This window comes from Lepidochelys kempii, chromosome 4 (assembly GCF_965140285.1).
Source record: "Lepidochelys kempii isolate rLepKem1 chromosome 4, rLepKem1.hap1, whole genome shotgun sequence".
NCBI classification, from domain to species: domain Eukaryota; kingdom Metazoa; phylum Chordata; order Testudines; family Cheloniidae; genus Lepidochelys; species Lepidochelys kempii.
This window is the reverse complement of record NC_136383.1, coordinates 119,769,341-119,913,519: the sequence shown is the minus strand read 5'-3', so window position 1 is coordinate 119,913,519 and position 144,179 is coordinate 119,769,341. Positions and strand designations below refer to the sequence as shown.

The 144,179-nt window shown below is 42.4% G+C and overlaps 1 protein-coding gene across 4 annotated transcripts; it reads right to left on the bottom strand.

Moving 5' to 3' along the window:
* Positions 1–66,942: 66,942 nt before the first annotated feature.
* On the bottom strand, positions 66,943–132,709 carry CPZ (carboxypeptidase Z). Of its 4 annotated transcripts, none has more exons than XM_073342632.2 (12): positions 132,461–132,707; positions 108,395–108,418; positions 106,958–107,332; positions 106,036–106,251; positions 103,832–104,028; positions 102,990–103,151; positions 89,321–89,479; positions 81,743–81,878; positions 80,319–80,458; positions 76,730–76,829; positions 74,617–74,693; positions 66,943–71,094 (listed from the first exon to the last, which is right to left on the bottom strand). In XM_073342632.2, the coding sequence occupies exons 1-12, from the start codon at positions 132,684–132,686 to the stop codon at positions 71,086–71,088; spliced, it is 1,821 nt and encodes a 606-aa protein (XP_073198733.1). In that variant the 5' UTR covers positions 132,687–132,707; the 3' UTR covers positions 66,943–71,085. The 4 variants fall into 4 exon arrangements, with proteins under 4 accessions (XP_073198733.1, XP_073198732.1, XP_073198731.1 ...); XM_073342631.2 differs by lacking the exon at positions 66,943–71,094 and adding an exon at positions 71,107–71,318 and having other exon boundaries at positions 132,461–132,709; XM_073342630.2 differs by lacking the exon at positions 66,943–71,094 and having other exon boundaries at positions 74,123–74,693; positions 132,461–132,699.
* Between the last annotated feature and the right edge of the window lie 11,470 nt (positions 132,710–144,179).

Sequence of the window (144,179 nt, the reverse complement as noted above, 5' to 3'; positions counted from 1 at the left end):
ATTCAGTGAATTCTTCTTCCTCTGTCCCCCACATTATGCCACTGTAAACACAGCTAACACAGCCTGAAACTGATCGATCTTTCTTGCAATGAAGACCTTTCAGTGAAAAGGATCTTATTCTGTGTCTGAGCAGAGTCAGACAGGGCTTATGATGATGTCATCTACTTATATTGTTGCAATAGTGGAAGAAAAGAGCTTTTTCTTTGTCTCCACAGCACCAACGAGACGGGATTTTTTAAAAAAATCTTCTTTGCAGTAATTCCTTGAGTCAAGGCTCAGTTTCTACTAGCTATGGTCTCAACTTGTATGTTCAGCTGTCACAGGTTAATGGTAAAACACAGTGACATATGAGTCTGACAGATAGAAAAAGGATGCTCTGCAGACAATATTTGAGGACAATAAGGTTCTCAACAGGGTAGCCAGATGCAATGTAGTCTTTCTCAGACAACTCTGAAACCAGTGAGTCCATCATTCTTCACAGTTGGGCCAACCAGTTCAGCTCTCCATCTTGATGGTGGACAGTGGGAACAATAGGGTTGCTATGAAAAGATTCTTGAATTAACGGGTACAGTTTGTCTTTGTTTGAGCAAAGAGGTAACCTGAATTTGGTTGTAGAACGCTGGGGTTTGAGTCAGGTATCATCAAAGATCTCTAAGTAAGTCATTCAGACTATAGAGTTTTATGAGAGGAGAGATGCAGATCCTGAATGAGGCCATGGTAACCAAATGTGAGATTCGATTATTTATTGTACTCATGCTTCTGCTAGTGCTCAGAGAGGCTATATGCGGTATGGTCCCAGAAGAAGGTAAGGTAGCCCTGCTCTGAAGCACTAGGGCTATGTCTAGGCTACTAGCCAGAGGTGTGATTCCCTGGCTCGTATACACATACTCACACCAGCTCTCATCAAGCTGGCATCAGTATAAATAGCAGTATAGCTGTGGGAGCACAGGGCCCAGCTGAGCCGGGCCAAGCACCTCCCCACTGGTTTCAGACCGGTGTGGGCTCATCCCCGCTCACCTATGCCTCTGCTGCTGCTTCCAGTGCTGTTTATATTGACGCTAGCTCAGTTGAGGGCTAGCGCAAGAGTGTGTAAACAAGCAAAGGAATCAGCCCCTTAGCTCGCAGCATAAGCAGCGCCCTAAGCGGACAAACAAACAGAAGAAGGGTAGGAAAGAGCCGTCTAGCTTCCCTGTAAAGGTTTCAGAGCAGCAGCCGTGTTAGGCTGTATCCGCAAAAAGAAGAGGAGGACTTGGGGCACCTTAGAGACTAACCCATTTATTTGAGCCTGAGCTTTCGTGAGCTACGGCTCACGGCATCGGATGCAGCTCACGAAAGCTCAGGCTCAAATAAATGGGTTAGTCTCTAAGGTGCCCCAAGTCCTCCTCTTCTTTTTGCATCCCTGTAAAGTTGTTGCTGTGCGGGTCAACCACTTCTTAATGAAACACTTACTTTTCAATAATATTATTAGATCTCTGTCTTATATTTTGCAAACCCAGACACCCAAATTAGGCTTCAGAACCCATATTTAGTCACCAACGCAAAATGGCCTGATTTTCAAAGGTGCTAGGCATATCACCATTATTGCCATTATTAAAAATGATAAGAGAAGACTGCTCAGGTGCAATGGCTATAAAGAAATCTGCGAGGAGAGAGAGTCACAGTTAATGGTCCAATCCTCTGTTGGCTAAATCCTCTCCCACACAGCCAGTCTGTGTAGATGGACTTAGAAGGGACTTGCTTAATAGGAGGGCAGAATCTTTCCCTCCACCCCACTCCCATCTCTTCACTCTCTGTAACTCTTACTGCTGCCTTTGGACTCTGGAAGCCTTCACACCAGCTGTTTCCTCCCCCAGTCTTTCCCCACGCACACATGTGCAAGGGGATGTATGGTTGCTGTGGTGAATATACACAGATGATGATCTGCTGGCCATACCTCATCCTTCCCCTACCCATCCTTGCCAAAAGAGCCATATGCAGAGCCTGAAGTCAGCCCACTTGACCACAGCTGAGCACCAAGCAGGGGTTGCAGTCCACCTCTTTGTGAAGACAATGCATCCTGCAACTTCCTGTGGAGAAGAACTGCACTGATCCTCCTGCCTTTTGGAGCATATACACTCCTGATTCATCAGCTCTGTTTTCTTAAGGGTCCCCCCCCTACACACGCACTTTTTTCCCATTGTGAAAAATCTGTAAACCCAAAACCTATTTTTTCCACTTTTCATTTTGTCTAAAAATCAAAAATGCTGCCAAAGTTTCCAGTGAAGTGAAAATTTTTCATTCATTTGAATTTTTCCATGAGAAATATACAGCATTTTGAGGCGGATGTAGCTTCCAGCCTATTAAAAGTAGAAAGAGCAGACTGGACTGGAGTCCTCACCAACTAAGAGTTACTGCAAGTGATGGCCACTATCAGCCAGTTCAGAATACTGTGCCATCCCAGGAACAATATAACAGACTTGGTTACATTCTCCAACTGGACCAAGTTGAAATTCATCTGCACCATCTGTGTTGGGTTAGAAGGCATACATTTAATAAGCTGACAAGGGAAGAGGACTCAGAGTGAAATCACAAGGGTAATGGGATCCATTGCACCAAAAATTCCTCTTCTAACACACTAAACCCTCACTTCCCCCAGGCACCTCCGTATTTTCTCCCATGCTGCCTTCTAAATGAGGAATGAGTTCAGTGATCACATATGTCATGCATGCTCCCCACTTTTCTTCCTTCACATCCTCCATTTCTTCTCTCTCTCTGACTTAGGTTCCTGTGTCAACTAATGATACAACATTGAAAAATAAGAAGTACAAAAATTGACCAAAAAAGTGGAACTAATACAATGTGAACACTGCAGACATCCGTAATCTCACGCAATTATTCTGTGGAACCCCAAACTGCCCATCCCCATTCCCACCTTGTCTGCTTTCGTCTAGTCTTACATTAAATTATCTCTGCTTTACGCAGAGGAGTGGACATTCTAGCTGTTGTTTTTATTCTCTTTTCTTTTCTGTCTCAGCTTTTCAGTGATGTTAAGGCGTTGTTTTCCCTTCTTCTAATGCCAGAGTTCCATTCTGTGTCTGAGCTGAGCAAAACTGACACCAGTGTTGTCCTCCTACTGAGAGATAGCAGATGTTCAGGGCCTTGCAAGTCAGTTTTTCCAGTGGAGGAGAAATCAAAGACTTGATATATTCTAAGTGTACCTTGCTTTATTTACACACACACACCAGTCCTGGAACAGAAGTGGCCAAACAGCACATAGGGCAACCCCTTCTTTCAGGAATCTTAACTCAACAGAGAACAACTGTCTCAAGAATTGAGTCTAATCAGAGCCCCAGGCAGACAGCAAGCTCTCCTGCTACTCACATGACTCCCTCTCTCTCCAAGGTCCACTGTCTCTACCCAGAACGTTGTGTAACCCAAGGTAACAATATGGAATGTCTTCTCAAGATGGAACATTTGCTTACATGCAAAGAAAAAGAACTTGAAAGAGAAGATTTAACATTGCCACTGGGTAACACTTGCTACAACATTTTTTGTTTTGTTTTTCCTGTAATCAATATTAAAAAACTTTTCTTGACTTTCACAGCTTCAGACTATAGCATTCTTCCCTACCACTGAAGTCAATGGGACTACTCATATGCTTTCAGTTAAGCATGTGCTTAAATGCTTTACCACATTAAGGTGCATATGAGATGCCATTCTACCAGTTGTTTTTCATTTTAAAAGGAAAAAAAGAGCCCCATGCGATATTTCTAATGACGTATAACTTTGTGAGGCTTGCTGATGGCCAGTGTAGTATTATATGCTCTTGTTTCAAGGTGCATTGCTTTCATTCAGAAAAAAATGATAAACATTTTTAGTTCTAATTCTAAACTTGTACCTTTGGGTTGGTTGCTTTTCAAGGGGTGCATTAAATATTCACATTTTGTAATACCATGACTTGCTATGGCCAATTGTTCTCTCTGCTTTTATTATGGATTTTTCTCTGAAATGACTCAGAGTCCCAGTAACAGAACAGCAGAGGCATGACATGCAAGTTACTACAACCTGGGGCCCTCAGGATGTGTCTACACTACACTAAAACACCTGCAGTTGGCCTGTGTCTGCTGGCTCTGATTCAAGGGGCTTGCACTGCAGGGCTATAAAATTGCAGTGTAGACATCCAGGCTCTGGCTGGAGCGTAGGCTCTGGGACCCCACAATTGGGGATGGTCCCAAAGTCAGGCTTCAGCCCAAGCCCAGATGTTTACACTGCAATTTTATAGCCCCACAGCATGAGCCCCACAAGCCTGAGTCAGCTGACACGTGCTAGCTGTGCATGCTTCATTGCAGTGTAGACATACTCTCAGTGGCCAGGTTTCAGAGTAACAGCCGTGTTAGTCTGTATTCGCAAAAAGAAAAGGAGTACTTGTGGCACCTTAGAGACTAACCAATTTATTTGAGCATAAGCTTTCGTGAGCCTGCAGGAAGGGCGGCCAGCACATCCCTCAGCCTGCGCTGCTTCCCACAGCCCCCATTGGCCTGGAGTGGTGAACCGTGGCCAGTGGGAGCCACGATCGGCTGAACCTGCAGACGTGACAAGTAAACAATCCAGCCCAGCCCACCAGGGGCTTTCCCTGAACAAGCGGCAGCCCTAGTTTGAGAACCACTGCCCCAAGGCAGATTTTTAAAACTCAGCCAAAATATGGGTAGATGAAGAGTGACCATTTTATAACTTACTTTTTTAGAACTCCTATGGCAAAGTGTTAATACCCATTTCTCTCTCTGTGTTGCACCCCTCATTTCTCATCCCAGGAATGATCCACATAAGTCCAGATGCTGGAGTGTTTGCTGTCCTATGGAAGGAGATGGGGACTTTACCTCCTTAATCTATGATTTTCAACTTGATCCATATTCTTGGAACCCCTATAAAAGGTGGAGGATACAGAGCACAGGAGGAAACACTTGAAGTTAATACAGCCCGTACTGCTGATCCCCCTGGGTGGGGGACTAGGTGAATCTAGACAAGTGAAGTTAGTTTCCCCATCTTTCCATGGCCAGCTAGCCCCATTCATGCCCCCTCCAACTCTGTGGCACTAGAACCCGATGGAGCCCTAGCGGAAGGACTTCAGTGGAGCTAGAAGGAGAAAAGTGGGTCATCCCAAAAAGGCAGAATTCCTGGTCCCATACACATAAGCTCTTCTCTGCAGGAAGTGGGAGCATGAGATGCAGATTTCTTGTTCTGCAGTGATGCACATCATCTGTGTGTGTGTGTGTGTGTGTGTGTGTGTGTGTAAATTACTTTTCAAAAGGGGTCTATGAACCCTAATTAAGTATTGAGCAGTGAAGTGTTTTATAGGGGCACTGAAATTTGAGTTCCAGTAGTTCCATGTTTTCCCTCAAACTACATAAGTACACTATTCAAGAAGCCCATGTCTGAGTATGATTTTCTCCAGACTAGTACATCTTAACTTTGAAAAGTCATGGAAGACGGGAGACATTCCAGAAGACTGGAAAAGGACAAATATAGTGCCCATCTATAAAAAGAGAAATAAGGACAAACCTGGGAATTACAGACCAGTCAGCTTAATTTATGTACCCTTATGTAACTTATGTAAAGATAATGGAGCAAATAATTAAGTAATCAATTTGCAAACACCTAGAAGATAATAAGGTGTTAAACAGTCAGCATGGATTTTTCAAGAACAAATTGTGTCAGACCAACCTGATAGCTTTCTTTGACTGGGTAACAAGCCTTGTAGATAGGGAGGAAGTGGTAGATGTGGTATATTTTGACTTTAGTAAGGCTTTTGATACTGTCTCGCATGACCTTCTCATAAGCAAACTAGGGAAATACAACCTAGATGGAGCTACTATAAGGTGGGTGCATAACTAGCTGGAAAATTGTTCCCAGAGAGTAGTTATCAGTGGTTCACAGTCATGCTGGAAGGGCACAAAGAGTGGGGTCCTGCAGGGATCCGTTCTGGGTCCGGTTCCGTTCAATATCTTCATCAATGATTTAGATAATGGCATAGAGAGTACACTTATAAAGTTTTCAGATGATACCAAACTGGGAGGGGTTGCAAATGCTTTGGAAGATAGGATTAAAATTCAAATTGATCTGGACAAACTGGAGAAATGGTCTGAAGTAAATAGGATGAAATTAAATACAGACAAATGCAAAGTACTCCACTTAGGAAGGAACAATCATTTTCACACATGCAAAATGGAAAATGACTGCATAGGAAGGAGTACTGCGGAAAGAGATCTGGGGGTCATAGTGGATCACAAACGAAATATGAGTCAGTGTAATACTGTTGCAAAAAAAGCAAACATCATTTTGGGATGTATTAGCAAGAGTATTGTAAGCAAGACACAAGAAGTAATTCTTCCACTCTACTGCGTGCTGATTAGGCCTCAACTGGAGTATTGTGTCCAGTACTGGGTGCCACATTTCAGGAAAGATGTGGACAAATTGGAGAATGTCCAGAGTAGAGCAACAAAAATTATTAAAAGTCTAGAAAATATGACCTATGAAGGAAGATTGAAAAGACTGGGTTTGTTTAGTTTGGAGAAGAGAAGACAGAGGGGACATGATAACAGTTTTCAAGTACATAAAAGGTTGTTACAAGGAGGAGGGAGAAAAATTGTTCTTCTTAACCTGTGAGGATAGGACAAGAAGCAATGGGCTCAAATCGCAGCAAGGGCGGTTTAGGTTGGACATTAGGAAAAACTTCCTCACTGTCAGAGTGGTTAAGCACTGGAATAAATTGCCTAGGGAGGTTGTGAAATCTCCATCATTGGGGATTTTTAAGAGCAGGTTGGACAAACACCTGTCAGGGATGGTCTAGATAATACTTCGTCCTGCCTTGAGTGCAGGGGACTGGACTACATAACTCTTGAGGTCCCTTCCAGTTCTGTGATCTCATTTTTAAGTGAATTATTTTTTTCCTTATAAAGTAACATTAGAATTGATGAAATTACCTACCATAAGAGAAGACCGATAGTTCTGGCATTGATCATGATTTGTAAACTGCACATCAACAGGCCCAAACTTGAATGAGTACGGAGGATCGTGCAATGTTGCTAAACCACAGATATAGAACTGCTGATTAAACAATCCTGGTGGGTAAAGATGATTGATATTACCATACCTGACAATAAGTTATTTACCAACTAGCAAGAGAAAGTTAAATGTACTTAATGTGCACTTTTGTGTATGTGTGTTACTGGTTTAATCTCTGAAGCAATCAAAGAGAGTCTTCCTTGTTTTTTTCAACCTCGTACTGTATGGCAAATTACAGGACATTGGATGATGATTAAAGCTTTGATTCAGCAAAGTGGTTAAATATCTGTCTAACTTTAATCATGCAAATATCCTATGGGACTACTTCCATACTTAAAGTTAGGCACATGCTTTTAAGTATCTTCATGATCAGAGCCTAAACTAGGCACTACCATTATCTGTTTTGTTTTTTTCTGGGGGTGAAAGGAAGGAAGGAGTCTGTGTGTGTGTGTGTGTGTGTGTTTCTAATATATAACCCCTAGTAGCACTATACTTTATTTACATGTGTGTTACAAGGGTTTGGCTTTCATAGATCTATAAAAAGACTGAAAAAAAATTCCTTGTGGAGGTTTCTAACATTAAAGTGTAATCCTTTTAGACAAATGATATCTAAGTTATTATAAAGTACTAATGCTGTCCATGAACCAGCAAGATTCTTCATTCACTTCCTGCTCAAATGACCATACAATTTGACTACACCAATACCTCAATTTTTAATTCACACTTCAGTACCTTAAATGATGTGCAAGGTTTTACTTTAAAAAAAAATCATATGATCTTATTTTTAAGTTGTTGTATATATCTGTTCAGGGACATGTTTATTCAATTGTAAAATGTTTCATTCCCCAATAACAGACTCAATCCTGCATCCACTGAAATCAATGGCAAAAGTCCTACTGGGTTCAGTGGAGCACGCCTATTAAGAGCTGATTAAGAAATGTGAAGAATGTGAATTTGAAGAGGTCTTTTGGCAATAAAAATACCTCCCTTTAGCTTTATCTGTACCAAAGGTGTGATCCATTTTGGCTGTTCAGCACCGTAATGCCTAAGGACATAAGAATGGCCATGCTGGGTTAGACCAAAGGTCCATCTAGCCCAGAATCCTGTCACCAGTGCCAGGTGCCCCAGAGGGAATGAACAGAACAGGGCAATTATTGAGTGTTCCATCCCCTGTCATCTCGCCCCATCTTCTGGCAGTCAAAGGCTTAAGGACAAACACCAGCCACATTCTGGTTCCCACTAGCCTTGGTTATTACTTGTACAGTGATCCCAACACACTCCCAGTCCCTAGTTTTCCCTCCAGAAATGTGTGTTCTGAACTGTCCAGCCCGCTCCTGGACAGTTTGGATATTTTAGGTCTGTTGTCCCTGTAAAGGAACAATATACAACAACTTGTCACCTTAAATGGAGTTACCCACACAGTTCAGTTTACTCACAACACTGGATTAATTTTGATTAAAGAATAAAAAATAGTTTATTTAACAGAAGGAGATAGGACTTTAAGTATGTAAAAGTATTAAGGCATTAAAGTCAGAATGGTTGCAAGAAAAATAAAGATAAAACAGTTCCTAGTACTAAAACTTTACAAACTAGGGTAGGTTCAACGTAAAATTGTTCCCACAGGCTTCCAACAGCATTATTATCCAGTCTTCAGGTCTGGATCCCTCCCAAATTCAAAGAGCTGGATTCCTTTGTCAAGAGAGATGGATAGGGAGAAAGAGCTTGGGGTGTTTTTGCCCCTCACCTTTATAGTTGAGTCACCCTTTTGAAATGAAGTTTCCTGGCAGTGACCTCTAGATCATGTTCTTTCCAGCTGAGAGCAAGGAGACATGGGCCTGGTGGAGGCGGGAGGTTTTTTGCTGTTTCTTTCCTTGCTAAAGAGTGGCCACTAGATGGGCCATCACCTATCAGCTTTGATGACCCCTGGCTTAGGTGTCAACTTGTCCTTTGTCTTTGAGAAACAGGTTTACCTGTTTATGGACTTATCTGGTAAACACATTTCAGTCATGATTGCAGCTTATGTTCATAATTTTACGTATAATGTTGTTACATGCATTTTACCATGAGATTATTGACCAGGAAGTTATTAGTTTTCAAATGATAACTTAAAAGGCATATTTTGTACAAAGATTATCACAATAGTGTGTATGGTGTGAATTCAGGGGTGCATTCCATCACAATCCCCTGGCAACAAGTTCCACAGCTTGACTGTGTGTTGTGTTAGAAGTACTTCTTTGTTTGTTTTAAACCTGCTACCTATTAATTTCATCGGGTGACCCCTGTTTCTTGTGTTATGTGAAGGGGTAAACAACACGTCCTTATCCACTTTCTCCACCCCAGTCATTATTTTGTAGACCTCTCTCATATGCCCCCTTCATCCTCTCTTTTCCAAGCTGAACAGTCCCTGTCTTTTTAATCTTCCCTCCTATTAAATTTGTTCCATGTCCCTAATCATTTTTGTTGCCCTTCTCTGTACCTTTTCCAATTCTCATGTATCTTTTTTGAGATGGGGCAACCAGAACTGCACATAGTATTTAAGATGTGGGCGTATCATGCATGGATATAGTGGCATTATGATATTTACTGTTTTATTATCTATCCCTTTCCTAATAGTTCCTAACATTGTTAGCTTTTTTGACTGCTGCTGCACATGGAGCAGATATTTTTAGAAAATGATCCACAATGACACCAAGATCTCTTTCTTGAGTGGTAGCAAATAATTTAGATCCCATCATTTTGTATGTGTTAGTCAATATTACGTTTTTCAATGTGCATTACTTTGCATTTATCAACATTTAATTTCATTGGCCATTTTGTTACCCAATCACCCAGTTTTGTAACTTTGCAGTCTGCTTTGGTCTTAACTATCTTGAGTAATTTTGTATCATCTGCAAACTTTGCAACCTCACTGTTTACCCCTTTTTCCATATCCTTTATGAATATGTTGAACAGCACTGGTTCCAGTCGAGATTCATGGTGGACACAGCTATTTACCTCTCTCCATTCTGAAAACTGACCATCCTACACTTTGTTTCCTGTCTTTTAACCAGTTACTGATCCATGAGAGGACCTGATAGATTCATAGATATTAAGGTCAGAAGGGACCGTTATGACCGTCTAGTCTGACCTCCTGCACAACGAAGGCCACAGAATCTCACCCACCCACTCCTGTGAAAAACCTCTCACCTATGTCTGAGCTATTGAACTCCTCAAATCGTGGTTTAAAGACTTCAAGGAGCAGAGAATCCTTCAGCAAGTGACCAGTGCCCCATGCTGCAGAGGAAGGTGAAAAACCTCCAGGGCCTCTTCCAATCGGCCCTGGAGGAAAATTCCTTCCCGACCCCAAATATGGCGATCAGCTAAACCCTGAGTATATGGGCAAGATTCACCGGCCAGATACCCAGGAAAGAATTCACTGTAGTAACTCAGATCCCACCCCATCTAATATTCCATCACAGGCCATTGGGCCTTGTCATAAATATAAAGGGAAGGGTAAACCCCTTTGAAATCCCTCCTGGCCAGGGGAAAGCTCCTCTCACCTGTAAAGGGTTAAGAAGCTAAAGGTAACCTCGCTGGCACCTGACCAAAATGACCAATGAGGAGACAAGATACTTTCAAAAGCTGGGAGGAGGGAGAGAAACAAAGGGTCTGTGTCTGTCTGTATGCTGGGTCTTGGCCGGGGATAGACCAGGAATGGAGTCTTAGAACTTTTAGTAAGTAATCTAGCTAGGTATGTGTTAGATTATGATTTCTTTAAATGGCTGAGAAAAGAATTGTGCTGAAGAGAATAACTATTTCTGTCTGTGTATCTTTTTTGTAACTTAAGGTTTTGCCTAGAGGGGTTCTCTATGTTTTGGAATCTAATTACCCTGTAAGATATCTACCATCCTGATTTTACAGGGGGGATTTCTTTATTTCTATTTACTTCTATTTTTTATTAAAAGTCTTCTTGTAAAAAACTGAATGCTTTTTCATTGTTCTCAGATCCAAGGGTTTGGGTCTGTGGTCACCTATGCAAATTGGTGAGGCTTTTTATCCAACATTTCCCAGGAAAGGGGGGGTGCAAGTGTTGGGAGGATTGTTCATTGTTCTTAAGATCCAAGGGTCTGGGTCTGTAGTCACCTAGGCAAATTGGTGAGGCTTTTTACCAAACCTTGTCCAGGAAGTGGGGTGCAGGGTTTTGGGAAGTATTTTGGGGGGAAAGACGCGTCCAAACAGCTCTTCCCCAGTAACCAGTATTAGTTTGGTGGTGGTAGCGGCCAATCCAAGGACAACGGGGGGAATATTTTGTACCTTGGGGAAGTTTTGACCTAAGCTGGTAAAGATAAGCTTAGGAGGTTTTTTCATGCAGGTCCCCACATCTGTACCCTAGAGTTCAGAGTGGGGGAGGAACCTTGACAGGCCTATTTACCATGAATATTTAAAGATCAATTTATTGCCAAAATCATGTTACCCCATCATACCTTCTCTTTTATTCCATGACAGCGTAGTTTTCTTAAGAGCCTTTGGTGAGGGACCTTGTCAAAGGCTTTCTGAAAGTCCGAGTATACTAAATCCACAGTATCATTCTTGTCCATGTGTTTGTTGAACCCCTCAAAGAATTCTAATAGTTTGGTGAGGAAAAATTTCCCTTTACAAAAGCAGTGTTGACTCTTCCCCAACATATCACATTCATCTATGTGTCTGATCATTCTGTTCTTTATTTTCGTTTCAACCAATTTGCTTGATACTTTAATTAGACTTACTAGCCAGTAATTGCCAGTATCACCTTTGGAGCCTTTAAAAAATAAAAACTGTGTTACATTAGCTATCCTCCAGTCATTTGGTACAGAGGCTCATTTAACTGATAGGTTACATACCATAGTTAGTAGTCTGACAATTTTATATTTGAGTTCCTTCAGAATTTTTGGGTGAATACCATCTGGTCCTGGTGACTCATTGTTTAATATATCAATTTGTTCCAAAACCTCCTCTATTGACATCTCAATCTGGGACAGTTCCTCAGATTTGCAAAAAGAAAAGGAGTACTTGTGGCACCTTAGAGACTAACCAATTTATTTGAGCATGAGCTTTCATGAGCTACAGCTCACTTCATCAGATGCATGCCGTGGAAACTGCAGCAGACTTTATATATACACAGAGAATATGAAAAAATACCTCCACCCACCCCATTGTCCAGCTGGTAATAGCTTATCTAAAGTGATCATCAGGTGGGCCATTTCCAGCACAAATCCAGGTTTTCTCACCCTCCACCCCCCACACAAATTCACTCTCCTGCTGGTAATAGCCCATCCAAAGTGACAACTCTTTACACAATGTGCATGATAATAAAGTTGGGCCATTTCCTGCACAAATCCAGGTACTCTCACCCCCTCACCCCCCTCCCAAAAACCACACACACAAACTCACTATCCTGCTGGTAATAGCTCATCCAAAGTGACCATTCTCCCTACAATGTGCATAATTAAGGTGGGCCATTTCCTCAGATTTGTCACCTGAAAAGAATGGCTCTGGTATGGGAAGCTCCCTCACATCTTCTACAGTGAAGACTGATACAAAGAATTCATACAACTTCTCTGCCACAACCTTATCTTCACTCCATTAGCACCTCAATTGTCCAGTGGCCCCACTGATTGTTTGGCAGGCTTCCTGCTTCTCAGGCACTTAATATTTGTTTGCTCTTAGTTTTTTGTGTTTTTGCTAGTTGCTTTTCAAATTCTTTTTTGTCCTGCCTAATTACATTTTTACACTGGAGTTGCCAGAGTTTATGTTTCTTTCTATTTTTCTCAGTAGGATTTGACTTCCAATTTTTAAAGGATGCTTTTTTGCCTCTAACGGACTCTTTTACTCTGTTTAACCGGGTGTCCTTTTTCGGTCCCCATACTATTTTTTGTTATTTGGGGTATACATTTAATTTGTACCTCTGTTAAAGTGCTTTTTAAAAGTTTTCATGTCATTTGCAGGCATTTGACTCTTGTGACTGTTCCTTTTAATTTCCATTTAACAAGCCTCCTCATTTTTGTGTAGTTCACCTTTTTTAAATTGAAGTCTACTGTAGTAGACTTCTTTGGTGTTGTACCCACACAAGGATGATTACATTATGGTCATTCTTACCGAGCGGTTCAGCTATATTTGCCTTTTGGACAAGTCCTGTGCTCCACTTAGGACTAAATCAAGAATTGCTTCTCCTCTTGTGGGTTCCAGGACTATCTGCTCCAAAAAGTCATCACTAGTGGTGTCTATAAATTTTATTGCTGCATTCTGTCCTGAGGTGACATGTACCAGTCAATATGGGGATAGTTAAAATTACCCATTGTTATTGAGTTTTCTATTTTTGTAGCCTCTCTAATCTCCCTGAGCATTTCACTATCACCACCACCATCCTGGTCAGGTAGTTTTTAGTGTATTCCTACTGATATACTATTATTATTCAATCGTGGAATTCTATCCATAGAGATTCTGTGGTACAGTTTGATTCATTTAAGATTTTTATTATATTTGACTCTGCTTTCCTTCACATATATCACCACTCCCCCACCAACATAACCTACTCTGTCATTCATATATATTTTATACCCTGGTGTTACTGTTTCCCATTGATTATCATCATGTCACCAAGTCTCTGTGATGCTGTTAAATAAATGTCCTAATTTCAAACCAGGCACTCAAGTTCACCCATCTTCACAGTTAGACTTCTAGCTTTTGTATACAAGCATTTATAAAATTTGTCAATATGTAGTTGTCAGCCTTCATGTGATGTAATTGAATGGGGTGCTTTTTCATTCAACTGTTTCTCTTCAGCTCCTACCTGTAATTTATCAGCATCAATCCTTTCCTCTTTCCTTTTGCTCTTTCCTTTTACCTGAAAGTACTTTGTATTAGAATATGTTACAAAGATGCCTGTCAAGCACTCCAAGAAATATAGGTTTGATGCATGTAGTGGGAGTAACCGAAACTCTATTTCATCAAGTTGAGTACCCTGTCTTCTGTAGGCAATTGTCTGGTAATTGTATTAGGTAACCTAAAAAAAGGAAGAAATTTGTAAGATTAAGAAGTCCTCCACCTTTGATAAAACAGTCAAATACTGCAACCTGACAGGTAGCTAAAGAGCTTAGATGTTCCTCTGATATTGTTCTAAGCCATAAGCCCTCAAGCTTTGTTCTACATACTTAGTTAAACTGTTTTTATCTTACATAAATCCTGGTAAGCTACTTTAAGACCCATCAGACTACCTCAATTGCCATTTAAGTGTTTTTTTCTGCACTAACTGCTTCTTGTTAAATAGTTTGACATTTATGTGTCTAGACTTGGGATGTTTTGATATTGATTTTGTACAGAATGATAATGGAGCACAGTGGCAACATTAGTTTTGCTGTCATATACAGTAGTGATCTATCTCCTTGAACTTTTTTATACTGGGAGCAAAATCTGGAAGCATATAGGTCTAACTTTAGCAAAGTTCTTCAATGCTAGGCTTTCACTTTGATTGTACCAGACATTTTATATTTCTTTTGGGTCTCCCTTTCTGGTGAAGCTTCAAGAAAACTGAAGCTTCCTGCTCAATCCCTAAATGGTAAGGTCTATTGAGATATCAGTTCTTTCTCTCATGCTGGCTCATAGAATCATATGGTTAGAAAGGACCAAAAAGATCTTCTAATCTAACCCCTTGCCAAGATGCAGGATTTGTTGTGTCTAACCCATCCAAGACAAATGCCTGTCCAGCCTTCTTTTGGAAACCTCCAGTGAAGGAGCTTCCACAACCTCCTGAGGCAGTCTGTTCCATTGTCCTACTGTTCTTACATTTAGGAAGTTTTTCCTGAGATTTAATTTAAATTTGATTTGCTGTAGTTTGAACCCATTGTGTCTTGTCCTGCCCTCTGTGACAAGAGACAACAACTTTTCTCCATTTTTATGGCAGCATTTCAAGTATTTGAAGACCACTATCATGTCCCCTCTCAGTCTTCTCTTTTCCAAACTAAACATACCTATTCCTTCAGCCTTTGCTCATACGGCTTGCATTCCATCCCTTGATCATCTTTGCCACTCACCTCTGCATCCTTTCCAGTTTCTCTATATCTTTTCTATACGTCGGTGACCACCATTGGACACAGTTCTCCAGCTGAGGCCCAGCCAGCAGTGCTGAGCAAAGCAGTACTATCACTCCAGGGACTTGCATAACATGCTTCGGTTAATGCAACCTAAAATTGCATTTACTTTTTTTCCAACAGCATCGCATAGCCGACGCATGTTGAGGTTGTGATCCACCACAACTCCCAGATCCTTCTCAGCACTGTTGCTGCCCAAGCCAGTTATCTTCCAGTTATTGGGATTTGTGCATTTGGTTTTTCTTCCCTAAGTGTAGCACCTTACACTTGTCTTTGTTGAATTTCATTTTGTTGTCTATAGCCCAGTTCTCCAATTTATCAATATCCCTCTGAATTTTAGCTCTATCCTCCGAAGTGTTGGCAACCCCCCTAGCTTTGTGTAACCTGCAAATTTGATCAGTAAGGACCTGGATGATCATTAATAAAGATGTTAAAGAGCACCAGACCCAGAACAGATTCCTCCAATCTGACATCATTCCATTAATAGTTACACTTTGTTGGCAGCTGTTTAACCAATTATGTATCCACTTAATGGTAGCTACACCAAGCCCACATTTCTCCAGCTTACTTATCAGAATGTCATGTGGGACTGTGTCAAAAGCCTGGCTGAAGTCCACTTATATTATGTCCACCACATATCACCTATCCACCAAACCAGTTATCCTATCAAAGAAGGAAATCAGGCTGGTTTGGCATGGTTTGTTCTTGGTAAATCCAGGCTGGCTGCTAGTGATCACCCCTTCATCTCCAGTTATTCACAAATTGAATGTTTTATACATTGCTCTAGTAGTTTCTTAGGTATAGAAGTCAGGCTGACCAGTCTATAGTTCTCCGACTTCTCCTTTCCCCCATTTTTAAAGATGGGCATTATGTTAGCCTGTCTCCAGTCTTCCAGGACCTCTTTGTTATCCATGAGTTTGTAAATATTATTGCCAGTAGCTCCAAGATTTCTTCAGCTAATTCCTTCAGTATCCTCAGATGAATAGCATCAGGCCCCACTGATCTGAATTAATTCAAATTGACCAGAAGGTCTGACGTGTTCCTTGCCTATCCCGATCTGCATTCCTTCCCCTTTATTGTCTATAGTAACTTCGCTAGTCATCCACTCATATGTTATTTTTTGTGAGAATATTGAAGCAAAAAAGGCATTGAGCAACTCTGCTTTCCCATCATCTTCCATTACCAGCTCAACTTCTCCATTAAGCAGTGGACCACATCATCCTTTATTTTAATTTTTTGTCTAACATATTTGAAGGACCCTTCTTGTTGTCTCTAACATTCCTTGGCAGGTGCATCTCTTTCTTTGTCTTGGCGTTCCTGATTTTGTCCATTCATGCTCATGTTATTCCCATGTATACTTCCTTGGTGACATGCCCCTCCTTCCATTTCCTGTACGTATTCCTTTCGGTTTTTAGATGGCTAAAACGCTCCTTGTGCAACCACATTGGCCTCCTGTCCTGTGGCTCTTTTTATCTTTCCTCTGCACTGGAATAGCTTGATGTTGAGCCTCTAGTATTACATCTTATAAGAATTGCTAGGCTGCTTTATTCCTTTTCTTTCTAATTGGTCTCTCCATGGGACTTTGCCTACTATTTCTCTGAGTTGATTGAAACATGGGCTTGATCTGGGCAGCTAATCTCTGTAGGGGGTTCAAGTATCCTTAATAAACCAATCTGCTTCAAGATTGTCACAGTTATCTATTCAATTAGATGAGTTTTTGTTGGTGTGTTGTTTTGTTTGCCTACCTGAGTCAGTACAATGGACTGGAAATTAAAGGTAAGGGGTCAAATTCATCCCAGCACGGTTTCAATGGAGTTATACAAGTGATGAATTTAGCTCAGGTTCTTTAGGTAGGAGCTAAATAGGAGACATCATCAGATTTATTCCTAGAAAATAAGTTTGAAATTTTCCAACTGTGAGGCAGGTAGGCCTGTATGTGAAAATCGAACCTATAACGATGATTAAGAGTAAAAGATTTTATTCTGACAGTGCTCAAGCTTAGCTTTTGACACCCATTTTGTAAAGTTGAACTGCTGCTAATCACAGAGTACCAAAAATATACAAATACTCACCTCTTTAGCCAACGTGCAGCCTTGATGTGACTGGGAACAGTGAAGACACTCTTTGGGACCTGGAGGAGAAATCTCAATTGGGAGCAGAGAGGCAGAGATCCACAAGCTCTCTTGCATTTCTCTCTGTCTCTCTCTCTCCACCCCTTCTTTTCAGTATGTGAGGGCTGCATCTTCTCTCTTCTCCTCATCTTCCTCCCTTGTGAGCAGGGCACGGGAAGGAATGGTGTTTGCCAGGGGGTGTCACATGCTTCATCTGGGACTAGGACTCCAGGAGCTTGGACTGCCCACTGCTCCTGGCATTGGGCAATGGGACTGATGCTGGGTGATTGGCTCCCATTTGATGGTGCTGGAACGTGAGGGGGGTGGATGGAGCTTGCTTCCTAAGCTAAGTAGGCCCTGTGGGTTTCCTGTCTCAGCCCCATCCTTTCTCCACTTGTTGAATCTCTGGTGATGCCAGGGGGGTTGGACTGGTCATCAGTTTTGGGGTCTGGAAGGGATTTTTCCATGGTAACATTAACAAATTGCTGTGTGGAGCTTTTCACCTTCCACCCGATATCCAGGAGTGGATATCCCACAAAAAGAAGACTCCAGTTCAGGAGCTGAGACCTTTGCTCATAAGTTTTGACGAGGCATCCAAGCACCCTCCCACCCCAGCTGCCACAGAGACCACGTCAGGGGAAGTAGCCGGATTGTAGTACCAGGAAGAACATGAGCACCAGAGACTGATGACAGAACTGTGGATCAGGGAGACTGAAGTAGCTCAAGCTTCAATCAAGACCAATGAGGAGGTGGTGGAACAAGCCCACCCAAGATGCATGGCCAATGAACAATTTGAGGAGAGAGCCCACCAAAGATGCACGGAACTAGCAGCATCCAAAGTCAAAAAGGACACTGAGGGCAGGGCATTCAAGAGGCAAATGGGAGCTCAAACATTGCAGCTCAGCATACTGGAGCAGGAAAGGCAGCCTCCTCAGCCTGAGAGTACACCTCCCCACAACACAAGGGAGTGGGACAAAGGCTGCCCAGTTTCTAAAGAAACTGACTGTATAGAAGATTATCTGACCACCTTTGAAAGACTATGTGGGATGCATGATATTGCAAAGGATAAGCAGGTGTCTATCTTCCTAACTATTTAGCTGGGAAAGCCTGACAAGTTTAATGATATGGAGGAGGGTGATGCTAAGGGGTATAAGAAATGTAAAGAAAAATGTATTGAAAAGGTTTAAGATTAGCCTGAGACCTATTGACTGAAGTACAGAAATCTCAAAATTGAAGTACAGACTATATCAACCATATCAAAAATGTGTGTAGAATGTGTATTTTTATGAGAAAATGGATATTGGGTGCGGGGGGCTGAAGATGACTGTGAAAACCTGCCTTGGTTTGCTGGCCCGGGAGCAATTATTATGGGTAGTTACAGATGAAGTAAAGGCAGCCATTTGTGACAAAAAAGCCCTCCACAGTTTTGAGGCTGCAGGAATTGGCGATGAATATGTTCAATTAAGGGTCCATAAGGGGAGCAAATCCCAGAAGAAGGAAAATCTCCCATGTCGCCCAGGTTAAGAGGGGTTTCGAACTAAACATAGTCCGAATTTTGATTTAAAAAACCCCGTGGCTTTAAAAAAAACCCTGCCCTACAGATAAGCAGGTAGTCTGTCTTCAATGTGGAGCTCCCAGCCATATAAAGCCAAATTGTCCAACCACATCAAACAGCCCTAAATTAAATAATCACTATCTAAAACAGTGGTTTTCAACGTTTAATCCCCTGACTCCTGGGGGATGGCAGATGATATCTAAGGGGTCCGCAAAAGTTTGTCATTACCACAGAAGAGTGGTTTTCAACCTGTGATCTGGTGACCCCAGCGGGTCCGTAGACTATGTCTAAGATTTCCAAAGGGGTCTGCACCTCCATCTGGAAAAAAGGTTGAAAACTACTGATCTAAATCATGATCTATTAATATATTTCACGATTATAAGGCATGTATTTAACTCCGGAGAATTTGCTGTTTCCATCTAAATTTAAATGTAACAAGCAGTGTTATCCTGATTTGTATCAGAATGTTTGATGTAACCCTATGTTGGGAGATGGGAAAGAGAGAGATTGGTTATCATTTAACCACCTATAATTTGGACAGGCTGCCTTAATTGGCTGTAGTCCAAATCAGGGTTTCTCAGCAGTATGTAGTGACCCCCAGAGTGGGTCAAAAAGGCAGTAAGGGACTTTGATACATTGAACATTGTATTACAATCTAAAGCAAAGAAAATCTCACTCCCCTACTTCCTACAGACCCTGACCTTTCAAGGTCAAGTATTCTCTGTCAACCTCTTGAAACACACACACAAATAAATGATATGGACTAAGCTTTGTTATCACTGATACAGGTTTCTAATTTGACTTTTAGAGGAAATGATTGTAATGCCCACTTGGTCACAAACTTTCTTGACTTCAGATAGGATGTCTCTAGCCTGAATAGGTTGAGAAACTGGCCTAAATGTTAATTTCAAACTGAGAGTGACTTGACTCTTCCTGTAACAACTATTTGGCTGAAATAGATTCACAGATTCCAAGGCCAGAAGGGACCATTGTGATCCTTTAGTCTGACCTCCTGTGTATAACACAATAACACAGGACACAGAACTTCCCTAACATAGTTGCCTTTAAACTACATCATGTCTTGTTAAAAAACATCCAATCTTGATTTAAAAAATTGCTAGTGATGGAAAATCCACCAGCTTTGGTAAACTGTTCCAATGGTTAATTATCCTCGCTGTTAAAAATGTACACCTTATTTCCAGTCTGAATTTCTCTTGCTTCAACTTCCATTATTGGATCTTTTTATACCTTTGTCTGCAACATGGAAGAGCCCATTATCAAATATTTGTTCCCATTAGAATCCTAGAAATGAAGGGCTGGCAGGGACCTCAAGAAGTCATCTAGTCCAGCCCCCTGCACTGAGACAGGGCCAAATATACCTAGACAATCCATGACAGGTGTTGTCTATCCAATGATAGAGATGCCACGACCTTCCTTGGAAGCCTGTTCCAGAGCTTAACTATCCTTATAAAGTTTTTCCTAATATCCAACCTAAATCTCCCTTGCTGCAGATTAAGCCCATTACTTCTTGTCTGACCTTCAGTGGACATAGAGAACAATTGATTGCTGTCTCCTTTATAATAGTCCTGAACATATCTAAAGACTGATATCAGGCCTTCTTTTCTCAAGACTAAACTTGTCCAGGTTTCTAATCTATCCTCATAGGTCAGGTTTGGTTGCTCTCCTCTGGGCTGTCTCCAATTTGTCCACCTCTTTCTTAAAGTGTGGTGCCCAGAACTGGACACAGTGCTCAAGCTGAGGCCCCAGTAGTGCTGAGGAGAGCAGAACAATTACCTCCTACGTCTTACCCACGCATTCCTGTTAATAAACCCCAGAATTATATTAGCTTTTTGAGCAACTGCATCACATTGTTGACTCATATTCAATTTGTGATCCACTATAACCCCGGAATCCTTTTCAGCAGTACTACTGCCTAGCCAGTTATTCCCCATTTTGTAGTTGTGCATTTGATTTTTCCTTCCAAAGTGTAGTACTTCGCACTTGGCTTTATTGAATTTCACCGAGTTGGTTTCAGGCCAATTCTCCAATTTGTCAAGATCTTTTGAATTTGAATCCTGTCCTCCCAACAAGCAACCCCTTCCAGCCTGGTGTTATTTGCAAATTTCATAAATTTACTCTCCACTCTATTATCCAAGTCAATAATGAAAATGTTGAATAGTACTGCATCCACGACAAACCGCTGTGGGACCCCACTTGATATGTGTCCCCACAGTTTGACAGCAAAGTATTGATAACTACTCTTTGAGTACTCTGTCAAAGAGAGAAATTAGGTTGGTTTGACATGATTTGTTCTTGAGAAATTCAAAGGTAGATTCTCATAGACTGTGATCAAGTCATCCCTTGACATTCTCTTTGTTAAGCTAAATAGATCAAGCTCCTTGAGTCTATCATGAGTCTGCATGTTATGTAATCCTTTAATCGTTCTCCTAGCTCCTCTCTGAACCATCTACAATTTATCAACATCCTTCTTGAACTGTGGACACCAGAAGTGGACACACTATTCCTGCAGCAGTTACAGCAGTGTCAAATACAGGGATAACATAGCCTTTCTGCTCCTTTTGAAGGTTCCCCTGTCAATGCATCCAAGAATTGCATTAGCCATTTTGGACACAGCATCACACTGGGAGCTCATTTTCAGTTGATTATCCCATATGACTCCCCAATTTTTTTTTCCAGAATCACTGCTTCCCAGGGGAGTGTTCCCCATCTTGTAAGTATGGCCTACAGTCTTTGTTCCTAGACTAATACATTTACATTTAGTCATATTAAAACACATATTGTTTGCTTGCACCCATCTTACCAAGCAATCTGGATTGCTCTGTATCAGTGACCTGTCCTCTTCCTTATTTACCACTCCCCCGATTAAGTAATATATAAATTGTCATTGAGATTGATAATGCCCCATTATTTAAGACCGACAACTAAACAACCTTTGCTACCTTTCCAGATATTTACATAAGGATTATATTGAATTGTTGGTTTCAGAGTAACAGCCGTTACTCTGCTCAAATAAATTGGTTAGTCTCTAAGGTGCCACAAGTACTCCTTTTTATTGAATTGTTGGTATCCTTGGTATTATTATAAATTTGATACTATTATATAATGATAATATAATACTGATTGACTTGATATTAAATCTTTTATCTTAAGTGGTTTTATTTCAATTTTATTTTATACTTTTATTTAGTTGTTCGTATGGTTAACAAAATAGCAAAAATTGGAAATCTGCATAGGCCTACCCCAGGTATTTCTATCCCAGAAATCAGGGGCTGGAACTGCAAAGACCCCAGGGTACATAAGCAACAACTTAACAAGCCTAATAACCTAGAGGAGGTCCATAGACTTTAGCCCTAACAAAGGGAGTTAGGCACCCAAATCCCATTAAAAGTCCTAATTCTCTTGGGGTCCTTGGGGAAAAGTCCAACCTAAATGAATATCTCTAGTCTGTAAAACCACTAAAATATTTAGGAACTTTTAAAGCTATTTGGTAAACACTTGAACAGGATAGTAGAGGCCCCAGTGCAGAGTGAATAACTCACAGCAAGTCAGTATGCCCAGCTGCTCACTGATCATACTGGCAATATCAGCGCTAATGGTCTTTCTGCAGCAACATAAAGGTCACCCCCACTCTTGTACTGAGCAGGTGCCCACATAAAGGGGGGTCTGGATAGTTACAAAACAGCCAAGGGATACTGCTGTGATGAACACCACAGAATAAAAGAAGGGCATATGCAAGGGTGCCAAAGGAACTATACCCTGTGCAGGGCTGCTCCCTGGAGCAGCAGCAGCAGAAGATGCAGGGTTTTGCAGACTCTGAAGTGATGCAGAGAGATAAAAGGGCAGCTGGAAGGATCTGAAAGGATGTGCTCTGGGCACCAGCCCACCCCAGAGTGTAGCTGCAAAGAGGAAAAGCAGGGCTTAGAATAGGGGTGGGCAAACTACGGCCCGCAGGCCAGATCCGGCCCCTTGGGGCTTTTGATCTGGCCCGCGGGATTGCCACCGCCGTGGGCTCCACGCTGCTCCAGGAAGCGGCCACACCATGTCCCTGCAGCCCGTGGGGGTGGGGGGTCAGAGAGCTCCACACACTGCTCTTGCCTGTGGGTACCTCCCCCAAAGCTCCCATTGGCCAGGAACGGGGTACCGCAGCCAATGGGAGCTTCAGGGGAGGTACCCACAGGCAAGGGAAACACGCGGAGCCCTCTGCACCCCCCACCCCCAGTGGCCACAGGAACATGGATGGTGCCGGCCACTTCCCAGAGCGGCGCACCATGGGGCCGGGGCCTGAGTAGGCAGGCAGGGAGCCTGCCCTGGCCCTGGTGCGTGCCGCTGCCACCCCAGAGCCGATCTAGGTAAGCAGCACCGGGCCAGATCCTGAACCCCTCCTGCACCCTGCCCCACAATTCCCTGCCCTAAGCCCCCTGCCTGCACCTCACACCCCCTCCTGTACCCCAACCCTCTCCCCTGAGCCCCCTGCCTCATCCCTCCTGCACCCCAACTTCCCATCCTGAGCCCCCTGCTGCACCCCACATCCCTCCTGCACCCCAACTCCCTGCCCTGAGCCCCCTCATACACCCGCATCCCTCCTCTGCCCCAACCCCTTGCCCTGAGCCCCTTCCTGCACACACACCCCCTCCCACACCCAGCAATCCGCCCCCCGCACTCCAACCCCCTGCAAGCAATTTCCCCACCCAGATGTGGCCCTCAGGCCAAAAAGTTTGCCCACCCCTGGTTTAGAAGCTTAAAGTGTTGTATTCCAGGATAGGCTGTAGCCTTTAATACAGCTGCAGCTGGAAGCAAGCTGGGAGAAAGATGTGTACATGAGAACATAGGAGCAGCCATACTGGGTCAGACCAAAGGTCCATCTAGCCCAGTATCCTGTCTTCTGACAGTGGCCAGTGCCAGGTGCCCCAGAGGGAATGAACAGAACCGGTAATCATCAACTGATCCATCCCCTTCATGTTTCAGAGTAGCAGCCGTGTTAGTCTGTATCCGTAAAAAGAAAAGGAGTACTTGTGGCACCTTAGAGACTAACACATTTATTAGAGCATTCATGAATTCACAGCTTCTGGCAAACAGAGACTAGGGACACCATCCTTGCCCATCCTGACTAATAGCCATTGATGACCTATCCTCCATTAACTTATCTATTTCTTTTCTGAACTATGTTATAATCTTGGCCTTCACAACATCCTCTGGCAAAGAGTTCCACAGGCTGCCTGTGCATTGTATGAAAAAATACTTTTGTTTGCTTTAACCTGCTGCCTATTAATTTCATTTGGTGACCCCTAGTTCTTGTGTTATGAGAGCATAAATAACACTTCCTTACTTACTTTCTCCACACCAGTCAGGATTTTATAGACTTCAATCATATCCCTCCTTAGTAGTCTTTTTTCCCAAGCTGAAAAGTCCCATTAATCTCTCCTCATATGGCAGATGCTCCATACCCCAATTATTTTTGTTGCCCTTTTTGGAACCTTTTTCAATTCCAATATATCTTATTTGAGATGGGACGACCACATCTGCACACATGTGGGCATACCATGGATTTATATAGAGGCTATATGATATTTTCCATTTTATTATCTATCCCTTTTTTAATGATTCCCAACATTCTGTTTGCTTTTTTGACTGCCGCTGAACATTGAGTGGATGTTTTCAGAGAACAATCCACAATGAGTCCAAGATCTCTTTTTTGAGTGGTAACAGCTAATTTAGACCCCATCATTTTATATGTATAGTTGGGATTATGTTTTCCAATGTGCTTTGCTTTGCATTTATCAACACTGAATTTCATCTGCCATTTTGTTGCCCAGTCACCCAGTTTTGAGAGATCCTTTTGTAGCTCTTCACAGTCTGCCTGGGACTTAACTATCTTGAGGAGTTTTGTATCATCTGCAAATGTTGCCACCTCACTGTTTACCCCTTTTTCCAGATCGTTTATGAATATGTTGAATAGCACTGGTCCCAGTACTGACCTCTGGGAGGCACCACTATTTACCTCTCTCTATCCTGAAAACTGACCATGAATTACTATCCTTTGTTTCCTATATTTTAACCAGTTACCAATCCATGAGAGGACCTTCCTTCCTTATCCCATCACAGCTTACTTTGCTTATCTTTGGTGAGGGACAAAAATCTAAGTACACTATATCCACTGGATCCCCCTTGTCCACATGCTTGTTGACCCCCTCAAAGAATTCTTGTAGATTGGTGAGGCATGATTTCCCTTTACAAAAACCATGTTGACTCTTCCCCAACAAATTATGTTCATCTATGTGTCTGACAATTTTGTTCTTTACTATAGTTTCAACCAGTTTGCCTGGTACTGAACTCAAGCTCACTGGCCAATAATTGCCAGGATCACCTCTGGAGCCCTTTTTAAAAATTGACGTCATATTAGCTATCCTCCAGTCATTTGGGACAGAAGCGGATTTAAGTTGTAGGTTACAAACTTCAGTTAGTAGTTCTGCAATTTCACATTTGACTTCCTTCAGAACTCATGAATACCGTCTGGTCCTGTTGACTTATAACTGTTTAGTTTATCAATTTGTTCCAAAACCTCCTCTAATGACACCTCAATCTGGGACAGTTCCTCAGATTTGTCACCTAAAAAGAATGGCTCAGGTTTGGGAATCACCCTCACATCCTCAGCCATGAAGACCAATGCAAAGAATTCATTTAGTTTCTTTGCAATGGCCTTATCATCCTTGAGTACTCCTTTAGCATCACGATCATCCTGTGGCCCCACTGGTTGTTTAACAGGCTTCTTTCTTCTGATGTACTTAATAAAATTTGTGCTATTGCTTTTTGAGTCATAGAACCATAAAATATTAGGGTTGGAAGAGACCTCAGGAGGTTATCTAGTCCAATCCCCTGCTCAAAGCAGGACCAACACCCACTAAATTCATCCCAGCCAAGGGCTTTGTCAAGCCAGGCCATAAAACCTCTAAGGATAGAGCTTCCACCACCTCCCTAGGTAACCCATTCCAATACTTCACCACCCTCCTAGTGAAATAGTGTTTCCTAATATCCAACCTAGACCTCCCACACTGTGACTTGAGACCACTGCTTCTTGTTCGGTCATCTGCCACTACTGAGATCAGCCGAGCTCCATCCTCTTTGGAAGCCCCCTTCAGGTAGTTGAAGGCTGTTATCAAATCTCCTCTCACTCTTCTCTTCTGCAGACTAAATAATTCCAGTTCCCTCAACCTCTCTGAGTCTTTGGCTAGCTGTTCTTCAAATTCTTTTTTGGTCTTCCTAATTATATTTTTACACTTCATTTGCCAGAGTTTATGCTCCTTTATATTTTACTCACTAGGATTTAGCTTCCACTTTTTAAAAGATGCCTTTTTGCCTCTCACCATTTCTTTTACTTTGTTGTTTAGCCACAGTGGCACTTTTTTGGTTTCCTTACTATGTTTTTTTAATTTGAGGTATACATTTAAGTTGAGCCTCTATTATGGTGTTTTAAAAAAATTTCCACGCAGGGATTTCACTTTTGGCGCTGTGCCTTTTAACTTCTGTTTAACTAACTTCCTCGTTTTTGTGTACTCCCCCTTTTTGAAATTAAATGCTACAGTGTTGGGCCACTGTGGTGTTTTCCCCACCACAGGGATGTTAAATTTAATTATAGTATGGTCACTATTACCAAGCGATCTAGCTATATTCACCTCTTGGACCAGATCCTGTGCTCCACTTAGGACTAAATCAAGAATTGCCTTTCCTCTTGTAAGGTTCCAGGATTATCTGCTCCAAGAAACAGTCATTTAAGGTGTCAAGAAACTTTATCTCTGAATCCCATCCTGTATCCAGCACATGTACCCAGTCAATATGGGGATAGTTGAAATCCCTCATTATTATTGAGTTTTTTATTTTAATAGTCTCTCTAATCTCCCTGAGCATTTCACAGTCACTATCACCATCCTGGTTAGGTGGTTGGTCATATAACCCTACTGTTATATTCTTATTATTAGATCATGGAATTACTATCCATAGAGATTCTATGGTACAGTTTGGTTCACTTAAGATTTTTACTTCATTTTATTCTATGCTTTCTTCCACGTATAGTGCCACTCCTACAGCATGATCCTGTTCTGTTCTTCTGATATATTTTGTACCCTTGTATAACAGAACATTGATTATCCTCATTCCACCAAGTTTCTGTGATGCCTATTATACAAATATCCTCATTTAATACAAGGCACTCTAGTTCATCCATCTTATTATTTAGACTTCTAGCATTTGTATACAATCACTTTTAAAACTTGTCACTTTTTAGCTGTCTGCCATTACATGAGGTATTTGAATGGCACTTTTTTTTTTCATTTGACTGTTTCTCGTCAGATCCTACCTGTATTTTATCATCTTCCATCCTCTCCTCCTTACTAGGACATAAAGAATCTCCATCAGTAGATCCTCCCCTAAGGGATGACTGTCTGAATCATATGCTCCTCCACACCTGTTGGCTTTCCCCCAGCCCTTAGTTTAAAAAACTGCTCTATAACCTTTATAATCTGGTTCCATTTTGGTTTAGGTAGAGCACATCCTTCCTATATAGCTCCACCTTTCTCAAAATTTTCCCCAGTTCCTAATAAATCTAAACCCCTCCTCCCTACAACATCATCTCATCCATGCATTGAGACCCTGCAGTTCTGCCTGTCTAAGTGGCCCTGCACATGGACTTGAGGGTGAGGTCTGGTTTCTAGTACAGGGAGATCGATGCTGCTGCAATCGATGCAGCAGGGATCAATTTTGCGGGTCCAGTGAAGACCCACTAAATCGATGGCAAAGCATTCTCTGGTCAACCCTGGTACTCTAGCTGTCCAAGAAGAGTAAGGGAAGTTGACCAGAGAGTGTCTCCCATCAACTCAGTGCAGTGAAGACACCGGGATAAGTCGGCCTAAGCTATGTTGACTCCAGCTATGTTATTCAGAACCCAACACAGTGGTAACTTAACTGTTTCTCTCCAGGCAGTGTCAGGAATAAATCAATGGGGAACAGCTACTCCGTCCGATTGGTATAAAAAAGAAATCTTTTACCTGTCACTACTTTTCTATTAGGTATCAAGCACACACACATATATTTGCTGTCGCAGTAGCTTCAGAGCATCCCAAACATTTATATTTACCCAAAATCTGAGATGGTTTCAAGTAAACAAGCTTCTTGGGCCCTTCTTCCATCCAGCCGTTAGGGATTTTAAGTGGCAGCTCCTTGCTCATAGAAAAGCTTCCTCAGACTGGTCCAAAGTGTATCCTTTTGGCTAATCTTTTATAACTAACTTAAACAAAGCACATAACCCCTAGTGACTCCTAGTGGGTTACCAATTCTCTTAATTTCAAACTACTCATTATCTCCTAGTATCTCTAGTCATAACACCAATAAAATTTGTGTGTCAGGGGAACTTAAAACCAAAGTCGACAGTCCAAACGTTCTTTCCATTCTCATTGTACATCAACTTTCTGTCCCATCTTCTCATTCTGATTAGCAGAACTGCAAACATGCAGCTATTTGGCCTTGCTTCTCAGAGTCTAAGATTATTTCTAGCTATGTGCTACTTGCTTTTCCATTAGCAATAGCTGGATACACAAAATGGCTGACTGCAGTAAAGTCAAATTCTGGGGGTACAGTCGAGGGACAGAATTAGACTGCTTGTTATCCAGGGTTTTCAGAACCCAAAGGAGTAGTAATGTAAGTTTCTCTTCAGGCGGTGTCAGGAATCCCAAGAGAAGGAGGCGGGTGGTGGTGGTCGGGAACTCTCTCCTCAGGGGGACTGAGTCATCTATCTGCCGCCCTGACCGGGAAAACCGAGAAGTCTGCTGCTTGCCAGGATTCACGATGTGACGGAGAGACTGCCAAGACTCATCAAGCCCTCGGATCACTACCCCTTCCTGCTTCTCCACGTGGGCACCAATGATACTGCCAAGAATGACCTTGAGCAGAACACTGCAGACTACGTGGCTCTGGGAAGAAGGATAAAGGAGTTTGAGGCGCAAGTGGTCTTCTCGTCCATCCTCCCCGTGGAAGGAAAAGGCCGGGGTAGAGACTGTTGAATCGTGGAAGTTAACGAAGTGGCTATGCAGGTGGTGTCGGAGAGAAGGCTTTGGATTCTTTAACCATGGGATGGTGTTCCAAGAAGGAGGAGTGCTAGGCAGAGACGGGCTCCACCTAACGAAGAGAGGGAAGAGCATCTTCGCAAGCAGGGTGGCTAACCTAGTGAGGAGGGCTTTAAACTAAGTTCACCGGGAGAAGGAGACCAAAGCCCTGAGGTAAGTGGGGAAGTGGGATACCGGGAGGAAGCACGAGCAGGAACGTGTGAGAGGGGAGGGCTCCTGCCTCATACTGAGAAAGAGGGGCGATCAGCGGGTTATCTCAAGTGCCTATACACAAATGCAAGAAGCCTGGGAAACAAGCAGGGAGAACTGGAAGTCCTGGCAGAGTCAAGGAATTTTGATGTGATTGGAATAACAGAGACTTGGTGGAATAACTCACATGACTGGAGTACTGTCATGGATGGATATAAGCTGTTCAGGAAGGACAGGCAGGGCAGAAAAGGTGGGGGAGTTGCACTGTGTGTAAGAGATCAGTATGACTGCTCAGAGCTCAAGTATGAAACTGCAGAAAAACCTGAGAGTCTCTGGGTTAAGTTTAGAAGTGTGAGCAACAAGGGTGATGTCGTGGTGGGAGTCTACTATAGACCACCGGACCAGGGGGATGAGGTGGACAAGGCTTTCTTCCGGCAACTCGCAGAACTTACTAGATCGCACACCCTGGTTCTCATGGGAGACTTCAATCACCCTGATATCTGCTGGGAGAGCAATACAGCGGTGCACAGACAATCCAGGAAGTTTTTGGAAAATGTAGGGGACAATTTCCTGGAGCAAGTGCTGGAGGAACCAACTAGGGGCAGAGCTCTTCTTGACCTGCTGCTCACAAACCGGGAAGAATTAGTAGGGGAAGCTAAAGTGGATGGGAACCTGGGAGGCAGTGACCATGAGACGGTCGAGTTCAGGATCCTGACACAAGGAAGAAAGGGAAGCAGCAGAATACAAACCCTGGACTTCAGAAAAGCAGACTTTGACTCCCTCAGGGAACTGATGGGCAAGATCCCCTGGAAGAATAACATGAGGGGGAAAGGAGTCCAGGAGAGCTGGCTGTATTTTAAAGAATCCTTATTGAGGTTACAGGGACAAACCATCCCGATGTGTAGAAAGAATAGTAAATATGGCAGGCAACCAGCTTGGCTTAACAGTGAAATCCTTGCTGATCTTAAATACAAAAAAGAAGCTTACAAGAAGTGGAAGATTGGACAAATGACCAGCGATGAGTATAAAAATATTGCTCGGGCATGCAGGAGTGAAATCAGAAAGGGCAAATCACACCTGGAGTTGCAGCTAGCAAGAGATGTTAAGAGTAACAAGAAGGGTTTCTTCATGTATGTTGGCAACAAGAAGAAAGCCAAGGAAAGTGTGGGCCCCTTACTGAATGAGGGAGGCAACCTAGTGACAGAGGATGTGGAAAAAGCTAATGTACTCAATGCTTTTTTTGCCTCTGACTTCACGAACAAGGTCAGCTCCCAGACTACTGCACTGGGCAGCACAGCATGGGGAGGAGGTGACCAGCCCTCTGCGGAAAAAGAAGTGGTTCGGGACTATTTAGAAAAGCTGGATGTGCACAAGTCCATGGGGCCGGATGCGCTACATCCGAGAGTGCTAAAGGAGTTGGCGGATGTGATTGCAGAGCCCTTGGCCATTATCTTTAAAAACTCATGGCGATCGGGGGAAGTCCCGGACAACTGGAAAAAGGCTAATGTAGTGCCCATCTTTAAAAAAGGGAAGGAGGAGGATCCGGGGAACTACAGGCCAGTCAGCCTCACCTCAGTCCCTGGAAAAATCATGGAGCAGGTCCTCAAGGAATCAATTCTGAAGCACTTAGAGGAGAGGAAAGTGATCAGGAACAGTCAGCATGGATTCACCAAGGGCACGTCATGCCTGACTAATCTAATTGCCTTCTATGATAATTGGTTCTGTGGATGAAGGGAAGCAGTGGACGTGTTGTTCCTTGACTTTAGCAAAGCTTTTGACATGGTCTCCCACAGTATTCTTGCCAGCAAGTTAAAGAAGTATGGGCTGGATGAATGGACTATAAGGTGGGTAGAAAGTTGGCTAGATTGTCGGGCTCAACAGGTAGTGATCAATGGCTCCATGTCTAGTTGGCAGCCGGTATCTAGCGGAGTGCCCCAAGGGTCAGTCCTGGGGCCGGTTTTGTTCAATATCTTCATTAATGATCTGGAGGATGGTGTGGATTGCACCCTCAGCAAGTTTGCGGATGACACTAAACTGGGAGGAGTGGTAGATATGCTGGAGGGGAGGGATAGGATACAGAAGGACCTAGACAAATTGGAGGATTGGGCCAAAAGAAATCTGATGAGGTTCAACAAGGACAAGTGCAGAGTCCTGCACTTAGGACGGAAGAATCCAATGCACCGCTACAGACTAGGGACCGAATGGCTCGGCAGGAGTTCTGCAGAAAAGGACCTAGGGGTTACAGTGGACGAGAAGCTGGATATGAGTCAACAGTGTGCCCTTGTTGCCAAGAAGGCCAATGGCATTTTGGGATATATAAGTAGGGGCATTGCCAGCAGATCGAGGGACGTGATTGTTCCCCTCTATTCGACACTGGTGAGGCCTCATCTGGAGTACTGTGTCCAGTTTTGGGCCCCACACTACAAGAAGGATGTGGAAAAATTGGAAAGAGTCCAGCGGAGGGCAACAAAAATGATTCGGGGACTGGAACACATGAGTTATGAGGAGAGGCTGAGGGAACTGGGGAAGTTTAGTCTACGGAAGAGAAGAATGAGGGGGGATTTGATAGCTGCTTTCAACTACCTGAAAGGGGGTTTCAAAGAGGATGGCTCTTGACTGTTCTCAGTGGTAGCTGATGACAGAACAAGGAGTAATGGTCTCAAGTTGCAGTGGGGGAGATTTAGGTTGGATATTAGGAAAACCTTTTTCACTAGGAGGGTGGTGAAACACTGGAATGCGTTACCTAGGGAGGTGGTGGAATCTCCTTCCTTAGAAGTTTTTAAGGTCAGGCTTGACAAAGCCCTGGCTGGGATGATTTAATTGGGGATCGGTCCTGCTTTGAGCAGGGGGTTGGACTAGATGACCTCCTGAGGTCCCTTCCAACCCTGATATTCTATGATTCTATGAATCAATCAATGGGGACACAGCTCCTCTGTCTGATGAATGTTTGGCACAAACAAGAGTGCTTTTTCCTTAAACTACTTTTTTATTAGGTCTTAAATGCACACATGCTGTAGCAATAGGATTAGAACATCCCAAAACATTGATATTTACCCAAAGTCTGAGATGGTTTTGAGGAATCAGCACCCAGTCTTCAGGGGGCCCTCCTTTTGTCCAGTTGCCGGGGAGTTTTATGTGCCAGATCCTTGCCCAAAGAAAAGATTCCTCAGAGTTCTCCAAAGCATACTTTCTAACTAAACTTTTTATAGATTTACTTCAAGCAAAGCACACAACCCATAATAGCCCTTAATAGGCTAACAATTTCCTTAGCAAGAGCCAATAACAATTCATTATTCTCAGCTGCAAAGCAACATCAGCAAAAGAAACAAACAAATAAAAAAAACAAAAAACACACCACCTACATACAGAGATAATCAAAATGAAGGTCAGCTTTCCACATTCCCCACACCCTTTTTTCATGAATCTGTCCTTCCACTTTATCTATCTTGGTCAGTAAAACTGCAGCTTGCAGCTGTTTGTCTGACTAAGCAAGGCCAGATTTTTCTCTCAGCTCTGTGGTGTCCTCCCCCTCCAGCTTGGGGGGAAGGAGGGGACTAAGTGCATAAAATGGCTGAGGATTATATCAAATCCAGTTCTCTTACAACATGCTCACTCCAGTATTAGTCAATGTTAGTAAGGGCCTTTGTCTGTAAAACACCTAGCCCACTTTGGGTACTTGGGTATAGATTTTCAAGAGCACAAATGGGAATTGGGAGTTTGGCGCCTAACTGACCTTTATACCTTTGAAAATCTCCCTCTGTATAAATCAGCCTGGCAAAATTGTTATGAAAAATTTCCAGCCCTGACACAAAATCTATATGCCTACCCTTCACTGTGTTGACAAATAATAAAGTACAGAGGGAGAGGGCAATGGAATTAAAACAAGATATTTGACATACACCTGTCAAAACAACAACTACACTCTGCAGGTGAGGAGAATTTTTACAAGGCTGACATACATGATAAATGTTAATGGGCTTGTGTGACGGGGTATGAATGGGTTAAAAGGCAATACTGGGTCCAGTTAGCCCCCCACTCCAGACCAGCTGAGAATGCTCCAGCTGGAAGAGTGGGTTAAGAGAGCCCAGGCAAAGGGTGGTGGACAACCTGCCGGAGAGAGGAGTCCTTCTCCAGGAAGCCAGGCAGAAGAGTGAGTCTGAAAGAGGACCACAGAAAGGGTAACACCCACAGGCAGAGCCTTAGAATCATAGAATATCAGGGTTGGAAGGGACTTCAGGAGAGCCTTCTCTAACCACCATCCCCTTTGAGAACTTGCAGGGCCCTGCTGCTTTGAACTTTTTGTTGTAAGGCGATTGACTGTTTGCAGGGCCAGCTCTAGGTTTTTTGCTGCCCCAAGCTCAGGTGGGGCTGGGGCTCGCAGGCAGCGCTGGAAGCGGAGGGAGTGATGTCACCTTCTCCCAGCGCCTGCAGGGGCTTTCCCCCCTCTCCCGCCCGACCCGCAGAGAAGCCCCGAGATAAGGGGTGGCACGAGGCAGCGCAGCAGCCAGTGCGCAGAGGGGGCGGCTCAGCCCCGGCAGGACTCGCCCTTTCCTCCCCAGGTAGCGGCTGGGCCCTGGCAGCTCAGCATCCCAGGGCTGGGGCTTCCCCTTCCCGCTACGGCTGGAGATGCAGGGCCCTCGCCCCGTCTAAGTGGCGCAGCTCCGAGAGCGCAACTGCCCCCGAAAGAAAAGGATGGGGGGAAGGCCGCCCCTGGAAATGTGCCACCCCAAGCACGTGCTTGCTTTGCTGGTGCCGAGAGCCAATCTTGACTGTTTGAACTATAAGGGGCATGCCCCAAACTGGAGGGATCTATAGGTAAGAAGTAGCTGAGGGAAGCAGCTTAGACTCACTGCAGGGAGGACTCTGCCACTGTCACTTCCCAGGTGTGGGTGGAAACCCAAAAATCCCTGACTTACTGTCAGGAACAAGTACCCCTAATACCTTGACAAAGAGGCAGAGGGCTGGAAGTTGGGTGTAATGACCCCTAGGCTTTCTGGCCCTCCAAGCTTCCTATTACAGCTTAGCTAAAATAAAAAATAGGCCACTCTGCTAACTTTCCAGCCTAGCTGGATTGCTAGTCATGGCTGACAAGTTTAACAGGCTGTTCAGGCTACCCAGCAGCAGAGTTATGGGACTCAGTAAAATTATTGCTGGACAGATATTGAGTCAACAACATGAGAGCAGACCATATTATACTGCACAGATGTAGGTATATCATTCTAAGCAGTTTTGTGCTGTCTTTCAATGATAACATATGTGATGCTTCCAAAACCCATTGCCAAGCTTATCTGAGAATAAATGGTCCAGATGTTTTCAATAGAAAACACATCATCCTAAAATAAATTGATATTTCATATTCTTTGTATTCTTCTTTCCTGCACATGCAGTAAGTATTAACAGTGAAATGATTGTGTGTTACTGTAGTTTAACAAAATGATCAGGAAGACGAGCTGTGTTAGTAGCATTCAGACATTTAATAGCATTTATCCCTTTAACTTCATTATAGTACAAGGCCCTAGGGCCCAAGAAAGTTATTTTTAATGTGACTTCAGACAGAGAGAAGTAACTTCTTATATGGACAATACAGTCTTCTTTCAAATACATTACCGTGGCTTCAGGGAATAAGAACAGGGGCTTGCCGCCTCCTCCTCCTCCCTGTCCCCACCACTACCAGCAGTCACTCGATGTGGTTTTATTAGTCCCTCGGGCCAGCAATAAAAGTTCTCAACCCTCAGGCCTTCCCAGCTGCTACCATCCTCCAGATGTCAGCACCCCTTCCTTGACCCCTTAATCCAAATCCATTTAGCCTCATCTCTTCCCAGGTCCTCTCTAGAACACAGCAGGAGCTGCTCCTGGATGATAGGTTTCTCTCTATCACACACACTATCATGTGATTTAGCATACCCAACTGATCCCCTTTCTTCTAGGGATTGTCTAAATAAAGACTTCAGCTTCCCGCAGAAGAAGAGTAACCAAGACCCAGATCTTGAAAGGTATGTAGGCACCTAATTCCCAGCAGAATTAGGTGCCTTAATACCTTTGAGGACCTGGGCCAAACTGCCTCCATCCAGTGCCTCAGGGGAGGAGAGAATTCCAGAACTGCCCCACTCTTCCCTTGCACCCATCAGAACCCACTGGGATCTACTCCATGCCACTGGATCCTTGCAGCTTCATTAGCAACACATGGGGCAATGGAGCCATTGTGCCCAGAACTTCAGCTGGTCAACCACTGGCCAGATTTCTCCAACTGCATGGTTAGTATTCTTCATCCCAGTGCCTAGACAGCAACACATCTTGATGATAAAGTTGCTGTTTTGGACAGAGTCTAAGTGAATAATTTAGAAAATGTATGGACTTGGTCATTTATTGTCTTGGATGCTTTTGCTTCTGGCACCCTGTTTATTCATTTCCATTTACTGATTAGTGCTATCTCTCTGCTCTGTCACACTTGTCTGTTTTGTTCCATTCACTCATTGCTGCTAGTACTCATCCTCCACCCCCAGAAACCAGTCCTCCCTTTCTTGTCTTCCACCTCACCCATCCTCCACTACCTTGTAGTTTTCCTTTCTCTCAAACCTCATTCCCATCCATTGCTTCCCTACCTGTATACTCTCTCGCTCACCTTGGAACTCAAATTGCAACACTATGCAACACAAATGCAACACTCTCTTTCCTAAGTCAACAGTATCTCCTCATGCTCAAAGGAGCCTCCCTCTATCTTCTCCATCTTTGTATATGGAGCCAATCACTTTCAGTGGACTAATTTCCTCCCATTCTTGTCAATCAGAGGTGATAGACTAGAAACGTTCCTCTCTCCTTTCTGCTGCTTCCAATCCATTTCCCTCCCTCCTTCCCTTCAAAATCTAGTCCCTTTCTCACTTATTTCTGGATGACACATCTACGGCGCTCCAGATGTGTCACTGCCCTCCTTCAACTTTGACTTCTGGCTGCCTCTCTTCCCTCAATCTTCTGCCCTCATTCTGGGACATTCAGCTTCCACACTGATTAACAGCCTGACCCTACTACCTCACATCTCCTACTTCACGATTGCCTTTGGTGGATCATCTTCTTTCCTCTACCTCCACCCCACACACTTTAAATGTCCCTCAGGGTGTACTCTTTCTCCTTCTATGCTTGTCTGTTGGGTGAGTTCCATCAAGCTGTCCTGCAGTGACTCAAAAGCATGAGTACCCTCCTCAGGCCAGACTGTTAAGAAGCAAGGCACCAGGTTGTGAATCTATACTTAGTTTTCAACAAACAGTTATTAAGTGTAAACTCTTCAGGCACTATAACAACCAACCCATGGAGTCATAGATAGTCCCCCTGGGTACTCTGATTTATCTCACCACCAGTAAACTTGCCTTTCAGATAGATGAACCTTACACCAAAAATCACAATATTCAGGTTACTCCCAGTCCCAAAGGACCAGTCACTTATCCCAGGTCAATTGTATCTTAGATCTTACACCAAAGACAACTCTTGTAGCCATTCCTATAATTAGCTGTGTAAAGATTTATTAGCTAGGAAAAGGAAATAAGAGGGTATTTACACGGTTAAAGCAGGTAAACACATATTCACAATAGAGTTCCAATCTTAAGTTTTAAAAAGTAATAGAAGCTATTATAATAAACAAGCTCTATCTACCCTTTAGGGCTAATCTATGCTAAGCACTGGAGATCTCTTGCCTAGAAAACCTTGCCCTTCAGAGTCCAAAGCACAAAGATGCCGTTTCTTCTTGTTAGGTGTTTTTATCCCATTCCCCATTTGTTCTTCTCTTCTGATAGGAGAAATTCACTTGCAAGACTCATCTCCAAGGGGGAAGGAAGAGTAATCAGCAAAGTCTTTTGCCCCCGTTAAGGTTTGACAGTAGTTCATCTGGCATTGATGGGCCTTCCCTATTGGGCAGGATGTAACACCTTCTGCTGGAAGCCAGCATTTTACACTAGTTAAATCCTGTTTGGTGATTTGCACAGTTACAGAGGATTACAATGCACACACTGAAATATTACCTTATAATATGGGATAGAGATATTTTAAGTGAGATTAATGCATGCATCAATTTACAAACATTTCCTAAAGTCTAAACACTTAGTTCATCCATTTATCAGGGGAATTTTTGTTATAATGAAAGGTTTCAGAGTAACAGCCGTGTTAGTCTGTATTCGCAAAAAGAAAAGGAGTACTTGTGGCACCTTAGAGACTAACCAATTTATTTGAGCATGAGCTTTCGTGAGCTACAGCTCACTTCATCAGAGCTGTAGCTCACGAAAGCTCATGCTCAAATAAATTGGTTAGTCTCTAAGGTGCCACAAGTACTCCCTTTCTTTTTGTTATAATGAAGTCACTTGTGCATCAGTATTGAAATAAGGACTGAAAATATTATGTCTTATTCATCAGGCTAATATGTATTTGCAGCTCTGAATAGTCTGTAGGGGATTTGCATCTGAATATACGAAAGCAGAATTTGACCTGTAAGGTGTTCACGTGTAAGGGCTGATCAGTAAACAAATAACTCCCTCAATTGGATGTATGCTGCAGTATTCTAGGAATTGTGTAGTAATAATGGGAGGACTTTAAAAGTGAGTATTTGGTAATTTTGCATTTTTTCTAAGAGTTGCTAGTGGGATTGGGTATAGGGTTGTGGAGACATTTATAGGGATTATAGTTCAACTATTCCTGACCCAGTCATTTTAGAAAAAAACCTAAACAGAAAGTTAATGGATAGACTCTAGAAGGGTGGAGTGAAGGGAACTTGAGCAAACTGATAGTGAAATAAAATTATTTTAGCAGCAGTGTGTTGAATACGTTGGTTTAAGTTTAGAAGTGTGTGCAACAAGCGTGATGTAGTGGTGGGAGTCTGCTATAGACCACCGGACCAGGGGGATGAGGTAGATGAGGCTTTCTTCCGGCAGCTCACGGAAGCTACTAGATCGCATGCCCTGATTCTCATGGGTGACTTTAATTTACCTGATATCTGCTGGGAGAGCAATACAGCGGTGCATAGACAATCCAGGAAGTTTTTGGAAAGCGTAGGGGACAATTTCCTGCTGCAAGTGCTAGAGGAGCCAACTAAGGGGGGCACTTTTCTTGACCTGCTGCTCACAAACCAGGTAGAATTAGTGGGGAAAGCAAAAGTGGATGGGAATCTGGGAGGCAGTGACCATGAGTTGGTTGAGTTCAGGATCCTGACGCAGGGAAGAAAGGTAAGCAGCAGGATACGGAACCTGGACTTCAGGAAAGCAGACTTCGACTCCCTCAGGGAACGGATGGCCAGGATCCCCTGGGGGACTAACTTGAAGGGGAAAGGAGTCCAGGAGATCTGGCTGTATTTCAAGGAATCCCTGTTGAGGTTACAGGGACAAACCATCCCGATGAGTCGAAAGAATAGTAAATATGGCAGGCGACCAGCTTGGCTTAATGGTGAAATCCTAGCAGATCTTAAACATAAAAAAGAAGCTTACAAGAAGTGGAAGGTTGGACATATGACCAGGGAAGAGTATAAAAATATTGCTCGGGCATGTAGGAATGATATCAGGAGGGCCAAATCGCACCTGGAGCTGCAGCTAGCAAGAGATGTCAAGAGTAACAAGAAGGGTTTCTTCAGGTATGTTGGCAACAAGAAGAAAGCCAAGGAAAGTGTGGGCCCCTTACTGAATGAGGGAGGCAACCTAGTGACAGAGGATGTGGAAAAAGCTAATGTACTCAATGCTTTTTTTGCCTCTGTTTTCACTAACAAGGTCAGCTCCCAGACTGCTGCGCTGGGCATCACAAAATGGGGAAGAGATGGCCAGCCCTCTGTGGAGATAGAGGTGGTTAGGGACTATTTAGAAAAGCTGGACATGCACAAGTCCATGGGGCCGGACGAGTTGCATCCGAGAGTGCTGAAGGAATTGGCGGCTGTGATTGCAGAGCCATTGGCCATTATCTTTGAAAACTCGTGGCGAACGGGGGAAGTCCCGGATGACTGGAAAAAGGCTAATGTAGTGCCCATCTTTAAAAAAGGGAAGAAGGAGAATCCGGGGAACTACAGGCCAGTCAGCCTCACCTCAGTCCCTGGAAAAATCATGGAGCAGGTCCTCAAAGAATCAATCCTGAAGCACTTGCATGAGAGGAAAGTGATCAGGAACAGCCAGCATGGATTCACCAAGGGAAGGTCATGCCTGACCAATCTAATCGCCTTTTATGATGAGATTACTGGTTCTGTGGATGAAGGGAAAGCAGTTGATGTATTGTTTCTTGACTTTAGCAAAGCTTTTGACATGGTCTCCCACAGTATTCTTGTCAGCAAGTTAAGGAAGTATGGGCTGGATGAATGCACTATAAGGTGGGTAGAAAGCTGGCTAGATTGTCGGGCTCAATGGGTAGTGATCAATGGCTGCATGTCTAGTTGGCAGCCGGTATCAAGTGGAGTGCCCCAAGGGTCGGTCCTGGGGCCGGTTTTGTTCAATATCTTCATAAATGATCTGGAGGATGGTGTGGATTGCACTCTCAGTAAATTTGCGGATGATACTAAACTGGGAGGAGTGGTAGATATGCTGGAGGGGAGGGATAGGATACAGAAGGACCTAGACAAATTGGAGGACTGGGCCAAAAGAAATCTGATGAGGTTCAATAAGGATAAGTGCAGGGTCCTGCACTTAGGATGGAAGAATCCAATGCACTGCTACAGACTAGGGACCGAATGGCTAGGCAGCAGTTCTGCGGAAAAGGACCTAGGGGTGACAGTGAACGAGAAGCTGGATATGAGTCAGCAGTGTGCCCTTGTTGCCAAGAAGGCCAATGGCATTTTGGGATGTATAAGTAGGGGCATAGCGAGCAGATCGAGGGACGTGATCGTTCCCCTCTATTCGACATTGGTGAGGCCTCATCTGGAGTACTGTGTCCAGTTTTGGGCCCCACACTACAAGAAGGATGTGGATAAATTGGAGAGAGTCCAGCGAAGGGCAACAAAAATGATTAGGGGTCTAGAACACATGACTTATGAGGAGAGGCTGAGGGAGCTGGGATTGTTTAGCCTGCAGAAGAGAAGAATGAGGGGGGATTTGATAGCTGCTTTCAACTACCTGAAAGGGGGTTCCAAAGAGGATGGCTCTAGACTGTTCTCAATGGTAGCAGATGACAGAACGAGGAGTAATGGTCTCAAGTTGCAGTGGGGGAGGTTTAGATTGGATATTAGGAAAAACTTTTTCACTAAGAGGGTGGTGAAACACTGGAATGCGTTACCTAGGGAGGTGGTAGAATCTCCTTCCTTAGAGGTTTTTAAGGTCAGGCTTGACAAAGCCCTGGCTGGGATGATTTAACTGGGAATTGGTCCTGCTTCGAGCAGGGGGTTGGAGTAGATGACCTTCTGGGGTCCCTTCCAACCCTGATATTCTATGATTCTATGAGTGGGAAGAGATGAGACTGGAAAAGAGGTCAGTAGTCTCTGTGCAAGTGTCTATGTAACAACAATTCAGCAACGGGGGGACAGGGAGGAATGGGGGGAGTCGGAAGATGTTGTAGAAGGTGAAGCAATGTGATTTGGTGAAGACCCAGATGTGAGGGGGGAATGACAAGGAGAAATTAGAAAGTGACACCCAAGGTTGTGAGCTTGAGTGACCAGGAAGGTGCTGGAGTTGTCTGTGGAGATAGAGAATGATGGGGTGGAGGGAGAGCAGATGCTTTAGAAGGGAAGATGTGTTTCATTTGAAAAAGAAAGGGGAAACCCATGAGAAGATATAGATGTTTCAAGTCATGCTATGAGCCTGGAGAGAGTGGGAAATGTGCATCTCAAGATGTACATTTGAGAGGCAATAGCCTAAAAGTACTAGTTGAAACGATGGAGTCTGTTGAGCTTGTGATGCTGGCAAACCACATGCCAGCCTGTGCCAAGGTCCCCATGCCTCACTTCCAATAAACACATAGTTGGAATCTGTCTGCTTCACTTGTGCATTAGTATAGGTGAAATAGACATTAGAGGTATAAAAATGACTCCTACTCAGGCACCTTTATTGACTGCAACTTAGCCGTATTTCATGGAGTGAGAGGCAGTCTCTCAAATAGGCAAGTCCCCAGCCAGTTCTACATTGCAAGTAACATTCTGATGAGAGATTATTGTTCCACATGGGTCTATCATATTTACCTTTCTTCTTGATCTCCTTTCCCTCTGGCTATTGCAAGGAGTGGTCTCTTCCTTGCTTTAGCTCTTGTCACAATTTGAATACATTACTTTAATTGCTATACATTGAAATTGTCTCTTCTATTCATTCTTAGTTAGGACTCTACGCAAATTGAAAATTAGTTAATTTTTTAAGCAAAACAATAACTTCCAAGGGCTGTTCATACAATAATTAATGCATGACCATCTTTATCTCATTAACATACTGACTTTCATGTTAATAACATAACTATTATTACAGTAAGCAGATCTACCTTAAAAGAAATCTAACAGGAGACTAATTTTGTCTGTGAAGAATACAAACTGTTCTTATAAAAGTTTGTGGACTTAGTTTGTGTATTTAGTTTTAATGTAAAAAAGTTTGTGTATTTAGTTTTAATATAATGTAGTTTTAATGTACAGTAATGTAGTTGTGTATTTAGTTTTAATGTAAAACAATCACAGAAGCAGAAAAAGGACATCAATAGCAAGAGATTAAGAAGGTGTCTTTCAGTTGACAGCATGGGCAATAGTCCACTACAGAGGAAGTACCAGGGCAGCCAACGTGGCAGGAGATAACGTGACAACAGAGCAAAGTGAGAATCTAGAGGGCTCTTTCCTTTCCCTATGAAACATGTGTGGCAACAGGTCGTGATCCAGATAGGCAGCAAGCACTGAGTGGGAGCCTACACTGCTTGTTTTTGGAGCAGCATTAAAGAATGCTGCTAAACGTATTGTCCTCAAGCCTCCTTTAAACCCTCCTGCCCTGCATACGCAGAATGTCTTCAGAATCCTCCACTCTGCCACTACCACCCTGCTCTTGCCCTCGCTCTTTGGTAAGAGAAGCCAGAGTGTAATTTATGGTATGTAACAAAACAAAGTTGTTGATGACAAAAGACACATTGGGGTAAAAAGCAAAAGTGTGGTACTAGAGAGATGGCTGAGTCCATTCCATTTAGAACCCTAAGGAAAAGTACTACAAAGGACATCAGAAAATACCCCATCACTGTGATCTAGGGGATATTGCTGAGGAAAACAAGAGGATGAAACATGACTGGTGACTGGGAAATAGCAGATGTTCCCCCTCAAGGGCATAAGTGGAACTGTACTTGCACAGAACAACAGCATCCTACCAAGCGGAAGAGCATTAATCAGGCAGTCTAGAAGAATACAAACATACAAGTATTATCATTTCCCTTCACATTGAGACATGGAGAAGTAAGATCCAAGAACAGCCCCACCCATTAAGAGGGCACAGAGCAACCAAACAGCTATGAACATAAGAAAATTGAAATATTTTGACTAACATCATAAGGACACAGGATGCCCAATAGTATACATTTGAGTTGAGAACTCCAAAGTCAGCGTAACAGGCTATTGCATGGGATTGATAGTAGTGAAAATTCTACCAAAACCATCGGCTAATGGCTATATAATTGAATGTTCCTGGCAGAGTCATATAAAAAGGCCAGATACTGCAACTCAGGCATGTGACATGAGTTACTTCTTGCATAGAATAGTCCCATTGGAACTACTTATGTATGTAAGGTTATTCAGTTGTGTGTTTGCAGTACTAGTCCCCCAAAATTATGAGTAAGGTCAAGTGCAAAGATATGAATATATTCAAATAAATCCATTCTTTGCCGGGCAAAGCAAAAGACTCCCATACCAAAGCAAGGTACTATACCTTATGTGTTATTCTGCCTAAGTTAATTTTCATCATATGTTACTGCAGTTTCCATCATAACCAAACAAAAGCCAACAAACAGCCCATCTTCCTGAATGACCACAAGCTGCACTATGACCCAAAGCTTGTGTATTTAGGTGTGACACCATAATATTCAAGGAACACCTTACAAAGTCCTTGCTGAAAATAAAGACAAAAAACAACCTGATCAGCAAACTAGCTGATTCAACCTGGGAGAGCCAATGTGCTGACCCTAAGAAGCTCTGGGCTTGCCTTGCATTATTCCATAGTAGAGTATTCCTCCCCAGTGTGACTTAGTTCCTCTCACAAAGAACTAGTGGAAACTCAGTTGAATGAAGCTATGTATAAAATAATTGGTAGCATGAGTCCAACCTACCTGGCCTGGCTGCCAGTACTGTCCCACATAGCCCCTTCTAACATCAGGCAACAAGTCATCTTGCAGAATCTGCTTCCTAAGGTGCAAGACATATAACGTCTACCCCTCCCTAAAGAGTGTCTAATCCACCAATCTACCATTTTAGCTCAATGCTTCTATTTGGACAATTCCTTTAAAGAACTTCAATGTCCTCTTCAGATGGTGTACTAAGTGGCAAGAACAAACTTCAAACATAGCCAATGCCTACCTTGCAACACATCCAACAGTCCAACAACCTTCCACACCATCTGTGGGCAAAGCTCAGTCACTTCAAATATACAATGATCAGATGTGCTGCAAATGACTATAGGTTGGGCCTTTGTAAATCTCCCCTTTGCTTCTGTGGCCAGCTAGAAGATGTATATCACATACTTACAGGATACATCCATCTGCAAGGGGTGCCTTGTTCTTCATGGGCTTGCACAATGCTGTTCAGTTTGCCACTGAACTCCCTGGGGGAGAATTGAATGTCCCCTGTTCTGTTTTACCCACATTCTGCCATATATTTCATGTTATAGCTGTCTCAGATGATGACCCAGCACATGTTGTTCAGCTATTGGATGGTTAAGACATTGAGACTAACATGCTTGACTTGAATGTTTATGTAAATGCAATCACAATAATAAAAGTTTTCACTAGTTAGCTAATTAAAATGATGTTGTTTTATATGGATTTTCCATAGCTATGAACAGTTTGAAAACAGCAAATTACCAAATCCAGGTTTTATTTGCACCCATGCAACCATTCTGATATAAATCAGGCACAGTGGCTATCACTGAGAGTAGAATTTGGCTTCATCACCATAGCCTCTCTCCCCCATTCTCAAGCAGAGATGGGCCCAAACCTGAGGCTGTTCTAAGTTAAATTGAGACCCAAGACAGACCCCAGCTGGCTGCAGAATTGGGGAGCTGTAGAGGTGGTTTAAAATTGCCTTCATCCTCCACAGCTGTAAAGAGCATTTCTCAGCTGAGGATCGAGAGAGTGAGCTCAGTTCAGTCTCTTTATATGCATCATTAGAATTGGTACTAAGTTCCAATCAGTTATACCTGTGCAAACCCATTGAAGGCAATGGAGTTGCACCAATATCACTGAGGTTATCTGAAGTCAGGGTTGCACAGGTGTAACTGTGGGCTGAATTTAGCCTACAGAACCTTTATTTATGGTGGTAATACAATAGAACCTCAGAGTTACGAACACCAGAGTTACAAACTGACCAGTCAACCAAACACCTCATTTGGAACCAGAAGTACGTAATCAGGCAGCAGCAGAGACCAAAAAATTATAATAATTGCAAATACAGTACAGTACTGTGACAGTGTTAAATGTAAACTACTTAAAAAAAAGGAAAAGCAGCATTTTTCTTCTGCATAGTAAAGTTTCAAAGCTGTACTAAGTCAATGTTCAGTTGTAAACTTTTGAAAGAACCACCATAATGTTTTGTTCAGAGTTATGAACATTTCAGTTACGAACAATCTCCATGCCCCAGGAGTTCTGAACTGTGAGGATCTACTGTATGCAAAACCGAATTTATCCATTTTACACTTGAATTGTTGGTTTAGTTTGCAGGACTGGTGGTAAATTTTGCTTCCAAACTGAGCAAATTTAATATGGAGTCATTGGACACGGAGTGGAAAAGTGAGGTTTAAAAACAGAATTATTTTCAGAAAAGTGTCTGTGTACAAATGGCATCTACTAATTCAGTGGATCTGCAAAGTACATAGTTATATCTGCTTACTTTAGTGGTAAAAAGTTTGTTTTGACTTCTTTTGACTCCTTTCAGTATTGCAGGCCCAACATAGCTTTGGGAGAGCAGATTATTCTGGCTCACTTATCATACACAATGTGACTAAATTCCAATTGTGGGGTCAAATTCTGTCTTCCCTCAAACTCTTTGATCTGTGATGACAATGGAGTTTGCAAGATGCACTGCTATTATTGAGGCCTGCAGAAACTTCACTAGCCAGTGATGCTGAATAAGGCTGAAGTAGACCAGCCTGACTCTCAGAGCCCACTGATCAGTTTACAGGACTAGTAAATAGAAAAAATATATCTGAGCAAATTTGATATGGAGTCATGATTAGACACAATAAGCAGGAAACCACATTCTACCATTTTATGGTGACTTTTCAGAGTACACCTGTGCTTTCAATTTAACTGAATATCACATACAAATCCAGCTGAAATCAGAGAGGTTACACTGGTGCATGAGAGAGCAGAAATTGGCCCTATGTCTTTTAAGAAGTGATTGAGGCTGCTATGGTACTTTGTTAACCTTCATGAGCAAAAACACCACGAAGAGAGAAATAAACCTGGAGCTGTTTACATTTCATTACTGGGTCCATCCACCCTATTTTCAAGCGCAATTGACAAGTTCAAAAAATACAGACCAAAAGAAAAAGCTCTAGTTCTGTAAAGTATAAAATAGGCAAATTTTACAAAAACAATATCCTAAGGGAGAGAGAACATTTCACTGGCATTCTGTCAGCTGTCAATCATACACTTATTATCCTTGTCTAGCCTCTATGATTTGCCCTCTGTGTGATTTATTAAAGAAACTTAACTCTCTTTACTTCCTTTTTTGGCTTGTGAAACAGGGAAATCTCATTACAAGCTCCATACAGCTGACTAGTTATATTTTACTGAAAGGTGCAACAACAGCAGCACATAATACAATAGCACAGAGGGAAACAACCCACAAAGTAAAATGACCAGCAACCCCATCTCAAACACAAATGTATTGTAAGCATTCATAAATATCTTGTGCTGCTTCTGTACTTAATTCCCTAGCAGCCCAATAACCCTCTTCCGTTCTGGAGAACACCTAATAGAAAGCAAGAAAGATACTTTAGAATGGCAACCTGTGATATCTCTGCTAATAGTGGGACTTAGGACCTTTGGAAAACTTTACCCAAGTTATTTTTGCCATTGTGGGAGGCAATTTTTTGCAACACATCAGCATCATTACATTTCAGCTTCATGACCAAACTCCAGCTCCAGCCATCTTCTTAGCTACTCTAAAAATGATGGAAGAGCTTTGGTTGTCACTGTGTCAGGATGACTGCCCATCTATCCCCTCCATGGTCCACTCCAAGAGTGCCCTCTCAGGTATCCAGTCATCACCTGTCTCTGGGCAGGGATCTTAGTCCCATTTCCTTCTGATCAAGGGTTTAAAGGCTGCATAGCCCCCTGCCTTACTACGATATTGCCAGAAAGCTATTCTGCCTAATGGCCAGCACCTGTGTGTTGCTTTCTCTCTGAGGACTATGAACTATGCATTGCCAACAGTTACAAGTTACCACACAGCTCTTTTTAGCAAGCACATTTACTCTTAAGATAAAAGCATTGCAGTGAAAACATAAAAACAATAAAAGTTCCTATACACACACTAAAACTTTACCAACGATTCCTCATCAGTCTTATGGGGCCCTAGTAGGCCAAAGTCTTTCCAACCCTTCCGCTAGGGTTGGGGCCCCCTTGTACAGGAAGCCCTATGTGTTTGCTGGATCAGAAAGAAGGCCCTGAGTCAGTTTAAACCCAGACATTTTATATCAATTCTATATTCATTGTCTGTTGGTCTCAGAAAACTAGGTTTGAACCAGTATATTGAAGCCTTCCCAAGGGCTAGTACCTCTCTGGAGATGTTTACAACCTAAATAATTCAGCTCCTACTGTTTTTGGTTCCTGAAGGAGCTGTGATAACTCTCCCCACTGAAGTACATACAATCCCTGGCCCACAGTGATATACAAACTTAATACAATATAGTCCCCAAAGATATTGCACGTGGTTGCAATATCTGTCACAAATGGCTCCTCCACATTCACTCTTCTTGCATTTAACCACTTCTAAGCCTCAAAGGAACAAGTCATTCAAACAAAGAACAAGACTTGTCCATCCTCTTCACCAAGGGCTGAAATTTCCCCTCCATACATGTGTTATACAATGTCACAGGGTCTACTCACCACAGTGGCATCTCCTGCTGGCCATCCTCAGGATTAGCTCTGCTAGTTGTGGTGCCTCTCCCATCATCCTCTTGACCTGTGAGCCTGCCTCACTCCAGGAACCTCAGCATCCTCTTCATATCTCATCCCTCCAGCCAGGCCACCATCTGTGTTTCCCCTTCTGGGGTTACCCAAATTATTTTTATGCCAACTGTTACAGGCTGTTTTCTCCTGTGCTGCCCTGATGGTGTCTCTTCCCCAGTGGCCAGTAGGGGAATCCAGGCCTGCCCTCTATTCTGGGTTCCAGTCCGGGGACTCTCAGCTCGGCAATTCTGGGTCTACCCTCTCAGCTCTCACTGCTTCTTCCCTGGACTGCTTCCTGCTCTTCCTCATCTCTTCCCTTCTCTGGAAGTACCTGTTCCAAACCAACTCCCTCCTCTCTCTTTTCTCTTCCCAGGGAGTAACTTCCCTTTTCCCCAGCAGCACTGTCTGTTCCTGGCCCTGCCTATTCCTGCCCAGCTGAGACTCCTTTAATCTACTTTCTACTCCCTGGCTACTCCTCCAGGTGCAATCTGGGCAGTTAATTGACCTACCTGGCCACCTTAACCCCCTCTAATCCTGTGTGGGGTGAACACCTCATCACACACACAAAAAAAACTAAATTAAAAGATTATTATTAAGGATAAAAGCCAAGAAGCAAACGTTAGGAAATGCCAGATTTACGTTGCCTGTGCAACCTTAATTGGGCCCCCTTGTGCATATGCATTATGACAATCTTTGCATGATCACATACTATATTTTTCCACAGGACCCCAGGATGGATGATGCTCAATTAATGAGCAGATATTCAAAATGTAACAATTTTATCAATGATCTGGAAAAAATATAAAATCTCTATGGATAAAATTTACAGATAACACAAAGATTGGGGGAATAGTAAATAAAAAGAGGACAGATAACGGATAGAGAGAAATCTGGATCACTTGATAACCTGGGCACAAGCAAACAATATGTGTTTTAATATGACCAAAAATAAAGTCATACATCTAGGAACCAAGAATGTAGGCCACACTTACAAGACGGGGAACTCTATCCTTGAAAGCAGCTACTCTGAAGAGGATTCAGGGAACATAATGAATAATCAGCTGAAGATGAGCTCCAAATGAGACCAAAATATGATCCCTGGATGCATAAACGGGAATCTCAAGTAGGAGTAGTTAAGTTATATTCTCTCTTTATTTTGCACTGGTGCGACCACTTCTGGAATACTGTGTTCACTTCTGGTGTCCACAATTCAAGAAGGCTATTGATACATTGGAGAGAGTTCAGAAAAGAGCCACAAGAATGATTAAAGGATTGGAAAATGTGCAGTTTACCAAAGATAAGGTTAATGGGTTACTTGACCACAGTCTATAAATATCTGTATTTGAAGCTAGGGGAAAAATAAGGCACATGTGTTTAACAGTGAGGGTAATTAACTGTTGGAACAATTTACCAAGGCATGTGGTGGATTCTCCATCATTGGCAATTTTAAAATCAAGATTCAGTGTTTTTCTGAACGATATATTCTATTTTATTATTCTAGTTAAAACAGGAATTAATTCAGGGAAATCCTGTGCCCTGCGTTGTACAGGAAGTTAGATCTATATGATCACAATGGTCCTTTCTGACCTTAGAAGTTTTCTACTCATTGTGCAATGCGTGGCCCCATGCCTTATTTACTGCACGCTTTTCAAACCCTGCTTGAAATCAGAAATATTAAGTTGTGTTAAGTGACAGAATTATATGCTGTTGCATATCACAAGTTTTCCTTACTCCTGTTATGCAGGAAACTTCCATCCATTACTCCCCAAACTCTCTTCAGAAACTCATATGCTCATTCTTGACATATTCTATATTGCTTTCCCATTGCTTTACTGGTTGTCATTATGGCACCATGTTTTGAGACAAATTGTTTCCCACTGAATACTATCCTTTTAGTGGAGATCGATTCATATAATTTAATAGGGGTCTAAGCTTTTCTTGAACAGATTCTGAGGCCTGAATGGCTTTATTAATGGCTTTTAGGATGTTAGAACAGTGTTTGGAAATAAGTTCATTTTAAAAGATATTAAGAATATGCATGAATAAGTTCATAATTCCATTTGCTCAGGTTTTTTCCATGTGGGCAGTGGTCTTGGACAATGCCAGCTACATTATATCTAGAAGCAAAATCTTGTTAAACCTGGAACTGTTTACCTGAGCTACATGGGTGATGGGTTGGAAATGAATAGTATGGTTTTGATAACCTTTTCAATGACTAGCCTAGCATTGCTGAATGTTTTCTATCCGTGGAGAGGGACACAGCATCATCTGAAGACAGCTTCGTGTCAAAGGTTTTGTGTATATTTAGAACATGCAAAATCAATGGATACGCACAATGAAAATCCTTCTGCAAAATAATTTGCACGCCAAAGTCATTTGTCAAGGTTTAAAATATAATTATTAAAGTTTTAATCATTTTTAATATGTCAAAAGTGATTAAACGCTGGATTGCTTTTTGGCAATTTTTTTTAAAATAGCCCAATTTTTGTGTTGGGGGCAGATCACCTCTAGAGACCTAAAATCCCATGTTTGAATACTGTTAAAAATGAATTCAATAGGCTATTCCTCATTTGTCTGCACTGCAAAATCATCACACAGACCAGAACAACATGAAATCTGTGTTTAAGAGAAGTACACAAGTGAAAGTTCAGAGGTGTTACTACAGGTTACAATTGACAAGCCAGGTACATTGTCAGAATTACAGATGAGAGGTTGCAGAACATCTGCTCACACTTTGTATAGCTCAAGCCTGTGCTATTAGTCTTTCTTTTTAATGAGCCCTGAATTTACCCAGTAAAAAAGTGCAAAGAGTAGCAATTATACCTCAAGGGAACTGAAAACAGAATTGCTTTACTGGATTCCACAATGAATTCGGAAATATTATTCCCCACTTAACAATGAAACATCTCAAGTTCCTTCTTTTTAATGATCACTTCATCTCCACATTGCCCCCTACTACTGAGCCCTTCTGAGTATTCCAGTCTGTCAATGTCTGTGATTTCTTTGATGTTTTTTAGCTCTCCCCGTCCTCCCTTGGGAGTGGGCTAACGACCCTCTCCTGTAAAAAAAGCAAAGCCATAACAGAAACCTATGCTATTGCTCAGCTTTGCAGCAAGATACTGCCAAAAGTGGAAGGCCGTGGTGAAGATTCTAGGTTCCACAGGGAATAGAGATGCATAAGTCAAGTAAGGCTATGTCTACACTACAGCTTATGTCGGCATAACTTATGTCACTCGGGGTGTGAATAAACCACTCCCTGAGTGACGCAAGTTACACCAACATAAGCACTCATGTGCACAGCACTATGGCGGGAGAGCTTCTGCCATTTGCGAAGGTGGTTTTCTTATGCTGGTGGGAGAGGTCTCTGCTGTCTGCTCTGCATAGAGCGTCTTCACTAGATGTGCTGAAGCAGCACAGCTAAATCGGTACAGCTGTGTCACTGCAGCACTGTATGTGTAGACATGCCCTCAGTAAGTCAGCCTCACTGCTCTCTTCTATGCTTGCTGTAGTAGAATCCCTTCATTCCTCTCTCCTCTACCCTGCACTTTTTTGACTCTTTTTTCCTCGGCAAATTCCATTCCTTCAGCCCTCATCTGCTGGGACTATTGGCTGTTTCCACATCTGTCTCTTCCACCTCTTCCCTTGAGCCACTGAGCACCTATGGAGAAAATCCCACAACCTTTGTCCTCTACAAGTTTAGACTTTCCTCTCCTGTTCTGCTATATTCACTTCCTTCAAATGAAGCTGTATCCAGATCTTGTCACGGCTTCCTCCATAAGAAGATTTCTAAGATCTACCTTTTGATTTCTGTCCAGGCAGCTAAAACGCCCATCCAACCCCTCAGCATGTCCTGCCTTGATTACCGTAATCTTATTCTCTCAAGACTAGACCTGGGCAAAATTATTTGGCCAAAACTTTTTTTCCACCAAAAAGCAGGAACATTCAGGTCGATCAAAATATTTTGTGAATTCACAGCAGATGTGCCAAATTATTTAAGCAGAAAACAAACAAAACAACCTTTTCATTTAAACTTTTTGCTTCAATTTTATTTTTTTTAAAAAAAGGTTAAAAAATTCCTTGAAAATTAAACAAAGCATTTTGTTTGACCAAAACCAAAACATTCAGTCTAACCTGAAATATGTATTATATTTTATTTACTTTTGCATTTCAGGTTGACTTGAAACTTCCTCCACCCCCTCCAGCCCCCATTGTTTTGGTTCAGGCACTGGTCTGTAAAACTGGTTATTCATACAGTTGTACACAAAACCTACGTAACCCTCTCCAGTCTATACAAAACATAGCTGTTATATCACCTCCCTTGCTTATTGCTCTGACATCATCCATCTCTGTGAATCCCTTTCTTAGCAGCAAATTTAAACTTCTTATCCTCATCTTCAAGGCCTTCTATAACTGTGCCTCTATCTAATTAGCCACTTGTCTCTAATCATGTTAACCCCTCCAAATCCTCCAATCCGCCAAGGTTACCATCCTACCACATCCATTTGTCAGCTGCTCATGCCATCACCTCTGTACCTTCCACTTGGCTTCTTACACATGAAGGGCTTGTCTTCACTGCAGGATAAATCAGTGGCACTGCAATCGGTGCAATGACGTCGATTTAGCGGCTCTGGTGAAGATGTGATAAGTCAATAGGAGAGCACTCTCCCGTCGACTTCAATACTCCACCTCTGTGAGTGATGGTAGCTATGTCGGTGGGAGAGCGTCTCTTGTATGTCACTTATCTATATGACTGTAAGTCCTCGGTGCAGGGACTGACTCCTACCATATATCTGTATAGCATTCATCACTCTCTGGCCTCACTGGGACCTCCAGGAGCTGCTGCAACATACATGTTAAATGATAACAATAGTTATAATAATAATAGCCAAATTACATTGCCCAGTTTACAGCATCATCATTTCCCCTGTGGAACAAATCAATGAAGCAATATCCCAAGGCCTGCCTCATCTTTATTCAAAGTGAAATTAATTCTGAAAGCTGCAAAAGTGGATTAAAATGAACGCAACCTTAAATTACATCTCTTCATAAGCACACGCTGCTCAGAACCAATATTAAGGCTGTAAGCACTTGCAGTATAATGGAATATCTCCTGCCAGATGTATGTGTTCTTTACCTCATCTAGCTTTCCACTTTTTTTCTTTTTACAAGCCATCCATATGGCAGGACCATTAAACATGTCATAAAAAGACTGCTCAAGTGGCAGTCTTGTTACCCTAATGAAATTACATGTTTTTTAAATCCTTGCCATTCCTACCACCATATGGTATGAAAACACAGGCCTACTGGGATGCCATTTCATGTAAAGTTTAAGTGTCCCACTAGTGAATACATTTAACTGTAATAGCTCTTTTGTTAACTTTTGTTACTTATGCAACCAAACCAAAGCTAGAATGCAAGTGTGAGGAATCTGGTAAGCAGGAAACTATTATTCCCATCAACAACCTCATTGCGGACCTATCACCCTCCAGAGTGGACATGTAGGCACATCCCTAGCCAATAGGGAGAGGGGGCAGAAACTCTATGTTGACACAGGAAATAATCTTTATCTGTAGGAAAGGCAGTGGCCAGGTGGCAAACTGGGAGCAAAGCAGGGAAGCTAACTGCAGGTGGAGCTGCTGAGGGATCCAGTGAATTGGGCTGCAGCAGAGTATGTGTGGAGTAGACCAGTGCCTCTGAAACTTTCTGGACTACTCTACCCCTTTCAGGAGGCTGATTTGTCTTGCGTATCCCAAGTTTCACCTCACTTAAATTACTTGCTTACAAAATCCAGACATAAAAATGCAAGTGTCACAGTACCCTTTTACTGAAACATGGCTGACTTTCTCATTTTTACCATATAATTATACAATTAGTAATTTGGAATATAAATATTGGACTTACATTTCCGTGTACAGTATATAGAGCAGTATAAACAAGTCATTCTCTGTATGAAAGTTCAGTTTGTACTGACTTTGCTAGTGCTTTTTACATAACTTGTTGTAAAACAAAGCAAATAGCTAGATGAGTTGGTGTACCTCTGGTTGAGAACCACTGGAGTAGACGGTAACTGGCATACATTGCAACCAGATTCAGGTCTGTGCAGTACTTGTGGGAAACAGATCTAATGTATGGGTATAGGCTCCAGTATGCAATTCTCCACATGTGCTTTCCCCAAACAAATGTTTCAATCATGTTCCTATTACAATAATATTAAGAAAACATTACCTAGGTAATCAGTAGTCACCTTTGAAAATCATAACCCAAACGCACTGGGGGTTTTATGGTCAGGGGAATTGCCAATGAACTTCATGTTCTCCAGGTCTGCACTGGGTCAACAGCTACTAGGAAAAAAACCACTTATTCTTTAGTGCCTCAATGAAACCAGTATTAATGACATCAGTGGGTAATTTATGTGTTTATTTGACAGAACGCACCTCTGTATTCACAGCCTACACACTATTTTAATAATCTTTGTACAAAATATGCCTTGTAAGGCCTCATTTGAAAACTAAGAACTCACTGGTCAATAATATCTTGATGAAATGCGTGTAACAATATTACAAGTAAAGTTATGAACATAAGCCGAAATCATGACTGAAGTGTGTTTACCAGACAAGTTTGGGAAGCGGGTAAACCTGTTTCTCAGAGACAAAGGACAAGTTGATGTCTGGCCAATGCCCTCAAAGTGAATAGGCCATCCCCTATGAAGTGGCCGTTCTTTGGCAAGGAAAGGGAATAGGAACAAACAGATCTGAATAAACAACTTAGCAAACTTCCCCCCACACCAGACTCCCTATCACCTTGCTCTCATTTGGAAAGAACTTTATCTAGGGGTCCCTCTCAGGGAGATTCATTTCAAAAAGTGACTGAACTATAAAAGTGAGGAGCAAAAACCACTCAAGTTATATCTTTCCCTGTCCATCTCCCTCTTTGCACCTAAGATAAAAGATACAGCTGTTGGACTTTGGGGGCGGGGTCCTGACCAGAAAAGTTTAGAGGGATGGGGTAAGTACTTTACTTTGAATTAAGTATAGTTTGTTAAGTTAGGTACTAGGAAGCATTTTATCTTTATTTTTCTTGTAACTATTTCTAACTTTTATGCCTCATTACTTGTACTCACTTAAAATCTCTCTTTGTAATTAAATGTGTTTTATTCTTCAATTGAAACTAATACAGTACATTAAGTTAAACTGACTGGTAACTCCATTTAAGGTGGCAAGTTATTGTGTATCATTCCCTTAAAGGGACAACAGACCTAATATCTCTGGACTGTCCAGGAGAGGGCTGGACAGAACAGAATTTTTTGAAGGGAAATCTGGGACTGGGAGTGTCTTGGGGTCACTCAGACACTCAGGGGCACCTGCATGCTGATGGCTGCTTGTGAGCAATCCATGTTGGGAGCTCAGTATGTCACAGCCCAGTATGTCATATATACACAATTTCTTTCTGTTTTTTTTCCAATGCCTGCAAGCTCCTTCTTGAAACTTCACGTTAAGTTGAATACTACTGACCACATGGCTCTTGATTCAGTCCATAAAAATGCATTGCAGTGAGCTCAATCTTTTTGCTGTTAGGCGTAAGGTTTGTTTTTATTAAGAGAGAGAGAGAGAGAGAGAGAAAAGTTGCTTTTCATGTCTGGTTAACATTTTTTGAAAAATATGAAAGGTTATATGTGAAATGTTTAACCCAGCTGCTGTACTTCCTAGCTCTTTCTCTAGTGATGGGGGAAAATCTTGATTTAAGTGATTTCAAGTCAAAATTGAAAAGATTTTTTATATCAATATTCAATGATGTTTCAAAGACATAATTCAGTGGAGTTGTTGTAGCTCTGTTGGTCCCAGGATATTAGAGATATACGGTGGATGAGGTATTATCTTTTTTGGGTCAGTTTCTATTGGTGAGAAAGACAAGCTTTTAAGCTACACAGACCCGAGCAAGAGCTCTCAACAACAGAAGTTAGTCCAATAAAAGACATTAACTCACCCACCTTGTCTCCATAATTAAGTGGAGAAAGTTTTAGTATCAATAGAATTGAAGTAGAAGGAACAAATTTAGCTGGTCATTAGTCCTCCGTAAATTAGGCCTTACACTATGTGATCAACGCACATTTAAATGAACAGTTAATTCATTTTATTGATTCAAGTCCCAGTTGAGTAAACAAGAGTAGTCCTATTGACTACAATAGCCCTACTCATGTATTTAAATTTATGCACTGGCTTAATCACAGAATCATAGAAATGTAGGTCTGGAAGGGACCTCAAGATGTCATCTAGTCCATCCTGCCGCATTTAGGCAGGATTAAGAATACCTAGATCATCCCTTATCAGTGTTGTCTAACCGGATCTTAAAAACCTCCAAGGATGGGGATTCCACAACCTCCCTAGGTAATCTGTTCCAGTGCTTAACTATCCTTGGAGTTAGAAACATTTCCCTACTATCCAACTTGAAGTCTTTGCTGAAAAATAACGTGATTCAGAGCCACAATGCATGAGACAATGAAAATGGCTGAAGTTGGTGCGAAACTTTTGGAGACTATTTTATTACATATAGTCTGATTCTGCAACGCTTATTAAAGCTCAGCACCTACCCAAGAACAAGCCAACTCAAGATCCAATGGCTGGAAGCTAAAGCTAGATTCTGACTAGAAATGAGACACACATTTCTTTTCACTGGGAGGGTAGTTAACCACTGGAACAACTAACCTGGGGATATGGTAGCTTCTACATCACTTGAAGACTTTAAATCAAGATTGTATGTCTTTATAAAAGACATGTTGTAGCTCATCCAAAAGCTATGTGCTTGATGCCGGAAACCACTTGGTGAAATTATATGGCCTGTGCTATATAGGAGGTCTCACTAGATAATAATGGTCTCTTCTGGCCTTGGAATCTATAAATACTGAACAGAGGCTATTATATTAATTGAACTATGATGTCGCTGCACACAATATTTATGAACCAACCAAAGTCACTTAAAAGGAGATTTTCAGTAGGACCTGTAGCTGGGAGGGGAGGGGACTTCCTTGTTTTGTCTATGCTTTGTAGAACTCCCCAATGCATCGCAAAATCTTGTCCCAAAGTTGTTGCAATCATATGAGTAATTTTATTTATGTGAGTGTACCTATCGAAGTCAATAGACCACTTGATTTAGGTGAGCAAGGTTACTTCCATGCACAAGTGTTTGCAGGGTCAGGCCTGAAAAACAAAGGCAAGACAAGGCATGGGATAACTGTTCAGGAAAATGAGGGTATAGGGAATATTAGTAAGGGGAGCAGCATTGCAAATATTCCTGGAAGAACAGGGTTTGAAGGAGGGATTTTTAGGAGAGCTGCTCTTGATTAGAGGTAAGAATAGGGAGCTAGTTACAAGCATACCAGAAGCAGGGAGGGGATTAATTTAAGGTACAAACCTGAGAATGAGAGAGGGACATGAAAGGTTCAGTGAGTGGAGAGGATTAGGAAGAAAGTGGAGGCATGGGGAGAAGCGAAAGCAGAGGTGTAATTGAGGGCAATTTTAGGGAAAGGGCACATACTCTGTGATGGCACAAAAGAGGGAATCCAACTTATTAGATTCTTGACTAGAGCAGGACAAATAATTGAATTTTTTGTTTGGTTGTTAAACTGAAAAATTAGGGGGGGAAATACAGGTTGACCCAAAATTAATTTTTTTTGGTGTTTCTCACCGAAACAAAAAACTGGACAAAACTGAAAAATAAGGAGGTCATTAGAAGCCACCAACAGCCTTCAGGATATTCCTTTAAAAACTTAAATAAAAAGCATCTGTCCTCTCATTCAAGCTCTAGAGGTAGGTCTGCACAAAAATCCCAGAACCAAAGAAACCCTATATTATGAGATGTTTGAAATCTTTGGCATTTGAAACATATCTGATTTTACATATGATCGCTGTGTTTATAGTGGTCAGAACCAAAACCATGGATCTAACCAAATCTAAAATTTGATATGTTTAAAACCCAAATCCTGCTATTAATTTTGTGGCATGAAACCATCTTTCACAAGGTTCCCAGCTTCTTTTTGCTTTACAAGTCACTGCAAATGAAGGGGCTGATCCTGCTCCCATGGAAACCAAGGATAAACTTCCCACTGAATTCAATGGGAATGGGATCAGTCTCTAAGACTGCTTTTGTCTTTACCTGTTTATAAACTGAAAGACAAGATTGTCATGAAGTCCAAGCTGCAATCACTACACTCTTCATTTATTTACATTTATTTTAGATTTTTCTAGCCCACTTTTCATACCCAGAAAATATGTGATAGTGAAGAATCCACATAATATCCTATTCAACAATAATAGTTAAAACTGTATGTGTCACTTCTCAAGTCACAGAAATATCTTACTGGTATATGACTAAACCATAGTCAATTGCCAGGCAGGATGTCAGAAGAAGGGAAAAGATAAGAAGATAAAGGAAAAAGGAGAAAGCTAACAAGGAAGGAAGGAAGCGGGAAGCAGGGTGGAGATGAAAGTTTCATTTTAAAGAAAAAGAGAAGACAATATTTTGAAGGAAATTAATGTGCTACAATTGTTCCTGAAAAATAGTGTCAAAATCTGTGCAGTGTCACATGCTGTGAGCCCAGTATACTGTGACTGCATCTTCACAATGTCATAGACATTCTTGCTCATTCTTGCCTTTGTTCTTTGATGGAAAAATGATTTACAGTAACCATGAGTGGATATAGACAAACTTACATCATATGGTACTGGGAAACATATGTTTAGTGCTGTGGTGCACTGGTTGCTAACTTCCACCCAAAAGGTGGATTAAGTGGTAAGGAGCAATGAAGTTTCAGTTATGGATAAAATGATTCCTTATGTATCTTTCAGTTTTGAGTCAAATTTATGTAAGTCTATAAAGGTCTCTGGGAATATTCTGAATGAAGATTATAAATGTAAGTTATAATAGGGATGTGTGACAAATTAATAATGAACTCAAAATCTAAGTTCAAGGTATTTTTTCATTTCATTGTAAACTCAAAGTGGACTTTGCTTTTTCTAGAAAATTTTGGTAAGGTACATGAATATTTCATGTAAAAATTAGCCGACTTTCCAGTGAAAATATGATGGTGTGTAGCCAAAAAAATGACTATTTCTGAGCAAACATTGGCCATTTTTAGAATGATTTTTTTCTCTTAAACTAAAGAACTCTTGAACATTTCTAGTTTTGAAAAAAAAAATGGGGGGGGGGAGCTCTTTAGGAAGATAGGAATGGCCAGATGGATCAGACCCCAGGTCCACCTGTCTCTGACCGTGGCTAGCACTAGATGTTTCAGTGAAAGGTGTAAGAACCCACGCTAGGTAGATGTGGGCTAATCTGCCCCCCACATAGGTTTTATCCTGATCTCTGATAGTTCGAGATGGTGTAAGCCCTGAAACACAAGGTGGAATATCCCCTTCCACAATTTTTGTTGACATTAATTATAATTTTGGATGGTCTTCAAAATTATGGATGAAATTATGTAAAATTGTATCCTTTTGATATTATTATATAGGTACAGGGCCACCCTCACTTAGATTTAGGTGAAACAAAAGGAAAACATTATGTATATGTATATTTTTGTAATATTTAGAAAGAGACCAAGGCTTATTATGCTGACCAGTGTTGTCTCATTGTTTCCTTGTATTCCCCCATCTGTCTGTCTGCATCCATTTGTTATCTCTTGTCTTATCATTACATTGTAAGCTCTGTGGGGCAGAGACTGTCTTTTTGATCTGTGTTTGTGCAGCACCTAGCACAATGGGGTCCTGGTCCGTGGCTATGGAAATAATTTACAATAAAATGTTGTTAAAAAGTGTGACCTTTTCATGCAAAATTCTGTGAAACTGTTTTTTTTAAACGTCTTCTAACTCTAGTTATTACTTTCAAAGAATGCACAAAAAAACCCGCAGATCAAGGAGAAGAAATATGGCACTCACAAAATAGTTATCTTTGCATATTATTCTCTCCACATTTAGCTTAAGTAACTTTTTAATTTGATCAAAATCCTAACCCTTAGTTAACAGAACTGCCTAGTTATATATATAATGTGTAACAAATTGCAGTTGCACATTTTGCAGCATGTACTCAGTATAAGACACAGTGATTAGAATCGTGAAAAGGAAAACAGTGTTACAGGGCCAACAGTTAAGCAATTAAAATAACACCTATGTTATGCAAATGGAAATATTTTACATATGAATGCTCTGATTGGGATAACAAGCTTCCTGAGTAAAGTTCTGTGGTACCCTATTGTATCTTAGATACAAAAAGCTGCTTGACGCAGCAGATAAATGGTACATTGCTGCCACTGAAATAGCAAACTGAACACAATCAATGAAATCAAATGAAGCATTAACCACTATGGCCTACCTGCAAGTGGCCTGATACTAATGTGATATGGCAGCTGAGAGCAGCTTCATACAACTTTCTCAGCCTCCCTAAGTAATTGGTAACCTCTGACCTCATCTCACATGAGTAGCTAGGGGAGAACTACTCCCAGTTCAGCAGACAGGTCAAGCTGAAGCCTGATTGTCTGAACTTTCAAACATGTGACCCTCTTCCTCAAAACTTTCTTTCTCACACCTAAAGATCATGTCACTGGCCCCTGGTACTGCCCTTTGATCACTGCTTGGAGTCCTTTGTTTACCTTATATATTAGCCCAGTCAAATGTGCCTGAACTGTACAATATCAGTTTTTCCCTGGTCCTTTAAGTTTGTGTAAAGAGAAACGAGCCTGATCTTAGCACACTTCTATCTTGTTTAGCACTGGTCTTGGATATATGCAAAACTGACAGCGTTACTAATATAATCCTGATTTTGGCATGTGCAACTTTAACACTTGGAGGATCTGAATGTAGTTTAACTGAAGTGATTCACTGAACTTTGGGTACCAGTGAAGAAAGGATTGCTCAGATTTGGGAAGCAGATTAGGTACAGTGATTTGCTTAGCATATTCAACCTCCAGATGGAATATGGCAGAATGTATCAATCATGTACTAGTTCTGTGAAAGCAGAATTGTAGTCTAACTGGCCAGTATTAGTACACATCATAAAAGCATGTTCCCACTGAAGTTTTGCAACTGACTTCAATGAAAGCAGGAGCAGGCCTTGGAATTCTAAAGGTGAGCACAAAGGGCACATCTACACTGCGTCTGGGAGCATGCCTCCCAGCAAAGGTAGACAGAAGTGCACTAGCTCTGCTCCAGTTAGCACTAAAAATAGCCGTGTGGCCACAGCAGCACTGACAGCTGCTCAGGTTAGCTGCCCAAATACATACCCAGGGCTCAGATGGGTTAATACTCTGGTGGCTGGCCGGAGCTGCCGTCCATGCAGCTGCAGCCAGTGTGCTAACTCAAGTAGACCTAGCTAATATTTGTCTCCCTTGAATGGGAAGCAGGTTCCCAGTAGCAGTGTAGACTTATCCCAAGGTTTTGAAAGAAGCCAAGGAAAATTAGGTGCTCAACTACTATCCAGTTCCAAAGGCTCTGGGTGTCTTTAGCCTCCTTTGCAAATCCCATCCAAAATATCTAGAAGTGATGCAAGAAAGTTTGGCATCTCCTCCTCCTTTACAACATCCCACCCTACTTGTGGATAAGTGCTACATTGGAATACTTTGTGTAGATATGATTTAGTCTCTGCTCATGTATCTGCATTTAAAATAAGCTTTAGCTCTGTGGTTTTCTAATGCACAAACCTTCTCGTCACACAGAATCCTCTTCTGTGGCTCATGTTAAATAACTAATTTTCTTTAATAATTGAGCAGACATTTTGAAAGTAATTATTTATATTTGCTTCAACCCATTAGGAGAAATATTTGTCTGCTCTGCCATAATTTATTTTTTCTTTTTTGTTTTTTCCTTTTTATAAATAGCTCTCAAAGCAGGCCAGTAATAAATAAACGAGGCTGTTTGCTATGTTGTTGTTAATCATTTCTGTTGTTACACAATGGTGAATTTCACATAGGCAATCAGTTGGTGGGATTTATCCTCCTATGTCACACACTGCTCCAGTTTAGCACAAATACTATCATCCTGATTTTACCAGTAAATATGAAACTCCAGGACTCCAAAAATGTAGTACTCACTTAAACTAGTCAAATCCTTTCATAGTTTAGAAAGCCAGCAGCCTTGCAGTGACCGTCAATTTTATTGTACGAATCAATTTGTCTCCACTGACGGAAAATAATTGCAAAGCAAACAAATTATCCATGGTACATTGAACTCCATTCACTCCAGGGACTCTGAGCTTCCAGCTTTAGAAGATTTTTCTCTGCATCTCTCAAAAAATGACCCCTCTCTTAAAAAAAAAATCAAGACTCTTACTTCTGGTAGAGATCTTCAAGATTTTTATCCCTGCGTAATTTTACAATATTTGGCCAGGCACAATGATACCACCCAAAACAACTAATCTGGATACATTAAGTCCCAAATCTGCGACTTTGTGTGGTAGAAGTTTAGTAAAAGCAAAGAAAACTGTAGCTGGAAATGAAGAATACACATGGAGGGTGAATGTTTGAAAGGCCAAACTCAACCTTATGTATAAATACAATCCACAGGCTACATATAATAGTACCTAACCTTGACTGATATAGGAGCACAAATATGGGTTTAGGTACCTAAATTTCTGGGCCTGGGTCTGAACATTTTGGCCTTATAACCTGTCTTTGATTGCTGAGAAGCACCACTGCAGGGTTCTCAGGGCACTCCAGTTTCCAGCATGAAGTCTTTAGCTCCACCACTCAGATTTCAATTGGTGGAGGTGAACTCATTCTTGGCTGCATGACCAGGTCACTTCCTGATATCAGCTGTGGGAGTCTATTTACATCTAACCAACACCAAATGGAGGGGTAGAGGGAAACATATGGCATGTAGGGTGCTCTCTGACATTAGTTAATTAGAAGAGAACGTTAAAGGGGCAGAGCCTTAAAATGTATTTCAGAAAAGAAAAAATGCAAACACTGTCTCATTTCCATTATTCGCAGTATTTCAGGCCCAGTTCTGCCATCCCTTTATAACAGCAGCAGTCTCTATTATCTACTGTGACACTTCTCCCATGTGTAAGGACTACTCAATTCAGAGTTATAGCAAAGCCTTCCCTTTGGTACTTAAAACTGAATTTTTGGGTGCAGCTTACTTTGACCATCAGCACTTTTTTTTAAAAAGTGACTCTGTAAGCATCTTTAACCAGCTGTGTATTTAAAGTGACAAAGTACCAGTATTTTTTACTGTTTCCCCTTTTATTGGAGGAAATGTGATCTAGCGGTTAGAGCATGAGCTTGGGAGCCAGGACTTCTAGACAGACTTCCATGGGAATGGGAGCCAGGGCCTGGATTCTATTACAGACTCTGTCACTGACTTTTGGTGTGACCTTAGGCAATTCACTCTAGAAAATGGATACAATAATACCGGTATAATAATAATAATTAATACTTACCTACTTTGCTCTGTGTTGTCTTATTTAGGGCCAATTAATTAGGGACACATTTTGTTCTTGCATTCATCAATGTGAATTCAGTATAATTCCATTGAAATCAGTAGAGCTACTCTGGATTTAGACTTATGTAATTTACAAGAGAAACAAAGTAGGTGATAAGAAAAGGAGTACTTGTGGAACCTTAGAGACTAACAAATTTATTTGAGCATAAGCTTTCGTGAGCTACATCCGATGAAGTGAGCTGTAGCTCATAAAAGCTTATGCTCAAATAAATTTGTTAGTCTCTAAGGTGCCACAAGTACTCCTTTTCTTTTTGTGGATACAGAATAACACGGCTGCTACTCTAAAAGTAGATAATGTAATATCTTTTACTGGACCAACTTATAAAAGATATTACCTCACCTACCTTGTTTCTCTTATATCCTGGGACCAACATAGCTACAATAACACTGCAAATAAATTACAAGAGAACTTGGCTCTTAATGTTTATAAAGTTCTTTCAGCTACTGAATTGGAAAATCCTCTAGAAATACAAAATATTAATAAACATCCTATTTCCAATCATTCCCTAAATGACATGCAATATTGCTATAAACCTTTATAATATACACTTACATTATACAATATATTATATTATATACTATATACTTACTCCTTATTTACGTGATAACATTTAAGGTAATGGGAATTTATTAGAAATTGGTAACTGGCATACAAGAGCGGGTGGACAAATAGGTAGCCTGAAGTCATTCATTTTCTCTAGTCCATAATTCCAGGAGAGGCCATTCACTGGTTGTAAATTTATGGTTTGTAAATTGATAATACTAAATATAGATATATAGGTTTAAGGATATTTTAAAATGTACTGGAATTAATTCTGATCTGTTCTGGGCACTTCAAAGAATTAATGGTCATATATTAAATTATTAGGCATTTTTTATCCATCTTCCACCATTCAAATCAGCTGATAAACACAGAAACATGAATTGTGTGGTGGTCATCACAAGTACCCTGATTCATTATCTAAAGGAACCAAAAGGTGTCTGCTTCTAAAGTCAGATATGTATAAAGTGAATAAACCACAAACTGGCAGACGGTACATTAGGGACTGATTCTCCTCTATGTAATCATTTACTGCTTTAAACCTATGCTTTGCCAATGTCACTGGCTTAACTAAATCAGTTTAAAGTGGCACCTTCATTTAAACAGCTAAGACTCTGCATGGTGATTGTCCTGCTTATCAGGCTATCCTAAAAATATTCTGGGCCTGATTATCGACGGATTTACAGCAGTTTAACATCAGCATAGCTCTATTAACTGTAGTGTATTGTAGTTACTCCCAATTTACACCTACAAGAGTGAATGGATAATGAAGACCATTGTGCTCATTTCAAATTCATATTTATTTTATGGAGTTTTAAAAAAATCATTTCAGGGAAAACACTTTACTAAGGTAATTTTGACTCATTTATGAGCATAAAATGAACAAGAGGCCAAACAATTACAAAGTTAGTGATAGAAAACACCAATTAATGGCTCTTTAACTATTGTGAATAGACTATAGACAACTCCAGGAATGAAATTTAAACAGACTTTTCCATTGTTTAGAGTCATTGGTTTCCCTCACATCGGTTTTTTCCCCTGGCACTCATCATAATTAATTGGGTGTGCCATTTATCATGGAGTAATTAAGTGGCTTCTACTGTATTTGTCATTGCGAGCAAAGGAAAAGAGCTCATTTCAGCTTAAATGTTTATCATGGGCAAGCAATTTAAAACAAATAGCTTCACAATTTCCAGAAAAAAGACATGTTAACTCCCAGCAACAAGCCCTACCCATAGAAGAGGGGTGACAGCTCATTCCGATGGTCTGCATCTGAGTTATTTGCATTGCAAACTCATTTTTACAGTGTCACAACTTTCTGCAGCAGCAGGATTCACTCTGATGGTGCTGCTGTGGGAATTTTTCCCTGAATGCTCTGGTGTCTCGTTGTGGCAAAGTTACAGGAGGAGATAATAATCACTACAAGAGAAATCTGTACAGGTGGCCCAGACCCAGGCCTTGCAGCCATATCGCTTAAAGTCGTGGCAGGCTAGTGGTAACTGCTGTTACTTCTGATACTCCTTTTGTAGTCATGACAAGGCAGTGTTGTTTCTAAGGGCTTGTCTACACTAGAAAGTTTTACCCACAAAAGTTCTGCCGGCATATTGCTGTCAACATGGCTATTTCACATTTGGCTGCCTTTGACTGTGCAGTGTGTATGTTCTCATAGCATCAGGTTGGATCAGCAAAAGATGTTTGACACTGTGAGTAGGCATCCCAGTGTCCCCGCTACACCATCTGGTGCACTACCTTTTGGGAAATTTTTGCGGTGTATTGTGGGATTGTCAAGGTTCCTCCCCCACTCTGAACTCTAGGGTACAGATGTGGGGACCTGCATGAAAAAAACCTCCTAAGCTTATCTTTACCAGCTTAGGTCAAAACTTCCCCAAGGTACAAAATATTCCCCCCCGTTGTCCTTGGACTGGCCGCTACCACCACCAAACTAATACTGGTTACTGGGGAAGAGCTGTTTGGACGCGTCTTTCCCCCCAAAATACTTCCCAAAACCCTGCACCCCACTTCCTGGACAAGGTTTGGTAAAAAGCCTCACCAATTTGCCTAGGTGACTACAGACCCAGACCCTTGGATCTTAAGAACAATGAACAATCCTCCCAACACTTGCACCCCCCCCTTTCCTGGGAAATGTTGGATAAAAAGCCTCACCAATTTGCATAGGTGACCACAGACCCAAACCCTTGGATCTGAGAACAATGAAAAAGCATTCAGTTTTTTACAAGAAGACTTTTAATAAAAAATAGAAGTAAATAGAAATAAAGAAATCCCCCCTGTAAAATCAGGATGGTAGATATCTTACAGGGTAATTAGATTCCAAAACATAGAGAACCCCTCTAGGCAAAACCTTAAGTTACAAAAAAGATACACAGACAGAAATAGTTATTCTATTCAGCACAATTCTTTTCTCAGCCATTTAAAGAAATCATAATCTAACACATACCTAGCTAGATTACTTACTAAAGGTTCTAAGACTCCATTCCTGTTCTGTCCCTGGCCAAGAGGACTACAGACAGACACAGACCCTTTGTTTCTCTCCCTCCTCCCAGCTTTTGAAAGTATCTTGTCTCCTCATTGGTCATTTTGGTCAGGTGCCAGCGAGGTTACCTTTAGCTTCTTAACCCTTTACAGGTGAGAGGAGCTTTCCCCTGGCCAGGAGGAATTTCAAAGGGGTTTACCCTTCCCTTTATATTTATGACAGGGATAGTGTCACTTCTCTCAGGAAACTGCGGTAGACTGGAGTCAAAATTCCCACAATTCTCTCTGCTTGCACTGTTTTTAAAAAATTCCCACAATTCCTTCCCATAATCCACTCTTTTTTTTCTATTTTCTGCCAAAGGTAGGGATGCTGCCCAGATTAGAGGAGCTCTCTTGTCTATTTTAAGGCTCCGCCAAATGATTTTTCTTTTCAGAACCACAGCACCTACGACAGCAGCCATTCAGGCAGCTGGACTACTGAGGAGGAGTGGATGATAAAGACAGTGAATGAAACTGACCAGCTGCGGATGGTGGAACAATGGTTTTGGGCCCATGAAACAAGCACTGAGTGGTAGGGCTGGATCGTGATGGAAACCTGGGGTGACCAGTAGTAGCTGCAGAATTTTCGGATGGGGGAGACTATATTCTTAGAGACGTTTGCTGAGCTCTGCAGAGCAGAGACACCAAAAGGAAAGCTGCTCTGACGGTGGAGAAATGGGTAGCAAGCGCTCTTTGGAAGCTTGCAATACTGGAATGGGCAATCAGTTTGCTATTGGAAAATCTATGGTGGGGCTGTTGTCATCCAGTTGTGCAAGGCCATGAAGCATCTGCTGCACAGGATTTTGACTGTGGGCAACGTGCAGGAAATACAATATGGTTTCAATGCAAAGGGCTTCCCTAATTGTGCACCCTTCCATAACTTGCCTCTGAGTACATATGTTGAAAGGTTTCAGAGTGGTAGCCGTGTTACTCTAGCAGCAAAAACAATAAGGAGTTCTTGTGGCACCTTAGAGATTAACAAATTTATTTGGGTATAAGCTTTCGTGGGCTAAAACCCACTTCATCAGATGCATGGAGTGGAAAATACAGTAGGCAGGTATAAATACACAGCACATGGAAAGATGGGAGTTGTCTTACCAAGTGGGGGGTCAGTGTTAATGAGCCAATTCAAACTAAGTTACACTACTTCAGTTACATAAGTTAGGTAACAGACGTTGACATAACTTAGGTCGACTTACAGCAGTGTCTACACTGTGTTTCCACCTCTCGGGGAGGTGGAATATAGATGTCAACCAGAGAGTGCCCTGCCATCTACTTTAGTGGGTCACCAGACCCACTAAATAGACACCTCTGCATCGATCGCAGCAGTGCCGATTTAGCAGGAAGTGTAGACAAGTCCTCAGTATAAAGATGACCTATACTGGAATGCTAGTCCTCTTCCGGAATGAGAATAGCTATACTGGTATAAAATGCCTTTGCACTGATAGAACTGCCTCCAAACAAGGGGGCTTGTATGGCTTTAATTATACTGGTATAGTTAAAGTGGCAAAAAATTCTAGTATAGACAAGGCCTCAGTCACAGTATCTTCAGTTCTCCTGTACGGTACAATTTATTTAGGGCTAGATTGGGTATCCTTTACGCACCTTGGACTACTTGAGAGTGTAAGTGTTCTCCATGGTGAGTAATGGCTGCATGATCTAGTCCTTTAATAATTAACTCATGATTTTAAAAAGACTTTTTTTCCTCCATTACATTCATATACTATATGTGCCACCTGCGTTTCCTTCTTCGTGTGTGCTCAGTTCTATTTATTAGCAATTTACTCCTGCAATAGATTGAAGGTTTCACCTTTACAGTCAGATTTTATGGATTTTTCGTCAACTGGGTTTTGAATGTGTGAGGCAAGAGGTGATTGAACCAACCAGAATGTGACTTAAGAACATTCATTTGAATACAGGACGCTTTAAAATCAAATAAACATTTTGCTGTAATATCTTTGCAGCTACCTTCTATCAGCATAACATAGTGCCTGGTCTTTGTTTTAGCTGGTGGTACTTGAGGTTTGCTATTTACTGTGCAAATTTGATTGTGATTTTTATCTATGCAGTTTTATCTTCTGCTGACAAAAGTTATCTTTATTTTCAGTTAAAGATGAATAAAGCAAACAGAGAGTACTGAAGTCATTTTTTATTACTCTAACTTATGTAGATTTTATCAGTCATGTCCTCATTAACCATATATTATTGGTGTCATCTGCAGTCACTGTTATATGTTTAGTTGGAATATAAATCATCATTTTTATATGGCCTTAAATGTAATTAGTATTATTGGATGTAAATTTAATATTGTTTAGAACATTTGGGCAACAGCCAGCAGTAAGAATTGATTGCACCTGGCTAATTACATCTTTTCTCTATGAAGCAGAATGGAGATAAGCAGAAGGGTAACTATGGGGCTGTGTTAGCTAACGAATCAGTTATCAGTTGGTTACTGATTAGACATTGAAGCAATGATCCTCCTGCACCAACTTCACTGCGCTGGGCATTGTGTGTGGATGCCAGACTCTTGCCTACCAAACAAGTCCTCTACTCTGAGCTCACCCATGGTCAGAGATCCCGTGGTGGTCAGAGGCCACAAAGTGCCTTCCCCTCAAAGCTGAAAAGAGAGGAGGAAGGAAAAAGAAATAATTTTCTCCCAACAAGCCGCTGGTCTGCCACAAAATGTCTGTACCTACTGCAGGCAGATTTGCGGTTCCAGGATCGGGCTCCTGAGTCATCTCAGGACCCATATGTAAATCCATGGTAGAGGTCATCCTCGAATCGAGGGATCAACAATCACTGATTAGACAAAATCATTGATGGACATAAGTAATGGATGAAATCCTGGGTGTTTCTCCATTTGCTTCAATGGGGGCAAGGATTTTATCCAGTAAGTTAGAATAGAAACTCAGACTTCATATAGTGGACTGAGCATGGTAATAGAATCCAGAAGCTCCCAAATTCTAATCTGGGCTCTAACACTTACTTCCTATATATGGCTTCAAACAAGTCATCTAAACTTGTCATTGGACAATTCATTGGAAGGATTTCCGCAAATCAGTGGGAGTAGTTTTAGTGTGTGACACTGGCAGGCCAGCTGCCATCTCAGTATTGAGGTCCCCATGTCTCAAATGAACACTGACAACTACATAGCTGGAATTAATCTAGCTCACTTGTGTGTTCATAGTGTTAAATAGGTATTAGAATTAGAAGATTGTGTTTACTGTTTAAACTCTACTGAATGTTTGTGAGTATCTGCATGCATTAATCCCACTTACATAACACCTATATCCCTTATTGCAAGATAATATATGAGCGGTTGTATAGTTAACCTCTCTGACTGTGTAAATCACCAGACAGGAGAGAGACATAGAATCATAGACTATAAAGTCAGAGGGGATCATTATGATCGTTTAGTCTGACCTCCTGCACAACACAGGCCACAGAATCTCACCCACCAACTCCAGTAACAAACCCTTAACTTAGGTCTGAGCTATGAAGATATTAGTGTGAAGGGCCAATTTTTAACAGAAAGTTTTATGCCTTTCCGAAAAGAAAATGTCCTTCAATACCAGCTGGACTACTGTGGGAATGTTACAACTGGAATATCCTAAATACTGTCAACAGGAGGACAAAAGCCTTTTTTTATTTTGCCCTCCTTCCTGTGAAGGTGAGTCATGCATGTGGACTCTTCCTATCACCTGAGCTTGCAGCTCAGAGCACATGGCAGGAGCGGAATAAAACCCCTAACAAGAAGGAACTGATTATCTCTGCTGATTGGACTTGAGGGCAAAATGTTTCTAGGCATAAGAAAGAGATCCCCAGCTACTTAACCAGGGTTAGTCCCCTAAAGGACATATAGAGCTTGCTTATTATACAAGATTCTGTTACCTTTTGAAACATAAGACTGTAAATCGTGTGTGTGTGTGTAACCTGCTTTAACCTTATAAATAACTAATTTTTTTTTTAGTGTTGTCTTTGGTATAGAATCTAAGGTGCAAATTGACCTGGGGTAAGTGACTGATCCTTTGGGACTGGTAATAACTGGTAGAATATTGCTGTGTCTCTTGGTGTAATGGACCACCTATCACAAACATGCACTCACCTGCGTGGTTCGGTAGAGCAGAGTACCCACGGGGACTGTCTGTGACTCCATGTCGAGACTGTTATAATGCCTGAGGCATTTCCACTTGGTAATTCATTTGGTGAACTCTAAGTATAGAACTCACAACCAATTTGGGGTTTGTGCCCTGGTTCCTAGCAGTCTGCCTTGAGGCAGGTATTCATGGTTTTGAGTCACTGGAGGTAGTACTGCACACAGCCTTAACCTCTCTGAGTTAAATACATATATCAAATACATATATGTTGATTAAGACGTCCCTTCTTTTGAAGTTAAAGCCCATATACATAATTACAATTGCCTTTCAAATATATACTATAGTTATGTATATATTTACATCTCCATCAATAATTCATCTTTTCAGTCAGATACTGCAGTGATGAGTATCCATGAGTAATATCAATAATGTACCAAATTTTCTTTATTTCAAAATGTTGTTTCCCTGTTCAAATACTTTGGCATACATTTCTAATAACTGGCCTTTTGTACTACTAAAAGTTAAAGAAAAAGTTAGAATTGGAGGGGAAAGTGGTGATATTCTCCCAAGCTCTGCCCACAAACCAATTTGGCTCACTCATGACATCAAAATGTGACACCAATTCATGGCATACTGTGCAGATCTTAATAATATGATCATCCTTCTTCTTTCATGCATGCAACAGTGAAAGAGTTAATGGTGACATTTAGAGTAGCATCACAAGCTTCTGGGGTTAACCCACTGAGATGAATAAGGAGAATGCCCACCTCTCAGAGATATTATTTCAGTCTGTTGCAGCCACCATTGGATCAGTTTACGTTCTGTTCATATTGTGAAGGCTGTCATCACTGCCCTTTAAAGCAATTGTTTAAAAAAAATTAAACTAAGATCCTAGCAAACGTTTGCTTCTAGGAAAAGGGACTGGCTTGCTGAGCTGCTAAAAAACTGTCCACTTCAACAGCTACTTCATAGGACTTTATCAGCATGCAAATGGAGATGTCATTTGAAAGCAGCCTAGTTCACCTGTGTGATGGAAGCATAGTATATAGGTGTGAAAATCAGGAGAGTTATGCAAATATAAACATTATATATTATATTCAAAGAGAAATGGTCAATCAAAAGTGACTAATGATTTTGGGTGCCTCCATTTTTGGATGCCCAGCTTGAGAAATCTTCTCCTCCTTCCCTCTTTGGAAAAGCAAGAGAATTCTTCAGGGGACTGCAGGGATCATAACTCTGGCCACCTCCTGCACAGGGGGGACAAAAGAAGGCATTTCTGCCTGCCTTCCCCATCACATTGGTGCAAGGGACAAATATAATCTGACTCGGAGTTTCTTTAGAATAATAGGAGTTTTCACAATTCTTGTGAAGTGTAAATTAATTTTCCTTTTCCCTTGGCATTTTTGCTTATTCTAAATTATCTCTACTGTATAATTAAAAGAGAAACTTCAAATATAACATTAGCAAACACTTCTCCCTGTTCTTCACCTTCTTAAAGGCTATTAATTACATCTGTATACTGTGAATCCATTGAGGAGTTTCTGCACTGGCATATTAATGATGAAGCTCTCTGAAGAGTGTTCCCTAGACCTTTAGCAGTTCCAAATGCCTGTTAATGAAAAAAGCTTTGTGGATGGCATCCTGCTTGAATGAACAAAGGTAACAATGGAGACTGGGAAATTAATTATTAAGGCGGATGCTACAAAAACATAGGTCAATAATGTTCAATATGTGGTTGGAAGGGAATTGAAAAAAACATAGGCTTTGACTTAGAAGGAGAGGGAGTCTCACTAGCATGTGCTGTAATTCACATATAAGATAAGCTATTTTTGGGTGTGGAGTTTAGACTGATATTATAGTCCCTCTGGGGGACATGTCACACTGCAAAGTAGTTCTGACATTCTGAAAAAGAGACTAGTCAAGTCGAAATGGAGGCTGTCAGGTAACTTTCATTGCTCTTAATTTCTTTTCTGTGTTCCTAAACCTTAGTGCTGCATGAGGCCCCAATTCATGAAAGCGCTTAAACAGCTGTGTAAATCCACTCCTCTTCAGAAAAGCAGATAAGCATGTATTTAACTTTAATTCCCATTCCACTGGGAATTTAGCATGCGCTTAAAGTTAAACACACATATAAGGGCTTTCCTGAATCAGGTCATGAGGTTGTTTTTCATAGTGTCCATTCTCATGCATTTATTATAGTAGTGCCTAGAGATGCCCCAAATGCTGAGCACTACATACACATAGGCCAGGTCTACACTACAAGCTAGGGATGTGATTCCCCTTCTCGTGTACACATACTTGACTAGCTCTCATCAAGCTAGCATGAGTATAAATAGCAGCATAGCCACAGTAGCTCGGGTTGTGGCAGCAGAAACATGGCTGAGGTGTGCCAAATACAAACCCACCTGAAAATTGGTGGATATGTATTCAGGAATCATACCCCTCGCTCACAGTGTAGACACAGTCATAATAAGAGACACTCCCTGCCCCACAGAGTTTACACGCTAAATAGATAAGACAGATACGGGTGGGAAATATCACTACTCCCACTTTAGAGATGAGATTAAGATCCCAGTTCTAGGGACTACAATCATTTGACATCTAACTGGTAATGCTCTGAACCAAGTCTTCGGCTTGCTCAATAAGTGAGTTTGATATCCCCTCATCACTACATTTAAGTCTACTACATACAATATGTCCACTTGTAACTGTCAGGAAAAAATAGCCCTTCACAGATTTTAGGTTTATTGAATATTCTCATTATTTGTGGTCCTAAAAGAAAATCCTTTTTTTGGTTGGTTTATTTAATGTGGAAGTTATTGCATTCTCAACAAGGCACATCTATTCTTCTTGATTTTAAAAAATACTTTAAAAAAATTGAAAATTATTTTTTTCCCCATAAAATTGTTGCAACTGAAAAATGAACTGTGTATCTTCCGGAGAGTGAAATAACTCAGGAATTCAGGGAGGTTGAGGTTCCTTCTCCAAAGATTCTACCTGTTGTTTCCTACTGGTGTGCCATAACCCAACCCCTGTATCTGGATTACCATTCATGAAACCCAGCAGAACTTCAGTCCAACTTAAAACTCCTGATTGTGGCCTGGACAGACATAGCACAGGGAAGGTTATCCTCGCTCTATTTCACACCTAGTTCTAATTAGGAAACACTTGAAATCTCACTCACAAAAAAAGCTTCTTTTCAATATGCTGAATCCAGACGCACTTCTACAATTAAGCCATTAATTACCCTGGTATGGCATATGTCACATTTTAACCTAGTTCCCTCATGAATTAGGCCATTTATTCTTCACCTCCTAGTACTTTTTAATAACAAATGTTTTCAGAAATACAAGCATACCTTTAGTATTAAAACTCTAGTAGGGTCAAATACTCTTACTCCCATGAATAGTACCATACTCTCCAAGTATTCCCATTTACTTCAGTTGTTTACTCCTGATGTAAGGCACTAAGCAACACATGGGAGGATATCACAATCTGGCCTTTATCACGTTTCCCTTTATTTTATAAAATTGTATGGGTCCCTTTCAAGCATTACCAGATGGAAACTGAATGAGAATTTCTCAAATAGAATTTGGGAAAATGTGACTTTGTTCAATATGTTTCTTTATTAAGAACTGACTCTTTCACTAGTAGCTCATCCTACTGTAAATGTTCCTAATTCAGAAACACAGATTTCTTCTTTCCACATTTCTCCTTTCTAGTGAGTCTTTTCTGAAAATTAATGCTGAGATCAAATGAAGGGGTTTTTTTCCTCTAAAATAATTTTAATCTATGCTGGAAGATTTAATGTACTAAACTTAATATGCAGAAATAATGTATAAAGAAGAAAAGGCTTTTCCAAATTTTCCTAAAGGTTGTTTTCAGTTTGCAATAATTAATGTGATAAGACATGTTTGAAAATGCATTAAAAGATCAGGAAGATTCCTCTGCAGGTACTTTAGAATCTAATAAATAATAAATCTGATGATTAACTGCATGGGCATAAGGAAAGCACATTACTAGGAAACTGAATAGAACCTGGCCTTTGAACAAATGTGTACTATTTTTTTAATATATAAAAGTACTTGAATATAGTCAATTCTGTGAAAAGAGGGAAAAAAAAGAATTACAGAAAGTGATATTGAGTTAACACTGTATTTCCAAATTAAACAGATTTAAATATTGCCATTAGCAATCAGGGTATTAGGATTTTGATGGAACAGTGTCATAAGAAGGTAAGCAAAACAATTATCTGGCTTAACGCTGTTTGAGCAGCCACACTGGTTTATGCTGGCCTAGAGAGCTGAAGTAAGACCACCACCAAGGCTTCTCATTGTGCCGTGTAGGCTGCCCTCTTTCTTCTCTTGGTTCAGACTGTGCATGTTGGGCATGAGGATCAAAATATTCCAGTGGGTCGTATCGCTCATATATGTCTTCCATTGGCCCCCAGAGGAAATTTTTAGGCCTTGTATCTAGAGATCGAAGGGCAAAATCTACCCTCCCCGCTCTTTTCATCTTGGCAGGCAGAGTGACCCTTTTCATCACCTTGCTGTATCCGATAGCATGAGCACTGATTATGTATCTTCCCGGAGGTAGGAGTCTCCAGTAGTCTCCATCGGCAGCTAAAGAAAACAGGTATCTCAGTCCTTTGTCCAGTAGCATAAATGCGTACACACATCTATACACAGATAAGCATTGGACGTTATAAGGGCAGATTTTGAAAAAGAGCTCAGCACACTGGGTGTTCCCCTCTTTTAAAAATCAGGTTGCAGGTGTCACAGTGGGAGCTGCTGGGAGTTGAGCACTTTTGAAAATCTGGCCCGTAGTAAATAATTGTATTTCTGAACTTGTAAATTGTATTAATATCAGGATAGATGCAGTGTATGTATTACACAGAAGTACACCATGGCAAACAAAAATGGTGCCTGATTCTGTTTTTACTTGCAATGGTATGAATAAGAAGTAGCTCCAGTGAAGTCAATGGATTTATACCTGTCTGTAGCTGATGTAAGTGAAAGAAGAATCAACCCCAATATAGAGGTATATTGTATGTCCGAGGGCATAAGAAATTCCTATTTGTAATATATAATACACATGAGACATGGGGCCAGATCATCAGCTGGTGTAAATAGTTTGTCTCTGATGCTGAGGTGAAAATGTCCAATTAAATGACTACCTTGAAATCCTACATGTTGGTGGCTCATTGACTTCAGTGGAACTATAGCAGTTTCCTCCAGCTGAGGATCAGGCCTGTATTTTAACGCATATGCAGAAGGAGGCAGTGCAAACAATGAGCATTTATGCATAACTTTATGTTTGCTGGATTTTTAAAGTTTATCAGCACAGCAAACATTGTATTAATGCTATTTTTCATAGAATTTCAATGTCTATCTGTTGGGTTTTTTTTAAGATGAAAATAAAGGAAGAAGAGGGGAAAAAGAAAGGAAAAAATCAGAGGTATTCAGCTCCTGGCAATCATAATTTCCTTCATTCATAGGTCCTGGAACTAGAGGTGCTGGGGGTGCTGCAGAAGCTCCTGGCTTGATGTAGTTTCCATTATTTACAGAGTTATTATTGTCTGGTTCAATGGCTTTCAGCACCCACAATCTACAAATTGTTCCAGCACCCCTGCCATCATTTTGAATATTTTGGCTTTGCAACTGTTGGGCATAGTCTATCTTAGCTAAAGCCTGGTCACCATGAAATTTCTGAACTACAAACTCTTGTCCATTCTGAAATGAAACTTAACACTCCTTTTTCCTTCACAAGGGCACAATATTTTTGGTTAATTCTTTACGGGCCTTATTCATAGCCCATTGATGTTAATGGGAAGTCATTGTCTACAATGAGGTTTGGAACAGGCCCTAAATCAAGCCCCAATTTCAGCTTCAAAAATTTGCACCATCTCCCAGTTTTGTATCCACTCTAATTTTATAGGTTTACTCAAAGTACTGTCGTGCAGTATCCACTACATTTATAAGCCACTCTGGCTTTCCACACTAACATAACAGCCACTACGAGAGCAAAATTTTACCACACATGTGACATAATGTACAACTGGGGTCTAATCCTATTCCCATTGAAATCAATAGCAAAATTCCCATTGATTTCAGTGGGAGCAAGACTGAGCCCTAAATGCTCAGAGCTTTACAACTGCTGAAAATTAACAGTTATGTATGTTATTGATTGGTTAATGCAATGTACATAGTATGTAACTCAGTATTCCACTCTTTTTGCCTCTGATTGACTGTATGTAGATCATTCATATATATTTATAACATACTATTCACCTGTGCACAGAGACCAAAATATTGCTCTATCTGAAGAAAATTTCAGTTTACTTAGCCTAACAAGAAATTTAACATGAAATTAGAGAGAGTCTTCAAAAAATTCTGGGAAAAATTTTGCACTCAGTTACACTCATGCAATTTCACTGGCACTGATAATAGTGCGGGGGGGGGGGAAGCCGGTAAATTTTGACCTACGTTTTTTCACATAATTCTAGAAGTAAACTCACACAGCCAAATCCTGCAATTCTCTTCAGGCAAAATGTCCATTGAATGTAATAGGACTTTTGTCTTAGTGAGGACTACAGTTTTTCGCTCATAGTGCATACCATCATTATCATATGAGAAAGATCCAGCCAAAATAACATTACCTGTGATAACATCATGTCGGATCCCTTTTACTGAAATTCGGGCATTTTTTATTGGGTTACCAAATTTATCAGACACAATTCCCTTTATCCCACGGTGTACCTAACAAAGAAAGGACACGTTACACCAAATGGTAATATTTTTGTGCCTGCTCATCTTTTCCTGCAAGAAAGCCTATAGGAAGAGGAAGTGTAAGAATCTGTAGAGGGTACTGAGTTGCTGCCACCTCAACACCAACACAAAGGCATAGGCTAGGCTTTTGCAGGAGGACCTTGTGAGGCTGGGCTTAGCAGGAAGCACCGCCCAGCAGGACCTGAGTGGCAGCTCCTCACAGCCCACTGATTGGTTGGCACCAGTACTTAAGCCAGGAAGCCATGACAGGAAGCTGTCTGAGCAACAATACAGACTGCCTGCCTGCCTGCCTCTGCTTCAGACCCTGTGTGCAAGAGACCCCAGATTCTGCCTTCTGATTCTGCCTGTCTCCTAGGTCTGACTCTTGGTTTGCCCTCTGGCCTGTCTTGGACTCTGGGCTTCTAGTACCTGACCTGGCCTGACTCCTGCTCTGACCATTAGGTCTGACTGCCCATGTTCTGGTTGTGACAAGAAGCAATCCCCATGAGATTCTCCTCAAAATGAGTCACCCATCCTTCTCATTGAGAAGGGTAGTTTGCCTTCTAGGGCAACAACTTAGAGGCCTGTGCACAATCTCAGATCATTCTCCACACTCATGAATCGCCAACCTACGAGCAACTCTCTATGAGGTCTGGGGGCAAAGGGAGATGTGGAAGCAAATCATCCCCCTTTGATGATGGTGGAATGTGATCTATGCATGGAGGGTCCCGCCTGTATATAGATCATGGGTGCATGACCATATAACCATTATATTCAACTAATATTTTAAAATGTATGACTTAAATTCAACACAGAAAATAAATTTAGAGTTAAAGTTTTGAAAAATGACCTGATACTCCCTATGTAAAGGAAAAACACACTTTCATAAACTATGGAGTAAATGCGGCCAATTTACACAAGGAACTGACCCTCTAATCTACTAACTGCATTTACTACAAGGAAAAATGCAGCATTAAAGGATATATAGAATAACTAAATAACTAATAACTAACAGTCAAACAGCATGCTGACATCTTGACAGTGCAACCAATTAATGCAGCTCACTGCTATGAATAATATTTGCATAAGAAAATCAGAGGCATTAAAACTTGTTGAAATAATAATAAACAAACAAATATTTTTCAGTTATGTAGTACCTCATATTCAAGATCTCAAAGTGTAAACTGTAAACTGTGAGCTAATTAACTGAACCCATCAGCAATCTTATGAGGCAGGCATGCATTATTACTATGCGAAAATCTCTCCCTGTCAGAAAGAACAGTGATGGAAATACTAGAACAATGACAGACATTAATAAAAAAAAAAACCCTGATGTGAATATTTGAGAGAGAGAGAGAGAGAGAGAGAGAGAGACACTAGAGCAGCAAACTTGGACTTCAGGGTTGTTATTGTGTTGCACAACATGGCCATTCAGAATGTCATGATAATAGTGAGTATAGGACTCTGAGAGCTTGTCTCCACTTACTGTTGATTGACACTGTGGCGACTGATCCATCGGGGGTCAATTTAGCGGGTCTAATGAAGACCCGTTAAATTGACCACAGATTGCTCTCCTGTCTGCTTTCCTGGATGAAAAGTTTTGTAATCTAAAAATGTTGACCTGTTCTAATTACAGCACACACTTACTAATGACCAGATTCTGCTGCTCCTACTCATGTTGAGCACTACCTTACTCTTTACATAGTTTAACTTATTTGAATGGGACTACTCAAGGTGTGAGGTACTACTGAACAGAAGGAACCAGAAAGGGACAGAATTATTATAGCAGGTTGGTGCAGTTTTCTTTCCAGTCATCCTGCAGCATGAAAGTATGGAAAATCTTAAATTAGCATGAGGTGTTAAAAATAGTGGGCCTTTCTCTCCACTAATTTGCACCCTCATCATTAACACTCTTGTAAAGTGAATGGAAAACACTTCCAAATCAGGACAGAATTTCACTTTCTGAAGAGCTGTAAATTCTCTATCCAGGGTACAAGGAAGAAGAGAATCTGTCCCATAATTCAGCAATTCTATTTCAACTTTGCTTTGCTGGATTTAGGTCAGAATCTGTTTTAAGTCCCATTTCTGACATCTTTTTCTGACATGACTTCAATAATTACTAGGCAGTGCAGGTAAGAGTGACAGAATTGGGCCCTTAATTACTTTATTATTATTGGGTTTATTTTGCTGCCATGAATACAGCCCTGATCATGTATCCTTACAGTCAATGGGAGTTTTGTAACTGCTTTCAATAGGAGATGTATTAGCACATAGAAATCTATGTATAACTTTTGCTACTTAAACTAAGTAGATTTATGCACACACGAAATAATCTGGTAAATATCAGAATGAGAAAAGTTTGAATTGGTTATGGCAGACTTAATCCTTATCAGGAGTAATTCAGTCAATCTTATCTAGAGAGTTTTCGCTTACTGTTCTGCATTTGCTCAAAAGGCTTTTCCAGCATAGACTTCTACAGTATCTCACACTATAAAAATCTTTACATCTTGAAGGCTTCAAGTGCAATATACATGGATTTAATCCAGTCCCATTTGGACTCACTAAAACTCATTTTCATCAGACAGCTGTAAAATGAAATGAGTTTGGTGGTCTGGATTGTAGTCTTTATCGAATGATGATACTTACCACAAGTAGCAAGAGGTTGCTTAAAAAGGCCATAAAAAAAAAGCTAACACACTCCTAACAACTTTAAATTACTACATAGTCTATCAATATAAGGCATGACAGAAAGCTGATCTGCTAATGGCTGAGAGAAAGATGTCTGCCTTGGGTCTCTGTGATCAGTTACTTATTATTAGTGAGGCAATTGTTATTGCTGAGTGAACCCACATAAATTTGGTTCGGTTGCTCCTCCACAAATTCAGGGGCCAGACCTTTATTCTAACAGCTTTTGTTCAGAAACTGAGCTGAAATATTATAGGAACAGGATTTCCAATGAATGTTTCAGTATTTCTTTGTTCCAGCTGGGGCAAAAACAAAACTTAAAAGGTCTCTGTTACAGAATGGTGGAACTTGAGACCAAAAACATGGAATCGGAGAAGCATGTAAAAGTGAAAAATTACCTAAACTTTATGGAAATTTAAACTAAGTTTGGTTTAGTTCTTTGAGAGAGAGGTTGAGTCTTATTTTTCTGAATGAGTTGGTCTGTCTCTAGTATTGGATTTTGAAGAGTTGATTCATAAACCCACCCAAACTATTTACAGACATTCCTACGGTCCTATTTTGTGTTGTACTTAAGCTCATCTCAACCTTCAACCCAGCCACATGTGAGTTAGGGAAATAATATCCACATTCTTAGACAGCGAAACTGAGGGATAGAGACTGGTGTGGAAATATCTGAAGATCAAATGCTGTCATAAGCATCCTCAATGGGAAAAAAAATAACAATGGAATCCCACAAAAGAATGGACATGAAAAGCCACAAGTACTAAAGGAATGTAAATAAAAGTAGGGCTCTACCATTTCCATAAAAGTCAGAAGGGCTTCTTTGTTTTCATGCCAGGCTGAATACAGTTCCTCCTCCAAAGGAAACTTGTCACATCCCAGCTCCAAGGTGATTTCAAAACAGTTTGTGTGAAGGTAATTAAAATCTGCCATACCTAAATTAATAGAAAGGGAAAAGGGAAGATTATGAACAATCCATGTCACATGTAATTAGAACTATGCTGCTGCAATTAGTTGATTAACAAATGCAGCCCTGTGGACAAGGATTTATATGTTGTGTAGAATGAATGCATCTACCATATGCAAAGGATTTGGGATCTTTGGAGCTTTACAAGCATTATTTTAAACATCAGTTAACTAATTAATGCTCACAACACCTCTTTTAGATGGGTAAGTACTATTATTATTAAAACTCATTTACACTTGTGGAAGCTAAGGTCGAGGGATGGGGGTTGTGTATGATCAGCTTTATACCATAAGGTACTGCCCAAGGTCACAGGGAAATCAAGGTCAGAGCTGGGTTTAGAACTCTGGAATTGACTTCTAGGCCTGTGGTCAGAGAATGAGACTTGTTCTTGGACTGGGGAATAATGTCTTTGCTGTCTTATGGTTTCTTCTTCATTTTATTACACCATCTAGCAAAGGTACCATACCCTGTCAGCAGGTCCTTTAGTGGCAGCAAACCTCTAAGAGAAGCTAACATCATGAGAACCTTGTGCCTCTACATTGAAGGTCATGGCATTATTATGTACTAAAATGTTAATCATAGATAACAGGTACAATTTTCAAAAGCACCCCATTTTCAAAAGTTATTAATCACTTAGGAGTCTAAGTCACTTTTGAAAATTTTACCCAAATATCAAAAATTGAACAAACCTGAAAAACCAAATACTGCTAATGATAAAATAGCATTGGAAACTTGAACACCAATGAATTGGATGTCAGTTGTAACATTTTTGCTTATCATGACTACTAATAATAATCAATTATAGTTCAGTCAATATGGATTAAAACACTAGCACACTTCAAATCCATAATGTAAAATATATAAAATTCTGCATTATGGATCTGAAGTCCAAATTCATACTGCTGTTGAGGCATTAACGTTTCATTCCTATCTGCTAGAAAATTTCAGATTTTAACACCAGAACAGCATTTCATAAATACACAATGCCAAATTCATCCCATGCATAACTCCATTGATTTCACCGGAGTTATGTCAGGGATGAATTTGGCCTGCTCTATTTGAATATAGACTTTGCCATTTAAATTCTCTAAAGACATTTTTGTGCACTGGGGGAAGGGTCTGATCCAAAGCCCACTGAACTTAATGAGTCTTTCCATTGAGTCCAGTTGGCCTTGGATCAGGCCCTTACTTGTCTCTCTTAAGGGTCTTACTCGGGTTTTGCTTCACATGACATAATGGCAAAGAGATTTACCTCCAGTAAAGCTGTACCACTGAGCACCATTTATAATTCCTCCTCGTTTTACGAAGTTTCCACCACAACGAGCTTCTGATTTGTCTGAGATGATTGGATGTGCACCTGCATATGCTTTAGCCAGCAATCTGAACATCTGAAATGAATGATTTTGAAATATATTTACTTCTTCTCTGAACTGTAAGCACGTCTTCCATTTATCTTCACATCACTGAGATCCACTCCAGCACTATCCGTTCCTGCTCGCCAGATGGTGTCCTCTAGACTTATGTGCACAGAGGGAACCTCTATACAAAGGTAACCCTCTTAGATAAAATTTACAAAAGTTCCTGAGTCACCTAGGAGTCTAACTTCTGAGACCTAGGCTCCTAAGTCACCTAGGTGCTTTAAAAAATCCATTATCTGCAATGCAATTACAAAGGATTCTAAATAGTGGAGCCACTTTTACCCTTGCATAATGACAGGTTTCAGAGTAACAGCCGTGTTAGTCTGTATTCGCAAAAAGAAAAGGAGTACTTGTGGCTGTAGCTCACGAAAGCTTATGCTCAAATAAATTGGTTAGTCTCTAAGGTGCCACAAGTACTCCTTTACTTTTACCCTAGTCTCTACTCACCTGTGATTTCAGGAATAAATAACAATAGTAACTTGTTTTCACTTTATCAAAGGTGCCAAGTGCTTTGGGGTCTAAACAGTTTTTTCATAATGCCTATAACTTGAGGTAACTAATGCAAGATACAGGCCTCATTATTTCTCCGGGCACAAACAAAAACTGTTTATAACACCTCTAGCTTAGTGTCATTAATACTAGGTTGCTTGTATGCCTCTAACAGAGACTGAAAAGTGTTACAGAGAGACACTTAGCAGTGCATGTGACCAGGTAGAAGATTCTGATGGTAAAGAGTTTGCCTGAGGGAACTCAGCCAATGCTATAGGCCCAGAAAGAGCATATGTGCCATCATGATTAAGAAGTGGAGACAGCAAGTCTAGGAGTACATGTGACTTCTGAGTCAAGAGCCAGTCTGCAGCTTGGAGGGAGACTGCAAGAAGAGGACAGGCCGCAGCAAGGAAAGAAGAGGTTAGCCTGCAGCTTACAGGGGACGTTTTCTGTGACCTTTCATGCTAAGTGAGGGGGAGTCGATTGGCCCAGTGGGTGAGAACTTGAGGCTTGATTCACAAAGGTACTTAGGTGCCTAACTGACTCTTCAGGTGCCTAAGTCTAACATTTAGGCACCACTGACATTTTCAAAATGAATTCTCAGGTACAGCCTAAATCTGAAGGTTCCTGCCAGTAGACATGTGCAATGCCACATAAGTCCTGCTGTCACCCCACAGCTAATGAGCTGCTGGGATCCCTAGCACAAGCTGCATTCCATTAGGAGTCTCAAGCTAGGTGTTCTTTTGCCTGCCTTGCCTGTGGGGATCAATCCATTAGGTGTCCTCTGACCACCTAATGCAAGTCTGAGAATTCCACTGGGTGGCAGAGTGCCTTGGAGTCAGGTGTTACAATGCTTAAAGTCCCTTTGTGAATATAGGGATCCTTGTCCTTAATTAAATGAACAATGGGGACAGCAGGCAAATCAGGGGAAATACAAGCTTCAGAAGCCTGTCCCTAGTCTCTGTTTGTCAGACGCAGGAAATGGGCGACAGGGGATGGCTCACTTGATGATTACCTGTTCTGTACATTCTCTCTGAAGCACCTGGCATTGGCCACTGCTGGAAAATAGAATAGTGGGCTAGATGGACCTTTGGTCTGACCCAGTATGACCATTCTTATGTTCTTATGTCCACTAAACCACTAAAAGGAATTGGGTTTCACAGTGACTAGGGCAGAAGAAAGTAATTGTCCTGGTTTAACATCTCAGAGGTCATTGCTTGGGACAAAAACCCAAGAACATTCCAATCACTGGCAAACAGAAAGCCAAGCAGGGGACTGAAGTGAGAGATCACCTCTGGAAAAATGTGGGACCTTAGAGGTCCAGACAAGGACTTTTAATGTATTCAGAATAATATCATTGTCCACAAGGGTCAGAGTGGGATTTTCAAAAGCTCTCAGCACTGACCTGTCTTCACCCATTGAAAAGAGAGTTTTACCACTGCCTCCAATAGAAGCAGAGTCAAGTGAACACTGAACATTTCTGAAAATCTCACCCTCGATACCTCATTGGGGCCAAACTGAGTGAGCGAAGGGTTTTGGTTTGTTGTTTGTTAGTATTTCTGCTAACCGTGTATCAGTGTTGGCAAAGGGACAAGCTAGCTAATTGTTGAATGAAGACAAATGAGTATTCATGTAAAATTTGAAGTCCATCTCATTGTTTCTGAGTCAGAGGAGATGGAAAACTACCCCCATTTCAACATCTCAGACAAAATGTTTTTGAGTTTCCCTCAAGCTTAACTGTGATTTGTTGCCACTCTATGCACCTTCCCAGATAGTTAAATCTCCTTCATAGTTCAAGGCTCTGTTGGAAGAAAATAGCCAATAATTAAATACATTTACAAACAATATTTGTGGATAGTTTGGGATCCAATCCTGATCCTACTAACTTCTACTAAGGGAGTTATGGGCTCAATCCTGCTCCTACTGATGTCAATGAGAGATTTGGGGTACATTTTTTAGAAGTGCCCAAGGGGTTGTTTACACTGCCTGGCTGGTAGCTGCCTTGTTGGTGGCTCCCACCCTGCGCCGGGCTCAGCTGCTAGTCCCGGCTGGACTGGGGAGGATGGGACTTCCTCTTCCCCTGCATGGCATCTGGGGCCAGGTCAGACCCACCTCCAGATTTCCCCCCCCAGTTGCAGGAAGCTCTGCAAACTTTCCCCCAATGCCCCGCTTCCTGCACCTGTCGCTCCTCAACTGCAGGGGGAGAGATCTATGTGCGGGGAGCTGGTCCCCCATCCACCCACCCCTGTCCATCCTGACCCCCTCATACCCAGACCCTCCCACCAAGTCTCAGCCCCCTCACACACTCCCAATGAGAACCCCCCAATGAGCCCCTCTCCCCCTGCAGCTGGACCACCCCAACAAGCCACCTGGATCCCCACCCAACTGAGCCCCACTCCCCCAGTATCTGGACCCCCCACTGAGCCCCTCACACCTAGACACCACCGCACTGAGCTCTATCCCCCCCCACATCCAGACTCCCTCCTGCTGAGTCCCAACCACCTTCACCTGGACCCCCCTGCAGAGTTCCATTACCATTGCACCCAGAACCCCCCAACAGGCCCCTGTGCCTCCAGATCTCCCCTGCACCCAGGTTGCCCCACACAGAACCCTCTCAACCCACACCTGGATCCCCCCACGCTAAGCCCCTCCACACCTGGATCCTGCCTTGCTGAGCCTGCCTGCCCACACCCGCTGCACCTAGCATGGAGGGGCAGGCCCCTGGGGTGTTTCTGGGGGAGACCCGGTCCTTGCGCTGTGTCTGGGTCGGGTGCAGCCTCAGTGCTGAGTCTGTGTCCCGGGGTGGGAGCTGCACAGTGATCTCCCCGCTCTGTGTAGCCAGTGGCCTGTGCTCCCCACTGCCATGCTGGAGCCTCCACATTTATTTGACAAATAAGATTTGAAGAATTTTGCAGAATTTTAAAATATTGGGCGCAGAATGCCCTCAGGAGTAACGAGCTAATCTGGCCGCTAGGGATAAACCAGATACAGTAGTGTCCCACATCCCCAACACCAGTGGAACCAGGAAGAGGTAACATAGGGGCCAGAATGCCACCAGAGAAAATATATTGACATAGGTGGGAGTATCACTGGCTATTTAAGTCTGTTTTAAGTACACTTTGACACATCGACTCAGCCCAAAAACAACTCAGCAGGCGGGAGAACCTGAGCCTTCAAGGTTAGCTTCAGCAGTGCTGTGGTGCTTTACTTTTTGCTGCAACCAAGGATGCAAATTTGCCCTCTTCCTCCTTGCCCAGGTGAATTCCACTGGGTCAGCAGTCAGAACAGAGGTTACAGCTAACAGAACAGCAGCTAAAACAGAGCAACAATATTTCAGGCCGCAGGTCCCCAGACAACAGCAGCTGCAGATGAGATTAGTTAAATGCAGGTCACTTAACAGGTGTGGTTTTATAACTCTAACATTTACAGGGATGCTGCTAACATTGCTAGACCCACCATTGCTACAAGCACTGGAAAAGTTATAAGGTTAAAAGAGGGGGGACGGGGAGGAGAGTACACGTTGATCTCCCTCCAATTAAAATAATTTTTTAAAGTCAATTTGAGAGGAAACACTGCTTTGGTGCCCCAGATTTAAATGAGGCTCCAGGTGCACAGTCCCTCACACAGAAAGGGCACAATGATTACTGTAAGATTCAGGGGGCCTGATTCTCCTCTCCACCATCCAAGTGTGAGTCAGGAATATCTCCAGAGCAGTCTGTGGAGTCCCATAGCTGGAGAGCTGGTATGTGAGGAGAAGGAAGCTCACAAACATAAAGTCACAGGCAACTGTTTATTTTTTTTTTTGGAGGGGTGGGGTTTGAAATATTTCACTACATCAAGTATTGGTCAATAGGGACCTGATGCTGCTCCTCTGCACAGCAAGGAAAAACCCCTCTGCCATGTACATTGGTCAAACTGGACAATCTCTACGTAAAAGAGTAAATGGACACAAATCAGATGTCAAGAATTATAACATTCATAAACCAGTCGGAGAACACTTCAATCTCTCTGGTCACGTGATTACAGACATGAAAGTTGCGATATTACAACAAAAAAACTTCAAATCCAGACTCCAGGGAGAGACTGCTGAATTGGAATTCATTTGCAAATTGGATTCAATTAACTTAGGCTTGAATAGAGACTGGGAGTGGCTTAGTCATTATGCAAGGTAACCTATTTCCTCTTGTTTTTTCCTACCCCCCCCACCCCCTCAGACGTTCTTGTTAAACCCTGGATTTGTGCTGGAAATGGCCCACCTTGATTATCATACACATTGTAAGGAGAGTGGTCACTTTAGATAAGCTATTACCAACAGGAGAGTGGGTTTGTGTGTGGGGTGGGGGGGGGTGGGGAGAAAACCTGGATTTGTGCTGGAAATGGCCCAACTTGATTATCATACACATTGTAAGGAGAGTGATCACTTTAGGTAAGCTATTATCAGCAGGAGAGTGGGGTGGGGGGAGGTATTTTTTCATGCTTTGTGTGTATAAAAAGATCTTCTACACTTTCCACAGTATGCATCTGATGAAGTGAGCTGTAGCTCACGAAAGCTTATGCTCAAATAAATTGGTTAGTCTCTAAGGTGCCACAAGTACTCCTTTTCTTTTTGCAAATACAGACTAACACGGCTGTTACTCTGAAGCTCGAGCCCAGACATCTACACAGCAGTGAAACAGCCCCCCAGCCCGAGCCTGAGTTGGCTGGCACAGACCAGCCATAGGTGTCTAGCTGCTGTGTAGACATACAGTATCCTCAGAGGCCCATGATGTCACTGGAAGTTGAAAAAAACAGTTCCAATGCAGAAGGCATTCAGCACCTGAGCATTGTTAAAGAGCTGTGACATCATTGTTCACGTGTAATGGTACCTTACTCCACAGAGCAGTCCCTCACTGACAAAGAAAACAAGGCAGAGCACTAAACATCTGAGTGGTGATTTTACAATTCCAGTCACTAAAACCTCAGCTCTTTTCTGTTCTCCAGTGACTTTTCTGAGGCTAACTGTGCTCACCCTTGATTGAAAGCAATTCACAGAACATGCAGCTGTGTGCTAAGTTAGGAACCTTTATCACAGATCAGTGATTTAACATAGGGGATTTTTTTGGCTTTTTCTCTAAGTTCACTAGCTGTAAACCATCTGCTCCTTACCAGATAAAGAATGGATTTCCCCCTCTTCTTCATAATGTACTGTAGTTTGCATTACCATTCAGTAAATCTATTTGTGACATGCTATGTGCTTCTCACTGTTCAGCGTCCCTACTTTGTGTGGCTTTCCCTGCTAAGTATGACAGGTTTCAGAGTAACAGCCGTGTTAGTCTGTATTCGCAAAAAGAAAAGGAGTACTTGTGGCACCTTAGAGACTAACCAATTTATTTGAGCAAGTGAGCTGTAGCTCACGAAAGCTCATGCTCAAATAAATTGGTTAGTCTCTAAGGTGCCACAAGTACTCCTTTTTTTTCCTGCTAAGTATATCACTGAGTATCCAAACAGCAGACTTTATGCAGCTCACAACAAGACACTTAATACCAGTTTCCTAACTGCAGATCTCTGGTGCCCAGCCTGCATAAGGAATCAACCCAGTCCTGCACTCCTCAACACAAGGGTTTGTACATCACACACTAAGGAAAAGTGATTTATTTATTTCTCTGCAGCATTTGTTTGCTAAAGAAAGTGGTGTTTTTTAAGACCTCCAGGGATTTCTGACATGTCACAAAAGCTCAAACTTCTCATTACTTGTGTCAAGGACTAGTTTTAGGAAATCAAAAAGAAGTAGAGAAGAGGGCTGAAAATTGTGCAGCATATTGAAAGTTCCCAAAATGAAGAATACTCCAAATCAGAGCCCGGAAAGACAAATATTCACTATTTCGTCTTAACCTGGAATAACTATTACAATATTGCCCCCTTCTGGCATCATTTATTTTCTTCGGTTTAAATGAAGATAAGAACTGTATGTTCAGAACCTGTTCCTTGTGAAGCCAGTGGGAGTTAGATTGGACCCTTAACTCCTTAAATATTAAGGGGCAGATTCTCTGTTCCCCTACACCTGGTGGAGTTATTTACACTAATGCAAAGCGGGTGCAAAATGCTACCAAATCAGAACTGTATATATGTAAATGACTCTAGAAGGTGCCGGAAAGTGGACAGTCAGGCCCTCATGTGTTGTCACTGAAATGTTATTTATTGGTTTGGCTACAGGAAATAAACTTTCCTATGAGTAGATTTGTCAATAGTTTAACTTTCCAAGTCTTATTCTTTACTCCCTCTGAGTCTGACAATAGGATTGGTCCTGCTTTGAGCAGGGGGTTGGACTAGATGACCTTCTGAGGTCCCTTCCAACCCTGATATTCTAAGTGACCAGCACTCAGCATCAGCACAACGCTGGTCCCTTAGAAGCCAATGTTCAAACTCGCACTGATTTCACCGGGGCCATGTTTACACTATGGCTCCTACAGCTACAGCGGCAGCTCTGGTGCTGTAGCGCCATAATGTAGACACTTCCTATATTGATGGAAGGGGTTTTTCCTTCAGTGTAGGTAATCCACCTCCCCAAGCAGCAGTAGCTAGGTCAATGGAAGAATTCTTCCATCAGTCAAACGACATCTAGACCAGGTGTTAGGTCACCTTCACTCTGGCACTCAGGGGAATGAATTTTTCATACCTGGGCAATGTGAATAGGTTTACCTAAATTTGAAGTGTAACCAGGCCTGAGAGTGACGTTAGACAAGCCCCAAGTGCTTTTGCAATTCCCACCCCTAGAGTGTAATGACTGCAGAATTACATTCACCCTTTCATGTCATATTTAGAGATATCGTTGCAAGTCTGGCATTCAAAAAATCCACATCAGCTCCGAGTTAAAAGGATTGGTTCCAAGTAGTTCCATATCTGGAGTTGTACTCATTTATGTAGCCATCTGACAGAAGTATTACCTTCTCATCAGGTGTAGGGGAGAACATTTTCTCTTCTAGTGGATGCCTTGAGAAGTCATAGGGATAGGTAACAACTAATTCACCTCCATGGAGACTGGCAGACAATACAAATGGTATAGCCCTCATCCACTTCATAACTGCTTTTGTCTCCGGTGCTACCTGAAGAGTAGAAAGAAAAATCACTTGAATTAACATTCTGTTTAGAATGGATTCACTTAAAATAATTTGGGGCCAGCATGACCCTTCTCATAGAAACACCTGCAGATAGGAGTGTGGTGGGGAAGAAAACTGTGTGTGATTCCCCAGATGTCCCATTAGGGGACGGGGTGGTGGTTGTTTGTCCCATGTAACAAGCATGGAGTTTGGACCCCAAAATCCAGGACCAGAAAAACTGTTATAACAAAATGGAAAGTCAGACTCACAATTCCTAGCCACCCAGACCCCAGAGGCAATTGCCATTTTTGGAAAAAGCATCACAACATGGAGAAAAGACTGCTATGGCCTATATTTTTGTTCTGTGTTTATACAGTAACTAGCACAAGGGAGGACTGGGGTTCCTAGGCGCTATACTAATACAAATAAATAATAATAAGATGTGATTTGAACTAAAATTCAGATTGCAACAAGATTAAGAGCCATAATAGTGGTCACATTTTAATGAAAATGTAACATGTTGCTTTCAAAATTTTCCCTGGACAAGCTGGAACTCAACTGCAAAATCCTAGTGTTCACCACTTGTTGAAAGACAAAGTAGAAAACAACTTTACATTGATGCTTGTAAGATAATTAAGGATGTGATTTAGTCACTGAAGTCACAGATTCCATGACTTTTCCGGACATCTGTTACTTCTTTGGTTTTATCTGTCAGTGGCTGTCGCCAGGACTGGAGCCGGGGCTGGAACCGGGGCTGTGCGCCCCTGCCCTTCGGCTTCAGCAGAGGCTGGTTCTGTTCGCCCATGCCCTGTGGCTTGGGCTGGTGCTGTATCTCCCCTTCCCCCATGACAGTGAGGCTTGGGCTGTCAGTCCCCGCTCCCTGGGGCTCCAGCTGTAATTCCTTCCCTGCCAGCCCTCCGTCCTGGTTATTTTTAAGAAAAGTCACAGACAGGTCACGGATTCCTGTGAATTTTTGTTTATTGCCCGTGACTTGTCCGTGACTTTTCCTAAAAATAACCGTGACAAAATCTTAACCTTAAAGATCCTCTGATCTGTACATCTGACAATAGACGGAGAAGCGTCTCCATATCCATGTTATGCACTGGTATAGCCAGGCGTTGCTTGCAAAAGAGTTCAGTGTGTTGAGTCTAAGCCATAGGATTCTTCATGTTGCCATTTCATGCTATGAAGTAAACAGTTTCTCTTGAGGGACTTATCTGGCCTCAGTAGTTACTGAGGAATAATTTCATTCAGGGCTACATTATAATTAGCTACTCCTTAAATGCAACAGTGACACCTGGTGGCCAGTTAGGGTAAGCCTCGAAATACAGCTGTCAGAGAGTTGTTAGTTTTAGGGAGGGATTCTCCTTCCATTTGCACCCTTGTGGGGTCATTGACAGCTGTGCAATGTTAGTGAAAAGTGGCTGTAAAATGCTACCAAATGAGAACAGCAGTGTGTTTGCACAAATGTCAAAGACTACACGAGGTGTAAAGCAAAGGAGGGTCAGGCTCTTACTTTGGGCCCAGTCGCGCATGGATCTATGCAGGGCTGCTAAAGCCCTCTGTCACCTCATGCTTAAATACCATCAGCTATCAGAAAATAGTGAAGGTTAGAGGACGACCATCCCTTGGTCAGCTGGTCACTTGCATGAGTGACTTCCCGAGTGCCCTCCTGTAAATATTGCAGGAAATGCGTTAGCAGTTCAGTAAAAGCTAGTGGCATTCTTATCCAGGTGGCGTAGACACCACTGTGGAATACTGTTACTCCATTTAATGTGTATTAAGTGCTGGGTAACTGAGGAAGGCAGCTGAAGCAGCATTAGGCTTTATATCCATTGTAGACTAGCCATTGGTATGGGTGCTTATAACATATTTGTTTAGCAGGGCTGCCATTTCATTTACAAGAGGGCAGTATGCATACACACACTAACCAGTGCAGAACAACCTGAAAACACCTTTTCTGGTGATAAAGCCAGGGCAACCGTTTCACAGGACCCATATGAATGGTCCTTTATATTGATGCCAGTTTTTGATTAGGGCTCTTCCGCAGAGCATGTAGCCATTGGCAGAAAGTGGGGCTTCATTTATTTTGTGTCAGTAGTTTGCCAGGTTGCACTTGCGGTATGTCAGGATGCCAGGCTCAGATGAAAATACTGGATGAATTGTCATCAGTTAGATCCCTCCAACATGTGTCTGTCAGCTGGCTTGAAAACACTAAGAAAAGTCACTAAAGCCAAAATCTAAAAAGATATTTAGGGGTTGGGATGCTCAGTGTTGCAACACCTAAGTGATTTAGTAGCTGTTTTCAAGAGTGATTTAAGCACCTTGGTGCCTAAATCCCATCAACTTCCAATGGGATTTTGGTTCCTAACAGCATAAATCCCGTTTGAAAATTAAATTTAAGCTCCTAAATCTGCACTGCAATGCTGAGTGCCGCAACACCTAAATACCTTTAAAAATCTGGCTCTAAGTGTAACAAAAGCTACAGTGCTGGCTCTAGGCAGCTGCAGTGAGAAGTCTGTCTGAATGTTCACATTGTATCAGAACAGTCAGGGTGTATTTTTTGTAAGACACTGTGTAAAAATTTATTAGTGAAGATTTTATAGGCCCTGGACACTGTGGGACAGGTGGCTATGTGGTAAGAATTGGGGGAGGGATATTGGTGGTCGGAATAACAACACTCCAAGAATCACACATTATTTTTACTTCGTTGTTGTTAGCATTTAGCTGGTAGAAGTATTGTGGGGCTGGCAATTAAGTAAAAAACTAAAAGAAAAAAATTAAGTTGGTTCCTGTCTGATCTATGGTTTGGAAATGGGTGTTACAGTGATGGAAGAAAAGAAGATACAGCTAATAGAAAGGAGAATGGCAGGCGAGTATAGGACAGACAGAGTGCTCATGGAAGATATAAAGGGGAAGATGAACTTGGAACTCTTAATGATAGAGAGGCTGGAGAGCACACTTTTGAGGTTGGATGGACATGTGATCAGAATGACCAGCAAAGAAAGCCTGGGAGGAAGAGGACAGCAAGAAAGGGCGTGGAAGACTGACGATATGATGGGAAGACACTGTCAAGAGAAGTTTGAAGAGAAAAGGACTGGAACTCCAAGACCTATGAATCTGTGTTAAGGACCAGAAGGAGTAGTGAAGAATTGTGGAAACCTCCAACCCTGTGTAAACAGGAAAAGGAGTAGGGAAGTGAAGTATTGTTAGCATTTAGGAACATGAGTTACAGGACCTGGCATGGCAAATTCTTCTGTGGTTTATCATCATTTGAGATAACTGAAGTTCTACATCCTGGTTATTAGCTATGCTCCAGTTTCCAATACACAAAAAGCCATTAGTACCTTTGCATATATTTGCATGCCAGTATCATTAAAAACTATAGTATTACAGGTGAGCCCAGAGAGAAAGACATGCTAGGAGTGGGAGACAGGATGGAAAATATCATCCCCTTCCTTCCCCCACAATTGACTCAGGGTTTTAAAGTGAATCCAATGCTACTGATTCCCATGAAAAAGGAAGCAAAGAGGTCCTTTATCAGGAAGTTATCATTATAATAATTCATTTGTAGCATTGCTGTAGCACAAAGGATCCCTAGTAATGGACTAAGATAAAATTGTGTTAGGCAAAAAGATGATCCCTGCCCCAAAGAATTTACAATAAGACAAGAGATAACAGGTGGAGACAGTCAGACTGGGGAATACAAAGGAACAATGAGACAATATTTGTCAGCATGTAGAATCATAGAATCATAGAATATCAGAGTTGGAAGGGACCCCAGAAGGTCATCTAGTCCAACCCCCTGCTCGAAGCAGGACCAATTCCCAGTTAAATCATCCCAGCCAGGGCTTTGTCAAGGCTGACCTTAAAAACCTCTAAGGAAGGAGATTCTACCACTTCCCTAGGTAACGCATTCCAGTGTTTCACCACCCTCTTAGTGAAAAAGTTTTTCCTAATATCCAATCTAAACCTCCCCCACTGCAACTTGAGACCATTACTCCTTGTTCTGTCATCTGCTACCATTGAGAACAGTCTAGAGCCATCCTCTTTGGAACCCCCTTTCAGGTAGTTGAAAGCAGCTATCAAATCCCCCCTCATTCTTCTCTTCTGCAGGCTAAACAATCCCAGCTCCCTCAGCCTCTCCTCATAACTCATGTGTTCCAGTCCCCTAATCATTTTTGTTGCCCTTCGCTGGACTCTCTCCAATTTATCCACATCCTTCTTGAAGTGTGGGGCCCAAAACTGGACACAGTACTCCAGATGAGGCCTCACCAATGTCGAATAGAGGGGAATGATCACGTCCCTCGATCTGCTCGCTATGCCCCTACTTATACATCCCAAAATGCCATTGGCCTTCTTGGCAACAAGGGCACACTGCTGACTCATATCCAGCTTCTCGTCCACTGTCACCCCTAGGTCCTTTTCCGCAGAACTGCTGCCTAGCCATTCGGTCCCTAGTCTGTAGCTGTGCATTGGGTTCTTCCGTCCTAAGTGCAGGACCCTGCACTTATCCTTATTGAACCTCATCAGATTTCTTTTGGCCCAATCCTCCAATTTGTCTAGGTCCTTCTGTATCCTATCCCTCCCCTCCAGCGTATCTACCACTCCTCCCAGTTTAGTATCATCCGCAAATTTGCTGAGAGTGCAATCCACACCATCCTCCAGATCATTTATGAAGATATTGAACAAAACCGGCCCCAGGACCGACCCTTGGGGCACTCCACTTGATACCGGCTGCCAACTAGACATGGAGCCATTGATCACTACCCGTTGAGCCTGACAATCTAGCCAGCTTTCTACCCACCTTATAGTGCATTCATCCAGCCCATACTTCCTTAACTTGCTGACAAGAATACTGTGGGAGACCGTGTCAAAAGCTTTGCTAAAGTCAAGAAACAATACATCCACTGCTTTCCCTTCATCCACAGAACCAGTAATCTCATCATAAAAGGCGATTAGATTAGTCAGGCATGACCTTCCCTTGGTGAATCCATGCTGGCTGTTCCTGATCACTTTCCTCTCATGCAAGTGCTTCAGGATTGATTCTTTGAGGACCTGCTCCATGATTTTTCCAGGGACTGAGGTGAGGCTGACTGGCCTGTAGTTCCCAGGATCCTCCTTCTTCCCTTTTTTAAAGATTGGCACTACATTAGCCTTTTTCCAGTCATCCGGGACTTCCCCGGTTCGCCACGAGTTTTCAAAGATAATGGCCAATGGCTCTGCAATCACAGCCGCCAATTCCTTCAGCACTCTCGGATGCAACTCGTCCAGCCCCATGGACTTGTGCATGTCCAGCTTTTCTAAATAGTCCCTAACCACCTCTATCTCCACAGAGAGCTGACCATCTCTTCCCCATTTTGTGATGCCCAGCACAGCAGTCTGGGAGCTGACCTTGTTAGTGAAAACAGAGGCAAAAAAAGCATTGAGTACATTAGCTTTTTCCACATCCTCTGTCACTAGGTTGCCTCCCTCATTCAGTAAGGGGCCCACACATTCCTTGGCTTTCTTCTTGTTGCCAACATACCTGAAGAAACCCTTCTTGTTACTCTTAACATCTCTGGCTAGCTGCAGCTCCAGGTGTGATTTGGCCCTCCTGATATCATTCCTACATGCCCGAGCAATATTTTTATACTCTTCCCTGGTCATAAGTCCAACCTTCCACTTCTTGTAAGCTTCTTTTTTATGTTTAAGATCCACTAGGATTTCACCATTAAGCCAAGCTGGTTGTCTGCCATATTTACTATTCTTTCGACTCATCGGGATGGTTTGTCCCTGTAACCTCAACAGGGATTCCTTGAAATACAGCCAGCTCTCCTGGACTCCTTTCCCAGGCACACTGGCTGCCTAACCATTGTCAAGTTTGTTAATACGGCAATTCCCCCATATGTTCAAGAGCATGAGAGTATTTTACTTACAGCTCAGAAGAAGGGAGACCATTTGAAAAGCCCTGGGGAGTTGAGCCCCATGGGTAAAGGACACTAGAGAAGTCTTTCAGGCACACACAGGTACACACATACCAAAGGTGGGGGAGAGAAAATTGCCTCAGGAAGTTTTGTGAGAATGAACTCGGGGAGTCTCAGAGGAAGGCTCCCTTATGGGTTTGCAGTGAGAGTGGGCTTTCCACAGGGAATCTGAGACCTGACTCCATGGATGCCATGGAATTAGTAAGAAAAATCAGACCCTTCTGGGCTGATTCCTGGGCCTCCTTCCCAAGCCTTGGCTCCCTTTAACTCCATCCCTTCTCAGAAGCAGAAACTGCAGACAATTTAATACAGCCTGGAGAAGCACTGATGCCGTCATGGGTTTCCTCTTGGGATCAGCTGGATGGCCAATGGACCATGCTGTGGCAATTCCTATGCTTCTCCGTTCTGTCAGTGCCCACACAAGAGCTCTGCTGAAGGCTGTTGAGTAACAGGGAAGCCTGCTGCAGAGGGGGCTCAATTCCTCTTCTCTGGTTTCAGCACACAAAACTGTCTGCTCCTTTGCTCCTCTCTGCAGCAGTGAATAGGCACCAACACAGACCCTGTCCTATTCCTGAGGAAATAGGTACTCTCAGATTTCAGTAAAAGTCTTTTATTTAACAGTTAATCTATATTTTCTGGGACAAGCCCAGAATGTCCTATTCAGAGAACTTCCAAACTCAATCTCTTTCCATGTCTCTCTCTCTCGCCTACTTCCTTGTTAGATACCTACATACTCCGCAAGACAGTGAGCCCGTTTGTGATGCTGGCAGACCAGATGCCAGCCCATGCCACGGTCCCCATGTCTTAACCGAATATGAACAAATACCTAGCTGGAATCAGTCTGGCTCACCTCTGTGTTAATATTATTAAAATAGGTATTAAAATTACAAGATTGTGTTTAGTATTAAGACTTTCTTGATTGCTGGTGTGTTGCTGTGTGTATTAATCTCACTTACAGCACCTGTATCCTATATTGTAAGGTAATATTTAAGCATTTGGAATGTAAACTTCTGTGACATTCTAAATCACTAGACAGGAGAGAGACATTAACTAGTGTGAAGTGCTGACCTCCAAAGCTGTTACATCCTGGTCAACAAGGAAGGCCCATCAACACCACAATGACTACTGTGGGACACTGAAGAGAACAAAAGACTTTGTTTCTCCGCTCTCTCGCTCCACGCCCACGAAGAAGAGTTATGCAAGTTGATTCCACCCATCATCTGAGTTCACAGCTTAGAGCACATGGGGGAAAGAGAATAAAAAAACCCTAACAAGAAGGAACTGTACCTCTATGTCTCCTGGACTCTGCGGGCGTACAGCTTCTAAGCATAAGCAAGGGATCCCCAGCTGCTTAGCATGGGTTAGCCCTATAGGACATATACAGCTTGTTTATTATAGAAACGTCTATTACCTTTTCAAATGTAAAACTGTGACTCGTGTGTGTGTTTTCCTGCTTTCATCTTATAAAGAACTCTATTTCCTTTTCCCTGTTAATAAATCTTTAGATAGTTTATTATAGAATTGGCTACAAGCATTGTCTTTGTTGTGAGATCTAAAGAGCAACTGACCTGGGGTAAGTGACTGGGCCTTTGGGACAGACAGTAACCTGAATACTGCTGTGATCCTTGGTGTAAGGGACCATTTATCACAAAGGTAGGCTCGCCTGTGTGGCAAGACAGATTGGAGTATCCAAGGGTACTGTCTGTGACTCCATGGTTAGGCTGTTACAGTGCTTCATGACTTTCCACTTGATAATTGGTTTAGTGAAATCTACGTACAAAAAGCACACCTATTTTGGGGTTTGTGCCCCGTTGCCTGCCCTGAGGTTGGTATTCAACCTCTTGGGTTACTGCAGGACAACTTTACACCATTATTATTTTATTGCTGCAAATTTTGTGGAAAACAATTAGGTTTTGCAACCCATATAGCAATTTAGCTTTAAAGAAACTATATTTTTAAACCTACGTCCTTCTGGTTCAGCTCCATCAATAGTATCAGACTCTACCCTTTGACTATTCATAGATTATTTCTTTAATGTGGTTTATTAACTCACCAAAAGTCCTTTGCCTTTCAGTCACAGACAATCATTCTTAAATTATCCATTTTGCAAGCGCAATTTAAGATACAATTAGAAGGGAACTAGATAATTTGGCTATAAATAGTGAATGGCCATTACCCTTTTTAAACCTGATTCCCATTTCTGTCAGTTATATCGTATTTAACCACTGTCTCCATGGTCTGTAAAGATTATTTCTTTTTTTTCTTTTAGAAACAACTGGACTAGATTTCCTACAGTTTCTGCCAGCCTCCACTATAAGCCTCCAAATCCTGTATGAATCAAGGCAATTTAATTTATTTAATCTCTGATAATGTTTCTCAATTTAAACTCTGACCATTTATTACAATAATTGGTAATAACAGAGAACAAAGCTTGTTGTGAGGGCAAGGATTATGGGAAGGGAAGGGGTTTTTCTGAGTTTATGTGACTGGCAAAGAGCTTGCTTTCAATTTTCCGGTCTCCATGTGGTGCTTTGGAATACCTGCATAATTACTTTAATAAGCTGGATAATAAATACTATTAAGTAAATGACAGTTGAAAGGCTGGCTTTGAAGCAGACATACTAATGCTTTTACATGCACAAAGCTGAGTTCCATAATAGCGTCCCCTCACGAAGGTAAATGGTTCATATCCCTAGCAAAATTGATGCTCATTACATCAACAACTCATATGGCTCTTAGAACCATAGAATATCAGGGTTGGAAGGGACCTCAGGAGGTCATCTAGTCCAACCCCCTGCTCAAAGCAGGACCAATCCCCAATTAAATCATCCCAGCCAGGGCTTTGTCAAGCCTGACCTTAAAAACTTCTAAGGAAGGAGATTCTACCACCTCCCTAGGTAATGCATTCCAGTGTTTCACTACCCTCCTAATAAAAAAGTTTTTCCTAATATCCAACCTAAACCTCCCCCACTGCAACTTGAGACCATTACTCCTTGTCCTGTCCTCTTCTACCACTGAGAATAGTCTAGAACCATCCTCTCTGGAACCACCTCTCAGGTAGTTGAAAGCAGCTATCAAATCCCCCCTCATTCTTCTCTTCTGCAGACTAAACAATCCCAGTTCCCTCAGCCTCTCCTCGTAAGTCATGTGTTCCAGACCCCTAATCATTTTTGTTGCCCTTCGCTGGACTCTCTCCAATTTATCCACATCCTTCTTGTAGTGTGGGGCCCAAAACTGGACACAGTACTCCAGATGAGGCCTCACCAATGTCGAATAGAGGGGGACGATCACGTCCCTCGATCTGCTCGCTATGCCCCTACTTATACATCCCAAAATGCCATTGGCCTTCTTGGCAACAAGGGCACACTGCTGACTCATATCCAGCTTCTCGTCCACTGTCACCCCTAGGTCCTTTTCCGCAGAACTGCTGCCTAGCCATTCGGTCCCTAGTCTGTAGCTGTGCATTGGGTTCTTCCGTCCTAAGTGCAGGACCCTGCACTTATCCTTATTGAACCTCATCAGATTTCTTTTGGCCCAATCCTCCAATTTGTCTAGGTCCCTCTGTATCCTATCCCTGCCCTCCAGCGTATCTACCACTCCTCCCAGTTTAGTATCATCCGCAAATTTGCTGAGAGTGCAATCCACACCATCCTCCAGATCATTTATGAAGATATTGAACAAAACCGGCCCCAGGACCGACCCCTGGGGCACTCCACTTGACACCGGCTGCCAACTAGACATGGAGCCATTGATCACTACCCGTTGAGCCTGACAATCTAGCCAACTTGCTACCCACCTTATAGTGCATTCATCCAGCCCATACTTCTTTAACTTGCTGACAAGAATACTGTGGGAGACCGTGTCAAAAGCTTTGCTAAAGTCAAGAAACAATACATCCACTGCTTTCCCTTCATCCACAGAACCAGTAATCTCATCATAGAAGGCGATTAGATTAGTCAGGCATGACCTTCCCTTGGTGAATCCATGCTGACTGTTCCTGATCACTTTCCTCTGCTGTAGGAGTAGGTTAACTCTGGACAGAGAGAAGATTCATGCAGTTTCGTCTCTTAGCTAAATGAAACTGTAGTTGTCAGGGAAGTTTTTGGTGTGCCTTCAAGGTCACAGGATGACAGGTTCTCTCATTCTCTCTCTACACAATACACATCGGAAGGTACTTTGTGTGTTGTTGAGCTGCTTGTTACGGAGGGAACAAGTTCTCTGTGTGTTTGTGGTGTGTTAAATAGTCACTTCCTTCATGGCTAATTCCTCTGTAAAATGCAGTGAAAGGCCTGCAGTAGAATGGTTGTAGCCTCTGGTATGTTGAAACCCCGCTGTAATTTTGTGTGTTTTGTTTCTGTTAAGGGCAGGTTGAGACAACAGAGGGGTTAAAATGCCAGTGGCTGCCTATGCCTTTTCTGCACTGGAGCACTCACATTCTCTGTCACTAGGGGAGCAGAACTTGTGGTAGCAACAGTGGGAAATTTGGGACAAAAATCCTAGGGACAAATTCTGTCACCCACCCAGGCTTCTGTAGGCTACTGTGATGGCATATGGGGCTGTAAAGGCACAACAGGAGTCCGGGGGAGAATCTGACGAGTGCAGGGCACTCTGTAAGTGGCCCTACACTACTCCCCACCATAAAGTCATGTTTAAGGAGCATGCCACACACATGGCAGAGGGCAACTGGGAAAAGACTAGGGGCAAGAATGTAAACATTATGCAGTGAATAGTGTTAGAGGAATTCTGGGCTGGGCCGCAGTCCATAGGCAGCCTGGGCTGGGCTAAGTCAGAGTGGCCAGGAGCTGCTGCAGCTTATGCTGTTGGCTGCATCAGTCTTCGGAGCAGCGCAGAATATGAGCATAAATCTCTCTTTGTCCCCTCTCTTCCTGGGCTGAGACTTCCGTTCTGCAGCTCCTGGAAGTGTAGACAAGGCAGGAAAGATGTCCTGGTCCCTGCCTTGGAAGGCTTCCAATCTAATGTTAATGCAGAGGCATGCAGCCCAGTACAATAGTACAGCAGCGGAAAATCTTCCAAATAGGCCTGGGCAAAACTGGTGACAATTCTTCCCTGCCTTTTCCCAAGTGTGTTTGACACACGTATGGCCTATTATACAGCACACAGCTCTGGAGGCGACAGAGTCCAATGCAGAGTTCCCTAGCCAAATGGCACCAGCAGTTAGCTCACCAAGGCTTTGATCCTGCCAAGGGCTCTGTATAGGCAGACCCCCTCTGCACCTGCTTGGAGCCCCATTCAAAATAACAAGGCTCTGTGCTGGATGCAGGGTCTGCCCACATGGAGTTATTTGCATGGTCAGGGCCAAAGACCACTTCCCAGGCCCTTCTCAGTCCTTCAGAGACATTACTCAATGCAATAACAATGCACTATTTTAAATGTAAATAATGTCAATGACTGTGCACTATTGGGATTAACAGAAAAAAAAGGTGCCCAGCTCTCAGGGCAGCAGAGTTCTGCTTTGTTTGGAATCTCTCTCTCTCTCTTTCTCTCCCCCTCGTATATTATCTCTTGGGACCTCTCCTTTTTGTCTCTTGGAACCTCTTTACTAGGCCTCCAACTCTGCTTCAAATGCTCTAATGCTGGAGCTGAGCGAATAATTGATTGTTTTGGTTCAGTGACAAATCTCTGAGGGAAAAAAGTAATTTCGGGTCACCCCAAAACACCAGTTTTTCAGTTTCTCACCAAAACACAAAGATGCAAATTTAATTTCAAGTTGAATGAAATGGTCTGTTTTATTTTTGGGTGTTTTTCTGCCTTTTTGGTTTTTAGAGATTTATTGTTAGTTGTTGTTATTTTTTTATTTTATTTTATTATTTTAAGTTAAATCTAGCTACATTTCTAAACAAAACATCAGTTCTAAATGAAAACTCAGACATTTCACTTTGCCATGTTTGACCCTAATTCATGAACAGTTTCAGTCTATCTGAAATTGCCTTTTGTTTGGGAGGAGGATGGTAATAAACTATTCATCAAAGAAATTTTATCTAGTTCTATGAAGGCCATTTCTTCTCTTCTGAGGCTCCCTCAGTCTGTGCTCTGAGGCTTGCAGTGTGCTGTGTTTCACAAGCCCCCTATTTGCCATCCACCATCTCTCTTTATTAGTTCATTTGAAAGCTGAAAATCATCAAGGCCCTGATCCTACCAGCTGCTCCACACAGGGGGCTTCTATGCCTATGCAGAGCATCGAGAGAAGTCAACTGGGCTCAGGGCTCCATCTACATGGCATACCTTGCAGGATCAGCACATAGCCAGCACATTTCTCTCAGCTGTCACTGAAGGTGTGGGTTTCTATGGCCCCCATTATGGTAGTATCTGAGCAACACACACTCTGTAATGTATTGATTCTCACAACACCCCTGTGAGGTAGGGCAGTGCTATTATCCGCATTGTACAGATGGGGAAGTGAGGCTCAAAGAGACTAAATTACTTGCCCATGGTGAAGGTTTGTGGAGAAGCAGAGACTCCCCAGAGTCCCCTGCCAGCATCGTAATTTCTGAATCATCCATCCTTTCTAGGACTTTGAACATTTGGGATTGCATGCTGGCAAACAACTGAACCAATTTCACTGAAAACCCACCCAAACGAAAACCAGGGTTGCATGGGGAATTGAAGAGAGAGCAGGAGCTCTCAGACTCAGGGCTAGTGTTTTGCCTCACACTTACAGTAGGTGATGGATTCTGTGTTTCCTCTGTTTGTAGGGAGATGAATTGCAACTGCAGCCACTGGAGCTGAGGGAAACCGCTCCCTGCCCCATGACAGGGGTATAGCCTTTGGTACACCTGTCCTGTGACTGGGGCTAGGAGCTAAAACACTCCTGAATATCACACTATTGCTATGCAAGCACATGACTTACTTAAGTTGCTGATGATTAACTTCAGGCCCAGTGTTCCTTTTGCTGCTCCCAGTACCGGGGAGGAGAGGTAACAGCTGCTTTCTCCCACCCACCTTCCAGTACTGCTGGGGGGTGGGGGGCGGGAAATGAGTAGGCATTGAGATAACAGCTTCAGTTACTTGAGCTGTTTGTTAAAATGTCAACTTGGTCATTTTCAAGAAATGCTGAGGATACGTAACTCCCAATGAAGTCACTGTGAGCTCCATGGGGCAGGGACCAGCTTGGTGTTCTGTCTGTTCAGCACCGAGCGATGACTGGGGCTGATAGACCCTACCGCAATACAAATAATACATTTAATAATAATAATTAATTAATAATCAAGTCAATATGAGTTGTGGGTGCTCAGCCCTTCTAAAAATCAAATTGATTCTGTTGTACAATAGCGTATAGTTTAATTAAATACAGAAACCTGTTATTTGTGACATTTTTGTTTGCTAGTCATTTGAGACTTTTGCCTTTTCTTCCAAGATCAGCCCATGACTTATCATACAAATCCTATGCACATCCAACTAGTCCTCCTTATAAGAATAATAATATTAAGCTCAAACAAGCATCAAGGATAACTTCGTACTGATTTTTTTAAATATTCATAATTATCTGAGCCTTTATACAAAATATTTGATAAAAGGTCTGTAATTCATACCTTACCCTCCCAATAGGACTGGGGAATGGGGATGTGGTCTAGGCGTGCCCATCGGAGCCCGGCTCTGTTGTAAACTTCAGATGTCAAGTCAGGGAAATTTCTGTTAAGATCAAGGTTCTGAGCAGTTTGACGTCCATTAATCCATCCATTGTAACCAGCTCCCTAATAAAGAAAGAAGCCAATTAAATAGATCCAATCCTGTCTGTCTCATAATGTTTGGGGGTTTAAAAATGTTATTTGCTAATGACCAACTGGAAGTTTGAAATGCCAAAAAGGCACCGGAGATTTGTTAAAAGTGTCCAGAGAGTGGAAATAATATATTTATTTATAGAACACCCTTTATCCCAAAGGCCCTCAAAAGCACGTGTGAGCACCACGGATGTGACTCAGAGGTCGAACACAACAACTGTTAAACAGGTTTAAATCAGGGCTCAGCAAACATAATAAATATTAATATTTAATTACATTTGATCTTCTAGCTGAGGAAGAAAATATATTAAACGAAAAGTTTGTATAAAATAAAAGGAGCAATTTCAAATGTCATAATTGGCTCTTGGGCATTTTGCCCAAATATTGATAGGGCAGGCTGCTGAATGTCCAAACAGACTTTCATCTGTATCAAACCTCCAGTATGCAAGCAGGAACAATGCAAAATCTGGTCCAAATTACCTGTTAGTTTTGTTAATCTGGGCACTATAGAGCAGCCACCCATCAAATCAGATGGGAATAAAATCTGTTAGTCAACTATTGTCAAAACCTAAATCCCGCAAACCCCAGATTTTCTTTTCTCTTTTGCAGGGTAATTTTACAACATATTCACTTCATTGCAAAAAGTCTTTTACCTCTTCTGCAGCAAGTTCATACCCATCTGGGTTCAGTGAAGGCAGAAGGTGAATTCTAGTGTTGTTTATCAAAGTCTGGATCCTGGGGTTCCCAAGGAGATATTCAGAGCACAAGTATTGTGCAAGGTATATTAACAATTCTTTTCCAACAACTTCATTTCCATGCATGTTTCCAATATACTTAAATTCTGGCTTCACTGTGAAAAGATGGAGTAATGAGATGATTTGTTGTAATTCTGAGAACATTTGGATGCCTTCCCAAAGCCTTCCAACGCAGATAGCTGACAGATGAGTCAGTGAGTTTTATTTACAGTAATTTAACATGCATTTTCCTGTAAACATCATGTCAATTCCAGATCCATTTGCACTAACTTCAAGTCAGTTAACAAATTAAATATATTTTCTTTATACAATAAAGTGAACTATTTGTTAAGAATTCACAAATGTTTTGAGGCAATCACTGCGGTTAATGATGAGAACAGCTAAAACTAACTGTAAATCAGAGTATTTTCAGAGGACTGCAAACAAAAACATCTAGGAAAAGAATAATTGGCTCAGACATCAGCTAGACTACACTGTGATGGGATCTATCAGGCCTTCTCTACGCTCTGCTGGAGGCATGAGAGTCCTGACACTCCGTGCCCAAGGAAAATCCATCTACACCAGGTGACCAACAAGGCAGTCCTCCAGAGACGTAGAAGGGCCAGAAGGAAATATTGACCTATCAAGAGTCAGCAGGCCAATTAGGATGTTTGGCCAGCTTTTCCTTGAGGGCAGAGCTGAGTGAGACTGGGACACAGGAGGAGCACCTAAGTGCTAACCGAGAGCCCAGGCCAGGACCTGACTCTAAGTCCAGCAAGTAAGCACTTGCATTCTGAAGGATGTTTTCTTCTTTGTTTAAAGTGGCAGACAGCCGAATCCTGAGCTGCTATTTTTCTTTGGAAACTGATGCCCAGCTTACTGCACAGGTTACCCTACCTCAAGCAGGTGGCCAAACTTTGCAAACCAAGATGGGGAGTGGATGTAATACAATGTGTGGCGCTGAAGGAGGCGCTACAGAGCCACCTTGCCTGCCACATGCACACATCACCATAGATTCTGAAACCAAGTATACAACAACAGCATGTATATAGTATTATGGCCTTGATTCTCTGTTAGACCATCCCTGTGTTTGGAGCAGGAATCAGGTTAGGGTGCAAATGTAGCTTTAAATTCTATTCTGGGGCCTATGACGCCACTGGTGTAAGTTAGAGTAGCCTCAGGACGCCCCTATATTATGCTCTGCATCTCATGGTTCCCTATGGGTCATGGAAACTAGAGCATAGCTGTAGTGCAGTGCATTCTAGCCACACCCCTTCCCTTTTCCCAGTCTGCATCCTCATCTTTCTCTCTAACCATAACAAACTCTGTATGCCTGAAGCAGGGAGGAGGGATGGAGTCGAGCCTTCATACCAGCTTTACATAGGTCATGAAGGTCTCCTGCTCTGGGAGTTATTTTTGCCCTCTTAAAAGCCCCGTTATGCGGTTCAGAATGGTGTAATTGCCTGCTAATGTATCATTTTTACGATAAAACATGTTGAATTATGGTTTTATTTTAAAACATGTTTATTTACTGGTTTGTAGGCTACCTAACCATTCAACTGGCCAATGGAACATTATAGTATTAAGGACAGTGCTCCTACTGTTCCTTTAATTGGAGGTGAAAGATGGCCTAGTGCTTAGGCTTCTAACATGGGACTTGGGAGATTCAGATCCCTACTCTGCTACAGACTTCCTGTGTGACCTTTGATAACACAGGGCTCTTCAATCTATCAGAGAAAGGTATAACAAGGTTAAATGGCTGGAAGTTGAAGCAAGACAAATTCAAACTAGAAATGGGGTAAAATATTGAAGGGGGGGTAATTAACCATTGAATAAACTTACCAAGAGTGGTGATGTATTCTCCATCACTGGAAATTTTAAAATCAGAATTGGATGTTTTTTCTAAAAGATATGTTCTATTTCAGTGACAGCTATTGGACTTGAAGCCGGAATTAATCTAGGGAAATCCTATGCAGAAGGTCAGACTAAATGATCACAATGGTTCTTCTGGCCTTAAAATCTATTAATCTATAGGGAACATGATAGAAGTTCACCATATCTCACCCTAAGAGGCTAGCTGTCAGAGTTATGTCCACACTGCAGCTGGGAGCATTATTACTCACTCAGGTCATGGTGTCCAGGATTGGTTGAAAACTCAATCACAAAAAGGTCTTTCCCTTCAAAGCTACGGCCAATGCTGTAAGTTCTTGCAATGTGGGAGCACCTAGAAGCAGTCTTCTTCAAAATGCTCACCATTTTGTAATACGAATGATGGGTGAACTGAATTAAAGTTGTAGGCACCTCCACAAGTAAATCTTCCTCAGCTAATTCTGGCTCCCCTGCAGAGAAAAATTATAACTGCAACTAAGTGAGGTCAAAAAGTTTGTGCCAGAGTGGGGTTATCAAGATACAGTGAACAAACACCTGCCCCTCTGTTCATAAAGCATACATTTCCAATAATAAAAGTATGGAAATTAGAAATGACTTGAATCAAGACATTAGATCTGAACAAGAACCTCCTCCATTTGCTCTTCCGTGTGAGGTAGAATCATAGCATCATAGAATCACAGAAGATTAGGGTTGGAAGAGACCTCAGGAGGTCATCTAGTACAACCCCCTGCTCAAAGCAGGACCAATCCCCAACTATGTTAGTCCAAGTCTCCAAAACCAGCTACTGCACTTGCACGGTGACAGATGTTTTAAGATGTGCAGCCATATTTGCTGTGAGCTTCACCAGCTAAAAACCAGCCTGTAGTACACAGGTAAACTTCAGCCTTCAGCATAGAGACTGGTCCTTTAAATCTATTGGATCAAAGTCATCCTTGGTGTAACTCAACTGACTTCAGTCACCTGCACTATATACCGCTAAACAAAAAAATAACATTCACAAAGGCAATTTACCTTCCATGAGCTAGTTAGTATTGTGCATTTCCTGTTGTTCTAAAATTTCAGGTAAGATTTTAAGATATAATACAAAATCTGTCGATATATTGTAGCGATCATGGATAGTTTCTTATGATGTGCCTGTATAGCTTCAGTTCTTACCTCGTAGCTTTGCCAGTGGATCAAAACAACCTTCTTCTTCACCAGCAAAGAAGCGATCACAGTCTAAGAAGTAGGGCCAAGCCATGTCTATTGTGTCAAATGCAGGAAGGCAATTTTTTCTCAGGTTTTCACAGACGTGTCTGCAGGGCTTTATCATTTTGTCTTTTTCACACTGTGGGGCCAGTATTGAGCAGCTCAAGAGTCTCAGATCAGGATTACATTCTCCCTGAAGCAAGTTGTGTAGCACACTCATGAGAATATATTCAGAGCTGAATTCAACCACTTCTCTGGACTTCTGATCCAGCAAATTAGGATACATTGTTTTGGTGTAGGGAACGTCACCACAAGAGCCTAAGGTGATGTCCACGCATTTTGCTACAAGAAATGATAAGATGAACATGTGAAAAATACCTTGCTAATTAATCACACTGAATCCAATACAGCTGCTCAAATAATATGTATTGAATAACAGGCTCAGTTAAGTTAATCTATTTGCTGTTCACAGATTGTATGGCAACTGATCACAATATTCTCAGATATATTTATTGTTTGAAACTATTTGCGAAATGATTCTTAGTCAGTGGCTTGTTTGTGAGTAGTTCATTGCAAGGAGCCAGTATTCAAAATTTCAATTAGATTTTCAATTTTTGTTGGTCACATGGTCATATTTCTGTTCTCTGATTGGCTGAGTCTAACTTTTAAAATCAGATTTCTGGTGTATTTACAAATTCAAAATTTGAAATAGTTAAATGGACAGATTCTGGCCACCACAGTGGGTGCTTTGAGAGTTTGGATGCCTGCGGACTCCCCTGTCATGTGGAATCCCCCTGGGGCCAGAATAGGTAGCATGGCCAGAGAAAACAGTTGAGATGGACAACTGGTGTAAGTTAGAGTAACCCCAAGACTGCTCTATATCACACCAGGGACAAGAGTTTGAGCATATCAACCCCAGCATGGTGGAGCTGAAAAGGTGGCTGACATCTGCCTTCTACCATACATTTGTACTGTAGGATATGGGCTAAAGCAGATTCATTTAAAAAATTCTAGCAAGTAGAAATGTTTTTGCAACATTTAACCAATTAAAAAAACAAAAGGATAAACTGGTATTTATCACGTATGGTAGAGTTATTGGATACTACGACACTGGGCAACTTGGATGTCCAAGTCTGAGTCTTACACTCTGTGCTGAGGTCCCAGGCTGGTACGAGATGATATCACAGTAGTGGAAGCAAACTCTTGCCCTGGGAGAGAGAGAGAACATCTCCCATTGCTCTCTAGTACCTGACTAGGGCCAATGCATGGAGCAGTATTGCCAGGGTCCAGGATCAGCTGCATCCAGCTGAAGGAAAGAATAACAAGGAAATAACTAGGAAATACTCAGGGTGCTGAGAGCCCTGGGAGGGGCAGGTGGGGAGAGAAAGAGAAGCTATGCCATACCTTTTCCTCCTGTTTGGCATTGTCCTGCAAATAAAGAGAAAATAAATAGGGATTAGCATCATGAACAGGAGAGAAGGGCTGCTGCAATACCTGTCTAGTACTGTAGTTCTTGCTGCACCTCAAATGTTTGAACTCAGAGTTAAACATGTCTAGTTAAGAGACTTTTTACAGACGCAAAGGTATGTAGCAATCAGTTAATGGCCTTGAATACCAAAGGGAAACACAATGCAATATTACTGTGGCTTGTGCGGAAGGAAAGGAAAAGTTCAGTGTGATGTCAAAACCTCCGCTCTCCTGTGTCCCGCTGACATTCCAGACAGGAAGAATATGACCATTATTGTCAGGAATATCAATCTAATCCAGTGGTTCTCAAACTGGGTCGGGACCCCAAAGCGGGTCATGACCCCATTAATGGGGGTTGCCAGGGCTGGCTTAGACTTGCTGTGGCTCGGGGCCCAAGCCAAAGCCTGAGGGATTCAGCCCTGGGAGGCAGGGCTCAGGTTATAGGCCCCCTGGCTGGGGCTGAAGCCCTTGGGCTTCAGCTTTGACCCCTTCCCCACCTGGGGCAGTGGGGCTCAGGCTTTGGCTTTGCCCTCCCCCCCGAGTGGTTGGACTCAGGTGGGCTCATGTTTCAGTCCCCCCCTCCTGCGGTCATATAATAATTTTTGTTGTCAGAAGGGGGTTGTGGTGCAATCAAATTTGAAAACCCCTGATCTAATCTAATGTAATCTAAAGCATTTATATCATGCTCAACACTGTAGTAACTGAGCTCCTAACAAATCTATCAACACCACAATATATAGGCCCGCACATGATCTATGTCCCTTTCTCTCTAAAGCAATTAGACATTTTTTATTTTAAATCTTCCACCACCTCTTCTACCTTTTTAACTTTTCTAACTTTGGCAACTAAGGCAAAATGATGCTACTAAAATAAGACTCAAACTGTTGGGTTTTTTTCAGTGCCCCATTGGAAGTAACAATTATGTGCAAGCCTCATAAACATCAAAGAATATGTTTTCACTGGTGTATATTGGGGATCTAGCCATGTAGCTGTAGTCAGTGGGAGACTGGCAGCTAGCTCGTCATGTTTGTTCTTATAAAACCAAATGCATTATGTCCACTAAGAAAAGCGTGAATTACTACTCTCACCATATTTAACAGTTATTATCTGAATTCACTCTGTTAATCACTCTCTGGAAACCAACTAATTTTTCACTCTCTGGAAACCAAAGCAAAATCATTAACATGAAAACAAAATTAGTCCTGGAATTTGATCTTGACAATGGGTAATTTAATGGGAAATGAGTCTGGTTATGTATCCTGAATTATCATCAACTAACATTACTCTGTAAAGCATTTCTGCGGCTCTGCACTATTATAAATATTTAATTTTTGACACCAGCAATTAGTGGTGACCAATAATCTTGTGGTAACTTTTTGAATATATACTATTCATATAGGCTTTTTGTCCTGGCTTGGTAGATAATGGTAATAACAATAAACAATAATTAGTGCATCTATATCAGAGGTGGGCAAATTACAGCCCGCGGGCCACATCCGGCCTGCGGGACCCTCCTGCCCGGCCCCTGAGCTCCTGGTCCAGGAGGCTAGCCCCCGGCCCCTCCTCGGCTGTTCCCCTTCCCCTGCAGCCTCAGCTCACTCTGCCGCTGGTGCAATGCTCTGGGCAGCAGGGCTGCGAGCTCCTGGGGCAGTGCAGCTGCACAGCCCGGCCTGACCCGGTGCTCTGTGCTGCGCGGTGGTGTGGCTGGCTCCAGCCGGGGGCGGGGCTGTAGCAACACCAGCCACCGGTGCTCCAGGCAGCGCGGTAAGGGGGCAGGGAGCGGAGGGGTTGGATAGAGGGCAGGAGTGTTGTGGGGGTGTTAGGGGGCGGGGGTGTGGATAAGGGTCGGGGCAGTTAGAGGGTGGGGATCAGGGGGGTTGAATGGGGGCAGGGGTCCCGGGAGGGCAGTGAGGAAGGAGAGTGGGGGTTAGATGGGGCGGCGGGGGGTAGTCAGGGGACAGGGAGAAGTGGGATTTGGATGGGGCAGAGGTCCTGGGGGGGGCAGTCAGGAATGAGAGGAGGGGTTGGATGGGGTGGTGGGGGACAGTCAGGGGTGAGGGTTCCGGGGGTGGTCAGGGGACAGTGAGCGAGGGGGGAGGGTGGATGGGGCAGGGGTCCCGTGCCGGGGGGGGGGGGGGGGCAACAGGGAACAGGGGAGGTTGGATGGAGCAGGAGTCCCGGGGCGGGGGCCGTCAGGGGGCTAGAAGCAGTGGGGGATAGGGGGCAGGCGCTGGGCCATGCCTGGCTGTTTGGGGTGGCACAGCCTCCCCTAACCGGCCCTCCATATAATTTCCGAAACCCGATGCAGCCCTCAGGCCAAAAAGTTTGTCCGCCCCTGATCTATATAGTGTCTTCTATCAGAGGATTTAAGTGTGCTTTCATTAACTCAGCCTCACAATCTCCCTGTGAGGTTGTTATTATTAACTATAGTTACAGTTGAAGAAGCTAAGGGACAGAGAGACCAATTTCCTAATTTTTGTATTGAGACCCTCAAACCTGCCTCTTGCATCCACAATGTTATGACTGGAGGTAACTGTGGGTGCATTTTGTAGCATATAGGATGCAAAGGAAAATCAGGTGTTCAGATATTTCATACTGGGAAATGCACCAGGAATTATTTCTGCCTATATAATCAGAGGACATTTTTCAAAATCAAGCCTCAAGAGCCTCTTCTCTGCACTCACAGAATGGACCCATTTCCCACAGTGATTATTATCAATAGTTCCTTTGTTTCATGGGTTACCTGTTAGGATGGATGAGACAAAAATCATTTCCAGAAAACGATTGTTCCCTGTCCACGCTAGCAGGTCAACCAGGTTCAGCATCAGTGCAGGGGGAACTGCCACTGACAACCATTGGTGAGTGTAAGTAGGGCTTGTGTGACTTGCCCAAGTTCATGTTCTTCATTGGTCTTGGTCCATAATCACAAATCCCCTGTAATAGGGTATATATGGCCCTTCGTGACCCTCTACTGGAGGCCGGGGCTGGCCTGAGACCAAATGGCACCCCAGGCGAGGAGCATCTTCAGCACTCTCCTCCCCCTATTTGTTAAATTTTTGAATGCCTTATTTTTATTGCACCTGTAGCCCATTTCATGACTTGGATGCATGATTTGCATGCAGATTTATCCGTGGCATATAAGAAGATAAATTTGCACACTACAATCTGTAAATCTGTATTTATTCATGTCATAGATAAGCAAATAAAAATTTGTTTCTTCTAAGCTTACAGAAACTTTTAAATTTTAAGAATAACTGAAATGTACTTGAAACTGTGATGAAATGTACAAGAAATTGAACTGTGCACCAACATTGGGAGGACCAGTATTAAATAGCGTTACAGTAAGTGTTACAGTAGATGATAGCCTTAAAATATTAACCCTACTCCTTTAGTTCAAAAGGTCACTTTTCTCACCTTTACCCTCACAAACTGAAGCACAGCATCAGAGAGATCCAAAGACTGGTCAATGGCATTTTCAAGCAATAAAATAGCAAGTGATGTCAGTCTCTGGTCATCCATCATTGATCAAAGATATGTTTTAATGAGTCTGAGCTTTGAAAAGCTGTGCTCACCACTCACAAATGTGACCCACAGCATGAGCAGAATCCTCAAAGCTTTCCACACATTAGGAAAAGTGTCCTTCAGCTCTGCATCATGAATGAATTGTAGAACTTGGACTGGAGAGTGCTTCTCGTGTGGCAAAGCATGATGGATGTTGTCCAATTCGACATAGAGGTTTTATCGTTGACATCCGAACATTCCCCATGTGTCAGCATCTGGTGAAACTCCATACGATTGTTCAAGAGTATTTTCCAGTCCACCAGCGGCTTGTTAAGATCATACAAAAAAAAAACCTGGTCTTTTTGTGGTGCTTCATTTGTCCAAACCTGTCTTTGACGGACACTCGAGCAGTGTCAATACGCAAGCAAAAAAACTCCCTCTTGGATTTTTTCATCAACCCATCTCTGCTCTTGTAACCAAACTGTCTGTTCTTCCGATGAATACGCATTCCCTTGCAGATAGGCTCAACTCCTAAGTTTGCCACCATTTCTTTGGCAGCAGTGATGACATCTTTTAATCCGTTATTTCTGTAGGCCACAATGAAATCAAGGCAGCTTCTCATCAAAGTAGTAGCAGTCGCGATGTCCATTGACTGATTTTGTAATGTCTTGCCAACAACATTTACTTGGAACAAGATATCAAGATATCGTGCCAACCCACAATTGAGACCAGAAATTTAAAGTCAGCTATATAGTTTGCCAGGCTTTGCACCTTGTCTCAGATTCCAGCCTTGGCTTTACTCAACTGCGGCAGTTACATTAGGGCATTGTAAACCTCAGTCACTTGGTACCTCACTGGCCTTATGCTGCCAATGCGGCTCTCCCAGCAAGTGTCATTTAGCAGCTGCATGGTCAGATTTGTAACATTGTCTATGAGACTCCGCAAGCTCAGATAAAAGGTGCAGGGCCTTAGCAGGTCAGTTCCTGACTGGGACCAAAAGGGTGAGGAAAGGTGCTCTACTCTGACCACAGGAGCTCATCTGGCTACATTTACTATTATTGGGGGAGTAGTAATTACCGGATATAAAGGGACCAGGTGGGAAGAGGCCCAGGGAATGCAGTAGCAACTAATCAAAGGAAGCAATACATACATGCCTGCTGTTCATAGGGTCCCTCTGTTGGGATCCAGAGTAGTGGGCAGGCCTAGATTTCCCCACTGGCCACTGGGAAAATGGCCTATGCCCCATGAAAGAGAACATAAGAACGGCCATACTGGGTCAGACCAAAGGTCCATCTAGCTCAGTATCCTGTCTTCCAACAGTGACCAATGCTAGGTGCCCTGAAGGGAATGAACAGAAGAGGTAATCATCAAGTGTTCCATTCCTTGTTGCCCATTCCCAGCTTCTGGCAAATAGAGGCTAGGAACACCATCCCTGCCCACCCTGGCTAATAGCCATTGATGGACTTATCCTCCATGAATTTATCGAGTTCTTTTTTGACCCATTATAGTCTTGGCCTTCACAACATCCTCTGGCAAGGAGTTCCACAGGTTGACTGTGTGTTGTGTGAAAAAATACTTCCTTTTGTTTGTTTTAAACCTGCTGCCTATTAATTTCATTTGGTGACCCCTAGTTCTTGTGTTATGAGGAGTAAATAACACTTCCTTATTTACTTTCTCCACACCATTTGTGATTTTATAGACCTCTATCATATCCCCCTTAGTCGTCTCTTTTCCAAGATGAAAAGTCCCAGTCTTATTAATCTCTCCTCATATGGCAGTCGTTCCATACCCTGAATCATTTTTGTTGGCCTTTTCGGAACCTTTTCCAATTCCAATATATCTTTTTTGAGCTGGGGCGACTACATCTGCACATAGTATTCAAGATGTGGGCGTACCATGGATTTATATAGAGGCAATATGATATTTTCCATTTTATTATCTATCTCTTTCTTAATGATTCCCAGCATTCTGTTAGCATTTTTGACTGCCACTGCACATTAAGTGGATGTTTTCAGAGAACTAGCCACAATGACTCCAAGATCTCTTTCTTGAGTGGTAACAGCTAATTTAGACCCCATCATTTTATATGTATAGTTGGGATTATGTTTTCCAGTGTGCATTACTTTGCATTTATCAGCATTGAATTTCATCTGCCATTTTGTTGCCCAGTCATCCAGTTTTGAGAGATCCTTCTATGTGTCTGACAATTTTGTTCCTTACTATAGTTTCAACCATTTTCCCGGTATTGAAGTCAAGTTTACTGGCCTGTAACTGCCCAGGTCACCTCTGGAGCCCTTTTTAAAAATTGGCATTACATTAGCTATCCTCCAGTCATTTGGTACAGAAGCTGATTTAAATGATAGGTTACAGACGGCAGTTAGTAGTCCTGCAATTTCACATTTGAGTTCCTTCAGAACTCTTGGGTGAATACCATCTGGTCCTGGTGACTTATTATTGTTTAGTTTATCAGTTTGTTCCAAAACCTCCTCTAACGATACCTCAATCTTGGACAGTTCCTCAGATTTGTCACCTAAAAAGAATGACTCAGGTTTGGGAATCTCCCTCCTATCATCAACCTTGAAGACCGATGCAAAGAATTCATTTAGTTTCTCCGCAGTGGCCTTATAGTCTTTGAGTGCTCCTTTAGCACCTCGATCATCCAGTGGCCCCACTGGTTGTTTAGCCGGCGTCTTGCTTCTGATGTATTTAAACATTTTTTGCTACTACTTTTTGAGTCTTTGGCTAGCTATTCTTCAAATTCTTTTTCGGTCTTCTGAATAATTTTTTATACTTCATTTGCCAGAGCTTATGCTCCTTTCTATTTTCCTCACTAGGATTTAACTCCCTCTTTTTAAAAGGATGCCTTTTTGCCTCTCACTGCTTCTCTTCCTTTGTTGTTTAGCCTCAGTGGCTCTTTTTTTGTTCTCTTACTATGTTTTTTTTTTTAAATTGGGGTATACATTTAAGTTGAGCCTCTATTATGGTGTCTTTAAAAAGTTTCCACACAGCTTGCAAGGATTTTACTTTTGGTGCTATGACCTTTAATTTCTGTTTAACTAACCTCCTCATTTTTGTGTAGTTCCCCTTTCTGAAATTAAATGCTACAGTGTTGGGCTGCTGTGGTTTTTCCCATGCCACAGGGATGTTAAATTTAATTATATTATGGTCACTATTACCAAATGGTCTAGCTATATTCACCTCTTGGCCCTGATCCTGTGTTCCATTTAAGATGAAATAAAAAACTGCCTCTCTTCTTGTGGGTTCCAGGACTAGCTGCTCCAAGAAGCAGTCATTTAAGGTGTCAAGAAACTTTATCTCTGCATCCCGTCCTGAGTTGATATGTACCCAGTCAATACAGGGATAGCTGAAATCCCCCATTATTATTGAGTTTTTTATTTCAGTAGCCTCTCTAATCTCCCTGAACATTTCACAGTCACTGTCACCATCCTGATCAGGTGGTCGGTAATATATCCTTATTGCTATATTCTTATCATTCGAGCATGGAATTACTATCCATAGAGATTCTATATTCAATATTCTATGGATAAAGAGACAAGGCTTGTTTAGAAGCCCAAGTGAAGGATGGGATTTAAAAGGCCCAGAGACTGGGTTTAAGACCCAGGTGAGGGCTGACAGTTAGTTGAACTCTTTACTATGCCGGAAGGGGTTCATTCCTTTTTGACTGTATGACTTGGCTGGAGGGCTGAGCCACCAAAGACCCACCTAATGAGGTTGGCAACCTACAGGGGGGGGGAAAAATTGCAGCACCACACCGATCCCATAAGGGGCACTCAGGAGATGTGAGTGTCTCTGTCATATTCCCCTTGTGTTTTTCTTTCTAACAGACCTTGATCATTAAATGAAACAGTTGGGCATGCACACTTTGTCAAACTCTATTCCATCGCTGACCAGGAACGTTGTACCCATCAGTCAGTGTGATATGTGGCTTAAAACTAGTATCAGTGGAAACTCACTATTCTTCCCATTCACCTGCAGTAAAAGGTATTCTAGCAGCAACTGGGGACAAGAGGAGAAACCCAAAGAGAAAAACATAGCAAGCTGAAACTGCTATAATACTGCTGGTTCCTTCCTTCCTGGCCATCCAAGAAGCAGCAGACTTGCTAAATTTAGCAGCTACCTAGTCCCTGCTCAGCTGTCCATAAGGAAAGTTGCCATGATGGCAATTGAAGGAAGAGATGGAAACACTCACCAAGTCATATACAGTGGCTGGATTCACACAAGGGCCAGATAATTTTGGGAGCAGTAATATATGTAAATATATATTTTATGAGCGGGGTAAACTAGTCTCATGCTTCAGAGCATAAACTGATTATCTACAGAAGTCAGGAGGGCTTCCCTCCCCCATTATATACAACACTGAATATTTGCTAGATGCCTTATGGATTGTTCTTGGACTTCTTTTCTTCACCTGAAACTTCACATACTGACTAGAGTTTGTCAGAAAACAAATTCTCTGGCCCATCAACAATGTTGAGATTTGGGGGGTTGAGGGGAATCATCACATCTCGGGATGAAAAGCCAAAATTTTGAAATTTTTCATGGAACAAAATTCTATTTTTTTTCCTCAGGTCAATCAAAAATTTGTTTTGATAAATTTGAACTGTTTCATTTCAATTTCAAACTTTTTAATTTTTAATATAAAATAAAGTAAACTTAAACCTTTTTGTTCTGAAAATATTGAGAGAGAACATTTTAACATTTTCACAATGCTTTTCCCATTTTCTTATAACAATTTCATCAAATCAATACAATTTCTCACAAAGAATAGGTTTTGTTAAAAAAGCATTTTCTGATGGAAAACCGTTTTGATGAAATTTTTCCAACTAGCTCTAATGTTGACCACTGTTCGGTAGGTTTCAGAGACTTGATGATTCAGAAATATGATCTCCTACAACAAACTCTGTGGCATATTCCCATGAAAAATTAGCTAATTAGGTAGTTAAGGTTAGATTAAGTTACTTCTCATGCTGTTGGTTGGGCAGTATGGAGGACAGCAATTGCATTATGTGTCTCCATCATTTTCTGTCCTGATCCAGATAGAGCACATTATGGGATAGAATGCCAACTGTTGACATCATTCTGCCATTGTGTTTTAAGTCTTCCAGGAGTCTTTTTCCATCCTGCTTTCATTGGGTCAAAGTTAAAGGTGATTCTCACAGGGAAGTTGGAAGGCATTCTGAGCAAATGACCAAAACACCTTAGAGAGCGTTGGGTCACCATTTGAGAGAACAGGACTTCATTAGTTAGAAAATGGATCTCTTCCTTCTACTGGAATCCATACCATTTGATGCTTCATCTGTGTCCAACTTCTTTTCAGTGAGAGGCCTTTTTTCAGTCCCATCGGTCAGAATACTGACCATCAAAACATTATATATCCTCAGCTTCATCTCTGTACGTATCAGGGTGTTCGGTTTGCAAAAGACATTTCTGATGAGGCACCCCATTACTGATGACACTCTGCAGTGTGGGCTTCAAGTTTTTTCTCAGTGCCACCCATGTTATTAACAGTAGAGTGGAGGTAGGTGATATCACCAACAATCTTGACTGGGTGGTCACCCACGAAGGGGCTAGTGCCTTCAGTGTGTTCAAAATACCTATCAGGAAGAATTTTGGTTTGATTACAATTAATTTTGAGGATGACTTTTGTCACTGACCTTCCTAGGGCTTTAATTGCTGCAACTAGCCCATCCATTGATTCAACAACTAGCACTATATTGACAGCAAAATCAGTGTCAGTGAGGTTCCTCATCAAGGGGAATGCCTAATCTGCATTTCCTTGTCAAACACCTGACCTAATTCAGAAGATGGCAGTTCTTTTTCCACTTACAAGAATGCAGCTTGAGGAGTTAGCAGTAGTTAGAAGACAGAATATTCCACAAAGCTTGCCAGGGAGGCCTACAAATTTCAAGCTCAGCCAAAGCGATACAGAGTCAATCACAGCCTTGATATCCAGAAATGCAATGTGAATGGGTCCTTGAATTCTCATGCCTTCTCGATAAGCTAGTGCACTGGGAAGATTTGCTTTGTCATGGAATGGCCAGGAGTGAAGCCAGCTTGTTGTGGTCTTCTCTTAACTCCTTAAGATACCATCAGCTGAGACCAACAACAGAGAAGAAAAAACTTTCCCTGGGATGCATAGAAGAGTAATGCCTGAATAGTTATAAAAGTCTCATTTGCTGCCTTTACGTTTGCAAAGTGGTAAAATATTATATTATTTTGATAATGAACAGTGTCTGCAGCCACAAAAGAATAGTTGGTCCTGCACTTTTTAATAATGCCACAGGAATTTCACAGATTCCTGCTGCCTTATTTCACTTCAGCAGCTTTACAGCACTGTGATTTCAGCGATAGTGAATTCACCAGGATAGTTTTGTGCTAAATGGGTCAACTTGGCAGCAGCCTTAATGTCAGGGTCCAAAGAAACTAAGGTGCATTTAGCAGCTGTCAGAAATGTTCCCTTCAGCCTGCCATGAACTCCACTTTTTCATTGATTAGCTGACAAAAACTGGAGTAGACTACACCAAATGAATGACTTTTCTTGTGAGTGAGGTTGCACAAGTGTTTATAGAAGGGAGGCTACATTGTTCCTGGCAGAAGTTTCCTCGAGTGAGATGGCTTTGGCTTCCAGAAAAACTTTTCAGTTAGTGCACATTGATTTATTATGAGAGTCATTTAGCTTATGACATATGATCGTATCACCTCTCATATGTGATTCTGTTCAACGATGATTAAAATATTAACAGAGATCCAGTGCTTCCTGGCTTTTTGGGATGGAGTAATAAGAGTCATGTCTGCATCAATTATCTGAGATCTAAAGTCTGTTCAGGTGGATTCAGCATCAATATATTCTGATAGCCTCTCCAACGTGTTCAGGATTTTAACTCCATAGTGGTTATGAATGCTATTGATTTCTAGATTAGATCATTCGAATTTTGGTAACCCAACAGTTGCTTTACCTATGCTCTTTTGTCTGAAACGGAAATTGGTGAAGACTAATTTGTGGTCGGCGTTAGTGAGTGCGGCAGACCAATAAGTACTGCAGTTTCTGATGGATGATTTCATGCAACAAAAGATTATAATGCAATCAATTATCTTCCTTGTTCATTCCATCATTCAGCCAAGTAAATTGGAGATTTTGCTTCCTATAAAACCAGGGGTTCTTAATGACAAGCTCATGAAAAATGCACAACTGTACAAGCCATTTGCTGTCATCCAGGATCCAGGTATCCAAGACAACAGGTCCAGTTTTTTTTCCCATGCTCCACTCAAATTACCAACAGTAGCATTAATGTTACCAAGCAGAATGCTGATTAGATAGATCTATTAATAAACAAATAAAGTTGACACAAAAAGATATTCTAATTTTTAGATAATGAGCAGAAATCTGCTGTCAGTAACACGGATGCAATGCCCAAGTCAAGTTAAGTTACTTATGTCATCATACAATTGGCTCCATAGATAGCTCTACAAAGGAGATCGTTAGAGATTTGCTACTTAGTTTGCTGTGTTTCTGATAAAGAGATTAGTATTTCATGTACATAAAAACAGAGGACAGAAATGTTGCAAAGCCCATCCCAAATGTGCATTTCTGATTAAATAGTTCTTTGGAAACTATCATGATCCCAAATTCCAATGCTTGCACATAATCAAGAAGTTATGATTCAGCATGGGACAAAAATAATTGTCCAGGGCCCATACTTAAAAATAATCAGGGATGCACTTACCTGGGCCAAACCCTCCCTGCCCGTGAAACGGTCAGTACAAAACTCCATGAGGGCAGCTCCCTGAAGTTGCTGCTGTGCATTCTCCTCCCAGGGGAAGGGTCTGTGGCCCCTGGTCCCCACAAAGCCCAAGGATCTGTAGGGAAATAACACAGGTCCTGGGGCTCTGCACAGAGATGCCATACTTTGCAGTGCTCTGCCTGCTGTGTTCTGTCTCAGGGAGGCTCCTGCACAAGCCGTGCCACTGACCATACCAGATCAGCCCCTCCACACACACTCCATTTTAGAGGCCCATGAAATTGGAGCGGATGCACAGAGCATTGATATCTGCCAGCTCCTGTGGTTAACCCGGAGCCCTGCTCCTAGTGATCCCGTCCTTTACGGGTGTTGAGCAGGGACTTGCATAGGGCGAATGCTGCAGAGACATTGCTCCCTTTCATGTCATTGTTTCCCCAATTTTAGACCCTTCCTCAAACAGAACTGATGGGTACAAAGAACCGATTGTCTTCCAGATCCAGTGGACCCTGTATGTGTTGTGTTTATTGTTATCCCTGGTTGCTCTGCAGGAGGTGCAATAAAGTTTGGGAGAGTACGTCTTGTATTTAAAAATATGGATAAAATCCCACTTTTGAAGAGCTGGTTGGAGCTGCCTGAGTGCTTTCTATAATATACTCTTCTGCTTTCAATTTGTAAAGGCAAACTTGAAAATCTAGAATGCAGCCATTCTAGTGCCAAGCTTACATTTCTCCCCCTCTCAGATGATTCAGTGGTGAAAGACACAGGCAGCTAGGATTAACCCTCACCCAGCCAATGTGACTCTATAGATATTTCCAGTATCATGGTTTACTTTATAGTGGATTTTAATGCAGTCAGTAGTAAAGCCAATGGGGATCTTGTGTGAAGTCGGGTTGCAGGTTCAGTCCCAGAATTGTTAATGAATCTAGACCCACAGAAGTACCTCAATGTGACAATGCAACGGTGTCTTTATGGTTTACTGAATGAGCCAGATTAGATCATTTGTGTTATCATGACTGACGCATCCACTTCTTGGTTCACTTTGTTTCTTTGTGAGTATGAGTTTAAAAGCCTGGGCTCTTTTGTTGGAAATATTCATTCCTTTTCTAGAAGGGTTTATAGACGAAACATCTGCTTTTCAGAATATACACAAAGCATTTCAAATTCCATGGATATTAACTTTGTTTTGGGGGTTTTTTGCCAGACTATCTGATTAACCAACTCAGTTTTCACAATTAATGTTTCCCTTGAAACATTATCTAGACAAAAGCTGCTATTCAGCAATAAAATGCAAAAGAACAAATACCATTGGGTAATTCTGCTTTGCAAAGGAAAGCACAGAACAGCAGCTGGAAACAATAAGTGGAAGCCTGCCTAGCTGCTCTACATGGCCACTGATAATAATATGGGGAACTGAAGAGAAAGAAGCCACTTTCAGGGACCAGAACTACCAGTGACAATGGAGGTGACAAATGCCAAAGGGAGAGGAATTTCCAAGAGACAAGGGAATGAGGCAGCTGGGCAGTATGTCCAGGGAGAAAAGGACTAGGTGGCCAAGCAGTGTGTCAGGGCAGAAGGGAACCAAATGGCAAGACAGCATGTGCAGGGATGAAGGAGGAGAAAAACCCCAGGAAGCAGATAAATGTTTCCTGGAAAATAGGATGAGAGAGGCACAGAGTGGAGCGGGTGTCACAGGGAAGTGATGTGATTGCAAATAAGAAGGGGTAGACAAGATCATGAATGGCAGGCATGCAATCCATGAGATAATGTCCTCTCAAGACCTGGTCCACAGTATGAAGAAGTTTGAGAACCTGAGATATAGATTAATGCCTAATCTCCCTTTGCTTTGAAAAATAATTCATAGCAGTATGAGAAGAAGAAGTAATTATCTCTCTCTAAACCATACACCAGGGATCGGCAACCTTTGGCATGCGGTCCGCCAGGGTAAGCCCCCTGGCGGGCCAGGCCAGTTTGTTTACCTGCCGCGTCTGCAGGTTCGGCTGATCGCGGCTCCCACTGGCCGTGGTTCACCACTCCAGGCCAATGGGGGCTGCAGGAAGCAGTGTGGGCCAAAGGATGTGCTGGCCGCCCTTCCCGCAGCCCCCATTGGCCTGGAGCGGTGAACCACGGCCCATGGGAGCCGCGATCGGCCGAACCTGTGCATGCAGCAGGTAAACAAACCAGCCCGGCCCGCCAGGGGGCTTACCCTGGTGGGCTGCATGCCAAACGTTGCCAATCCCTGCCATACACATTTGGAGGTTTTCCCCACACACATCCTTTGCTTAACAGTGTTGCAGTTACTCTTTCCCCCAAACCACCAGAGGCATTTGTCTCGCTCCTCTGCAGTCTGAATGCCTTCAGAAACAGGTCCTTGGGTGCTATCCTCCATGTCTGACTGGTTCTTAAAGTCACTCTACAAGGAGTTCTTCCAGCTGAATATTTAAACAGGAAACAACTGCGAAATAAATGCATTTTGGCCTCAGGTAAGGTGCTTTTGAAATCTGTGCTTGGGCAACTACCAGTTAAAAAACAGGGACTGCCAGATTGGCTGGAGCTTTTGACAATGACGCATGTGGCCGGGCTGCTTTTTACCATGCATTTTCCATGAACAATGCTAACTTAGAGGCCTGCAGGTCCTTTCTTTTAATGCTTCTTTCATAAGGGAAAGTTAAATCAGCTCAGCTGCAGGTGAAACAGATTAAAATAACAGGTGAGATGCGGCCAGGGAGCATTCAAAACCCCAACAATTTAGATAGGGATCTAAGTAACATGGTGTTACTGAAGAGGAGGGACAGTCCTGTGGCTCAGGCGTCAGACTAGGACTCAAGTGGTGTGAACTGAGTCCTTGGCTCTGCCACTGTCTTCCTGTGTGACCTTGGGCAAGTCATTTAACCTCTTTGTGCCTTATTTCCCACTCTTCAACTTGTGTTCCTTTCTCTGAGCCTTCAGGCACAGGCACTGTACAGACAGCCCCTGCTCTGAAAAACTAAGCTTTTCAGGGCAGGGGCTGTCTGTTCAGTGACTGGCACAATGGGACTCTGGTGTTGGTTGGGTCTTCCAGATGTTACTGTAACACAAAAAAATAATAGAAATAAACATGGTCTAGCTATATTAAAATATTTCCCCTTTTCACTAGTTTAGGGAAATCAGAAAGACAGTAATGTAGCACACCAGGTATTGTGGGGACCACAGAAATCTGCAAGAAATATCAGTCAAATCTGATAATCTATTTATATTTTAATAGCTAGGATCTCAGCTGAGGCCCTGGATCCAAATAGCCTGAAACTCTGGTGGTGATGATTAGAGAAAATCCAAATCTGGATCTGGTTCTGAATTATGCATTTCTTCCCCAGGCCTGATTCTCCCTCTCACACTCATGTAAATGAGAAGTACTCTCATTTAAATCAGTGGAGCTACGCCAGTCTACAAATGCTCTAAGAATAAGATCCCAATCTCTATGATGGGCAAAATTATTATAAATCCTCAAATTCCAATTATCTAGAATTCTGTGAAGGGAAAGATGGTTTCTAAACTCTTGATCCAGATAAAAATTGAGTATGCTTGAGCCAGTAAGCCCATTGCTAATACGCCACTTGAAACTTATGGTAAAGGTGTATTTCTTCTATACCTGCTTGTAAACTGGTGCCCTCTCTTCCCAGCCCAGATAAGTAGTCAAGTCACTCATGGTCCCTTCTCCTCAGGGACCCTTTTGTAGGAACTTATAGAAAACCCAAAACAAAACAAAAACAGTAGTAGCAAAGGCAGCAGCTACCTTCAACTGCCCTGTCCCCACCGAGTTCTCCATACCTGTGGGCAGGGCTTCAGCTCACACCCAGCTGTTTTTCCCCCTTGCCACCTTCCAGGCAGCCCTTTATGTTTTCCCCGCTTCCTCTAATAGGTCAGGGTTAATTGACTGCTGCCTTAACCCCTTAGGGTCTGGGCTAAGAAATGCCCTTGTACCCTGTTACTCTCTCTCTCACACACACACACACACACACATACCCCAAGAGTGTGGCAGAGAGCAGACCGTCCTTCGTGCAGAAAAATACCTGTGGTCCCTGGGCTGTCCCAGGCCTAAGGTTCACCAGAGAAGAAAATGGCTGCAGGGCCAGATGCCAATGTGTAAGTCTGGCATTGTAATCGTTCATAGCCTGTAACCATTTGAGGGGCACATGGTCCATGATCAGGATGAAGGACACTCCCGGAGGCAGTATCACAACAACTCCATCGGCCACTTAACAGCAAAGCTTTTTCTAACCCTGAATACTTCTTCTCCTGAGGGAGAAGCTTTCTACTGAGATATACGATGGGGTGTTCTCCATCTTCCACCACCTGCATGGAACCACCTTAAGGAGGCATGTGTTTGTAGTATGAATTCTTTGGTAAAATCCAGGCTCAGCAGCACCAGTTTGCTGCAGAAGATGTGCCTGAGTGTGCCAAATGCACCTATGTAGCCTGAAGCCAACTTATCCTTCAGGAGGTCCATGGGGGCGGTGAGGAGTGGGAAACCCAGGGACAGACCACATATAGTATCTTGTTAACCCCCAAAACGAGTTGACCTGCCTTTTGGTGGTTGGGAATTGGGCACTCTAACAGGGCTGTTCCCTTGCTGGCTAAGGGTCAGATTCGTCCATTCCCCAGGGCGCATGCTAAGTATTTTGTTTCGGCACAACCCACCTTTCACTTTGCAGAGCTAGTGTTAGGCCTGCCTCCCTTTGAGACTGCAGGACAGTGGCGATCCACTTGAGGTGATGTTCCCTAATGCTACAATAGACAACAATGTAATTGAGATAGGCCTCTGAGCACCGCCGGTGGGGCTGCAGTACCCTATCCATTAACCACTGGAAAGTGACGGGAGCCCCCACAGCGTCTAAATGAGAGAGTTCAAAACTGAGAGAGGCTAAAAAGGGTGGCAAAGGCTGTCTCATCTTTAGACTCTGGTGCCAGTAGCCTTTTATAAGATCTAGTATGGTTATTAAGCAGGCCCTACCCAGCCTTTCCAGCATCTCATATATTCTGGGCATGGGATATGTTCTGAACCTCTACACGACATTAACCTCTCTAAGATTAATACAAAAGGGAACACACTTGTCAGGTTTGGCTACTAAATCAATCAATGGGGCCACTAAATCAATGGGGCCACCCCATTCACTTGGTGACTCCTTGACTAACCCTACATCCGGAATTTTCCTTTCTGTACTTAACATCTGGGATAATTTGTGTGTGGTGCTCAGTGAGGTGCGTCCTCCCAGGCTTGATGGTGATGATGTCGTAAAGGCTCTGGATTAGCTTGCGGGCTTGATCTCTGGATGGTGAGGTTGTCTCCCAGAGTTACAGCAGGACAGACCCCACCTCTGGTATTTGAGGGCCTTAGTCTAGTTCCTGTGGACTGGGTGGATAAACATGGCCTTTCAGACATTCCAGGGCTTCAGTAAGTTCACATGGTCCATCTGGATGCCCTGTCTCTTTCCAGCTAGCCAAATCTCATAATCTTTCCCCACCCAGCACTATCTCAAAGGGGCCCTGCCATTTAGCCAGCAATTTGCTCTTGGCGCTAGGTAGCAATACCAGGGCTGGGTCCCAAGGCTGATAAACCCTCTGCCTCGCAATGCTCTTGTAATACTGCTCCTGTGTGGGCGTCACAGCCTGTACATTTCTGCTTCGCAAAGGCCCTCGTTAACTACAGTCTCAGAAGATTCAGGACATATTGGACGGCATTCTCAGCCTTAGTCCCCTTGATCTTGCCAGGCTCCCTACACAAGGAACAGAACTCCATGGGGCGGCCTTCCATATAGCCACTTGAAAGGAAAGAACCCCGTAGAAGACTGGGACACCCCCCTGACAGCAAACATGAGCTGTGGCAGTACTCTGTCCCCATTGTGGGATTCGGCTGTGATGAATTTGCACAGTATTCCCTTTAGGGGCCGGTTACAACACTCCACCAACCCTCCTGTTTGGAGCCGGCAGACTGAGGTTCTTATGGACTTTGTTAAGTAGGGAGCAAACTTCATGCAGTAGCCTTAACATGAAGGTGGTGCCTTAATCAGTCAGCATCACCCTGGGGATGCCTACCTGAGAGAACGCCTTTAGCAACTCATCTGCAACCATTTGGGCTGACACTGACTGCAGGGGAATGGCTTTAGGGTACCAGCTGGTGTTGTCCAAGATAAATAAATAATATATAGCAGCACGCCCTGGCCATAGGCTCAAGGGGCCGGATTAAATCTACCCCAGTGCAGTCAAATGATATATCTACCAGGGAAGGAGGAACCAAGGGGGCCCTTTGAATAGATTGGGGACTCACCAGCTGGCATTCAGGACAAGAGGTGCAGTAGTCATGGAATCATAGAATCAAGAGTCCTTAACCTCTTGACATATCTCTAGCCAAAAGAAATGAGCCCATACCCATTTCTGGTTTGGTTTGGTTTTTCACGCCTAAGTGACCAGACCAAGGTATTTTGTGGGCCAGCCTGAGGAGCTGGGAACCAGCAGTTGTGACTGGCATATCCCAGTTTGGACTCTTTGACCACCTGAATCAGAACATCTCCCTCAAGTTCAAAGTGTGGGTACTGTGTATCCTATACCTCATGCACCAGGGTCCTGTTCACCCTGGCCAGATGCCCATACAAACGGCTAAACACTCCATCATTTTGGTGTTCTTGAACAAAGTCACTGGAGTTGGTGAGAGACTAATTTTCCATCAACAGGATCACCAAAGGTAATAACCCTTGTGTGGATCTATCAGGGTGTCCAAATTACTCTGTGTCACTGTGCTCTTCTATATTTGTTGCACTGGCTCTGGATCAGGATCTGTAGGGCCCCTGGGACCCTGAGTTGCCCTAGCCTGTTGTATCTGGAAGTCTGACCTCTGCAGGGTTACCTACAGGGCATTTGACCCACAGTGGGTGGCAGTGGATTTATGGGCCCACCTCCACAGATCTTATGTGGTAGTACAGTTTGCTTCTGGGCAAGATGGCGCTCCTTATGTGTTTTCTGCATTGGGGTAGTCAGGATCAGCAAAGTCAGCAAAGTCAGGATCAGCAAAGAGGAAGCTCTTCCTAAGCAGTATATCAGCCTCCTCCTATGGGCTGGGATCCAGGCAGGGTCCTGTAGCAGGCCCATTACCGGTCCCCAGACCTGACCCAGCACCACTGGATATGGCAATTCTTTTGACTCAGCCACCACCAACTTTGCAGCTCTCCTGTTTATGGGCAGCTTAAGTTGGATAGTGGGATACGGTTGGAAATACCCATAAATACAACCTATCAGCAATACCCCCCCATCCAATCCTTGGGAAATTGGGTCCCAATAGCTGCTCATGGAAAAATGTCTGGCCAGAGCTGGAGTCAACCAATCCCATTGACTGTAATGGGGATAACTAGAGCACTGAGCTCCCTGAGGAGTGCTGAGGTCTTGGAGGAGCAGGCTATGACATAGTCACATTCCATAAGGGTGCAGAAGCTGTAGCCATGGCCATCCTGCCCACAGCTGAAGCAGATTTGAGCTCCTTCCTGTCCCTCAGGTTGTACCAGTACCCCTCTGGTCAGTATTGGTCATCAGCAAGGAAGCAGATTCTGCAGCTCCTGTCTGCTCCCCTTCTCTCACCGGCCCCTTTAATCCCCACCCAATTTACCCTTTGGGGACCATTGCCCCCAAAGGAGGAGTAGTCTCCAGTGGGGGGGGGTGGCTGTCCCAACCCACAGAACAGCCTTCCCATGACCCTCTCAAATCCCTGCATTGTCTCCTCTTTCATGACACCAACACCTTGCAGGGGGAAGCCAATGGACCCACTTCTCCTGATTCAGGTCAGACAGGTGACCCACAGTCTAGTTCAGCCTCCAAAGAGTTCTCAACCAAACGCACTGCGGTCTCCAGTTTGGCTGCCCCATGCCAGTAAATCCACTCCTGGGGTCCTAGTAAGCACAACATGACAGAACTACTTGAGTGCCACCAGCTCGATGATTTCCCTGGGGAACTCAGATTCTGGCCTGAGCCACCAGCAGCCAAAGTCTAGGAGGCATTGTGCAGCAGCCCAGGGGTGAGAGCCCAGGGTGAAGGCTTCAGCCTGGAACCGTGGGTAGTACCTCTCCACAATGAGACCCAGCTGGTCCAAAATAGCAGCCTAAGGGCTCTATAATCCCTGACCATAGTGCAGTCTTAGGCCCTGAGCCTCCTGTCAGATAGGGGGCCAACTGGAGGGACAATTGCCCCTGGGGCCACTGGTGTGCCAGGGCCAGCCACTAAAATATCTCCAAGTACCGTTCCCGATCATCTTCCGGCCCCATCTTGGTCAGGGCCCCTTCCCCTCTCACGTCTCTACGGACTATGCATCTACCTCTACTCCTTGGACTCCAAGGGATCCCTGGTTCACAAGACAGAGAATGATCTGCTGCAGTTGGTCCATAAATCGCTGGAACTGGAGTTGCTGCTTCTGCTTCACATGCCATTGGAGATGGGATTCCTTTTCCATTTTGGCAGCACTGGTGTTCAGTTTCAAGCCAGATCAGCTGCCCACATTCTCTACCATATGTGATCTGGTGTCATGTTTTCCCAGCCCAAATAAACAGTCAGATGGCCAGTCAATCAGTCCCGGTCCCTTCTCCTCAGCGACCCATTTATGGGAACTCATAAAAAGTTCAAATCAACACAATAGTAGCAAACCAAGACAACAGCCACACTCAACGTTCAGCAGTCCCTCCAGCTCTAAAAACCTGTGGGCACGGGTGCAGCTCACACCCAGCTATTTTCCCCGCTTGCTGTCTCCAAGGCAGCCCTTTATATTTCATATGTTTCCTCTAATAGGTCAGGGTTAACTGGCTGCTGCCCAAAACCTATAGGATCTGGGCTAACAAGTGCCCTTGTACCGGGTCACAATGCATAATTCAAAAATGCATGACCCAACGTTGTATAAACATTCAGAGGAAAACGTTGTCACCGGGCTGAAGTCATGCTTGAAAAATTTCATCAGAAAAGGATCTGTTCAGAAATTAAGATTTCACCATAAGGGAACTTCCCCATATAGTTTGTAGTTTCTAGTCCTACTTTCTTGTGAAATATAAACCAGAATATATTACTATTTATATTATTGAATCTATACCATACATTATATGGGATGTCTACTGTGGCTGGGTTAATACTGATGGGGAACTATTGGGCCAAATTCTCCTCCTAGTTATAGTGGTATAAATCCAGCATAACTCAAATGAATCAATGAAAAACCTCCAAATTTGAACATGTGTAACCAAGACCAGAATTTGGCCCATTAACTTAGGTATGTCTAAGTTCATAACTTTAGTGTTAGTTTTGCATTAGCGTTTGTTTTGGCATGATTTCATCTGAGTGTGTGTATGTGTGTAGATATAGACATCAAGGGAAAAGTAGTTTTAGAAATATCTAAGGCAGATAAATCAATATTCACGTGTACTATAGTACATTCAGTCACACACAGAGATAGGGCCTTTTCCAAAGACTATGGAAGGCAATGATTTTCATGGGCTTTTGATTAGGTCCATAGAGAAATACATGTTTTGAAAACATTTTTATAGAGATAAAATATTATTCCAAAAACATTTGGTTTTACTGGCCTTCTCTGGCCTGCAAAGGGTCATCGGGTGTGGGTGAGAGTGTTTTTGATCTCAGGGGCAAAGTCAAATTGGCCATGGCTGTCCAAGTTTATTATTTAACTATAAGCTTTCTGGAGTGTGACGGGCACAGGCAATCACGCTATGCTTAGCCCAGCTGGACAAGGTTATCTGTAGGATGTGTCTGGCATATTGTTAATAGGGAGATACCTGAATATGGATTTGTGGGGGAGGTTTTCATTGAAAGTTAGTGGGATCTGGATGCCTAAATGTCCTTTATACCTTTGGAAATCTCCTGCTTAGGGGCCTAACAACTTTAGGTATTTTATATCACAAATTGTGGTAACAATATCTAACACAATTCTGCCCTTTAACCACTAGGTGGCACTAGAGACAGCTGCGAAGATAGCAGTTACATTTTCTTCAAATAGAAAAGGAGGACTTGTGGCACCTTAGAGACTAACCAATTTATCTGAGCATAAGCTTCCGTGAGCTACAGCTCTGTCCGATGAAGTGAGCTGTAGCTCACGAAAGCTTATGCTCAGATAAATTGGTTAGTCTCTAAGGTGCCACAAGTACTCCCTTTCTTTTTGCGAATATAGACTAACACGGCTGTTACTCTGAAACCTTTCTTCAAATAGACATACACAAAGACTCCTTCCTATCCACCTAAATATTGTATATATTCTCAGCACTAGCCCTAGGTATTTGGATGAGCAAAGTGATTTGCTATAGGCAAATTGCAAAATGTATGCCCCTCACAGCTCACCTGCACTCATAAATAAACATTTAGGATGGGATTTTCAGAAGTGTTCAGCATTGCCCTAACTCTGTTCCCATGGAAGGAGCTGTTAAAGCTCCCATTTACTTCATTGGGAGCAGAGTTAGGACAATGCTGAGAACTTTTGAGTACCCCATTCTTAGTAAACCTATTATCTTCATTAATTTGCTCCCTAAAGCTTTATTGCTTACAGTGTCTCAATAGCAGAGCTGGCCCAATCTAAGAGGAAATCGTCCACTTTTAGTATTTTCAGCCATGTGATTGCAGACTGCCTCTGTTTCGTTTTTATTTTTCCTGACACTAATGACAAAGTGATGTATTCCAGTTCCCAGTGAAATATACCATTTCACTGGCATTAGGGCATTATCCATGACCCTCTGGGAAACAGGCTGTGTGCCAGAATGGAATCCCATCCTCTCAACTCCCTGTCTTGTTCTTGGTCCGGATTATAATAATAATACTCTTATATAGATCTGTATCATTATCCCCAATTTACAGATGGGGAAATGGAGGCACAGGGAGGCAAAGTGACTTGCTCAAAGTCACACATAAGACCAGGGGCAGAGCCAGGGATGGAACCCAGATCTCTGGAATTCCAGGATAATGCTCCTCTCCTTTGCCAGTGGCAGATGCAACTCCCTCACACTCACTTCCATGGGGAACTGAAACCATCTTACTTTGGACCCACTGGCCAGTTCCTTTTCTGTTTCTAACACCCATCTGCATTGCCCTACTCAGGGCTGGTGTATAGCCTAGATCTCCACATGCAGGGTGTGCACTATCTGTGAGCCTGACTAAAACTACCTTTCCTTTCTACTCAGAAAGGTGGCAATTCTGTTGCAGTGAAGGCATTTTGCAAGCCTGTGCTGCCAGTTGAATTTTATCTTTATGTATTGTGCTTGCCCATGGTGAAGTCAATGGCAAAACTCCAAGTGACTTTGTAGGATCTGATTATGCTCCAATTAAAGAAACTGTGTACTGTACCCTATATAGTCTCTTCCCATAACTAGCTCTGAATATTCTGTGGTACTTATCTTTGAGCAACATGATACAAAAATAAACCCCTTCAGTCTATGGTAGACCTCACGTTGAAGTTTGTGAAAGCTGCACTGACAGATTGTATGCACCATTGCCCAAGAATTGTAGTCTGCCATTTCAGCCTCAAAATAGAGTCTATGGATTATATTTAAAAACTGAAATTATAGCTGAACTTCTGTGGGTAACATTTAGGTCAATTTCAGGTTAACTTCCTTCCTCCCCTGACAAATTCCCAGTTATAAAACAAAATATAATGTCTTTTATAAACCATTTTAAATTGGAATCTACTGGACATAATTTCCTCTCCCTTACCTTTGGCTTTTCTTTGGTGTAACTCTTGGTTCCACTAGAATTACCTTGTATTTATGCCCATGTACATAAAATCAGAATTAAGCTAATTTAAAAAAACAAAACAAAAAATGTTGTATACATTTTTTTAAAGGCTACTAAAGTTTTTCAGCAATGGTTAGTTTTAAGTGTAACTTTAGTTACTGAAATAAAAGATTTCAATTCATTTTAACCAAGTGCTCCTATATAAATCTAGCCTTTATTCCAGTGTGTGTAAAAGTGTCTATCAAATCAATCTATCCAAACTTTGTATGGGTTATAACATGCTAAAATCTACAGCTATCCAGCACACTAAGCTCCTAATGAAATTCATTTGGACTAAATAAAAGTTCCTTTGGACTTAATAAGTAACCAAAAAGTAAATGTGAGAAGAAGATTTTCATAAGCACAAAAACACACACCAGGTCGAAAGTTCATCTTCAGCAATCTGAGGCTCACTTTCTGAGAAAGAAAGGCCAGAAAGAGGGAGAATCTTCTGTGTTCCCCAAAGCAGGAGTTAGAGGATCCTATATAGGGTGGCCAGACGTCCTGATATTATCAGGACTATCCCAATATTGGGAGCTTTATCTTATATAAGCAACTGTACCCCCCTCCTGAAAAAAAAAGGGATCCCAATTTTTCACATTTGCTATCTGGTCAGCCTAGTCCCATAGACTGTAATTTTGTAAGTACTTCAACAAAGAGACACAGCCACACATCTCTACAAAATGCTGATGGGGAAACATTTTACATCCACCCCCATCAGAGATTTGTTCCTCTACCACAAAGCAACACAGTTGGCTTCCTTCTCATTCATGCTTAGACCATAAACACGTTACTAGCATTGCAAGTCTGTGTGTCCTTCCGAAGAGCAATCCGATCCCCCCATCTGGAGGGGGGCCGAGAACATTGTTCATTTCTCCCTCCCTCAGCCTGAAGTTTGCTCCCTTTCTGTTTTCCTCCAGAGGCAGAGCTGGGGGAAAGGAATGAAGGGGCGCTTGTTAGTTTTTAGCCTTACCTAAGGTTTCCTGGCCTGGTTCACAGCGTGGGGCAGGCTCAGTGACCCTCACCAGGGCACCAAGAAACAGCAGGAGCCTCAGAAGCATGCTGGAGCGCCTCGGTGTGCGGTCAGAATAGTGATGTGGCACTGGCTGCTGGAGGAGTTTCTCCACTTTGAGCCTCCGCGCCGCGCGCTCTCCCTCTCTCGCCAAGCTGCAATGGAAATTAGTGCAATGCAAGTGCATGCCCACCTCTTACAGGATATACGGTCCAGGAATCATATTACAGTTGGCCTTAGTGTTTTGAAAGCCAAGGGTTTTAAGACCGAAGGCGGGAGAAGCCCCTCTCCCCTGGTAGGCTGGCGTTGGGTTTTGTTAAAAGCTTCAGGGGGGTCCCCACAAGAACCCAGCCGCCTGCTCCTGGAGTCCCTGGCCCCTCCCGCGTGTTTGCTCTTTGTACAGCCGAGACCCCCAGGGAACTGAGAACTTCCTTCAAGTGTGTGTGACATTAGAACTTGCTGAAACTGACTGACTGTAGCTGCCTGGGAAGGCACCAGTTAAAACAGAGAGGAAACACAGTCGGCTCCTGTCCTGTAACTATCTCCCCACAAATGACACTTCACGTGCTAGACTCATGACACATTTAAAGCAGAATGCACATTAAACAATGCAGAGCCTTGATGTGGTTACCTATGAGAACGGCCAAAGTGGATCAGACCAATGGTCCATCTAGCCCAATATCTAGGGTGACCATATTTCCCCAAAAGGAAAAAAGGACACCACCTGGGGCTAGCCCAAGGGCCCCCTTCGCCCCAGTGCGGAACTAGCCTGAACCCTGCATCACCCCTGCACAGGGCTGGCATCAGTCCCTGGCCTGAGCACCCCTGCCCCCATGCAGGGCTGGCCTGAGATGCCCCCCCCCCCACACACACACACACGTGGGGCTGGCATCTCCCCCCGCCTACCACTCAAGTTCCTCTGCACCCTGCTGGGGTGCTTTTTTGGCAAAACTGGGCATTTGTGCTGTTTGCTCTTGCCAGTTGATGATCAGTTAGCAAGAGCAAATGGGACAAATGCCCGGCTTCGCCAAAGCTGTTGAGACGGCCCGGACAGGGCTTTGAAAAAGGACTGTCCTGGCCAAAATAGGACCCATGGTCACCCTACCAGTATCCTGTCTTCCAACAGCGGCTAGTGCCAGATGCTTCAGAGACAATGAACAGAACAGGGCAATTATAAAGTGATCCATCCCCTGTGACTTAGTCCTAGGTGCTGGAAATCAGAAGTTTAGGGACACCCAGAGCAGACAGTTGTGTCTGTGGCTACCTTGCCTAATAGGCTTTGATAGACCTATCCTCAATGAATTTATCTAATTCTTTTTTGAGCCCACCTATAATTTTGGCCTTCACAACATCCCCTGACAATGAGTTCCACATGTTGACTGTGTGTTGTCTGAAGAAGTGCTTCTTTATATTTGTTTTAAACCCGATCCTTATTAATTTCATTGAGTGACCCCTGGTTCTTGTGTTATACAAAGGGGTAAAAAACACTTTCTTATTCACTTTCTCCATGCCATTTCTTCAATGCAGCTAGCATGCAAAGCTATAAAATAGTGACCTACTTCCCTCTACTCACATCCCTCATGCATATACTGTTTTGCTTAATATATAGGCCACTTTACATTTTTTTAAAAGGTCAATGGATGTTTAATAGGAATATTTCATGTCTATTTTTTCCAGAAGCTAAAATGTACCTTATGTATTTACACTGACCATGAATAAACATAAGCTGGGAACTAGAAGAAGGTTTCTAACTATCAGTGGAGTGAGGTTATGGCACAGCCTTCCCATAGCAGGAGTGGAGGAGTGGAATTTGATAAATTTATGAACAGGATTATATGATGGGGTTGCCTATGATAGCAAGGGACTGGACTCAATGACCCAGGAAGGCCCTTCCTGGCCTATGTCCCTATGTTCCCATCTTAAAAAGTTTACATTAGAAAAATACATAGGGCCATATTCTCAGCTCGTGAAAAGTAGTGTAATGTCATTAAAGTGGAATGGACCACTTCCAATTTATAACAGCCAATAGCTCAAATGTAAGTTATGGGTTTGATGGAGAAAGTATTGGATGAAGGTCTGTTCAGTTAAGTTAGATAGGCTATATGGGCTAAAGGGTTAACATAACAAAGTCACTGTTCAACGTTAAACAGTGTTAAACAAGGTCCTGGGTCTGGTATACAGAGACCTCATGTTTAATTCCATGGCAAATACACCATTAAAAATCCTTTTAACCTTTTATCACAGATGCAAAAAAGAAAGAAAAACAATGAAAGGGTTTGAAATATAAAGTGTTCAGTAAGGCTTTCATTTTAACAACATTTCCTGTTCCCTTTCCCTTAGCTGGAGAGAGTTTTAGCAGGAACAATCTGGTCTCAGAGATGGTTTTACAGATGGTAATAACTGTCCTTTTGGGTAAAAGAGAAGAAATGAGTTGAGATGGGCTGGAGTTGTTGTTGCTGCTGTTTTTAAAGTATGACCCTATTTCATCCCAGGTGTGTTTAGGATTCAGCCAGAGCCAGTAGGGGTGGCGATGTTGTCTGGGGCCCTCTCTCTGGCCCAGTCTGGTCAGGATATCCCTCAGGCTTAGGACAAAGAAATTCCAGAGTCCCAGGAGCCAGTGGGGGTGGCATTCATGATGGTGAAGCTCGTTCTGGTAGCCTTTGTCTGTTCTTCCAATTGTTCTCAAAGTCTCTTTCCTTAAGGACCCACCAGGAGATTGGTGGGTGGAATAGCCCATTCCCTGGTTATTTAGCCCACCATTTAGGTCTAATATTCAACACACCAATTTTGGTTCATTAATTTCCAGTTCCACATCTTCTGTTTTTACCAAGCATGATTTTAACACAGTCCTTTAGTTATATCAGCAGGCCTTTTTGTTTAGACTAATTCACTTTTTCTGTCTGCTTTACATACCTTTTCCCATTAACATTTATTGTTCTATGTTATTGTGACATTTTATGAACTTTTACATACTTTTTACAGTTGATCTTACAGTTAGGGTTAATTTGTCAGCCCAATTATCAAAACAGTTCTATGGCCTGTTTTCTGCAGATCAGCCTAGCTGATCATAATGGTCCCTTCTGGCCTTAGAAGCTAATAATGTATAACTTCTAAAACAGTGGTTCTCAACCAGGAGTATGCATACCCCTAGGGGTACACAGAGGTCTTCCAGTGGGTACATCAACTCATTTAGATATTTGCCTAGTTTTACAACAGGCTACATAAAAAGCACTAGCAAAGTCAGTACAAACTAAAATTTCATACAATGACTTGTTTATAGTGCTCTCTATATTATACACTGAAATATAAGTACAATATTTATATTCCAATTGATTTATTTTATAATTATATAGTAAAAATGAGAAAGTAAGCAATTTTTCAGTTAGAGTGTGCTGTGACACTTTTGCATTTTTATGTCTGACTTTGTAAGCAAGTGGATTTTAAGTGGGGATACGCAAGACAAATCAGCCTCCTGAAAGGGGGTCCAGTAGCCTGGAAAGATTGAGAACACTGTTCTAAAATAACTTCCCCGATGCTGTAATAAAAGGAAGACAAGCTAATCATCTGCTCAAAATTAAATGATACATTCATCTGCATCTTTCTGAGTGAACCCTTGGACATTTAGTTGGGGATTGGTCCTGCTTTGAGCAGGGGGTTGGACTAGATGACCTCCTGAGGTCCCTTCCAACCCTGATATTCTATGATTCTATGATTTGAGGCAGTATAAAAATGGTTAGTTACAGTCAGTTATATGATATGGATAGTTACAGTCAGTTATATGACTGACTAATTAATTATGGGTAGGTAGTTGCAGTTAGAACGTACATCCAAACTTAAAATAAAAGAAACTAAAACAACATTGGACTAATGATTTTGTGAGCACCCTGATCATGTTATTCACATGTGGCATCCTATTCCCTCCCTTTTTTTCTTTCAGCTTGTAACGTCTATGGGGCAAGGACTGTAACTTCCTAAATGTCTCTACAGTGACTGAGATGCCGTGTAGCTGTAGTTGCATTGGAGCCAGGATATTAGAGAGAAAAGGTAGATGAAGTGATATCTGACCTATAAGTCCTCATCCTCAAAGGGAACCTGCACAACACTTTCAAAAGATGAGCCTAGGCACTTCAATTCATAACTTTGCTAGACACTAAAAATCATAGAATGAACAGAGATACTGGATTTATGGCTTATTACAGCGATCTGTAACCCATTCACCCCCTCTTTTTGTCCTATGACTGCAGAGAGGTTAATGGATAAACATTATGGGGCAGATTCTCTCTCCTGCTCTGGACCCTCTGTGCCACGCTGGTGATGCAAGAGCCTTGAAGAGGCCATATCTAGCCAGATGAGAATTCCCCAGGTGTATGGGAGATCTCTGGTGATGTAAAGCTTCTTCCCCTCTCCTTGCCCAGTGTAGGAGACGGTGGGGGAGGGAGGGGTTTTGTAATAACTGGGGCCTCGTAGGGCTACCCCAAATGTGAGCTCAACTGTTGGAAAGTGGAGAAAAGTTTATAAAATGTTCCAGTCATCTATAAAAAAATGTTGATGGGAAAAGGGAGGCAAAAGGTTGTGTTAATCCAAACAAAAAGTCTCGTGATATAACTTAAGGACTGTACTAAGGTCATGTCTGGTAAACAAGAGGTGTGGGACTCGACCCCATGCTCTGAGTGTCCCTAGCCTCTGCTTGCCAGAAGCTGGGAATGGGTGACAGAGGATGGATCACTTGACGATTACCTGTTCTGTTCATTCCCTCTGGGGCACCTGGCATTGGCCACGGTTGGCAGACAGGATACTGAGCTAGATGGACCATTGGTCTGACCCAGTATGGCCGTTCTTATGTTCTTAAATCAATGGACAAAAATTGGTGTGTCAGAAATTAAACCTATTTGCTCAGCAAAATGAGACCATGGGCTATTCCAACCATCACTCCCTTTTGAGATCCTAAAAAAAACTTCAGAGGAGGTGAACCAAATTAACTGGCTGGTGGAGACAGATGGTCTGGGAAGGAGCAAGCATTACCATAATGGCTGCTATTCCCACCATCTTCTGGGTCCCAGAGATCCACCTTGGTATCATTGGGCCTTTGTTGACCTGATCCTGACCGGACTGGGCCAGAGAAAAGGACCCAGACAACATCATCATCTCCATTGGTTTCTGCTAAATCCCAAATGCCATGTGGCTGTCACACACCCCTGTATATGGCCTTTTCCTTCCCCACTTTATTTCTTCCCTCTTCTTTCCCTCTCCTTTTGTCTTCTGTCTAATAAGAGCCTGTCTTAGCCAGCCAGGTCTGTATATTTTGCTACTGCTGTGAGCCTGTGACAAATAAGGCAATTAAAAGCAATGCCCTAAACAGCCTTACGCAAGTATGACTTCTCCAGGTTTCAAAGTGGCTAAGACCATATGCTATGTCAATGTTTTTCCAGCAGTGAGGTTGAAAGTGAGAGTCAGCACTGGAGATGCAATCTTGTGTTTCTCTCTTCGTTATTCTTCTCTTTTTTCCTGTTGTGTGTGTTTGTCTTGTTTTGTCTTATTAAAAGTGGACTGGACTTCAACAACAGCAATAACAACAGCTCCAGTCCATCTCAGCTTACTTTTCCTCTTTCCCCCCCCAAACAATCGTGTTTTCCTTATAGAAACTCTTTACAGCTAAAGGGAAAGGGAAACAAAATTGTATTGTTAAAACAAAAGCCTTTACTTAATACTTCTTATTTCGAGTACTTTAACTGTTTTTCCTTCTTTTTTGTATCTTTAATAAAAGGTTTAAATGATGTTTAATTATGTGTTTGCCATGGCACTAAGCAGGACAAGGTCTCTGTACTTGAAACCCTGAGTCATGTTTAACTGTTTAGTGTTGTATAGTGACAGGGTTACATTAACACTTTTGAATCTTGAATTTTGATCATAGAAATGATCACAACAGGGGCATGGGAGGGGTGTGGCCAGAGCGTGCTGCACACCAGCTATTGCTCTAGCATATGGTCTGTTGGGGACAATAACCTGCCTGCAGAGTTTAGAATAGCTCTGCAGTGCTGAGTGGATCCTGGCCTAACAGAGAATCAAACCCTCTAATCATAGTAGACTGACTCACACTGATGACTATCAAATATAATTGTAAGTAAAATATTGCACTGTACGGTAATGTAATCAAAGGGTAACTACCCCCTCCCACAGAGAAGCCCACAGGACAGGAAAATATCAATAGCATCTGCAGAAGCATTTGATTCCTCTTGGAATTTGGAATGGGTGAGGCAACCACGTGGCTTCTGGGGATCAGCAGAATAGGAACCTCTTTTGCTCCCCAGGTGCGCAGAGGCAGGAGACATTTGCATGAGCACCTCCTGCCTCCATGCTGCTCCACTACTTCACTCTAGATCTGAAGAATGCAAGATCCATGCTGGGTTCCAAGATGCTATGGTGAAGTGCACCATAGACATGTGTGATAATTACAACAAAGGTCATAAGCAATTTATTAAAAAAAAATTCTAGGGAGACGCATTCCATTTGTATGGCTCTTTTCTGATCATATCTGTGTGTGTGTATTAACAAAAAGAGCTCCTCTCTAGTCTCAGTGGTGGTAACCTCCTTGAAACTGTTGGGGTTGCTCAGATTTTATTTGATGGTTGAATTTGGCTCAAATTATCTCTAGAACTATTGATTTTTTCCATGAAATCTCTTAATTTCCACCAGTTAAAAGGGCAAAATCTACAACCTTATTCACCTCGAGTGGCACTTGATCACATGATTAGAAGGGTTCATTTCTATGCTATTCAGGGGTGAGGAAGGGTTGCAGAACTGATCCCTAAATGTTTGGCTCCTAAAAGCTTTCCCATGTCCCACTGCTTTTTCCTACAGTGCCCTCTGATGTCCTTCCCATTGTCTCCCATTCCTATGCCTGGACGACATTTCTTCCCTGGATTCCTTTTTCCTCTCCACTATACAATTTTTCAGGTTCTCTACACTTATTTACATACCACAGATCCTGTAATTTACATTTTCGGCAGCTAAGTAGATCAGCAAACAGAAGCTCAGTTTATTAGGTTCTGCCAAATCATTCTGTAAACCACAGTATCCAGCTTTCAACAGCTGCATTAGCTCAGCTATTTGTTTTTATAACAACTTGACCCTAATGTCAAATACTAATAAAATAAAGTAACGATTGCCTGTCATTCTGGGAATACTTATTCAGATTATTTTAGAAATAACCACAGCTATCAATTATTTCTCTGAAGGAAGTATTCTGGGGAGCCATAACATTAGATTGGCTTTCTTTCTGAAAAAGATTTTATGCATTTAGAATTGTATTGTATGTTATATACAATTCATTTGCCTGTCCCAACAGACAAGCTGTCATGTGCAGTGAATGAGATCCTATTTAGCAGTATCAAACAGAAGACAATAAAGGGCCAACTCCTCAGCTGACTTCAACAGAGCTCTCCCAGTTTACACCAGCTGAGGATCTGGGCCCCAGTGTCTTAAGAGAAATGCTGTACCTGGTTTGACTGTCTTTGCCTTGTGAGGATCTGACACTCAGAAAGTTAGAGAGCCAGCATTCTGTATTACAGCAGCACTTAGAGACCGCAACTGAGACCATGTTGCCATCATACTAAGCACTATACTACACATGTACCCCTCTGGTCTGGTCTGCCCTTGAAGGTACAGGTAAGTAGAAAACAGTATAACCCAAGTATTGCACTCCCCACAGTGTGGGTGAGTCCTAAGGTATAAGGAGGGGATTCAGTTGTCAGAATTAAACTCTAAAAATCTCTAAATAAATAAATAAATACAATAAATACCCACTTTTCCCCAAAGAGACTGGATTGTAGGAATGTACATTTAAGACTGAGAGATTCGATTGAAGATACTCCCAGGAACAGTTATATTAATGTCTGTTGGATTTTGTCAGTTTGCAGGAAGCTCCTACAGTTGTATTGCTATTTCCTCAGCATTGAAAAGTGGGCAAGAAAACAAATTAGCCCAAGCAAAACTCTGTTATCCTCTCCGCCCCCCACCTCCACCATAAATACAGGTGTCTCCCTTCCTCAAGTCCAGGCACCCCTCACCTACTGCACAGCTCTGAATGGACTCTCTATCTCTCTGTGTCTCTCACACCACCTGTGTCACTCTCATTCATTACACACGCACATACACATTCTGGATTTTCTTATGTGTGGATGCATGCTCGCACCTCAACTATCACACACAAACATACATACTCCCCACATCACAAAAGCACACTTCCCATAAGTTTCTCACACACTCTCCAGCCCCACACTACACCACCTCACCTTTCACTCACTGCCTTGACTCACTCTGATTTACCCCATTCATTCCCGCACATTAGTCAGAGGTACACAAGAATGATCACACTGGATCAGACCAAAGGTCCATCTAGTCCATATCCTGTCTCAAACAGTGGCCAGTGCTGGATGCTTCAGAGGAAGATGCAAGAAACCCACAATAGGCAGAAATGGGATAATCGGCTCCCATGGAGATCTCATCTTAATCCATAATACTGAGAGACTGTCTTAAACCCTGGTGCATGAGATTTAATATCCCTTCCAAATTTTTCATAGCACTAACCAGTATAACTTGGACTATTCTTGTTACCTTACAAATGACCAGTCCCTCTGTGAATCTTGCTAAATTCTTGGCCTCAACAACCACCTGTGGCAATGAGTTCCCCAGTCTATGCAGTCATAACCATACAGCTAAGGGTAACCTAGAATTCCTCCTTATCTGTAAGGGGTTAAGAAGCTCAAATAAACTGGTTGGCACCTGACCAAAAGGACCAATGGGGAAAGAAGATACTTTCAAATCTTGGGTGGGGGTGGGAGAAGGCTTTGTTGTGTGTGTTCTCTTGGGAAGCAGAGAAGCATCAGGTCAAAAAACTCCTTCTCCTATAAACCATCCTAAAAGTCTTTCATATTACAAAAATTGTAAGTAAAAGGCAGGCAAGGCATGTTAGATTATCTTTTGTTTTGCTTGTGAATTTATCCTTTGCTGGAGGGAGGTTTATTCCTGTTTTTTGTAACTTTGAAACTAAGCCTAGGGGAAGTTCTGCTGTATTTTTGAATCTTCTGTTACCCTGTAAAGTTATTTTCCATCCTGATTTTACAGAGGTGATTTTTACCTTTTTTTTTAAATAAAATCCTTCTTTTAAGAACCTGACTGATTTCTCTATAGTCCTAAGACCCAGGGGTTTGGGTCTGTGATCACTTTGTAACCAATTGGTTAGGATATTATTCTCAAGCCTCCCCAAGAAAGGGGGTATAAGGGTTTGGGGGGATATTTTGGAGGAATAGGAACTCCAAGTGGTCCTTTCCCTGATTCTTTGTTAAATCACTTGGTGGTGGCAGCGTACCCTCCAAGGGCAAAGAATTTGTGCCTTGGGGAAGTTTTAACCTGAGCTGGTAGAAGTAAGCTTAGGGGGTATTTTATGTGGGTCTCCACATCTGTACCCTAGAGTTCAGAGTGAGGAGGGAATCCTGACATATGCATTGTGTAGAAGTATTTCCTTATATCAATTTTTAATTTGCCACCTTTTACCTTGTTCTTTTTTTGGGAGACATGGAGAGCACAAGCTCCCAATGTCCCTTCTCTAGGCCATTCATTATTTTATATACTTTTATCAGGATGCCTCTTATTTGTCTCCTTTCTAAGGTAAACAATCCTAGTCTTTACATCCGAGTCCCAATATCTTTCTATAGGATTGTTTTTTTCATTCCCCTACCATTCTTGTTGGGTCCTGCTCCATATCTAGGGCTCCTATGTGCAACAGAAATGGAAATTGTCATCCTCATCATCTGAGATGGGTGGCCTGGAATCATTACCAGTCTAGTCACTTACTCCTCCAATCATCCAGTATTTATCCTAATCTAATAAGCCATTATTTATTATCCATATGTGACACTGTATGATTGAAAAATGACCAGTTATGTCATTAATATTGCCATTGTTATACAATCGCAACAAATCTTGTACAAAGTATGTCATGTCATGTAAGGTATCAATGGAAAAGTTCCCTCTTTCCTGCTCTGATTTCTGGACTATGGACTTACACTAACAGGAACATTACAACCAATGGACTGAGGACCTTCCAATCTTTTAGAAGTTATCAGAGACTTTACAAGCCAGGAGTCTGTAACATCATTGCTACAAACTTGCTCCAAGAACTTTGCAATGATTATATGTATGTGATTTCTTTGACTGTTTCAAAATCTCTCCTTATTCTTTTCTCTTACAAGTAAACCTTTAGATATTAGATATTAAAGGATTGGCATCAGCATGATTATTGGCTAAGATCTGGGTTATATATTGACCTGAGTATATGGCTAATCTTTTGAGATCTGAAGAACCCTTTGTTTGATTAAATTGATTTTAAGTAGCCACCGATCATAAAGTCTAGTGTCTGGGTGGTGAAACAAGGGCTGGGAAGCCTAAGGAGACTGATGTTTGGACTTCTTGTTAACCAGTGTGGTCAGACAGAAGTTTACTTTTGTTTCTGGCTTGGTATATCTAATAATAGAATAACCACCAGTTTGGGGTGAGTCTGCCCTATTTCTCAGCGGTTTGTCCCAAATCTGGTATCCTCAGCTGTGACCCACTGAAGCATGGTGACATTTGGTGTAATTGGCAGGATCCATAGAACCAAATCAATTAAGCTTTGGGTCAGAACCCCATGCTAATCAGACACTCGCAATTTGATATTGAGAGATTTGGTGATTGAAGAGGACTGACAATGAGTGAATCACAATCATATGTGGATTGTGACTCAAAGAAGTTTAAATAATTATGTAAAGAACGAAAAATAACCCTTAAAGGAGATAGCTCAGATCAGGTAATGAGAGATTTGCTTATGGACAATGACCAGGGAGCAGGGGTTCTGCCCTCACCTGCCCCAGTTGCAGCTGCTGAAGCAGAAGCAGTGAGAATGCTATTAGTGAAAAACAAGCTATAGTTTGAACATGAACAAAAAGTGGCAGATCTTTGATTGTAGGAAAAGCAAAAGATAGCTGATATGGACAAAGAAGCAAGCCCTGATTTAGGGGGTGACCCTAAACTGAACCTCACTTGCTAACCAGAGGGTAAGGATGCCAAATCCCAGTGAAGGGGATAGTTGTTGGGGGCGAGGGGGAGAGGTGTTCTTATCTGGTAGCACAGACTTTGCCCAAGGACTCCTTGATGCTATTTGATTGGCATCTTTCCAGAAGTTAACAATAGAGCTGATTGGACTCAGTTGAAAGTCCACGTTTCCGGTTGGTGATTCCCAGAGATGACATCACTGCTGAGCCTTAGGCCTTGTTCGGGGACAGTGAAAGACAGCATAGAGACTGTACTAGCCGTGAGGTTCCCCACAACTTGCTGAAATCACTGAGAGCTGGGTTAAATGGTAGAACCTCAGAAAGTGCTGTTGTGGGCGGAGCAAGCAGCAGTGGCTAGTGGCAGCAGAGGGACAGTGGCCAGCAGTGGCAGGGAAGCAATGGCAGCAGTAGTCAGCAGCTGCAGAGGGACAGCAGCCAGTGAGCCAGTTGCAGAGGCAGCAACAGAGACCTGGCTTGATCCCAGAGGGGGAGGTGAACTCCCATGAGCTCTCTTCCTGACCTCTGGGTCTTCACTAACCAAGGACCACCAACTGTGAGTGGGGTGCTGCAAGAGAGAGGGGAGTGATGTCTTA

Bases quoted from the DNA above. Each gene is read 5' to 3' on its own strand.
- CPZ (XM_073342630.2), bottom strand. From the start codon at position 132,686: ATGCACTTGCATTGCACTAATTTCCATTGCAGCTTGGCGAGAGAGGGA. The intron at 106,252-106,957 runs GTAAGAACTGAA...TTTTCTCTGCAG, and splicing joins TCCACTGGCAAAGCTACGAG to GGGAGCCAGAATTAGCTGAG. The intron at 89,480-102,989 runs GTATGAATTACA...TCTACTCTTCAG, and splicing joins AGTCCTATTGGGAGGGTAAG to GTAGCACCGGAGACAAAAGC.